Below are 140,062 nucleotides of genomic sequence, written 5' to 3'. Positions count from 1 at the left end.
TTCCTGACCTAAGGCTGGCAGGAAGTGGCCCTCTGCTGGGACTCAGGCTGGTCATTGCTGTCTTCTTTGGCTGTGCTGTTCCAGCTCACACCAGCTCCCAGCTGCTTCTCCAGAGTGTACTGGGCTGGGGCTTCCAGGAAGCTCCAGGGGACACAGAGGCCACCTCCCCAACCTGGTGGCCAAGGCGGGGTTCTCCCACACTTGGACCTGAAGACAGATCCTTCAGGAATGACTCTTAGGGACATGAGGATGCTCTGCGAGGAGGTGCAGATGGGAGCCCAGTGGCCTGGGTCAGTGTCTCCTCTGATGCTTGCAGCTTCCAGACATGCAGGTCACCTGACCTTGAGCCTCACCTTCCTGCAGTGTGGCAGAGATCAGGAGCCAGCGCAGGGTGCAAGCACTGAGAACTTTCGGGAAGTGCTTGCAATGTCTTAGTCAGTGAATAGCAGTATCTTATCATTAATGCTTTTTTAGGAGCTGAGGAGCTGCTTCCTGAATTAGACCTAGAGGAACATTTTTGTCCCACTGGAGATGAACTTGGTGGCAAGTCACTGCCTATAAAGGAGTTGTGAGTCACACTGTGTGTGAGAGGCCCAGCCTAGCTGAGGCAGCTGAGTGGCTTTGCCCTACATTTTGCCCTTTCTGTGCCATTTGGAAACTCATGAGCCCAGACTGAGGCCAGGACATCCATGGCTTCGCCAGCCATGTTGGCCATGGTCATCATGCAAACACCTGCTTCCCACACTAGGCCCCTGCAAAGACCACAAATTCTGGTCGCCAGAGGACTTGCTTCTCCCAAAAGCCCCTCTCAGAACCTCCACATGCTGAGAAGTGTCTTGGCTGTGCTGACCGGCTAAACACATCACAAGTCACATGGACCACCCCAGACACCTGACACCCCATCTACACTCCCCAAATGACTTTTCACATCTCTGCACTTACATTCCCTATTCCTCACCTCATGATTTTGATTCATGCATCAGTTAAAAAGAGAGGGTTTAGCTGGGTGTGTTGGTGATTGCCTATAATCCCAGTAACTCGGGAGGCTGAGGCAGGATTGACGATTTGAGGATAACTCTGGCAACTGGGCCCTACCTCAAAATAAAAAAATGTATAGAGTGGGAGATGTAACTTAGTGGTAGAGGTTCCATCCCCTGGACTGGTGGGGGTGGGGAAGAAATGTGAATTTAGCTCTTTTACTGATCCCTTCCCTGCTGCCAGAAGCCTGCCACTGTGGAGACATAAGGAAGCTGAGGTAGTTGCCTCAGTGTCCTGAGTTAGAGCTTGACGGCACACTTTTCTGAGCTATGCTGTTAGTATAGGGTGATGACTCTTCCATCTCTGAACGGCTTTTTGTATTTCCTGTTAATGATCATCTTGGTTTTTCACTTGTGGTTCATCTGACATTTTTACTGGAGGCCAACATTTAGTCTTTAACTCTCTCCACTCAGGCTTCTGACCAGACCAACGCACCAAAATGCCTGTTATCAGGGTTGTAAACCACTCCAGGGCTGGGGTCTGCCTCAGTGCACAGCCCTTGCTTAGCACGCACGCAAAATCCTGGGTCTTGTCTCCAAGCACTATGAATAAATTAAACTGCATCTCGATTGCTAAATATGTGGTCATGCCTGTGTCCTTTATTTTGCATAAACCTACTTCAGTCGGCTGCACTAACCCCTGTCCTTCCTTCTCTCTCCCATCATGCTGGCCGTTCTTCCTTAACTCTCCTGACTCTGCTTGGACCTTGACCTTGATCATCCCAACTTTTCTCCTCTTCCTAGTGGAAATTTCACATCTTCTTGTAAATTGAAGAGTCGCAGATTCATACATCCGATTGTCCCCCATGACAGCTGACCAGTGATCCCCAGGGGCAGCTTGTGGACTCCCTGTGAGCACCCATGGTTTCTGCATCAGCACAGGGCACTCAGCTCCGATTCTCAAGCTGCTCTGTGCTGTCCCAGCGTACCCAGCTCTGAAGTCACCCCTCAGCCCTGCTCTGCTCCTCCCTGAACCTGACATTCATCTCCTTGTTCCTCATTCTTTGTCAGTCCTGCCTCTAAAATGCATGGCAACTCTACCTGCTTTACTTGTGCACCTGCTTTGGGGTTCTTATTTGTGTCTGATTTGTTTTTTGAAACAGGATCTTGCTATGGCCTCAAATTCCCAATCCTCCTGCCTCAGCCCCCTGAAAGGTCCACTCCTGCTTTGGGATCTGAGAAGTCACTGTTTCCTTGTGGTAGAAAGCCTCTTCCCTCACCAAGACCCACTTAACTTGCTTAAAATAATTTTATTTTCTCATGTGGTTGAGGCTGGCTTTGAACTCACCATAAGGTTCAGGCTGGCCTCAAATCTGTTACAATCCTCCTGACTCAGCCTTTCTGAGTGCTGGAATTATAGGCATGTGCCACCACATGCAGCCAAAGAACTTCTCTCTCTCTCTCTTTTTTTTTTTAACCAGTACCAGGGATCAAACTCACGACCACGCCCTTGCAAGGGAGGTGCTTATGCCGCTGAGCTAAATCCCCAGCCCCCAAAGAACTTCTCTTAAAGGACCCTTCCACTCAGCTTAGGCGCATACACTTGTAATAGCTACTCTGGAGGCTGAGGTAGGAGTATGGCAATTTCAAGACCAGTCTGGGCAACTTGTTTCAAAAATTTCAAAACAGAACAAAAGCCTAAACAGTTGGGAGTGTAGCTCAGTGGCAGATGCTTGCTATCACATAGCAGGTCTTGGGTTCAACACTGTCATGGGGGGCACCTTCACTGACTGTCCTGTCTAAAGCACCTCTCACTCACTAACTGCTGAGGTCCACTTGAGAAAAGGCTCGGTGTTTAGGGAGAAGAGCTGAAGAGTCTCAGCACCCCCAGCCACTTCCGGGGCACTTCAACCCAAAGAGAATGGAGCCTGCCAGCCAGAGGTGACTGCCAGAGATACCACAGGACTGGTGCCTCCTGCAACTTCAGCGTCTGGCACCGGGTCTGACGTGACTCCCGGAAGGCGCTTGTCCTTGGCAGGTGACAGTGTTAAGTAAAACTCACTGACATTAAGTGAGCCTCTCACAGCGTTAAGTAAGACTCGCCCTGACGTTAATGCAGCTGTGTGATGACTAAGAGGTGCATTAGCGGCACAGTGGGTTCTGCACATTCCTTACCCCAAGTGCGGAAACTACGGGCACCTGATTCTGTCTGACTCCTCCGCTTCACGGAGCAGAGGGGCACGATGTAGGGAGGCTCCAAGCAGGCACAGCAGAAAATGAAGCCCTGTCAGTTGGGAGAGCTCTGCATTCCCATCCCGCAGCTCTGCTGGGAACCGTGTGCTCAGCCTCCTTAGCATCGCCATTCTGTTGATGTGATGTGCAGCTGAGTGCCACTTGGGTAAAGGTCTGGCTTCTTGTATGGTCTGTGCACAGCCCAAGAGTGCTATAGTCTACTGCAGAGTGTGTTGTCTCCTTCACCTAAGCCAATTTCCTGTCCACTCAGCCATCGAGAACCAGAGGCTGCAAAAAGATCTTTATCCCCAGAGCAGGGTCAGGCCCTAACTGCTCTGTGCTCCTTGGAGTCCTGAGGGTGTCAGCTCCAGCTGTGTAGATTCAGCCCACTCCCCAGCTTGGGTGGAGCTGTGAATCAGCTGCCAGGCTCCCCCCAGGCTCACAGAAAAGCTTATGGTAGTCTCCATTTTAAATTTTGGGTGCACTGTTAACCAGCACATTGTGGAGGATTGTTTCTGGAACATATTTCCCCTACATGAGCAGCCATCTACACTAAGTCACTGTGAGCACTGGTATAAGGTGCTGTGTTACTACTGATTCAGTAACGTGCTTCACTCCCTGGAGTGGCGGCACTTGCTGTGAAGTAACACTGGATGCTGTACTACTGGGGCTGTCAAAACAATAAAATGGTGTTGGGAGTGGTGGTACATACCTGTAATCACAGCACAAAGGAGGCTGAGGCAGGAGAATGACCATAATTTCAAGGCCACCTGAACCACATAGCAAGATCCTTTCTCAAAAAAAAAAAAAAAACCTTTAGCTGTCTTAAAACTATCTCCAAATTCCTTGGACAATCTTATGATTGAAAACAAAACAATGGAGCTGAGGGTGTAGCTCAGGATAGAGTCCTTACCTAGCACGTATGAGGCCCTGAGTTTGATTTCCAGCACCGAAAAAAAAAAAAAAGATTATTTATTGGCAGAACAAGTGGGAATTTGTGCCCTTTTAAACTCCATCTACTTTTCTAGGAAGATGGCAAAACAGTGAGCAGCAGAAAAACAGCCTCTCTGAGATTTGGTGTCCAGATGTTGGAATATAGCAATGTAAGGGAGAGGAGGAGGAGGGGAGTGGGTGCCCAGCACCCGGAAAGAATCTGAGGTAAAAACTGAAGCCCACAGGGAGAGCGAAGGGAGAGACTTGAACAGATAAGAAGGTGGCGGCAGGCAGGACTTTCTCCCCGAGCCTGATTCTCTGTGGTGGAGGTGACCACTGGCAACCTCAGTGGCCTCCAGGCGGCAGGGCAGAGGGTGCGCTGACTGCAGCGGCTGGGGACTCCTTCAGGTTCAGATGTCCTCCAGGAGAGGGTGGTTGGCCAGTAGCCAGCAGAGCTCAGAACGCAGAGCAGCTCAGGCCGGCTCTGTTTGTAGGTCCCAGTGTCAAGGTGAGGCTGCTGAAGTATAGTCTACAGGAGATCAGGGAGCCGAGTTCAAGCCGGCAGGAGGCACACAGTGGTACAGACTGGTGGAATTGAGTTACAGCCTCACTGCCAGAAACCATCCTGAACTTCAGTGGAACTAAGGGTATAGGCTTGCTGGGATTGTACCCTGACCAGCACAAAGCTACCACTGGCTTGCTGGGGATTAATCAACACAGGTCTGGACATTGTTGATGCACGCTGTCTACCAGTGACAGCAGAGACACTCTTTGAAGTAGACTTTTTTCCCCTTCTGCTTTTTTCTTTCTTTTGTTGATATTGTTTTTGTTTCCTGCATTGTTTGTTCTTGGGTTTTTTGTTTTGTTTTGGTTTTTTTGTTTGTTTGTTTGTTTGTTTTGTACCAGGGGTCAAACTCATGACCTTGCTCTTGCTAGGCAGGCACTTACTCCGCTGAGCTAAACCCCCAGCCCTTGTTCTTGTTTTATATGAGTGTGAGTAGGGTGTCTAGTCTTTTGCTATTGTTGTTCCATTCTTTTCATTTCTCCCCTCTTTCCCTCCTGTTTTCTTCACCAGTTTCCCAAAGTTTGTGTAATCAACCTTGCTTTTAATCTCTTTCTCTTCTTCTATTTCTCTATTTTTTTTCCTGCTTATCCCTTTTTAAATTTTTCTCCCTGAGGGTAAAATGGCCATATTTCGGGCTTATTTACTGTGTATAATTTTCTGGCTTGTTTTAGATTTTGTTGTATAACCACAAATCCAGTTCCTATAGGCAAAAATAGCAAAATAGTATTTACCACAGTTTGTCATTTTCTAGGCTGTATTTGATGCTATTATTATCGCTGATTGTATTACTTTAGCGAAGGTGAAATAATTGTTCTAGTCAGTTTTTCTTCCTGCTATACCAATACTGAGATTGCCTAAGGGTCATAAACAGTACTACAGGCCAGTGCCAAAAAATCAGGGGTTGGTTCAAGTAGGCAGCACCTTCTGATCCCCAATAAATCAAAGAGGTAAGATCTTACAACAGGCACAAAATCCAAAAGCCAGCTCTACTTGGAATGCTGTCATTTCCTAAGGGCTCTAAATACTAGCAATAAAGCTATATGCCATAGGCAATTTATAACCATTAACCCAGGAATTAAACTAAAAAAAAGGCAGAAGATGAGAAGACACATAAACAAGATACAATCCCAGGCTTCCAGGTTACCAAAGGCAAACCCAGAGGTCGCTGAGGTGGAACAATTCAGAAGTCATCCTCTTAGACTCTCTCAAGTGGTAACAGCAGAGGTAACAAAGCAGATGAATGAGGCACTAGGAAAAAATCAGATCAGAAATAATTTCTAAGAGATGGTGATCATAATGAAACACATGCTTAGTGACTCTAGAGAAGATATTGATTTTAAAAATAGAGGTACTTAGGAAAATGATGAAAACCATGAAGACCCAACATGGGAAAGAAATAGAATTCATTAAACATACCCAGAAGGTTAATGCAGCAGAATGAGCCAATGTAAAGACAGAACGTCAGATAATTAAGACAGGATTGCAGCTAGTGATCATGAAAAGAAAGATTTCTTAAAAATGGCAAAGGAGCATGAAAATTCAATTCAACAGCCACTAGATGATGCAAAAAAGAGTAACATAAGATTGATTGGAGTCAATGAAAACACAGGAGATTTCACAAGTGATACATACACACACACACACACACACAAAAAACCTATTCACAGAAGTAATTGCAGAAAATTCCCAAGCAAGAAAAAAGAATTTTCTTACAGATAAGTGAAGCATATAGAACTCTAATCAGCCATGAAAGAAAGCTAAACCAAGATATACAATAGTCCAAATTCCAGAAATTCACCATAAGAATAGAATATTAAAAACTGTTAAAGAGACAAATTACCTATTAAGAAAGCCCAATAGAATCACAGCTGACTTCTCAACACAAACCCTCAAGTGAAGAAGAGCTTGGAGTGATGTATTTCAAGCCTTAAAAGAAAACAACCTCCAACTCAGATTGATCTTTCAAAATTAATGGAGAAATAAGATACTTCCATGACAAAGAACACTTGAAGAAATTCATGACCACCAAACCAGCATCCTAAAATGTTCTGAAAGTCATTCTAGAAAGAAATAACAAAGACTATAATTCCATGAACTCCAACAGAATGAATCCACCAAGAAAATAAAACAATTAAATGGGGAGGGGGACCAATAACCAGACAATAACATAACAAGGATAAGTCAGCATATAATGGGTATAAACATCAATGTGAATGGTCTTAATTTGGCAATCAACAGAAACACACTGGCAGAATTCATCAAGAACCAAGATCTCTAACCATATGATCCATACAAAAAACATATTTAACTCAAAGAGAAATTCATAGATTGAAAATCAAAGGACCAAAAGCAATACTTTATGTGACAGCAACCTCAAAAAGAGCAGGGATAGCTATTCTATTTGTAGACAAAATGAATTTTAAGCCAAGATTGACTCAGAGAGACCAAGAAGGTCATTATATCCTTGTAAAAAGGAACAATTCAATAGGATGAGGTAACAGTCATAAATATATAGCACCAAATACCAGTGCATCCAACTATATAAAACAATTACTAACAGACATGAAGTCAAATAAGCACTAATAAGGGACTTCAATACTCAACTGTCACAAATACATCAACTAGACAAAAAATCAACAATGAAATATCAGGACTAAAACAAACTTTTAAACAAATGGACTTAGATGCTACATAGTGTTCCACCTTGGAACATTAGAATACATTATTCTCGGCTGCATAAGGGACATTCTCCAAAATAGATCACATACTAGCCCATAGAACATATTTAAGTAAATGCAAAGGAACTGAAGTTGTCTCACATGTATTACCAGACTATAGTACAATGAAATTGGAAATCGATGGCAAAAAAAAAAAAAAAAAAAAACCGTAAGAACTTCATAGACACATGGAAATTAAATAACATCCTCCCGAACAAACAATGGGTCACAGACAAAATTAAAGAAGAAATTAGACAGTTTCTATGATTAAACAACAATGTCAGTACAACATACCAAAGTTGATGGGCCACAATAAAGCAGCCCTCAAGGAACATTTATAGTGGTGAATATCTGTGTCAGAAAAACAGAGACAGCTCATATAAAAAACCCAATGTTGGGGCTGGGGATTTAGTTCAGCGGGATAAGCACCTGCCTTGCAAGCAGGCAGTTGTGAGTTCGATCCCTGGTACCAATAAAAATGAAAAACACACACACAAAAAAATCCGATGTTGAACCTCAACCTTCTGAAAGAAGAAAAGCAAGTCAAGATCAAAGCTACTACAAAGGTGGAAATTATAAAAATCAGAGCAGAAATTAATGCAATGGAGACTAAGGATCAATGAATAAAAGAGTTGGTTCTTTGAAAGATTAAATAAAATTGACAAACCTTTAAGCAAACTTATCCAAAAAAAAAAAAAAAGGAAAGAAAAGACTCAAATTCATGCAATTAGGAATGAAAAGAATGAAATAACAACAGATCCTGCAGAAATCCAGAAGATTATCAATACCTACTTTGAGAACCTATATTCTAAAAAGATGGAAAACACAGAAGAAACAGGCAGACTCATAGATACATATGAATGACCCAAGCTGAATCAAGAAGATATAAAATTCTAAATAAAGCAATAGTGAAATGGAAGATGTAATTTAAAACATACCAACTAGTCCTAACAAATTCATTGTGGAATTGTATAAGAAATTACAGAAATACCTAATGCTGCAACTTCTCAAACTCTTTAATGAAATTCAAAGTAGATTGATACTCCCAAATTTATTCCTGGAAGTAAGCATTACCCTTATACCAACACCAGAGAAGGCTCCAACCAAAAAAGTCAATCTCCCTAATGAACACAGATGCAAAAATCCTCAATAAAATACTGGCACACAGAATGCTGCAAATCATCAAACTTATACACCATGACCAAGTAGGACTCATCCCAGGGATCCAAGGATTATTCAACATATACAAATCAATAAATGTAATATACCGTATCAACAGAGCCAAGGACAAAAACCATATCATCTGAATGGATGAATAAAAAGCATTTGGTAAAGTCCAACACTCACTCATGATAAAAACTCTGCAGGAAATTGGAATAAATCTCCATCTGATAAAAGCCATCTATGACAAACCAACAACTAACATCATATTAAATGGACAAAAACTGAAAGTTTTCATTCTAAAATCAGGAAGAAGTCAAGGATGTTCACTATCACTACTCATATTCAGTAGAGTTTTGGAAAGTTTAGCCACAGTGATTAGGCAAGAGAAAGAGATAAAAAGAATAAAAATAGGAAAAGAAGAAATGAAATTATCATTACTTATGGCTGACATGATACCCTACATAAAAGACTTCAAAAACTTCAACAAAATACTTTTAGATTTAATAATAAAATTTAGTGGTAAAGCTAGATACAAAGTCAATACTCAAAAATCAATAGCCTTTCTGTATACAAATAAACTCACTGAGAAATAAATTAGGGAAGCAACACCTTTCACAATAGCATCCAAATAAATGAAATACCTAAGAATCAATCTAATGAAGGACGTAAAAGTCTATAGTACTCTGAAAAGAGAGATCAAACAGAATATCAGAAAGTGGAAAGACATATCTTGTTCTTGGGTATGAAAAGCCAATATAGTGAAAATAGACATACTTCCAAAATTGTTATACAGATTTAATGCAATCCCAGGCAAAATTCCAATAGCATATCTCACAGAATTAGAGAAAACAATCCTAAATGCATTTGCAATCAGAAGCAAAAGTAATTTTAGGCAACAAAGACAAGACAGGGGACATCACAATTCCTGACTTGAAATTATACTGCAAAGCTAGCATGTAAAAAAACTAGCATGCTGCTGGAAAAACAAAATAAAACAAAAACAAAAAGCAAACAAAAGATAGACCTGAATATCAATGGGGCAGATTAGAAGATGCAGAAACAACTCTAGACACATTCAGCCACCTTATCTTTTTTTTTTTTTTTATCGGTACTGGGGATCGAACTCATGACCGCCTGCTTGCAAGGCAGGTGCTTATGCCGCTGAGCTAAATCCCCAGCCCCTAGCCACCTTATCTTTGACAAAAGTGTCAAGCACCTTCAATGGAAAAAAAAAAGCCTCCTTAATAAATGGTGCTGGAGGGGCTGGGGATTTAGCTCAACGGCATAAGCACCTGCCTTGCAAGCAGGCGGTCATGAGTTCGATCCCCAGTACTGATAAAAATGTAAAAGACAAAAAATAAATAAAAAAAATAAATGGTGCTGGAAAAACTGGCTTTTCACATGTCAAAGATTAAAACTAGACCGGTATCTTTCACCATGTACTAAACTAAGATGGAAATTAATCAGAGATCTAAATATTAGAACAAAAACACTAAATCTGCTGGAATATTGAGTAGGAAAATCACTTGAAGACATTGGTGTAAAGATTTTATGAACAAACTCTGATTACACAGGAACTATCACAAAGACTCAACTGAGCTGATTTTGCACTGCAAGAGAAATCACCAACAGAGTGAAGAAACAACTCACAATGTGCGAAAAAAATTTGACTGCTGTTCCTCAGACTACAAAGGACTATGTAGAATACGTAAAGAATGAAAAAAAATCCAGTCCAAAAGTGGACATCTGAAATGAATAGACACTTCTCAGACGACGAAGTAGGAATGGCAAATAAACACATGAAAAAATATTCAACATCATCGGTCACCTGAGAGATCCAAATTAAAACAATGCAGAGATTCCACCTCACCCCAGAAAGAATGGCTATTATCAAAAAACAAGTAATAACAAATGCTGGTCGGGTTGTGGGGAAAAAGGCACCCTTCTCCACTGTTGTTGCGAGTGTAGACTGGTACGACCACCGTGGAAATCAGTGTGGAGATTCCTCAGAAAACTAAAACTAGAGTTCCATTTGACTCAGCTATTCCCTTTCTTGGTATCTTCCCAAAAGAATTAAAAGCATCATATCAGAGATATAGACACACCCACGTTTATAACAGCACAGTTTGTAATAGCTGAATCTTGGGAACATCCCAAATGCCCATCAATCAATGAATGGAAAAAGATGTGGAGTTTTTTTTTTAATACAGTGGAGTACTTCTCTGCTATAAAGAAGGATCAGCTTGAGACATTTCTAGATAAATGGATGCACCTTGAGACCATATTCTTAAGTGAAATAAATTGGACATATGTATGTAAATACCACATTGTTTCTGTGGTGTGAGAAATCAAAAGTGTAAATAAGGACCAAAATGAATAGTAGATATTGGGAAATGGGAAGAAGAAAATGTAAACTCTACCCATTGCACTTAGGTAAACATCTCAGGATAAGTAGAAATTAACATGAGGGACACACACAAAGAAGCCAGATGGATGCATAAGACCAGTGACGCTCTGAGCTGCCAATCTCACTGCGTCTCAGCACTGCCAATGCTGCTTGCCACACCTGTCCTTCTTGACATTTCTGGTGCATGTGTATTTAATGTGCCTGGAAAACGTGCGTATTCCAGATTTCACCAGTTCTGAGACATGCTGACATTTGTCTGTGGTTTGACCCATCCCAAGCAGAAAGTCTGTGCCGCCAATCTTGTCCCCTGTCCCTCTTAGATCAAGAGTGGGACATATATAATATCCAGGTGTTGGTAGAGTCAGTGCCCATATGTCAGCAGCAGGCAGTTTGAAGAAGGTAAGATCTTTCCTCTTTCACCTAAAGAGGTGATCAAGATCCCTCCAGGAGAAGGAGACAGGACAAAGGGCAGAAAAACTCCGGGGCTTTTGTGCATAGTCTATCTTTCCCTGCTCGGTCACACCATAAAAACCAGGCGCTGTAAAAACCAAGGTGGTGCCTAATGTCTCCAAGGACAAAGACATCACTGATCTGTATCTTTCACAAGAAAGAAACATCTTTAAAAATGCCACACTCATGCACACCTGTAATCCAAGCACTCAGGAGGCAAACAAAGTTGCATTCACAACCAGTGGAAAATTACCAGACCTTAGCCTACTCCTTTCAAACTGCCCCTTCCTTTAGCTCTTCCTTTCCTAGAGGCAATATGATCTACCCGGGCAGTCCCTCAACCCCCTGACATAAAAGCTCCCCATCCCATCAAAGCTTTGTCTGTGAGCTCATGGTCCTTGGAGTGGTTTCATTTCTATTGTCATTGGGTCAGAGGATCCCGTTTCCCACATCATAACAGCAAACAGTCTTGACAGGGCATCTGCCCAGCCTACCCTCATAGGCATCCTGTAAACCTCTGGCCTCATCCCCATGAGCTGGCCTCGTGTCCAGATGACGTCTATGCTGGGAGCAAGCACCTCTCTTCCCACCCATTTCCCAGCGATCTTTGCTGAGGGCGCCCCGGGGTTTTTCTGCCCTTTGTCCCATCTCTTTCTCCTGGAGAGATCTTGATCACCTCTTTAGGTGAAAGAGGAAAGATCTTACCTTTTACAAACTGCCTTCTGCTGACATATGGGCACTGACACTAGGCTCTGTCAACTGAAGCCCAAGAAACACTTCCTGAATTTAATTAAAGAGGATGCCTTGAGCAGTACTAACAAATATTTCAGGAGAACGCTGGACCTGAGGCCAGCATCTGCAGAACAAAAGTGGGCCCACATCAAGAATAAGTGAAGCCTGGCATGGTGGTGCACACCTGTAACTTCAGCACTCTGGGAGGCTGAGGCAGGAGAATTGCAAGTTGGAGCCCAGCCCTGACAATATGGCAACTCAGCAAGACTTGGCTCAAAATTAAAAAAATAAAATAAAATTAGGGCTGGGGACACAGCATAGTGGCACAGCACCTGCCTGACAGATGTAGCCCAGTATGACTGTCCTGGGTTTAACACAGACACAGACAGTAACACACACACACGCACGCACGCACAGCAAATGAGGAGAGAAAACAGTCCTCCCTGTTTTCAGACTCACTCTTGGCCTCAAACACATCTCATGGGTTGAAGAGCTAATCAGAGGGGAGAGACGAGAGAGTATTAGCTTGATAAAGGAGGCCATGCTAAGCATAAATCAGACACCAAAAGGGACTCAGTGCCAAGGGACACAGCCCAGCAGCACAATACCTGCCTGGCAAGCATGAGGTTTTGAGTTTGATTTAAAAAAAAAAAGCCTTCATATACATTCTTGACCTGTAAAACTAATCTGTTAAAAGCGAACTAGATGAGGAAAAATAATTTTTTTTTGTCTTTTTCATCAGTACCGGGGATCGAACTCACAACCACACACTTGCAAGGCAGGCGCTTATGCTGCTGAGCTAAATCCACAGCCCCAGAGGAAAAATAATTTTGACAAACTCTTTTCTTAAAACCGTGCACTGTAGCAAGTCCAATCGATTCCTGGCTGGGGCCCTCACCCCAGCTCCTCCTGGTGGCCTGGCTACCTCCCCATCTCCACCAGGGGGCTAATGATCCTGGTGAGGACTTCAGGAGTGAGAGTCACCAGGCAGAGGAAGCTGGGGCCCAGGGGACTACATGGGGCCTGCCTGGGCACATGTTGGATGCCTGGAGTCTCTCAGTGCCATCAGAACTGGCCCAGAAGTTCACAGTTGCATCCCCTGGTAACCCAAGGGTGACTTCAATGGCCAAAGGTGACAGGGGAGGAGAAGCTGCAGCCAGAGTGGTTGGGCTAGCTGGCTCAGTGCTTGTGATTTGGGGAAGGCACAGCTGGCAGAATGGACGACTTCTGCTAGAATGTGAGTGTGCATACGACCGTGTATGTCGTGTGTGTGTGTGTGTGTGTGTGTGTGTGTGTGTGTGTGTGATAACAAACAGGACATACAGACTAGACCATGTTTCCAGGAGTAACAAAGACTGCTCTGGTGTATGCCAGTCCCAGCTATGTGCTAACTAAACCTTTGCCATCTTTTCTTCCATGAATGCATAAAACCCCACTGGGGGAAAGTATTTTTAGCCCCACTCACAGAGCGGAAACGGAGACAGAGAGGTTGAGTCATTTGCCCTGGAATGTCAGGTAATGAGCAGTGCGCTGGAAACCAAATCACTGCTTCAGAACCCAAACACTGACTAAGCCACCAGGAAGCACTTAGTTATTTGCTTAGAAGTGTAGGGGGTAGAGTCCTGGGCCCCTCTGCCTTGATGGGCAAACCATTGCTGCCATGATGGGCAAAAAAGGCATTGTTAACCTAGAAGAAACAGACTTAGAGGGTGTCAGCCACAGGTCCACATGTGTATCTTTCCCCAGGAAAAATGATTCTTTCCCCTGAGCCTCTTCCTACTCAGGGAGAGGAAACCCACCTCCCCGAGCACTGAGCTCCAAGCCCCAGGCCAGGCAGGACACACTGGCTGCTAGAGCCTGGGCCATGGAAACTGTGCTTGCCCTGACCAGTTGCTGTGGGTGAAGACAAGGAGGCGGCAGCCACGTCAGAAGCTAGGCAGGGGTGCATGTCAGTGCTTCAGGTGTATCTGAACGCAGTACGTGACAGGATTTCGTTTTATTTTTTCAGTCCTAGGGAAGAAATCCAGGGCCTTGCATGTGCTAGGCAAGCACTGAACAGTACTGAGCTACATCCCTGCCCTTTTCTATTATTGAGAGAGTCTTGCTAATTATTGTCCAGACCAGACTCAAACTTGTAATTCTTCTGCCTTGACTTCCTGAGTAAGGGAATCATAGCTACATACCCACACACACCCCAACTTTACATTGTTTTTAAGACTTTTCTGCCATGATTATTGCTATTAACAATATTGATTAAAACATACTTACCAGTAGGTGACACTGAGAGCCTTAACTGGTCCCTTAAAACCGCTGAAATAACACAGGGGATGCTTTAGCTGGCTTACAACTATCACTAAATTCCTTGGTCAATATTATGATTAAAAAAACCTAAAAGAACATTAGATTATTTATTGGTAGAGCAGAAAGGGATTTGTGTTTGAGACAAGACCTTACTAAATTGCCCACCTTAAGCTCAAATTTGTGATCTTTCTGCCTCAGTATCCCAGAGTACTGGTAATATAGGACTGTTGCCACTAGGCCCATTTAATTTGTGCCCTTCTAAACACCTGTGGTGCTTAGGGAACCATTTCAGGGCAAGTAAAAATTAACATTAAGGACTCACAATGGATCCATAGATATAAGCAGAGGCCATACACAGCCTGTACCAAATGCTAGCTAGTCTCATTTGGTGTCTTAATTACTTTTCTTGTTGCTGAGACAAAATACCCAACACTCAAAGTTAAGGAAGGAAAGGTTTATTTAGCTGACAGTTTGTAGAGATTTCAGTCCATAATCAACTGACTCCAAGGCAGGGTGTCGTGGCAGAGGAAATCAGTAAAAGCAACAAGAGAGACAAGACTCTTTCTGTCCTTTATATTGTATGCAGGCTGCTCACCCTAAGGCAGGTGCAGTACTCACATCCTCAATCCTAGCACTCCAGATTCAACCACCTCTAAAAAGCCTGCTCCATGACTGCATGACGCTTTGTTTGTGTCTCAAACATAGACACAAATCATAACATTCTGCCCTTGGCCCATCAAAGACTCATGCACATCTTTTCTTTGCAAAAGGCATTTAGTATCTACAAGAGTTGCTAAAGTCCAAACAGTTTCAGCATTGCTGAAAAATCTAAGTCCAAAGTCTCCTCTGAGATTTAAGGCAAATTCTTAGCTGCAACTTCCCATACAAATGAAAAGGGAGTTAAACACTTCTAACATTCAATGGCATAGGACTGACATTTCCATCCCAAAAGGTACAAGAGGATGCAAAGGAATGGGGGGGGGGGAATCTAGCAAGGCAAACATTAAGTCCTGTAGTTCCACGTCCAGCATCTAAGTAAATCTGTGGCAAGATAAGAACTCCAAAGGACTTGGGTGTTGCACCTTTACAGAACTGCCTGTGGTTGTAGCTCCCCAGGCTTTTCTCTGTTGCCAGCTATGCTCCTTCCTTGCAGTTTTCCTCAAATGCTCCATATTTGTGTCTTCTCCAAACTTTTGTAGTCTCAACTGCACCTTCACCTTCACACACTGCCCTGTCAGGAACACACTGCCTGGCCTCCCAGGACATCTTCTGAAATCTAGGTGAAAGTCTTCCTGGCCCCACAACTCTTGCATTCCACATGCACCTGAAACCAGCACCACATGGATGACTCCAAGGTCTGCTGCCAGCTGGAGGAGTACGCAGGCTTCCCTGTCTCTCGACATAGGTGTCCAGTGAGGCTTTGGGAGGACATTAAGATATAAATCATATTGTTTCCAAAGTACCCTGCCAGTAGGAACAGTATCTAGGCTTCCCTGTCTCTTGGCTATAGGGGTCAAGTGCCTAAATCGCTGAGCACTCTGAATCCAATTCCAAGAAATAAATCCTCTAGGCCATCACTATTCTGGAACATGGTGCTCTGTGACTTTCTTCTCAAAGCAAAGTCCATATATCTGGAGTTGTTTTTGCATTTTCTAATCTGTCCCATTGATCTTTAGGCCTGTTTTTTTTTTTTTTTTTTTTTTTTTTTTTTTTTTGCCAGTAACACACTGTTTTATCAGTGTGTTATATTATACTATAGCTTTATAGTATAATTTAGGCAAGGGATTGTGACCCCTCTCTTTGTTTGTTTGTCTGTTTGTTTTTGGGACAAGGTCTCATTATGTGGTTCAGGCTGGCCTTGGACTAACTTTGTCAGGCTGGTCTCAAACTTGCAACATTCTGCCTGCCTCAGCCTCCTGACTGCTGGGATTACAGGAGGATGGCACCATACCTGACCCCCCCCCCCGCTTTTTTTTGGTAGCGGGGATTGAACTCATGACCCTGTGTTTGCCAGGCAGGTGCTTATGCTGCTGAGCTAAATTCCCAGCCTGGCTACTGCTCTTGCTAGCAGTGGACCTTGGCAATGACATGGTTTATGTCATGATGTCCTCTGTCGTGTTCTCATAGGTGGAGTTTTGGGAGGTGACTAGATCTAGAGTCTGTGATATTATCAGTGGATTAGTCCATATACGAATTTATAGCTGGGTGTGATGCTGAGAGGTGAAGCCTAGTGGGAGGAGATGGTCACTGGGCCACGGCCTGGAAGTCTATTCCTCTCTCCTCCTTGATCACTCTCTCTGCATCCTGCTGCTATGCCATGAGCTGCTTCTCCTCTGCCAGTCCCATCTACTATGCAGCTCTGCCTTGGAGTCAGCCAACTATGAACTAAAACCTCTATAAACTATGAGCTAAATAAACATTTCTTCCATTAACTTCTAGGTGTCAGGCCTTGTGTCTCAGTGACTAAAAAGTAACTAAGACAATAAATAAGTGTCCTGTCCTCTGGCCTTGACAAGTATGCGTTGGCAGTTTAGAAGAACTGGCCTCTTCCTATGGCCTTGTTCTACTCCTCATCTCAAGGGACTTCACGTGCACAAATTTGGGCACCTAGATTGCAGGGTCGAGTTCTGCCCATGCCTCCCCTTGTATCACTCAGACCCAGCAACTGCAGGGCCTCCTCTGGGGAACAGGCCAAGGCAAGAGGACATTTGCAACCCTAAGCAAGGCTACCACTCACAGGATGCAACTCTAGGGGGACCTGTTCCCTAGCGTCACCTTCTAGAGGATAAGCGAAGCCTTCTAAGGCCTAGAGCCAAGGTAAGAGCGTCTCTTACTGGGTTTTGGCATTACCAAGCATTGAAAATTCCAGACTTTGGCAACAGATCCAGTGTACAGAACCCTGACTTCCATGTGCCAATGAATGTGGACACTAAGTGTGAAGCACCCACAGGACCAACTATGGATGCTTTCAGCTCAGATCCATGCTCTGAGGTACATTTAGCTTAGCATGGGCCATGTGCCCATGCCTTAGTGTCTGAATAAATCTCCTGTCAGGTGTGGTATCACATACCTGTGATCCCAGCACAGGAGAGGTTCAGGCAAAAGGGTCACAAATTCAAGTCCCATCTGAGCAATTTAATAAGCTGTCTCAAAATTAAAAATTAAATTAAATTAAACAAATAGGGCTGGGAATGTAGCTCAGTGCAAAGGCTCTGGAATAATCCCCAGTATCTTCCACCAAAAGGTGAATGCTCCTGAGCCAGGCATGGTGGTTTGTACCTATGACTCCAGCTATTCCAGAGGCTACACCAAGAGAATTGGTTAAATCCATGGGTTCAAGATTAGCCTGAGCAATGTTTCAAGCAAAAAAAGGGGAGGGGAGTATTATGGCTTGTGTCTAGATGTCCCTCCAAAGCCCCCTGCCATCAGGTGGGCCTTTATCAGAGGCGGCTGCATCTGCAGTGTGTGATGCTGGAATCAGTTCATGGAAAAATGCTAAGCTCAAGGGCCACAGGATTAAGTGTATGAATGCCACCCACCTTAGGTAGCCTGGATACGCTACAACAGATAGAAAGAGCTGTGGTCATCCCTTGTTTCGTTATCTTCTGACCACCATGAACATTTTCTCCTCTATGACACCTGTCTGCCATGCCACTCTGCTTTGGAGCCAGCTAATTATGAACTGAAACCTCTAGAAGCTGTGAGCTAAATAAACTTTTCCTCCTTTAACTTTATGTGTTGGGGTGTTATGTCTCAGCAAGGAGAAAAGTAAGACAGAGGAGTATGTGCTAAAAAACAAGAGATATGGCATCTTATGGACACCTGCAGAAATCACACAGGACCAATCCTTTCAAGGCAGGTGCTTATGCCTCTGAGCTAAATCCCCGGCCCATATATATATATATATATATATATATATATATATTTTTTTTTTTTTTTTTTTTTTTTTTTTTTTTTTGGGTACCAGGGATCGAACTCATGACACACTTGCAAACACCAGTCCTTTCAGCCAAGCCAGCCACAAGCTACCCCAGGTCAGGAGAGGAAGAGTCCACCAGGTTAAGGACAAGCAGTTGTTTCTGGTCATCACAGGGGCCTAAGGTCTGGAGGAGAGAAGGTGGGATATGGGGCAGACCTCCCCACAGCATGTGGAGAAGAGGTGCGAGCAACAGTAGCGGGGGATGGGGGCGGCCAAGAGGGGACCTAAGCCTGGGCCTCAGCCACGCAGGACTTAGCAGAGCTGTGCAGATGTGGCCAGGACACATGCCCCTGTGCTCATGATGGAGGAAACAGGGCTCGAGCCACTTAGGATCATTTCCATCATCTCATTAGTGAGGTCACTTTCCGAGGCCATTGTGTTCATGAGCGCGTGCCCCAGCATCTCATCGTCCATGTGCTCACACTCCCCTTAACCTCAAGAGTCCCAGGGGCCAGTGCTCCCCCAGTCTGAGTCCTGTGGGTGGCAGGAAGAACGCAGGTGAAAGGGGACTCCTCTGGAGGCTCTAGCTTCTGAGGCAGGCTAATTACAGGTTTCCTGATTAGGGAGCCATGGGTTGCATTTCATCAGCTGAGTCAGAGCTGATGTCTGGTCCCAGGCTCAAGCGGGGAGGACCAAGAGTGAAGGAAGGAGCCTGGGGGGGCAGACAAGCACGGGTCTCTCCCCCGCTGATTCTCTGCCCCTCCCTTTTCGTTTTTGGGATGTTGGGGAACAAAACTAGGACTTCACTTACACCAGACAAGTACTACCACTGCGCTACTATCTGAACCCTTTTTATTTTACTTTGAGAAAAGATCCAACTAAGTGCCTGAGCTGGCCTTGAACTTGGGATCCTCCTGCTGCAGCCTCACGGGTGTGTGTATCACACACTGGTCTGCCCCTCTCATCTTCCCGTTTTCAAACTCAGTTCTCTCCAGCAGTTGAGAGGGGTCTCAGTGGTCCCAGACCACCTTCCTACGCCTGATGTCTCCTGAGACTGTCCCCAGTCTGTCCCTCTTGCCTTCCCACTTTGCCACGATCATGCCAGGTGCTCCCGTCTCCATTTGCTTCAGATTCCGTCTCCTTCGGTCACGCGCACCACATACCTTGGCAGGACCCTGACCCTGCTGTCCCCTAGAGCCCCCTTCCCCCCTTTCAGAAGCTGCACTTGGGAGCTGCTTTCCCTTTCTCGCTGAGCTGGGAGCCAGGAGCTGCACTCACCCGTGGAGGTAGCTCTGAGAGCCTTTCTTTGGAGAAATATCTGCTTCTTGTGCCTAGAGGTATAGTAGTTATGACATTTCAAAGGCTGCCTGGTCATGAGGCTGGTGCTCTACACCGACTGCTGTGGTCAATCTGAACCCAACTGAAAAGGCTCCCGCAGGTTCTGTGGCTGGTGATCCCAACTACAGCCAGTCATGCCTGCTCCTCACTAAACTGATCTTCGATTTCCTAGCCGTGTGAATTGTGTTCAATACATAGAAACCTGTCCTTTTCTTTTTTTGTTGCGGCACTAGGAACTGGCCCCATGCACTGCTAAGCAAGCACTCTACCGCTGAGCAGCACCCCACCCCCTCTGTAAATGTTTTTTGACAGGATCATAGTTAGGCTCACCTTGAACTCACTACGTGGCCCAAGTTGCCCTCAAACTTTCAGAAATGCTCCTGCCTAAGCCAAATGCTGGAATTATAGGCATGCACTATCATTTCTGGCTATCTTATCTTTATTTCTCATCAAGTTTCTTGTTCTCAGTGACTCTAGCACCTTTTGCTGAAAGGCCCATTTGTACTGCTAATTTGTGATTCCACTTTTTTTTGGTATTAGGGATTGAACTCATGATTTTGCGCTTGCCAGGAAGATGCTTGTGCTACTGAGCTAAATTCCCAGCACATAAATGTTTCTTTCTTTCTTTTTTTTTTTTTTGTCTTTTTCCTTTTTATCGGTACCAGGGATCGAACTCACGACTGCCTGCTTGCAATGCAGGAGCTAATGCCGCTGAGCTAAATCCCCAGCCCCCGATGCCACCTTTCATAGTACACTAAGTTTCCGTAAGCACTTAAGCCTAGTTTTGGATTTTTACAGTGGTTGTTTCACTACTTTGTATTTTTTCTCCCCCATCTGCAAACAAGCTGTTTTTTCCCCCCAAGGATCCTTGCATGTAAGACCTAGATTTGCTCCACACAGAAAAGTGTCCCCAAAATGACAACAGACTCCCTTTTAGAAGAATATTAAAGAGAAAACACCAAATGTTTGAGCAGTCGTGTCTTGATTGTGTGGTTACGGCTGGCGTCATCTTGTTATTGATGCAATTTTCATGGAGAAAAACTTGCTCACCACCCCAAGGTTTTATTCCTCCTTCATCTTCATCTCTATGCTGGTCTGGACATCACGTCACCTTCTGGGCCATCAAGAGTGGCAGGCAGGGCCACACTGGGCAACACTCCCTTGTGCAGAAGGGAGTGTAGATCAGGGGCTGCCACCCAATGCTGTGGCCATGCCTGGTGCAGGGAGAAGGAGGTTCAAGCTCATCTGTACTCACCCCATCCCAAGAAAAACCCCACACACTATGCTGCTCTTCCCAACTAGGGCCTTCTCTCCTCTGCCATGGATGGGCTCACCAGGGACAGTCTCGCAAGTCCCAATTTATCTGGCATCAGCGAACTGATGATTGTCTGCATGGTCCAATACAGCAGCACATGTGACTATTGTGGAAATGGGGCTGGGAGACTAGGAACTGAGTCTTAAATTATATTTGCTTTTAAATCAAGAATCACATGTGGTGACAGGTTACTAGGCTACTACACTGGACAGCACAGCTTTGACCAATTCCCAACCCAGTGGAGCGGAGATGCCACACACGCAGGTGGGCTGGGAGTCTGGGCCAGGTGACAGCAGGCCCAGACTGGCAGCTGGTTCAGGATCGCATGGGAGCTCTGCAGGAAGGGCCCAGCCCACAGCAGCCCGCCCCCACCCCAGTGGCCATCACAATGGCAGTCAGGCCAGCATCACAATGCCACTGGGGGAGGCTGAGCAACAGGGACAGGTCTCTTTGTCTACAGACCTACTTCCAGGGTTTCCTAGGGAATGGAAAGGTGCCCAGCAGCTGAGTAGCTTCAAGCTGGAGACTTACAAGAAGAAGCAGAACAGGGGTAGGGCTAGGGGAGCCCTCTCAGCCCCGGCACCCAGGGCCCAGCTGCCTAGCTTCAGGGAGATAGGATTCTCTTTGAGCATCGAGCAGCTGTTCCTCTTCTTTCTGGCCATTTGGTTCTTCTACTTCTACATTTGGGGCTAATTTTGACAGGGCCTCCCTTCTGCCAGCTCAGAGGCTGGAGGGGCAACTGTAAGCAATCGCAGCTGGTGTGGCCAAACCCCCTCAAGTGAGGACAAGGAGCAGCCAAAGACTGCAGGCTGGGGGCCACTGCACCTCACTTGTACATGGTGGGAATGGAGATCTGGAGACGAAGCCACCCAAGGACCTGGCCTCACGGAGCTGCCCTACATCCTGTCCACAGAGGGCCTCTCACCAGCCTCAAGCTCTGTGCTTCACGGCCCATCACATCAAAGACACTGGAAGTTATGAGTCCCTGTGCAGTTGGAGGAGAGGCCCCTGGAGGGCAGTGGGGGTGTGACAAGGCCATGGGGCCTTGAGTCTTCTCAGTCAGTGGAGCAGACCTTCTGCGTGTTTACTGGGAAGCTGCTATGTGCCTGGCCCCAGGCTCTGGTGATAAATAAAAGGCCCTCGGGGCCAGCCAGTGGCAGAGAAACTTTATTCTCATTTTTTCTTTTTTTTTTTTAAAAGGACTGGAGAGCGCCCGCGGGTCTCGAACCACTGGACTAATCGGCCCGGGCGGTTGGGAAGCCAGACTTGAAGGAACCACTGGGCTAAAGCCAGTCCTATTCTCATTTTTTCTGGAAAAGAAAAATGGAGCCCAGTGATGCTCAGCGTGTTCATGGCAAAGGTGGTGAAAAGAGCACTTCCTTTCAGGGAATCTGTAAAATAAGAAAAAAAAAAAAAAAATGGATGCATCACCAAGGGTGTTTGGGGGCAGCTACACCATGGTCAGGGCCAGCCCTGCCCATCCAGTGGCTCCTGTGCCTGTTTCCCTCCCTCGGCCTGGGGAGCAGAAGCCCAGCACCAATGCAGATCCCCCAGCCTCCGCAGCACCTGTGCCAGAAGGGAGGCAGCTTTGTTCTCTTCCAGGGCAGGGCAGACAGGACACTGCCCAGAAAGGCTCTAGCACTCAGAGCACACTGAGGGTAGAGATGCTGGGGTTCAGGGGACAAGTGAGGTACACAGCTGCACACTGGGCTTCAAACTCTGAAGGGTCACATGAGGGCTGCATCCAGGTACACGCCAAGGAGGAGTGGAAGAAGGTGGTCACGTCTTTGCAGCCACCTTTGTGAACAAATCTTGAGACCTCTGACGAAAACCCTGCCCCTAGCCTGGGGTGGCCTGAGGGGGCAAGGGCAGGTCCACAAGGCTTGCCATTAACCTCCAGGATGAAGCAGGAGCACGACAGGCTGCTCCTCCCCGTATGCTCAGAAGGGCACGGGCCAGCGGGGTGACTTTCCTGAGTCTTCTGGTGACAAGGAGCTGCTTCATATGGTAAGCAAAGTGGCAGGAATATGTATTTTCCCTTTGGGACTCCACAAAGCCAAATTTTGAATAGAAAAAAACAAAGGCACCCAATAAACAAGTGTTTTTCCAGAAATGGGCCACATGTAGCAAGGAGTTTCCACGAGAGCGGTGTGCCTGAGCCTGGCAGAGGCAGGCTACGCAGCCCCACAGTGACGCCCACTGCAAACCCCAAGCAGGGGCCCTCACACATGGGTGGCCTGCAAACTCCAGCTTTTGTCCTTTCAGGCTATTGACAAAAACCAGCCTGTACTGCTCATGGCTGCTCTGTGACAGTCACTTGGATGCATGGATGACAGGAGAACAACACAAATGCTCTCTAAGGAGGCTGTCAATCATCACTTTATTAAGGCTGCGAGTGTTGGCCAGCTTGGGGCAGGGGCTGAGTCATGCACCCCAAGCCCCATGTGGTCCACTTCTGGGTGACCCTGAGCAGTCCACTGCACCCACACCACAGGCCCTGCTGGGGGGGGGTATAGACAACTTGGGGTGCCTTCAGCAGGAGTGCTGGACCTGGTAGGGGCTGGCAGGGGCATGGCAGGTACAGAAGGGCAGGGACATCCTCCCCAGCCCTCCCAGCCCAGCCTATGGCTTTGTTATCTTGTGGCCACCTGAACAGAAGTGCACCCCACCCCCAGTCTGTCCCTGTGCTGCACTGTGAGGTGACAAAGCCTGGAGAGAGAACAGATGGCTCTGTAATTGTCACTGGCTGGTCCTGCTCCCCACTGGCGCGGTCTCCAGCTGAGGCTGGTCACTCAGAAGTGCACCCGAAGCACGTCCTGGCTGGCAAAGGGCTGCTGGCAGGCTGTGCAGGTGGTGGGCTGGGAGCACTGCTTCTCCCCCAGGCAAGGTCGGCATAGGAGGTGGCCGCAGGGCAGCTGGTACATGGGCTCCTTTTTGAAGTAGGGAGAAAACGCTCTCTTGCAGGAGGTGCACTCAGGGCCTGGTGCACAAGCAGGCTGCCCTGGTAAACCGGAAGAACAGGCCAGGATTAGGGAGGGCACCCCTGGGTTCCTCTGTACCAGTGGCTGTACAGCCTGGCCTCTTCCTCCCTGAACAGCGGCAGTGAGCCAGGTCTGGCAAGGCGCTCCATCACCCATGACCAAACCTCGGCGCTCCCGTGACTGCTCTAGAGGAGCTGGTGCCTGAACCCTTTCTCCTGTTCTTCCTGCAAGGTACACGTCCCCTGCCAAGGCAAGAGCAAGACACAAATTCATCCTGACTAAAGGCAAGATGGGACAAGAAAAAGGACCAGAGAACGTGGCCCCATGTGCCAGGGTGAGGGAGTCAGGTGGATGGAGGCCACCCGTGGAGCCAGTCGAGGTCTGGCCGCAGCTCCTCCCGACCTCAGTCCCCTCTCCCATGCTACCCTGGCCTCCTGCACAGGCTCGCTCCACCTCTGACTCCCTTAGGCTATGACTCCCAGCACTCCACTCCACACAGCACTCTTGGCTCTTCCTCCCCCGAAGTCTTCCCCTGAGAAAGCTGCCCCTCTCAAACACAGAGGCTCTGCAAGTAGTAGGAGCTACACCTGCCTGCCCTTCCTGTGGCCACTTTTCCTAGCTACTATTGCCTGAGGGATCCTGAATACAACTCAAACCAATCTGCCTTGGAAAGTTTTCCTGATCCCAGCCCCTCCCTCCACCCATGTTTTTCCCATAATCCAGGTCACCTGTGCCTCTCTTTCTCTTGGCTCTCTCTGCACCAGCTCCTCACCACCTCTTCTTAAAGCCCACAATTTGGCTACCTTCCAGCACAGCCAAAAAGTGCTTGCCTGTCCAGTCCAGCCTCCCTCCACCCTTGGTCTTGTCCAGATGCGTCCAACAATATCAAGTCACATTTGTCTGCTGTTGGCCTGCTGTTCCCTCTGCAGAGAATGTCCTGTCTGGACACATGCCTCACATCATAGCTCCCGGAAGCCACTGTCCTTTCCCGTGCTGCTGGAGTCTCAGTCTTCCCATACTATAGGTTCCTTCCTAGCTCTGAGGCCCCTCAACAGTAAGACACAGCTCTGTGCTTCTCCGTGCATCCTCTGGGCCTCGCAAAGCCTCTCTCACAGCCTGGACTCCACCAGTGCGTGAGCAGTGCCTCTGCCGCCTGCACAAAGGGACCAGGTGTCAAGAAATATGACTCAGCATCCTGAACTAGCACAGCACTTCTCCGGGGAGCACCTGTGGGTCTCACAAGCACACAATGACTTTGCTTACCAGGGACTTCAAAGGTGGAGGGAGGGAGGGAAGGAGGGTGGAATGAGGGGGAGGAAATGGCAGGAAAGAGCCAGTGACTGACGCTCCAAGTGCCCTCCATGCACTATGAGAATCTGCTCTCTCGCATCCCTGGAGTCACCCGGGCACTGCGTTACACCACGGAAGTATATAAGGCTGGGGGTCCCATTAAAGGGTCTTGGAGGCCAAGAGCACCAGGGACATTTCAGAGACAGCAAACAAAGGTCATTAAGAAAGAAAGAAAAGCCGGGGATTTAGCTCAGCGGCCTAAGCGCCTGCCTGGAAAGCATGAGGTCGTGAGTGTGATCCTGGGTACCAAAAAAAAAGAAAGGACGAGGGGGTATGTGAGGAGTGACAGTGTGGCTTCAGGTGACACTGACAGCAGGGAGACTACCAAGACACGAGCCCCCAGAGTCAGCAGGAGGTTAGAATCCAAGTTCAGGGGCCTGCCAGGGAAGGACCCTAACAAGTCAGCTCTGTGACCCCATTCACATTTTCAGAGCACTGGGACTCCTGTGTGGGAAGCCAGGAGGCCAGGGGGGCAGCAGGGAGGAGCAGGAGCTGGCACCAGGGTGGAACCCTGGACCATGAGAAGGCAGGACTCAGCCAAGGTCCGTCCTGGAGGAAGACAAAGAGCCCTGACAATGCGCGGAATGCAGCGGAGGATACTAAAGGATGACCAGTGGTGCTGTGGACTTCTGTGTTCCAGGCCGGGCCACAGCGGAAGATGGGAGGGGAGCAGCCTAGTGGGAGCTGGTGTGAAGCACTGAGGGAGGCCAGGGTCTGAGTGCCAAGGACCGGCAGGGGCCACGAGCAGCATTTAACCGACTCCCTCTTAGGGTGACAGAAGAGGGTCCTGGGCCAGACAGAAGAAAGCTGGCAGTGGAAACTGAAGCAAGAACACTGAAGTCGCGAAGGCCACAAGAGCAAGTGACGTGGAAGGGAGGGCTGCTCAGCACATCTCAAGAAGCCGAGAGGGCAGCAGCCACGGGAGGTGGGGTCACTGCCCACACAGCGTCTTGGGAATGGTCAGGATGTGTCAGAGCAGGCAGAGTGGGGGCGGAAAGGCGGCCTGGAATCCAGATGACAACAGATGGGACTTTGGTTAGGCAGGGAGAGGCAGATGTCTGCCATAGCACCATGCTCGCAGGTGGCACCTGGTAAAAGTAGCCCAGCAATTCCTCTCACTGTCTCCCAACAGAGTCCACTACATAATGTGGGCATATTCATTTCAGGCAAAAATTGCCCCAGGGGACCCTACAGTCTTTCCTAGGACACTGATGAAAATGTGGTAAGAAGAGGTGGTGGTGATGTCCTAAATTCTGAACTTCTCACATGTACATAACGTCCCCCAGCTATCAGATGGGAGGAAACAAGTGAGATCAGGAAAATAAGTGAGAAAGAAAAGTCCTCAGAAGAGAATAATTAACACTGGATGTTACAAGAACAAGACAGCAGAGGGCAGCTAGGCCCCACGTCCACAGCATGAGTAAGGCTGACTGAGGAAGGCCTTTCCCATAGGGTCCAGGCAGCCTGCACCTCCCCAGAGAAGGCAGGCATGGCCTCTCCCCAGGCTGGGAGCTGGCGCCGAGAGGAAGCTGGTCCCCAGGGAGGTCCAGATCTCACACAGAGACGGACCACCAACGAGATAATGGCCTGGGTTACCTGAGCCAGCGTCCGGCCTCCCAGAAGCGCCGCTTCCTCTTGTGCTGAGGTGCTGGAGCGGACTCCGATTCAGTCGGGCTGTGAAGGAAGGCATAGAGCCAAGGGTGGACATCAAGGCCATTTCCAAGCTTTGTGTCAGCTTCTGCTCATGCGATACTGGTTCTGTTGAGAGAGGCACAGACCACAACATCCAGAGAGAGGAGGGGGCAAAAGAAAACCTTAGTCCTCGGAGGGATACAAAACAGCACTTCTAACTTCAGAGACATGTAAATGTACACAAAATTTCCTGTTCTCTCCCAGGATCGTGAAGACAGAACATCACCAGGGCAATTCTGCTAGTCACCCCACACCACACCTTTAAGACTGGGTGAGCTCTAGCATGCCCTTCCTGGACAAAATGTGGGGCAGAAGGCCACCTTGTGGCTCTACTGCAGAACTGCACCGCCTTCCTAAAGGCCTTCCTAGAGCTGTCAAGGAAACCAACCAACCACCAAGCAAAGGCCAGCCTGTCTGGCCACCTTCCCTCCCCAGTGGCCTTGGTGTTCCCTTTCCAGCTCCTCCCTCCCGGACTTTTACATCCTGAAGGGCTGCTGCCTGCATTCTCTGGCAGGTACATAACCTCAGGCACAGAAAACAACCTACAGAATGAGGGTGGAGGCAAGAGAAGGGAGACAGCTGCCCAAGCAAGGCCAAGGACCTGCCTGTCAGAATTTGCATGACTGCCATACATAGGAGAGTGGACTATTTCACCTACAGTTGGAAAACACAGTACCTCACACGTCAAGGCCAACACCACTAAGACCTCCATGACAACTGAGGTTTCCTTGTTTCATTCACTGCATCTCAGATGCTCCCAGAAGCTTCTGGGTCATGTTAACCAAAATATAATCTCCATACCAGGACACACAGATGTAACCATTAAGCATTTGTATAACCTTTTACAGAAAGATAGGAAATTAAAAGAATGATAAAACTGCCAGATATGGTGGCACATGCCTGTAATCCTAGCACCTGGGAGGCTGAGGCCGGAGGATCACTGTGAGTTCAAGACCAGCCTGAACTGCATGGTGAGACCTGTCTCAAAAAAAGACACACATACACACACAGATAAACTCTAAGCAGAGTAGTTTTTTCATAAGGAAAAAAAGCTGTCGAAGAGACATCCCCCAAAAGTACCAGGCTCTGACAATAACCTAGGAAGCCTACCATATATGCAAAGAGTAAATTACTTTAATTCTATTAAATTGTTTTAAAGAGTACAGAAAAGGAAAATTTCCAAGTTCTTTCCAAAGAAAAAGTCACTGAGACAAACACTGACCAAAGATGTCCTCTTCCACCAAAAGATAAATAATAAAGTAAGAAAATGTATTTTTGGCTGACATCAAAGTTAAAGGGTTAGTCAAACAGTGATGCACATTTGTAAATGCAGCTAGTTGGGAGGCTGAGGCAGGAAGATCACAAATTTGAGGCCAGCTTTGGGAACTTAGTAGGACCCTGCCTTGAAACAGAAAAATAAAAACTGTCAGAGATACAAGGATATAGCTTAGTGGATTGAGGACTGTACCTAAGTTCAGTCCTTGGTTTTGGGACGCTGTGAGGGGAAGTCAAAAGGCTATCCTTCACAATAAATAAAGGGCTCACAGAAATAACTTTTAAAAAGACCAACAACAGCCCCTAATGGTGGCACACACCTGTAATCCCAGCACTCAGGAGGCTAGGGCAGGAGGATCACCATGAGTTTGAGGCCAGCTTGGGCTACATAGTAAGTTTAGAGCCAGCCTGGATTACAAGGCAAGACCCTGTCTGAAAGCAACAAAAACAAACAAACAAACAAAAAAGACCAACAACTAATAGGTGCTCACAGAAAAGGAAACAGTTTTTATCAATGAAGAACTGCTCAAGAGGGGGCCTGGGATTTACCTCAGTGGTGTAAGCGCCTGCCTGGTGAGCACAAGGTCGTGAGTTTGATCCCTGGTACCAAAAAAAAAGCTGCTCAAGCTCACTAACTAGCTATGAACACTAAAACAATATACATTTTTCACCTATCACATGATAGTTCGAGAACACAAAGTGTTAGTGTAGCTGAGGATTCTCATACATTGCTGGTGGGACAGCTGCAAGGTCAACTCAACAGCATCTACCAGATTCACAGCATGGAGCTCTGAACCCAGAATTCCCTTCTGTGACACTTTGCTAGAGCCCTCTGCACAGATGCGACATTATATATGGACAAGTGTGATTCAGTATAGCATTATTCCTAACAGCAGAAAATTAGAAACAACCTGACTCACTGAGTGCAGTGTCACATGCCTATCAGCCTAGCCCTTGTGAGACTGAGGCAGGGTCATCAATTGAAAACCAACCTGGGCTGCACAACCAGTCCAAGGCCAACCATGGACTACATGAAAGATCCTGTATCAAATAAAATGAAATACAAACAGGGCTGGGGATGTGGCTTAGTGGTAGAGCTCCTGCCTTGCATGCATAAGGCAGTGATGGGAAGACAGTATACTAATTAAAGCCCTAGAATTTCCACTCAGGCTGCCCTCAACCAGGAAGATATTTTATATTACTTCATTTCTGTCTTCTTTCTTTACTGGAATTAAACATATCACTTGTCAGTCTTATTTGGGACACCACATGGTCTTTCACACAGGGCCTCAGGGTGCAGACATGAACACGAATGTGGGTTCAGCAGAATGAAGGACTCCAAAGCTGAGCCCAGGAAACACACAGAATGAGTGGGGGCCTGGATTACAGCTCCGCGCCAGCAAAGCCACAGTGCTGTTGAACACATGCAGCTACGGAGGTTGCCACGTAAGCCAGGCTGCTCTCATAGACGGCAGCATTGTGAGTCCCAGAAATCCCTGGCAATGCCCTGGGAATAGGCGGGGAGCCAGGAGGCTTCAGTCTCACACTGAAGAACACTGTGACACAACCACACGTTTACCTTTAGTGTGCAGTACCCTTAGTGTGGCTTTTCACTCCAAAAAGGAGGGCCTGTGCCCTACTTCCCTGCTATTTCTGGTGTTTGTGGCACCTCGTGATGTGTGGCAGGGAAGGCCTGACACACTTCCATCAGTATTCATCTGCGAAGTTTGAAATAACACTCCAGAGGAGCCCCTGATAGAGGGAACACAAACTGCCACAAAGGCCTGGGTGTGTGGCGCAGGTCTATGATCCCAGCACTTGGGAGGCTGAGGCAGGGTATTCCAAATTTAGGGTCAGCTTGGGTAATTCAGCAAGTTCAAAGCCAACCTGGACTACATAATGAGACCCTGTCTCATACCTGCTCCCCCCCAGAAAAGGAGGGAAAGCCAAGCATGGTGGCACGTGCCTATAATCCCACACTCAGGAGGTTAAGGCAGGAGAACCACCACAAGTTCAAAGCCAGCCTGGGTTATACAGTGAGTCAAGGTCAGTTTGAACTACACAGCCAGATGCTGTCTCAAAAAAAAAAAAAGAAAAAGAAAAAAAAAAAAAGGATGAGAAGGTAGCAGTATGGGTGCAGCAGGAGGGATGTATGCTGGCAAAACATAGAGCTGAGGACAGCTGTGCCACGTGTCAGCAAGAAGGGCGGGGTGACAATGGGCCATGAACACAGGATGCTGTGTTACCTGTGGAACAGTCCATGTGAGTCAGGCCAAGCTCGCCGGTGGCCTTCATTTTCTTGCTCGAGTGCTCTGAGGTAGTGGAACAGACCAGAGGGTTTGAGGTCGGGAAGCAGGAAGTGTTCACACCCAGGCTACTGTCTGGGGCCCGGTCCCCCTGCTCCGGCTTCCTTTTCCGGGAAGGCAGGGCTATGGAAGAAGGGGTCACTGCCGATGCAGCCTGTGCTCTCCCGAGCAGATAGCAGCCAGGGATGGAGTGCTGGAGCAGGAAGTGGTCTATGCGGGCCTTCAGGGTGGGGTGCGGCAGGGGCTGGGAGTGTGGGGTGAAGGCTATGCCTGTGAACGGGTCACTGGGCACTCGGCCCCACGCAGCCTCACTGCGATTACACTTCTCTAGGGTGCTCTGGTCGATGACCTTGCCTGAGGGCAGCAGCATGGGGCAGGGCATGATCTCCAGGGTGATGGGATCTAGGAACTCCTCTGGCACATCCCGAATCACCTCAGCCATCTCTCGAAGGCTGCAGGGGGCCTGCTGGCCCTCAGGGTCACAGTCACTCTCCATGGGCAAGGCTGGGGTCTGCAGGGCCAACTCCTGAGGAGCACTCTCTGAGGCTACCAGCAAGACACTGTCTATCAGCTCCTGAGAGCAGGTCTTGGCAGGCTGTCCCCACACCTCCAAGCGTTTGATACAAGGGACACCACTTCCTGTCACATGGGTGATACAGATCCTGAGGTGGGCCACGTGGCAAAGGGAAAGAGCCCCTTTATTCCAGAGCTCCTGGGCCACAATTGCAGGGGAAGGGGCTGTGACTTCCAAAGGGCTAAAAGGTGGCCTGGCCTTGAAGCCACGGTGGCTAAACACCACTTGGCTCTGGTTCTTCAGCAGTACTTTGCCTACCAAGGTGAATGCCTCCTTGTCGGGCATAGAAGGCTCCGAGGTGCCCAGGGGCTGGCATTCAGGTGAACTCCAAGAGGATCTGCCAGATAAGGCAGATGTGTACATCTCCAGGCCGATGACATTCTGGCCACTCCCAGCTGTGAGGTCTACATGAATCCTACAGATTTCCACATTGAAGGGAAAGGAAACTGTCACATATACTGGCGGCTTAATGAAATACTCTGTCCTAAAACCATGGCTTCTCTTTGTGAGGTCTTCAGAGATGAGATTTTCTACTTCATAACCATCAGCTGATATCTAGATTTAATGATAAATATAAGACACAGATCCAAATGAAGACAAATGGTTTCCAAGAACTTGTCATTTTTAACAAAACTCTTTATAAATAATGTCTTAAATTCTTCATTTAAAAAGTTCCTCTACTAAGCTGAATTGTCCTTAAGTGTTTTGGAGGTACCTAAGATCAGGTTAAAGGCAACTGTGTTCCCAAATATGGACCAATCTTTAAAAATTAAAAACAGTGGCACTCATAGAGGCTGAGTCAGGAGGATCACTGCAAGTTCAAGGTCAGCATGGGCTCCACAGTGAGTTCAAGGCCAGCCTGAACTACATATCAAGACCCTGCCTCAAAAAAAGAAAAAACAAAACAAGAGCAATAAAAATCTCCCTAACCCAACCAAAAGATCCTTTGTAATGTCTCTCTGCAGATGGAGCACATATACTAGTGATATTTTATTTCAGAGGATATAATCATGCACACTACGGAGGAAACAAAAATGCTCACTGAAGTTCTCAATTTTATGAATAGATGAAGAAAATGCGGTAAATATATACAATGGATCATTACTCAGCCATAAAGGACCAATCTGAATCATTTTTAGAAAAATAGATGCTCCTTGAGACCATAATACTAAGTGAAATAAATCAGACACAGAAGGTTAAGTATCACATGGTTTCTCTTATATAAGAAACTCAAAATATATATACATGGCAAAATAAAAGACAGATGAAGCTGGGTGTGGTGGTGCATGCCTGTAATCCTAGCACTCTGGAGGCTGAGGCAGGAAGATTGCTGAGTTCAAGGCCAGCCTGAACTGCACAGTGAAACCCTATCTCAAAAAGGGAAAAAAAAAAAAGACATGCTAGGAAACAGGAAGATAGACTTTCTGGAGATGGAAAAGGGATCTGGAGATGGGGGAGACATGAAGACAAGGAGAGGGAGAAGAAGTAAAAATGATTAAGATGTGGTACATATACATACTCAATTTTTTTTTTTTGGGGGGGGGTACCAGGGATTGAACTCATGACCTTGCGCTTGGCCAGCCAGCCATTGAGCTAAATCCCTGGCCCAACATACTAATTTTCTAAGAAGAATGTAATTAATATATATTGCAACATATATATATGAAACAAATAATCTCAATTTTGTACTTGGACCCTACCATTTATGATACTCTCCTTAGGAAGGCAGAATTTATAAGGAGAGTTTCTTATAAATCTATGAATGATGATACCTGGCTTAAAAAAAAATGTAGGGGGCTACAGATTTAGCTCAGTGGCATAAGCATCTGTTTGGCAAGTATGAGGTTGTGAGTTCGATACCCAGTACCAAAAAAAAAAAAGGTATATACAGGAATGAGGACCACAAAAGAATATGGGAAGCTGAGCAAGGAGGTACACACTAAGAGGCTGAGGCAGGAGGATCTCCATGAGTTTGAGGCCGCTTTGGCTACACAGTGAGCTCAAGGCCACCCTGGACTATACACAAGAGCCTGTCTCAAAAAGCAAAAACAAACAAACAAACAAACAAAACCCCACATATAGAAAACTTAGGACAGTGAATAGGCTATAAGGTGTGACTTGTAACTTCTTCCCTTTCTAATATTTCCAATATTTATTATAATGGAAATTTTAAGTATCTTTGTCTGAAGGGGTTAATATAACAATCTTTTCAAAATATGCTCTTTGCAAAACCACCAAATTAGGGCAGGGCTTCCCTCCCCTCTTAGTATTTTCATGTACTCTACTCCATGCTATGGATAAATAACATTTTATGTACAAAAAACGTGGCAACTTAGTTCAAATAATAAACAGCAAGGAATTCAAACAACAAATACAAGCCATTACTTCTCGTATTAGAAACTTACAAAAGCTGGCCATGATAAAACTCAATTCTAAACTTTCAGGAGCTGATTTCTAAATGCATGTATAATCCCAGTAACTCAGGAGGCTAAGCCAGTAGGATTGAAAACTCAAGGTCAGCACTTGGGAGGCTGAAGCAGGAGGATTACTATGAGTTCAAGGTCAACACAGACTGCATGGAGAGACCCTATCTCAAAAAGAAGAAGTTCAAAGCCACAGTGGACAATTTAGCAAGACCCTATCTCAAAAATAAAAAGGGGTGGTATGTACATCAGTGATAGGATACTCAAGGTCCAATCACACTTAAAAAGTACCTTCCCCCACACACACACTCAAAAACTGGGAGAGGGGAATATTTCTACCTTTCCTACCACTTTGGGTGGAAATAAAAATGATCATCAAGAGGGAAGAGCACAAAGAAGATGGCTGCACAAAAGTTCATCCCATGATGGTGCTGTGATTCTGGGGGGACCTGCCCCAGACCTACCTACAAATACCAGCTGATAGACTTAGTAAACCTAAAGAAAGTCCAAGAACAAACACAAAATACATATGGCACAGTTACATGTATATATCTGTTTTGTTTACCTTGTTGCAGTGAATTCTTGGTCTGAATTGTGGGAGGCAAAGATTTATTACCATCTTTGTGGCTCATGGGATAGCTTAAAAACATCAGAAAAAATCTTAAAAAGCAAACAGACAGTATTAGACAGGTTAAAACTCAATTCTAAACTTTCAGGAGCTGATTCCTAAGAGAAAAGAACCAAACACAATAACAACAAAAATGTGAAAACACACATATATCCTTACAGTCTATATCCTCCTTGTATCTTAAACGTGATGCTGAGAAAAAATAGTCACTGAAAAACCATCAGTGTCCAGCAAGGCTCCATAGCAAGGCCATAGGCTGGCAAACTCCGCCAGTTCTCCAGCTGGCAGCTGTGCCAGAGACCTTGTGGAGGTGCGTGCACCTGTCAGCTCTGCAGGGGGCTCCCCACAGGACAGTGACAACACACACAGCTGTGCTCAGAAACAGAACAGAGGGTTTGGAATGAAAGGGTCACCCAAAATAATGGCAGTGGTGCAGAGCATCTTTGTCATTTAACACTGGTCAATGCAATTGTATTTTTTTTTATTAAAATATAATTAGGAGAGTCCAAAACATCACTATTGAGAGGTTTTTGGGGGGTTTTATTGAATTCTACTGAATCTACAAAACAATTTAGGGAATTATTATGCTACCTTTATGAAATTCATAGCCGGGCGTGGTGACACACGGCTGCAATTCAGGAGGCTGAGGCAGGAGGATTGTGTTCGAGACCAACCTGGGCTACAAAGTAAGCTCAAGGCCAGCCTGAACTGCATAGAGAGACCCTGTCTCAAAAAGACAAAAAAAAAAAAAAAAGTTCATGAGCACATTTCTATTCATTTATTCAGATTATATCAAATTCCTTCTTGATAAATTAACAAATATCTGAAATAACAATCATAAATGACAGCTGAGGTATGCTGAGTGCTACGCATCGGGCCTTAAATTAAATGTCTAATGTATATCATTCATTTCATTAACCCTTACAACAACCCCAAACAGGCACTAATATTCTTACGTAGCAGGTGAAAAAACTGAGACTCAAAGAGACATTAGTATGGGACTCAAGACTTGAAGCTTCCTCTGCTTCCTGCTTACACAGACACCATTTACTTTGAAGGACTTATCAGAAAGTTATACAGCTTAAAATTTATTCTACAAATACCTTACAACTTTGTCCTGTTACTTAGATTGAAGTTTGACATCATTCACTTAAAAAAATTATTCTTTCAGATTTAAAATTAACATGGCTATCTATAATCTAGGATGTAGAAATGTGGCAACCTTGACTGTCCTTTCCAACAGGGACTAGTCAGGCCTCCAACTGTTTTCTAAGGAAATTCTTAATGGGTCCTACCCACTTCCTCTTCCCACCTGTGTACAGCTAAGCAGGCGAGCTAGTGAAGCGCCTCACCTCCTCAGGGGTAGGCAACTCTATTAACCAACCACTAATTCCTATGGGCCTCTACCTAGCACACACTACCTGCTCTCCACTGCACTTACCAAAGTGTGATTTCAGGGAATAATCGCAGAGGCTGTTCTGGTCATCCATGGTAAGGTTTCTTCAGGGCCAGCCTAGTGGCACCCCTTGCCTCCTGTCTGGCATCCCTGTTGGCTACTGCAGGTCATGTTCCACACTAACACCTGACAGGGTTCTTGGCACTTTGGATCCTCGGCTGTAGCAAAAACAAAATGTAAACATTAATAAAAAACTCAGGGATATGGGTGTAGCTAAGCAGGAGAGTACTTGCCTAACAGACCTCAGGAGCTGACTTTGAGTCTCGGCATTGTGAATAAATAATTGAAAAAAAAATTCAGTGGCCAATCTGGGAAGGTTGTGTATACCTTTATCCAAGCACAGGAGACAGGAGCAGAAGGACCACCACGAGTCTAAGGCCAGGCTAGACTACATGGTGAAGTCAAGATCACTCTGAACTACATAGGTAAGACCCTGTCTCAAAACACACACACACAAAATAATTCAGTGGCCAATCTGCAAAGACTCAAGACACCAGGGTGGGAGGACACATCAACTGAGAATCGTAAATGAGATTTCTAAAATACATCCCTCCTTGCACTAAGCCTCAGAGCGGGATAGTGACCATCTTCGTGTCCCAGCCACCACCATCACCACACTCTTGCTTTGCCCACTACACATGCTCTCTGCCCAGCATTCTCTGGCACTGTGCCTAAGACACAGCTCTGGAAGGTTGGATGCTCTTTTGTTAGGTCAAATGATCATTTTCTTTTAAGATTCATGAGAAAAGTCAGTGTGGTGCACACTTGACTGAGGCAATACAATTGTTGCAAGTTCAAAACCAGCTTGGGGCTGGGGATCTTTAGCTTAGTGGTGTAAGCGCCTGCCTGGCAAGAGCAACGTCGTGAGTTTGATCCCAGCACCAAAAACAAAACAAAACAAAATCAGCTTGGGCTACAAAGTGAGATCAAGGTAGCCTGAACTATACAGTGAGATCATGTCTTAAAAACACACACACAAAAAGATTCATGAGAAAATCTCTTCATTTTCCATACTAGAATAACTGCTTCTCCCAAGCAACTCAAAATTTTATTGATTATATCACTTCTTTACTTAGGCTGCTACAAAGCTTGAATAAACCCTGTGGCCAATCCCTTAAATTTCTCTTTGCCTAAAATCTTTATTTATTTTTATATCATAGAGTATATTATTTACCTCAAAATCACTTTGGAAGAGGATAGGATATAAATTAATAATAAGCCACCAAACACAAGGTGTGACTTTGATCTCCGGTACCAAAAAATAATAAGCTGGGCTGGGATATATAGCTCAGCAGCATAAGCGTCTGCCTGGTAAGCACAAAGTCCTGAGTTCAATTCCTAGTACCAAAATAATAATAATAATAATAATAATAATAATAATAATAATAAACACTCTGCCAGTTGTAGCGCATACCTGTAATTCCAGCACTCAGGGGCTGAAGAAGGAAGATTGCTGTGAGTTTAAGGCCAGCCCAGGCTACGTCATAAGTTGAAGGCCAGCCTGAACTACATAGCAAGACCCTGTCTCCAAAAAAACAAAAACGAAAAACTCTTTTGGGTGGACATGTGGGTAGTCAGCAACCTTTACTATTATAATATTAACATGTATAGTATATTTGTCTTTTTATTTTTTATTTTATTTTATTTATTTATTTATTTATTTTTTGTGGTACTGGAGATCAAACTCATGACCTCGCACTTGCCAGGCAGGCACTTATGCCACTGAGCTAAATCCCTGGTCCAGATTTGTCTTTTTAAAAGAGATACCTTCTTATTAAAATTGCTACTACTGAGGTAGAATACTCTTTCTTCACTAAATTTTGAACCAATTATCTCCATGTATAGGAAGGCTTTTCATTTTCATGTATTACATGTTCTGCTGTCTTACTGAACTCTTACTGACTATGTGCATGTGTGTGTGGTGCCGGGGATTGAATCTAGTGTCTTGAAAACGCGAGGCAAGCCCTTTACCACTGAGCCACATCCCCAGCCCCTGAACTACTAATGTTAACAGATATTCAGTTGATCTTCCTGCGTTTTTCACAATCCCATCATCTCAAAAATAATGACAGTTCCTTTCTCAAAATAGAAACTATAATGGTTGACTGTGTCAATTTGAGAAATTTAATTAAGACAAGCTTAACTGAATCAGCTCAGCAATTCTATGCTATAGGGTACAGAAAACCCATTCCAGGCGGCTATTGTCTGTATGTTTTGTATAAAGGGATCTGCTTCTATCTTTCGGAGGAGGCTCTAGCCAGCCTTCAGCTTGGGAGTCATCGTTTGGTTTCCAGTGCAGACTCCTAAGCTTCCATCACAGACTCTTCAGCCTTCGAGCTCAGACTCTTCGGCTTCCAGCATGGATCCGTCAGTCCTGCAGTACAGACTCTTCAGACTTCTGACACAGACCCCTCAGCCTCATGACACCAACTGACATGGGACATTGCAGTGAACTCTGGACCTCCAGAAGAATCGTTTGGTCTCCAGCATACAGACACCCTCTGCACTCTCCCTCATCCGACTTGTAATGTCATATATACTTGTATAGCTTGTGTTGTATCTGTTGCTCTAGCAAAATACTGACTAATACAATAACTCATTTCTAATCTTTCATTTTACTGCATTAACTAGGACTTCTAGAATAAGAGTTGCTATCCTTATTTGCCATCAAATAAAACCCATCCGGGAAATAAAGTGATGTTTTAAAACTAGAAAAATATCACACGTATGTCAAATGACACAAATAAAACTCTGATTCCCAGTACTGAAAAAAAAAAAAGGAAAAAGGAAAGAAAACTTGATATATAGGGAAAAAATCTATTCATAGTGTATCCTTGATTTTCAAAACGTATGAGAATTTGAATGCTTTATTAACATAGAATGAATATTTTAATCTAACAATCAGCATTATGTTCAAAGAGATATGTTCACAGAGAAAAACAAAGTGGTCAGGTAGTGACACTACTGTACATTATACTGTAATGGTACATACATGGCATACATTTGGCAAAACCCACAGAATTACACAACACAAAGAATGAATCTTTACCATGTAAACTATGGACAGCAGTTAATAATAATGTAACCATATTATACTATATTAGCTATCCAATTTTAACAAATGTACTACATCAATGCAAAATATTAGTAACAGGAAACTGTATGGGGGCATTAATTGCTCAGTTTTTCTACAAACCAAAAACTGCCCTTAAAAATAAGGCCTAAGGGTGTGGGGATTTAGCTCAGTGTCCTAAGCGCCTGCCTGGCAAGTGCAAGGTCATGAGTTCAATCCCAGGTACAAAAAAAAAAAAAAAAAAGGCCTAAGCAGGACATGGTGGTAATCACAGCACTCTAGGAGGCTAAGGCAGGAGGATCACAATTGTGAGCCCAGCCTGACCAACTTATTGAGTGAGTTCCACTTCAAAATAAAATATAAAAAAGACCTGGAGAGGTAGCTCAGTGTGAACATTCCAAATTCAACTTCCAGTAAAGGGTCGGGGGTGATTGGGGTAAAGCGACTAAAAACAAATCAAAAGATTCAGCTGAAATATCCAAAACGGCAAGTGACTATGCCATTATAGGACAAGAATGGCAGAACCATGTTTTAAAAATCTTACAAATAATATCTATTTCTTTGGGATAAGATGATGCTTAAATAGTAGGAACCTATAGGATCTGGTTGTTGTCCAGATCTTTAATTGGTAAGATCTTAATTATCTCTCTGGTTCCAACAGCCTCATGTTTCAAGGTTAAGGGTCTTCTGACTTAATGCTTAATCCAGGGGATGGGGCCCTCAGCATACCAAAAGGTAAAAAGTTTAGCCTAGCAGGACTACCCTCAGAGCTATGCTATACTATGTTGCACAGGCTGGTCTTGAACTCACTGACTCAAGTGATCTTCACAAGTAGCTGGAACTACAGGTGTACCACAATACCCTGTTTGAATATCACTTAACTAGAGGTAAGAAAAGGAGACAGGAAGATCCTAAATGACATGCCAAAGGGCTTAGATTATTTTCCCTGGTGGACTAAAGTGCAAGTGGTTCTTGAACTGTAAATCAACACCTGAGATTTCCAATTACTGAGCCATAACCACTAATCTCTTTAAGTAGAATACAAAGGAAATGTCAGAACACAGTATACATACATAAGTGTGCATTGTTTTACAAAACTTTATTATATAAATACACATTCATTCATTAACATTTTGATGTAAGAGGCATTTCTTACTAAGGGTTGTAGCAAAAAAAAAATTTTTTTTTTGTCTTTTTGAGACAGGGTTTCACTATGTAGTTCAGGCTGGACCTGAACTCACTTTGTAACTCTCAGGTTGGCCTTGAACTCACAGCGATCCTCCTGGCTTAGCCTCTGGAGTGTTGGTATTACAGGCATGCACCACCAAGGCTGGCTAGCAAAAATTACTTTTCTTTTTTTCTGGTCTCGAACTTGCAAATGATCCTCTTACCTCAGCCTCTTGGATTACACAAGTACACCACCACACCCGGCTCAAAAATAATTTTTTAAAATATGTGAAAGTCAGTGGTCAGAGTGAGTCATACCAACTGATTATACCAAGGAGATACATGACACTAATGAAAAGTCTGCCATTAACCTTCTAGATGACAAGCAATTCTGTACCACTTAGAACCAATTCACCTATCACAGGGTCTCTCTTTCTCTGCCTGACATGTCTACTATCTTTCTGTACTCCAGGAGGGCCTATCATTGCAAATGGGTTCTGAAGACATCAAAAATGAGTATCAAGGTACAAATTATTTAAAAATAAGCTGGCAGTCTTAGTTTTTCCTTGACATTTTCTCTATTTTTTTAGAAAAAATATTTTTTTAAAAAGAACAAAGAGAAGCAGGCATGGTGGCTCACGTCAGTAATCCCAGCACTCGGGAGGCTGAGGTGGGAGTCTTGTGAGTTCGAGACCATCCTGGCCTACAAAGTGAGCTCAAGGCCAGCCTGAACTGCATAGTGAGACCCCGTCTCAAAAAAAAAAAAAAAAAAAAAAAAACAACAACAACAACAAAGAAAAGAAAGGGCCAAGAGGGATCCAGAAGTGGGAAAACCAACTATACTGGTCTACCTGGATTTGAAGGGCTTCCCAGAACACAGACCTGTAACACTAAAACTGGGGTAAGTCCGAGGCAAACTGACCAGCTAGTCACTTGGTCCAAAAGAGTGCTGTCTGTGCTCCCTTGTGGTTTGAAGCAACTAAACAAATCTTTTGTTTTGCTGAGATTCAGAACTGGATGCGGGAAAGTGTGGGGGGATAATTTGGAAAGAGAATAAGGTGACCATGACACTTTTGAACACCTGAGCATCCATCTTCCTTCAGGCAACAAAGCTGCCACAGCCAACTGACACAGTCTGACTTTGAATCTTACAAAAATGTAATGGAAAGTAATTCTGGCACATACACATATTTTAAAGACTAAGTTCAAACAGGTTACAGATTTAAAAAAAAAAAAGAATAGATTACCTGTCACATAAGAGAAAAGCATTTAAACTCAAAGAGTAGGTGGAATACCAATGCAAGGAGCAATTTTATAAATTGAGCACTTCAGCTTTTAAAGGCATATAATATTTCTTATAATTTCTAAACTGAGTTACCTGTCCATCTTTAAAAATCCTGACTTACATGCATTTTTGTTAGAGCTGGTTAAAAATGAAAGGCAGCTATCTTACCCTATCCCACACAGTAGCCAGAACTTGGGCATGGGCCCAAGTTTTCTTTGGTTTTATTCTGTGTGCAGTTGAGTCACCCTTCAAGAGCTTAACATATTAAACACACTCTGGCAGGCACAAGTGGACACAGATTTGGGGGATTTGTTCTGCTTTTTGTGATGCTAGGAATCAATCCCAGGGCCTGACACCTGCCAGGGAAGTGCTGTATCACTGAGCAATACCTCCAATCCAGTTTTTACTCTGAAGAACTACTCAAGCCTGAACTACAGAGTGAGACTTGGTCTCAAAAAAAAATTAAAACATTTTTAAACTCTGGACATAGCAGTACACGCCTATAATTCCAGTACTTGGAAGGCCAAGTCAGAAGGATCACGAGTTTGATCCTGAACTAAATAGTGAGATCCTGTCTCAAAAAACAAAAGGGGGATGGCTGGGGATTTAGCTCAGCAGCATAAGCACCTGCCTGGCAAATACGAGGTCATCATGAGTTCAATCCCCCCCAAAAAAAGGCAGAGGTGGGGAGTCAGGCATGGTGGCACCCTCCTGTTATCCCAGAGGTCAGGAAGCTGAGGCAAGCAGATCATTGCAAGTTCAAGACCAGCCTGATTAAGTTAACCCAAGGCCAGTTTGAACCACACAGTGAGACCCTGTCTCAAAAAGACAAAAAAAAAGGGGGGGGGGTCACAATCCCTTACTTGAAATTATACTATAAAGCTACTGTGATTAAAAAAAAAAAAACAAAACTGTGGTACTGGAAAAAAAAAAAAACAGGCCTAAAGATCAATGGGACAGCTTAAAAAATGCAAAAATAACTCCAGACATACAAAAGCCATTTTTTTTTGTTTTTGTTTTTGTTTTGGTCTTTTGAGATGGGCTCTCGCTATGCAGTTCAGGCTGGCCTTGAGCTCACTTTGTAGTCCAAGCTGGTCTCGAACTCAAAACGATCCTCCCACCTCAGTCTCCCTGAGTGCTGGGATTACAGGCGTGAGCCACCACACCCGGCATACAAAGCCACTTTTGTGTATGTGTGTGAGTACCAAGAAATGAACTCAGGACCTCACTCTTGCTAGGCAGAGGCTGTGCTATATCCCCAGTCCTTTAAGCCACCTTATCTTTGACAAAGGTGCCAAACACATTCATTGGAACAAAGATAGCCTCTTTAACAAATGGTGCTGGGAAAATTGGCTCTGCACATGCTGAAGATCAAAACTGGATCCATAACTTTCACCATGCAATAAACTAAATTTGAAATGGATTAAAAATCTAAGTAAAGCAATTTTATTCTGTGTAGATTTGTGGAATCAATACCATAGTCAACATCAGAATGATTCAAGTTAAAGATCTAAAAACAGAAACATTAAGTCTGCTAGAAGACAAAATAGGTAAAACTCTTGAAGGCACTAGTATAGGCAAAGACTTTATGAATAAAACCACAATTGCACAGGAACTATCACAAAGAATCAACAACTGGGATCTTATCTTATTAAAAAGCTTTTTGCACAGCAAGAGAAACCATCAAGAGAGTGAAGAAACAAGCCACAATGGTGAAAAAATGCTTGCCAGCTATTCAAAGGATTACTATTGAGAACATATAAAGAACTCAGAAAAAGGAGACCTCCCAAATTTAAAGGCACAACCCAAAAATGAGTATCTGGGGTGAATACACACTTCTCAGACAGAGGAACACAAGCAGCAAGTAAATACATAAAAATATGTTCAACATCACTGGTGAGAGATGCAAATTAAAACAACACGGAGATTCCATCTCACCCCAGAAAGAATGGCTATTATCAAGAAATCAACCAATAACAAATGCTAGAGGGGCTGTGGAGAAAAAGGAACCCTTCTCTACTGTTAGTGGGAGTGCAGCCTCGTGCAACCACTGTGAAAATCAGTGTGGAGATTCCTTAAAAATGTAGGATTGGAAGTCCAATTTTACCCAGCTATTCCTCTGCTAGATATCTCACAGAAACATTAAAAACATCACATCACATCACAGAACTAAATGTGCACCCAAGTTTATAGCAGGGCAATCTGTAAGTGCTAGATCTTGGAAACAACCTAAGTGCCCATCAACCGAAGAATGAATAAAAATGCCGTGGCAGTTTTATACAATGAAATATTACTCAGCCATAAAGGATAAATTTGAGGCTTTTGTAGGTAAAATGGATGCAACTAGAGACCGCACTCATTAGTGAAATAAATCACTCACATGTGTAATTATGTTGTCTTCCTAGTGTGAGAAGCTGAAGTTATATATAAATATATATGTAAGTATATAAATAAATAATTAAGATAGTTATACTACTAATTTTTCTTAATTCATTGAAAAGGTTTGTGCTATTATTGTTTAGACAATTAAATGCTGATATCTGGTACTCCGAGTAAATAATTTAAGGATAACAACACAAAATATACTAACCAATGTTAACTTCTAATTATCTTGTTTTGAAATTTTTTCTCTTTTAAAAGGATGTGTCTGGTGGTACACATCTGTAATCTAAGCACTCCAGAGGCTAAGACAAGAAGATTGCCACAAGTCTGAGGCCAGCCTAGGCTACCTAGTGAGTTCAAGACCAACCTGAACTATATAGCAAGACCCTGCCTAAAAAAATTTTAAAAAGAAAAACCAATAAATAAATGAACAAGAGAGAAACACATGGAAACAAAAATGCGGCATGAAGGGCCAGTGATTTAGCTCAGTGGCACAAGTGCCAGCCTGGCAAGCACAAAGTCAGGAGTTCCATCTTCAGTACCAAAAAAAAAAAAAAAAGAAAAAAAAAAAAGGAGGCACAGACAAGCATAGTAGTATATGCCTATCATTCCAGCAATTTGGAGGCTGAGGCAGGAGAATTCCCTGGGTACGAGGCCAGCCTGGACTACACAGTGAGACCGTGCCTTTAAAAAAAAAAAAAAAAAAAGAGGCACAGATGGCATTATGGCTTAATGTCCACCCCCAAAGCCTCAAATGGGCCTTTTTTCTTGAGACAGGATCTCACTGTGTAGTCCAGGCTGGTCTCCAACTCATAAATCCTCCTGCCTCGGCCTCCCAAATGCTGGGATTACAGCTTGTGCCACAAGTGGCTTAGGTGGGTTTTTTTTTTTTTTTTCAGAGGTGGCTGGATCTAGAGTGCATGGCACTGGACTTGATTCATGGTACAAGGCTAGGCTCAAGGCACTATGATTAAGGGTAGCTATGAGTACGACCTACCCTAAGTAGCCTGGACAGGATAAAAGGGGCAAAAAGATGTTATGGTAAGGTCCCTTGCTGCTTTCTTATCTTCTGCCCACCATGTACCATTTTCTCTTTTTTTTTTGTCTTTTTTCATTTTTATCGGTACCAGGGATCGAACTCACGACTGCCTGCTTGCAAGGCAGGTACTTATGCTGCTGAGCTAAATCCCCAGCCGAACCATTTTCTCTTAAGCCCTGTCTGCCATAACTCTTTGTCTTGAAGTCAGCCAATTATAGACTGAAATCTCTAGAAATTGTAAGCTAAATAAAACTTTCTTCCTTTTATTCTAGGTGTCAGGTATTTTGTCTCAACAACCAGAAAAGTAACTAATATTTTAGTTACTAAGTTACTTAGTTACTTAGTCTAAGAATTTGGTGCCAGGAGTGGGGTCATTGCTGTGCCTGTACCTGACTATGTGATTTAGGGGCCTTTGGAACTGGCTTGTGGAAGAGTTTGGGAAGGTTTGGAGATGCTGGCTAAAAAAATCAGAGTTGGAACACCATAGGCTGTAATTGATGGGGGATTCTGGCCAGAGTTCAGCAGATCAGCACACTGACAGAAATGATGCTGGTAAAAGATCAGGTTGGGTGGTTTTTGCTAGGATAGACTGCAGCCTCTGTCGGCCTCCGAACAATGTGTTATGCTGTGGCACAAAGTTTATCTGCATTTTGCTTGTGTTCAAACTTTGCCTGATAGGGCCAAGGGTTTAGCTCAATGGCCTAAGTGCCTGCCTGGCAAGGGTGAGGTTGTGAGTTCAATCCCTGGAACCAAAAAGAAACCAAAAAACAAAACAAAAAAACCCCCCTCAAAACAACCAGACTTTGCCTGAGACTAAGATTAAGGGTGGACTAATTAACCTGACAGAAGAAATTTCAAGGCAGTCTAATGTTGAGGTGGTAGCATGGCTATTGTTGGGGCTTTTTGTAGCCAAATTTATGTGAGAACCAAGAGCAAAGAGCCAGCAGAATGATTTAAAACATTTTGAGATTGGCCAGGAAGGAAGCCTGTAAAGATGGAATAGAGGAGAAACTGGTCACTGAAAAGACTAGCAAGAAAAAGTGAAATGAGGCTGAGGATTTAGCTCAATGACGCAGCACATGCTTGGCAAGCATGAGGTCCTGAGTTCAAATCCTAGTACTCCTAAACCCGCCCCCCCCAAAAAAAAAAAAGTCAAATATTTTGGAAGGCAAAAGAGGGCCTGAGGGCATCACAAGGATTAGCAGTGATATATGTGTATTCATGTTCAGAGCAGCACAATCTGTAATAGCTAGATCTGAAAACAACCTAAATCCCCATGAACTGAGGAATGGATAAAAAAAAAAAAAAGATGTGGTACTTATTTAATGAAGTACTACTCAGCCATAAAGGACAGACTTGGGGATATAGCTCAGCAGCATAAGCACCTGCTAGCAAATGCAAGGTCACAAGTTTGATTCCTAGTGCCCCCTCCCCCCCAAAAAAGCAAACTTGAGACTTTTATAGGTAAATGAATGCAACTTGAGGCCCTACTCATAAATGAAATAAATCAGACGTGCATGTGTAAACATCATACTGTCTCACTAGTGTGAGAAGCTGATATGTATTAGTTAAGATAGTTATACTGATTTCTCTGAGTTCATTTAAGAAAATTGTTTGAGCTGAATTGAATGTAGATGTCTTCCACTCTAGGTGACTGATTTGGGGATGGCAATGTGCAATGTATATACCATTGTTGTCCCCTCACTGTTGTGTTCTGAAATTTTTTTCCTCTTTGAAATAAAATGGATTAAAAAGAAGAAGAAATCAGGACTCCACTCTTTGCAGCCTCAGCATTGCAAAAATGAAAGACTTTGTTTTGAAAGGAGAGCCCTAGGGCACCATGTTTCAGAATGGCAGCAACCTAGGGAAGCTGTTCCTCAGGATTTGGTGCATAGGCACTGGCCTATGAGACAGGGAAGTCTGCCTATTGCTCCCGTTGTCAGCAGACCCTGGAGTCGTCCACATGGTGCTAGTTTTAGGTGCATGTAAAATACAAGAGTTGTTGGGTTAGGAAGGTTTCCACTCAGATTTCAGGTCTGGGAAGCCGGGCAGTGTACCCTGACAGGGTGATATGTGAAGCTGTGTGCAGTTGAGACCACAAAAGTTTGGAGAAGGCACAAAAGTATACCATTTGAGGAAAACTACAAAGCTGGCCCCAGAGAAAAACCATGGGAGCTACAACCACAGGCAGTTCTGTAGGGGTGGAACCACCCAAGTTCTTTGGAGTTCACAACTTGCCACAGATTGCCACAACTTGCCATAGGAATGGTGGAAGTGGAACTGTGGGATTTAGTGTTTGCCCCACTGGATTTTGGTCTTGCTTTGTTGCTATTGTTAGGAACAAAAGTTTGTAACTTTTGAAATGGAAATCTTGTACCATTGAGTGTTGCAAGTGTTTAACTCCCTTTTTATTTGTACAGGAGGTTACAGCTAAGAATTTGCCTTAAATCAGAGGAGATTTTGGCCGTTTTAACAATGCTGATACTGTTAGGTCTTTGGCAACTCATAAGAGATGAACTAAAAGGTTTTTCCATAAATGGATAAGCATGAGTTTTTGGAGGGCCAAAGGAAGAACGTTAAGGCTTGTGTTCAGATTTTCCTCAAAGCCTCATGCAGTTCTAGATAAGGCTTTTTTCAGAGGTGGCTGGATCTAAAGTATGATGCTGGAATTGACTCATTGTGCAGTGCTAGGATCAAAGGTACTAGGATTAGCCAAGGGTGGTGGCTCACACCTGTAATCCCAGTACTCAGGAGGCTGAGGCAGGAGGATCACTGAGAGTTGGAGACCAGCCTGGGCTACAAGGTGAGCTCAAGGCCAGCCTAAAATGTATGAGACCTTGTCTCAAAAAGACCAAAAAAAAAAAAAAAAAAAAAAAAAAAAAAAAAAAAAGGTACTAAGATTAAGAATATGAGTACTACCTGCTTTAAGTAGCCTGGAAAAGACCAAAGAGGCAGAAAGATGCAGTTAAGGTCACTTGCTTGCTTACTTTTGCTATCTTCTGCGTGCCATGAACTTTCTCCTCTGTGGTATCTCTCTGATATGTCACTGTGCTTTGGAGCCAGTTGACTACGAACTGAAACTGTGAATTAAATAAACGTCCCCCTTTAACTCTGGGTGTCAGTTTTTTTTCCCCTCAGGAAATAAGAAAAGTAACTTCTAACTAACTAACACAGATGGGTAGTTTTTCTCTTAAAAGATTTAATCTCGAGATGAGATCTATAATTTATTCAGCACCTTTATAACAACATCAGCAAAATTCTACAGGATTTCAGATGAGATTTTAACCAGGATCGATACATACAAACCTGACACTAATCTTATCAGTTTTCTCTAGGGCCTTATTTTATATGTTCTTACCTATCTCCTGAATTCTGAAATTATCTCTGGTCTGTTCTATACCCTCAACTCCCAAAACATATTGTCTTGATGCTGTGGGTTTTTAGGAATGCTAGATTTAACTAATAAAGTTTTTATTTTATTTGTGTGTGGTTTTTTTGGTTTTGTTTTGTTTTAAATAGGGTCCTACTACATAGCACAGGTTGGCCTTGGATTCTCAGTGATCCTCCTGTCTCAGCTGCCTGAGTGCTAGGATTACACGCATGTGCCACCATGCCTGGCATAAAAATAAAATTTAAATTTATGTAAGCCTAAACCTGAACTATGTAGCTCAGGCTGGCCCTGAACTTGTGCTGATCCTTCTGTATCAGCTTCCCATGTGCTGGGATTACAGGTGTGTGCCACCATCTCCAGCATGAATGTAATATAAACAGTGGATTTTTTTTCATCCATCAGAATGCCCTGTGAACTATTTGGGACACATTATACTAAAAACATTTACTGGACACTCAGGAACTAGGAACAAAAAAGGAACTTTCTCAACATCATGAACTGATTATAAACAACCCACAGCTAACAACATACTCAAAGGTGAAAGAGTGAAAGTATGATTTTCTTAAGACCAAGAACAAAATAAGGATGTCTACTTTCACACTTCTGTTCAATGTCCAATTCTTTTTTTTTTCTTTTTGGTACTGGGGATTGAACTTATGACCCTGAGCTTGCCAAGCAGGCGTTTATGCCACTGAGTTAAATTCCCAACCCTCAAAGTCCAATTCTTGCTAGAGCAAATAGGCAAGAAAAACCCAAAATGGAAAGGAAGACACAGAACTATTTTTATGTACAGAATCTATATAACAAATTTCAACCTAATAAATTAAGCAAAACAGCAGGATTTGACAGATCATGATCAAAGGCCAATAGAGTGCTATTCTAGTTACCATGGATATAGAAGTACTCTCTGAAGAAGTAATCTTTGAGAAGAGACCTAAATAATGGTAGGAGGGATCATTTTAAAAGAAATTCTCAGGTATAATGGCACATGCATGCAATTCCAGTACTCAGGAGGCTAAGGCTGGAGGACTGTCATGAGTTCAAGGCCAGCCTGGACTACATAGTAAGAGATAATTTCTCAAAAAAGCAATAAAGATACATAAGTAAATAAGGAATTTATTTCAATTTTCATAGAACCTAAGGGTTTACAAATGTCACCTACAGTATGCTATATTTATAAATATAACCTCCTTCAGCTAATGGCTCTCATATAGCAAACCTGATTCAACCAAATCTGAAACCCAATGGATTTCCTAATTTGAGAGGTAGTTTATTTCACTCTTATCTAAGCCACTTACCATTAAAAACATTCATCAAATGTGTGAACCACAGACCTAACAGGTACTTACATGATTCTCTTCTTTGAGCATCAATTTTAAGAAAAGAGAGAACAGTTAAAGGGGAGTTTCAGCAAGTAGAGTAGAAATGTACCTGGGTGTGGTAGCACATTTCCATAATCCCAGCACTTGGGAAGCTGAGGCAGAAGAATTACAGTGAGTTCAAGGGCAGCCTGAACTACACAAGACCTTGTCTCAGAAAAAATAAAACAAAAAAAGATGTTCATTATTACTAAGAGTAGCGAGACATGGTGGCCCACACCTGTAATCCCACTACTCAGGAGGCTGAGACAGGAAGATTGCTTCCAGTTCAAGGCCAGCCTGGGCTACAAAGTGAGTTCAAGACCACCATGAACTGCACATTGAAACCCTGTTTCAAAAGAATAGATTAAAAAAAAAAAATTTGGGTTGCAGATATAGTTCAGTGGCATAGCACCTGCCTGGCAATTCAAGGTTATGAGTTCAATTCCATACAAAAAAAAAATCTTAAAAATAATATGTACAGGGGCTGAGGATTTAGCTCAGCGGCATAAGCGCCTGCCTTGCAAGCAGGCGGTCGTGAGTTCGATCCCCGGTACCGATAAAAATGAAAAAGACAAAAAAAAAAAAAAAAAAAGAAAAAAAAATAATATGTACAAATTAGCAGCAACTCCTGCTGCAGGTTATAATTAATTCACAGTAATATACACCAAGTCCCTCTGCTACAGACAAGAACAGAAGTCTCCTTAACAGATTATTTTATTATCACATTTATTTCAGGTTTGGAATTCAGGTTTCAGATTTGGAAATAACTGCATAGACTACCATAAGTATCCCTAATGTGAAAATCTAAAACCCAAAATGCTCCAAAATCTAAAACTTTTTCAGTATCAATATGCCTGGTACCATATACACCTAAAAATTTTATAAGAAATGCTCCTGAAGGCTGTTCAGAGTACGGATGCAAACACTTTTTCATGGAGGAACGCCAGCTTCTCTGAACGAGTCTGTTTCAAGAGCGGGAACCACTCCCAGTGGGGTAACTCAATCACATGGTACCCAAGTCGAACCAGCTGCCGCCGCTTCATATTGTGCAGTCCAAGTAGATTCCTAGTACCATAGCAATACTGGTTCCTATGTGTGAACTGAATGGCTAGTTTCATTTGTGGGGCCTGCACATGGAGTGGGGGATACAAGCCAGTCATGTCAACAGCTCCTGGGCAATTTGCCACATCACAAAGGTTGCTCCCCAACGGCACAGCTGTCTTCTCCAACTTCATGGGGCACTGCCCGGTCTCTGACTCAATTTCTGTCTGAAAATGCCTTTTTGCTTTCCCTTTTAGCAACTGATTCATCAAATCATCTGTAAGGCTGACTCCCACACGCTTGAGCTTCAAACTGGCCTTGTCCTCAGATGGTATGGCTTCACTGTTAAATGGTATTGGGTTCATGTTAACATCGAGCTGCACCTCTAAGTCAGAAGATCGTGTGTGAGGTAAAATCATATGATGCTTGACATACTGGGGGCCACCCAACATGATCTCAAGAAAAGTGAGAGCTTCTAGGAATTCAGGCTTTGAGTTCATATCCTTCCTTGCTAACTCCCACATATACACAGATGCCTCTTGCTGAAGGTGAGAACCAAGACGATTGCCTTTGTAATCTGGACATTCAATGCCAACTGTACCATCTAGAGTATACAGTTCCTTAGTAAGTTGAAACTTAGATGTTTCTTGTGCTAACCTGACAAACCCTGGGCTCAGAGCAACATCAATGAGCTCTGCTGGAAAGTATTCAGAAAACGCTAGACCAAGCAGGCAGGTCAACAGGTGTTCCGGGTATTGGTTGAATTCAGGCATCTTTCTGTGAATTTCACGTATTAAGCAGGAATAAAATTCTTCGGTGTTCGGTGGCTTGTAATTCAGAGTTCCAAATGACCACAGAATTTTGGCAACATCTTTACTTCGACAATGTACTACTCTAGGAGGCAAAGAGGCAGCCACAGCATTCATTATACCTTCATCCAACATGCGTAAGGCTGAGCATGCAAGAGTCAAGTGCATGACACCCTGAACCCCCAGGGAAGGAATTCTCTGAGGCGCAATCTCTACAAACCGCTTCATGAAATTCACGTGATCCACGTGAGTGAAACGGAACATTTTAAGAATATGCACTAAGGCATGACTACTTAGATGGTGCATGTCAGCACAAGCCAAATCTCCAATTTTCTCCATGACAAATTCGGAAAGATTACTACTTGACTTAAAGAAGCCCAAGCAGATTGTACCAACTTCTTCTAAATTGATCAAATCTATATACTTAAGGATCAATAATTCCAGTTTTTGCATTAGGTCCTGTGGTACTTGACGATTTTCACCTATAACATAAATTAAATGAATCAACTGGGACAGAGACAGATCTTTCCAGTGCAAATTAAGATAACTGAAAAAAATTTTGAAGAACCGAGGTGCTTTGCGGCCTAAGCACCTCCAGAGATCAGCCACCAAGAGAAGCTGATCCAGACTCATCTCCCATACCTGCTGGCTGAATCTGGTTTCAAACACATTCAGCACTGGGTGGGAGTGAGGGATTTCTAAATTGACAAATGCTTTTAAAATACTGATCAGATCTGGGATATCAAAGAATCTTATGTTTTTCACACTCAGCTGGCAGAGCAGAGCAAAGCTGGCACTCGACAGCAAAACGGGATGCTGCTCTGTAGGCAAAGTGCTCAGCTTACAGAAATAATCGACAATGGTTTGACGTGGGAGTTTATTTTGATACTCTTTGACTTTGAGCAAAATTAGTTTACTCTCTGAAATAGACAGAGGCTGACAAGTCTCTGAGTTGCTATGGCTGTGAAGCTGGTACTCTGGCCTTAGCTGAAGGAAAAGTCGAGTATCTTTAAAGGAATCAAAAACTTCTACATCCTCTTCATCAGCTCTCACGGTCTCGGGCAAACCTAGCTGCAATGTGCTGGCCTTTGAAGCAGAAGCCTTGTGAAATCCCAAGCCCCAAAGGGTGCTGCTAGTTGTGAGGAGTCTCTGAGATGAGGTGGTACCACCAATGTTCTTCATTCTTCTAGCAGGATGGCAGGGGCCACTGTGTGCTGGATGGTCCTGTCCCCTGTACCACCTGCTGCTTCCCATATTCCAATACAGTATACTTTGGGTTGCACTGTAGATAACAGGATTGCAAAATGTTTGATATTTTAAAGGTTTTAATGACTTGAGACTGGCTGTCATTCTGTCAGTATTGATCTTTTTGACAGTCAGAGTATAGTCCTCACATGTGCGACCAGGCAATTTCTTGTTTATGTGGTGCTTGATTAGAGCTGAGCAAGGAGATGTTCCACAGAACCTGCCTGGGTATCTTCGGCATATCACAAGAGCCATGGATCACAAATGACTGGGCCAGAATTGGTGCCAGATACTGAAAAAAGGGTAGATGAAGAATGAGTGGCTTCTACCTATCACAATACCAAAATTTCCACATTTTAAGAAATAAGATTCACACTACTCTAGTATCTACTCAAATAAGTTTAATACTAGTGAATGCCCAAATCACAAATTAGCATGTATCAAGGATAAACTCTGAAGGCCACAGGAAAACTCTAAATCCAGGGGCTACTGGGTAGTTCCTAGACTGCAGCTCGATCTAATCTTCCTTGCAGAAGGAAGCAATCCCTAGCCCCGCAAAACAAAGAAACAAACAAAAAACCACTATCACTACCAAAAAGCTAACAAACTTCACTCATATTGGCAGGAGAAGGGAAAAAGTCAAGCAAGATCTTGCTTACTATCAAATTTAAGGGCAGGAAGTAAAGAACTGCTCAAAGCTGGGCTCCAGGTTCAGAAGCCAGAGTTATTTACATGAGTATCTTGCTGACACACTGGGGGACCATGCAGCTTTCTTTTGGAGAAAGCAGATCAGCAATGCCTCCTGAGTCAGTGCTCACACTATCTTCACTCTACTTTATGAGAATACAATTCTCATTTTCCCCTAGTAGAAATCATGAGAGAGGCTAGGAACTGACTGCTATACTCCTGCCTTCCTCAATGCTTACTCTTTCTTTCCACTTAGGCGCCAAAGCTTGAAAGGCAAAACGAGAGGAAACCTAAGCCACCAACAGGTAGACCACACTGGGATTCTGAGGAGGCTGGAATGATTTACAATCCCCAGCACCACCAACATGGAAAGAAAACAAATTATATGTTTCAAAATAGTCACTAGGAATCTCAATACAGTATCATAAGCAGGATGACAATAAAAGAGAAAGTAGGTAACAGAATGCTCCAGCTATAGAGTTAAGAAAACCTGCTTTATACTATGGAATTTAAATTTAGTCTACCAGTATAAAACTGTTCAACTCTCTCATCTCATTTTGCAACCAGATCTTATGAAATAACTTTATTATTTTTTGTTTTGATTTTGTTTTTCAGCACTAGAGACTGAATCCAGGGTCTCTGCACTAAATTACATCTCCAGTTCTTTTTAAATTTTATTTTGAGACAGAATATTGCTAAATTGCCCAGGCTGGCTCAAACCTACAATCCTCTGTCTTAGCCTCCAAGAGTGCTGAAATTATACATGTGAACCACTACACCTAGATGGAAATAACTTTTAAAACCTATTTTTTGGGCTGGGGATTTAACTCAGTGGCACAAGTACCTGTCTGACAAGCTTAAGGTTATGAGTTCAATCCCCAGTACCAAAAAAAAAATTTGATTACTAAAACCTATTTTTTACAAACCACATACTATAACCTAAAATGATAAACTGAAAACAACTAAACGTTCACGTAATAAAAGAGGCTGATTTACAGTACTATAAATGTAGCAAACATGAGTACATGGAAATGTATACATAAATCTTCCATGGAACAAAAATATACAAACAAGTGCCATCACCTAAAATACACATTTTTAAAAAAAGGGCCCACCCAGGGACGCCAAAAAAAAAAAAAAGGGCTAGATACAATGGTGCACACCTGTAATCCCAGTACTCGGGAGGCTGACACAGGAGGATCAATGTGAGTTCAAGGGCAGCCTGGGATACATAGTAAGTTCAAGGCTAGCCTGAACTATATCGTGAGACCCTGTCTCAAAAGAACAAAGAAACAAATGAAAAATGAAATATTAACTACATAGTTTCTTTGTGGGAAAACTTCCTATTATCTTTGATGAATTAACTCTCTTTTTGGGAGCTTAGAACTGTTAATAAGAAAGACTATATAAGTTAACAAATACCTCTATATAATTACCTAAATTAATTCTAACTCAAAGTAATTAATGAAATTACTGTATATGGTCCTGAAATAAACAAAATTGTCTAGAACATCAACGTCTGGTGTAGAGCCACTTTTTTTTGTCCTTTTGAGAGAGGGTCTCATTATGCAGTTCAGGCTGGCCTTGAGCTCACTTTGTAGCCCAGGCTGGTCTCAAACTCACAACCATCCTCCTGTCTCAGCCTTCTGAGTAACTGGGATTACAGGCGTGAGCCACCATACCTGGTTTAGAGCCACTATTTTGTTTTTGCTGGGGTGTTTTGTTTTGTTTTACATGTCCAACTCATTTTTTATTTTAAAAATATGAAATGCTTCACGAACTTCCACATTATCCTTGCACAGGGGCCATACTAATCTCTGGATCACTCCAATTTTAGTATGTGTGTTGCCAAAGTGAGCACAGAGCCATTGTTTTGAATTGATGTGGTCTTTTTGATTTTTGAAAATACAGGCCAAAGCTGGACATGAGGGTACCTGCCTATAATTCAAGCACTCAAGACCCTGGGCAGCAGAAACATGAGTTTAGGGCCTGCCTGTGCTACATAGTGAGTTCAAGCCTTGCCTGGGCTAGTTTGCAAAACCCTGTCTAAAAAATATATACAAATATATATATGCAAAGACCAGGCATAACAGTGCACACCTGCAATTCTAACTACTCAGGAGGCTATGACAGGAACATCACAACTTCAAGGCCAGCCTGAGCAACTTAGAGAAACCTTGTCTCAAAAAAAAAAGAAAGAAAGGTCTAGGGATGTAGCTAAGGTTAGAGTAGTTGTCTAGCATGTATGAAGCCTGGGTTTAATCTTCAGTACTGAAATAAAAAGCAGGTTAAATTTGAAGATACAAACAAGAGCTACAATCACCTCACTGCCTTCTCTGTGCCAAGGTTCAGTCTTTTTTTTTGTTTGTTTGTTTTTTGCTTTTTGAGATAGGGTATCGTTATGTAGTTCAGGTTAGCCTTGAACTTACTATGTATCCCAGGCTGGTCTCAAACTCATGGTGATCCTCCTGCCTCAGCCTCCCAAGTGCTGATATTTACAGAAATGTGCCACCCATGCCTGGCTAAGGCTCAGAGTCTTGTACAAGTTGTTTTATCTACATTAGTTCCTATCCCTACAACCTTTCTGTTAAATGAGCTTATTAGCTCCACATTATCTATGAACAGAATTTACAAAGTAAAGAAACCCACTACAGGTTACACAAAGGATCAAGTGGGACTTGACATCAAAGACTGCCTGATCCTAAAATTCACATAATTGGCATGTACAGACAAGAATGGGGATCATGAAACACAGGGTCCAGAGCTGGAGGTGGAGAGTACAGCTGAATGACCCACAGTCTGAGTTACCAGGTAGCAGGTAATTGAAGGTATGCATTAAAATCCCTCCCAAGAGCACTGATAATAAACCTGTAATCCCAGCACTCAGGGAGCTGAATCAAGGGGGTTGCAAATTCAAGGGTGACTTGAATTACATAGAGAGAACCAATCAAAAAATAAACAACTGAAGTCCTTCCCACTTCTAGTAATATAGTTTTCTAGGATTTGCTAGTTATAATACTTACAAAAAAGAACAAAGACGACCTGAAAGACTGAAATTCTCATGAAAAAATGGGTTTTAGGGGGCTGGGGATTTAGCTCAGCAGCATAAGCGCCTGCCTTGCAAGCAGGCAGTTGTGAGTTCGATCCCTGGTACTGATAAAAAGGAAAAAGAAAAAAAAAAAAAAAAGAATTATAGGTCTAATAGATAATTTGGGGACAAATGAGTGACAGAAAATCAAGCCAATAATGACAAAAATAACTCCAGGAAAGACCAAAGAAAATTGTAAAGGTAAACTGTGTGTGGTGACCCATGCTTTTAATCCCAGCACTTGGGAGGTTGAGGCAGGAGGATCATAAATGAAACCATCCTGGGGTACAAAGTGAGCTCAAGGCCAGCCTGAACTACACACAGTGAAATCCTGTCTCAAAAAAACCAAAGGAAAAAAATTGTACAAGACAGAAAATATTGTCATACTCCCTGCGTAAGTGTTAACAATATTTACATTTTATTAATATAAACTCGGAGCAACAGCCTAGCCAAAAATTGCGAGCGAGCCATATTATATTGGAAAGATATAGGGACAGGAAGTAGAGTAAGAGGAGATCCACATAAGAGACCCAGGGATTCCAGCTGGCCGTGGTGGCACACATGTCTATAATTCCAGGACTCTGTGAGACCGAGGAAGGTAGACCTCACGTTTGACCCTACCCTGGGAACTCAACACAGAGATAACCCTGTCTTAGCATAAAAAAGGTTTAAAGAGTACAGTAGCTCAGTGTGAAAGCTTTGGGTTCAATCCCCAGTATCAAAAGAGATGTGGTAGGAGATATGTTAAGAATCTCAAAATCCAAAATAAAGATGTCAAAAGGTTTTATACATACAACTTAGAAATCAAGAAATATCAAAATGGGATTGAGGGTGTAGCTCAGTAGTAGAGTACTTGCTTAACATACATAAAACCCTGGGTTTCATCCCTAGCACTGCAAAACAAACTCCAAAACTTTTAATTCCAATTACTCAGGATAGAGGCAGGATTGTTTGAATGCAGGAATTCAAGAACAGCTTGGGTAGGGGCTGGGGGCTTAGCTCAGTGGCATAAGTGCCTGCCTTGCAAACAGGCAGTCATGATTTCAATTCCCGGTACCAATAAAAAGGAAAAAGACAAAAAAAAAAAAAAAAAAAAAAAAAAAAGAACAGCTTGGGCAACAAAGTGAGACCCTATCTCTATAAAATAAAGAAACAAATATAGATAACAACTTAAATGTGTTATTTAGAAATGGTAAAAGAAACACTGAAAGTGCTTCCAGACAACAAAAATAAAGGCAGTAAGGAACAAAAAAAATTAACATTTAGTATAAGCTCTATTGACCTACCTGGCTATTGTGAAGAGTTTTTTGTTGTTTTGTGTTTGATACTGGGGATCGAACTCAGGACCTCGAGTTTGCCAAGCAGGTGTTTGTACCACTGAGCTCAATCCCTGGCCCTGTTTCCTGGTTTTTTGAGGCAAGGTCTTGCTATGTAGTTCAGGCTGGCCTTGAACTAGAGGACTTTTTTAAAAAATAAATTCTAGGTAATAGAAATGTAAATGACAAGGAATGTTCCAGGCAAGAGTAACCAAACTGCAAATAGCAAACCTTGACTGCATACTTTTTCAGCAGGCAATTTAGAGTTACACTACAGGTTCTATACAGTAGTCTGAAACATAACCACTTCAAAAGCTAGGTTTTAAGTAGTGTGGAAAAGGAAGAGAAGAAAAACAAGGCAGACAAGCAGCAGAATAGGGAACGGGGAGACAAGATACTGCAAAGATGAAAAGGTGGATGTGGCTGGTGTCCAGATAGAAAAAACACCCAAGAGAGAACTCCTCCTCATTCAAAGGCTAACAGAGAAGCCACAAGAAAAATATCATGAACCAAGCATGATGATGGTGCATCCCTGTAATTCCAGCAGTCAGGAAGCTGAGGCATGAGGACTATTGAGTTTGAGGCCAACCTAGATTATACAGTGAATTCATAGCCAGTCCAGACTACAGAGCAAGACACTGTCTCAAACACACACACACACACACACACACACACACACACACACACACACACGCACGCATGCACACACACTATAGGATGTTCAGTAGACATGGCTCCTTCACAAAAGGCTCAAAGACATCGGATATCATATTACTGCACAAAACTCCTTTCTTAGGTTAGTACCCCAATTTACCCTCTTTTTACTTTTTTTTTTTTTGGAAACCTAATGAATCAGGGAGAAGTCTCAGAGAGCCTTGGATGCCAAAAGGTACTACCTCCATCACCCTGAATAATGAACAAGGAATTTTTTTTTCAGTACTGGGGATTAAACACAGGGCCATTACTCTGAGCTATGTCCCTAGCCCTTCTTTTAAACATTGTTTTGGCTTGGGGGCTGGGGATTTAGCTCAGCGGCATAAGAGCCTGCCTTCCAAGCACGCAGTCTTGAGTTCAATCCCTGGTACCGATAAAAAAAAAATTGTTTTGGCCAGAGGTATAGCTCAGCGGCATAAGCACCTGCCTGGTAAGTACAAGATCCTGAGTTCAATCCCCAGCTCAATCAATCAACCAACCAATTAAATTGTTTTTAAATCTTGAGACAGGATCTGAGTTACCCAGGCAGGACATGAATTTGTAGTCCCCTTGCCTCAGTCTCCCAGAGTGGTGGAATTATAAGCATGTGTCACCACACAGGACTAGGAGTAAGTAATCTTTCCTTTTTATTTTTCAGGTCAAAGGCCAAATAGCTTCCTTTTAAACTACAGCCAGAATTTAGAGAAAGGGAGCCAGAGGAAGGCAGTCTTTTTCATTTTTATCGGAACCAGGGATTGAACTCACGACTGCCTGCTTACAAGGCAGGTGCTTATGCCGCTGAGCTAAATCCCCAGCCCCAGGAAGGCAGTCTTTACAGGCATGTGCCAATGAGCCTGCGGCCACGACCCTATTTTCAAAAATTCTCTCCAAACCAGGGATGGTGCATGCCTGTAATTCCAGCATTTGGTAGGCTGAGGCAGAAGGATGGCTGTGGGCTTCGTAGTGAGTACAAGGCCAGCCTACACTACAAAGCAAGATCCAGTCTAGAAAAAAAAGAAAAGACACACAGTCCATATAACACCATTCAGAAGCACATGCTCATGTCCATCTAATGAACCTATAGGAGGGATAACAAAAATCTTTTTTTCAAAAAGTATGAGCATCTACACAATATTAAAAGAAAACTCCTAAATAAGTGGTCATTTGTAGCACTCTTAGTTTTACCTACTTCTCGCAATCTTCAAGATAGCAGAGTACAGTATTTCACACAAGCAAAGGAGGTACTTCAGAATTGCTTTATGCAAACACTGACAAGATAAATGACAAGGTCATGTTTGACAAGGTCAAACCAGTAGGTGGGGGAAGCCACATTGAAAAATAAATATCAGTCTTGCATACTGCCAGAGGCCCTGCCTACTTTCTCTGCTGTACAGTGCCATAGTCTTCAGATTTTATTTGGGCCTACAAACAGGAGCAAACGCAAAGCCTTGCTCAAGGTCATTCATTCACTAAGGTGAACAACCTTCCTTTGAAAAATGAGCTGTTGTTACTACTCACTCTGCGTCTGAAATGCAGAAAATATGACTGGAGCTCAAAACACCAGCCACAGTTAATGCTAAAGCACTTGGCAATGAATTTCACAGGATGAAGCATCAACCAACAGCTTATACTAAGCTATGAGGCGCTAAGAAACTGCTGAAGTACCTAGTAAAGGATGAGCACCCGAAGTTCCTTAAGTCAGGACAGAAGAGCTGTGTGCCATGATTTGCACAGAAAAAGAACTGTTTCCTATCTCCGGAAAGAAAAGACAGAGGTCACAGCAATACTACCCTGAGAAAAGCTTGTAAAATTGGAAACTGCCTGCTAAAAATGGGGGGAAAGGCATATATTATATTAATATTTACTTAAGACTCAGCCGATTCAAAGTTCTAAGCAAAACACTAGAGTCTTGCTACTCAAAGTGTGACATGGGGAAGCTGGTTAGAAACAGTCTCAGACACTAGCCCAGACCTGCTGGATCAGAAATCCCGGGTCTCATACATACTCAAGTGGAGAAGAGGTGCGGCAGAATGCCTCACTACATCCTCACAATAACCAAGAGGCTCACACCGTTCCGATCTCCACCTGACAGAGATTTTAAAATTTTTAAAAATCAAGATTCAGGTAAATGTTTTCCCCAAGGTCACAGGACTCTGGAGTAGTGAAGGTTGCCGGGTTACTCCCTAGAGCAAGACCTACGGAGACGTCCACAGCACCGGCAGTGAAGCGCAACATCCGGCCTAGGGACACGCAGACCGTGGACCGACCAAGAAGGCGGGAGGCACAGTCAAGCCTGGATGGGTGGTCACAATCCCAACAAGCAGCTTCCGCGACCTCTTCGTCGAACGCTACCACTCACCTGAGCCTGGAAAACGTGCGGTCTGCAATACCAAACCCGGGATACCGCAGGCTCTGGCCTCATACATACTCCTGCGGCAATGCCTAGCCTCCCTACAGTCCCACTTCCGGCCGGCTGCTCTTTACTTCCGCCCACTGCGTACTGACGGGAGCGGCGGAGGCTCAAAAGACTGTCAGCGTTCTCCAAGGACATTTTGCACAAGAGGGCGTTGATAAAGAGACTGAAGGAGTCTGGGACCTGCAAAGGGAAAAGACTATCCTAGATAGATCGCTCTGTTAATAATTGAGCAGTGTTGACTCAGGTTCAAGCCCCAGAACCCTATTCAGTGTTTTATGGCCGTGGGGATGTCAGGAAAAGTCTCTAAGCTTAGTTTTTCGTCAGCAACGATAAGTGGAACCTGAGTACACTTACAACAGACATGTATCTGTAAAGTGCTCTCAACAGAAGAATTAGTGATGGGGAGACAGATGTTTCAAAGCTGGAACTTGAGAAGGCCAGAGCTGTGATCTTCCACACTTGAGGGCTGGGGGCGGGGGACACCTAGACAAAGTACAGAGTTCCTACCTGTCAGGGGTACTGAGGGTACGTGAGAGCGGCTGATCGGAATATGCGTACCTCGTCAATGCCTGAGACACCGACCATCCATCCTGACGACTGTGAAGGAAATCTGAGAAATCATGCATCCTCCAGGGCGCCCTCTTGAGCTCTGTGGAGGGCACTGCTTTTATATTTGTGAACCTTTGGCCCCAGACCCCTAATGCTACTGTTGAGGGCGGGTTCTGTCAACGGGGCTGAACAGAGAAAACTCGATTAGTGGTTACAAGGCCAGCAGTACCCACAAACAGCAGAGAGCCTATACCCAGGAGATGAATTATGATTACTTCCTAGGAAGCTGTGACAATTCTGTTCCTCTTTGCCAAAAGCCAAAGACTGAATTTCCAGTCTTGCCTGAAGTACCAAGAATTGTGACTCACTCTGATCAATAAGATTTAAAAGGGTGCTGGTAGGGTTCTGGGAAAGCTTTTACTTTTGTGATAAAGTGGTGAGATCAATCCCATCGCAGAACACATGGCAGCCACTTTGTGGCAAAGAGGAAAAACACACTAGGATGGGAGAAGGGTAAGATAAAAAATCTAGGTCTGTGGTGGTAAATCTATGGTATGTATGCTGCAGCAGGGTGTGTCATTGAAAGCTCCAAAAGCGGGGCTGGGGATTTAGCTCAGTGGCATAAGCACCTGCCTTGCACACAGGCAGTCGTGAGTTCGATCCCTGGTACCGATTAAAAAAGAAAGAAAGAAAAAGAAAGAAAGAAAGAAAGAAAGCTCCAAAAGGTTTGCCATCACTGGTTTAGGTCTGCAATGAGCCAAAACCTGTGACACCCACATCCAGACTTCTTATTAGGTGAGGAAAAATAAAGCAAAATTTAAAGTCCTTAAAAAAGAAGAAAACAGGCATGGTAGTGTACTCCTCTAATCCCAGCATTTGGGAAGTTAAGGAAGGAGGGTCATTGTGAGTTCAAGACCCTACAAAATGAGCTCAAGGCCAGCCTGAACTACATGAGACCCTGTCTCAAAAAGACACACACAAAAAAAGTCCCATAAGTCAGGTTGTGTTACTTAAAATTTTTTGTTATTACTGTTTTTGCAATACTATAGATTGAACTCAGGGCCTTTGTGCTAAACTACCTCCCCAGCCCTTGTTTTTGTTGTGTATGTAGCACAGGCTGACCTCAAGCTCATGACAAATCTCCTGCCTCAGCCTCCCAAGTGTTAGGATTACAGGCTTGTGCCACTGTACCCAACTCCAGCCCTTTTTTTATTTTGAGAAAGCGTCTTGCTGAGTCACCAGTTGTTCAGGCTTGCCTTGAAGATGCACTCTTCCTGCCTTACCTTCCCCAAATGCAAGGTGCATTCTCAGTTACAGAACTTTGTAAGAACAGAACTATAAAAGTACAGCTCCCTGATATGTAGTACATTGGGATCCTTTTGCCACTAACTGCAAACCTTCTCTCAGCCTTCACTTTTATGTGTTTTGCCCTCAAACACTACAATCATTGTAAAGTGGCTGAAATCACTGCAAGCTGTATCCAGCTGTCCTGCATCTCCTGGCTTTTAGCCAGCAGGTTGATATCCAGTTCTGAGCTACAGGCAGCCTTGAGCTCTTTTAACAGTAGCGTGTGAGTGGAAGAGAAAGCCCCATTGGGCACAGAGGTGGAACCACAACTCCTGCTGGGCAACATGGAAGAATTTGGGCTTTGGGCCAACCTCCTGGCATGGCCCAGTGAGCACCTCTGGCCTTATCCCCTGGGAAATGTTTACTCCAGCTCTGCCCTCCATATTCCCAACCCCCCGGCTTGCCTCCCATACCTGCAAAGACAGAAGGCCATTCAAGAGGCTTTCTCTGTTTTATTTCTTTGGGAAAGGAAAACGAAAAGTCTTTCCATCACATATGGTAGAGATATATATTTATATATATTTATATATAATTTATTTTGTGGTTGGACATCCCAAAGCTGAGACTGTTCATATTTTTTTTCTTTTTTCTCTTCTTCTCCCAGGCCCTGTGGCTCAGGCCCAGGTTCTAGGACAGGTGCAGTGTGGGGTGAGTGGAATGGGCAGTGATTGACAGGGTGGCTTCCCACCCAGCTCAGAGACCTGGTGGGGACCACCCAGAGGAGGCTGTGCAGGTAAGAGGCCACGCAGAGCCTCCTGTTTTTGTGGGGGATGCACAGCTCATTAAACAGTCACCAGTCATGGAGGAGGCTGGTCAGGGTTGGGGGAACTTGCTCACAGTAGTTGCCAGCTCTCTCTACCCTGCCCCCAAACTCAATATTGAGAGTGGGAGAGAGAGTGAAAAAGAGAAATACAAGGGCTAAGGACCAAGCCTCCTCCAATTTTTATTGCTGGTGAATTATAAATTTGCTTTCTTAGATGGGAACTTAGAATTTCCCTTTCTGGCTTGGGGAGATAAACTCTGAGAGGGCTCCTAGAGAAGGAAGTGACACTGTTGTCTCAACCCCCAATGGTAACCCTGACAAGCCTCCCAGGACAAATTGTTGAGCCAACTCACAGCCTAGACAAGGAACACCACAGTGTGTCCCTCTCAGGTCAGCCTTGTTCTTCAAGGGCAATCACATCCAACCCTTCCTGGGCCCCTAAAACAAAGGCCTCAGGCTCAGGCTCAGGCCAGTGGAGCTGGGAAGCACACAGTGCACCAAAGGTCAAGCAGGATTTTCTACTGGAAGAAAAGGTGAGACTTTGGGGAAGAGGCAGCCTGGGAAGATGATATTCTGAGCATGAAAGCAGGAGGCAAGGGGAGGTGGGGGAGGGAAGATTCAGGAAGACATCACAGACGCTCATCTGACCTCAGAAACTAGGCAAGGGGAGTGCCTGAGAGGCAGGTAGCACTTAATAGCTGTAGTTAGAGCCAGACAGTGGCCCTGGGTGTGGGGTCGGCCAAGAAGCTGGGGTGATTGCCCTGGGGGATCCTGGTTGGCAGGGTAAAGGTCTAAGCCTCTGAGTAACCCTTTCCAAGAACAGGAAGGCAGATCTCCCTGGGCACTGAACTGCTAATCCCAGCCCTGCCCTCCCCTAACACATGCATAGGGACACACACTCAAGACCAGGCCAGACTCTGAGGCCTGAGCCCAAGAGACCTTGGGGGGGAGGGGCTGGGCAGGCAGCCCTCTCAACCACAGGCAGGCCATCTGCTCCCACATGTCCTGCCAGTCTACCCAGGGAGGGAAAACACCACAGGAGGAGAGAGGCCAGGAGCCCAGAGTCTGTCGACCTTGGCAGACTCATGCAGGCCCCCTCAGGCTCAACGGCCTAGGAGGTGAGCACAGAGAGCATCGCTAGACACAAGTGGCCATCAGCAACAGCCCGGACCCTGAGGGGCTGTGGCACCTTGCCAGCACTGCAGGCCTGCTGCCTCCATCTCCAACAAGGGGCTGCCCAGAAGGGAAGAATGCTCCCTACTACCTGGGCCCTCACCCTCACTCATCTGCCCTCTCACATCCCTCCTCAGGAGGAGGTGCAAGTGACTGCCCACACAGGCAGTGCTAGAGCTGGGAGGGTGCCAAGGGGGCAGGAGGAGCCTGGTTACAGCTGCTTTGAGAACCTCTTTGGTCTGGGGATCTGGGAACATGGGGAAGGGAGATGGAGGGAGGGGATCCTGGAGACTGGGGCCTTCAGACAGGACACTTGTCAGAGGGCCACGTGCCCAGGTGGAGGATCATATTTCTGTGGATTCGATGCGCTCAAGGCGGGAGGGGGTCCAGGCCTTCTTCTCCTCGCCATGTTGGGGCGTAGGCGTGCTTGCACCCCCTGCCGCCCCACGCTCCCGAAGCCGCCGCTCCAGCTGCTGGTTGCGCTGGTACATCTCCACATAACTCAACTGCAGCTGCTTCTGGTACTCGATGACCTTCTCTTTCTCCTCCAGCCACACGCGACGTTCCTCTGCGAAGCTGGCACCCTGGCGCTCCCGGGCCCGCCGCTCAGCAGCCAGCTCGGCCTGCAGCCGCCCCACCTCCCGCCTCAAAGCCCTTGTCCCACTCTCCCCCGCAACATCTGCCTCCCCATCCACGGAAACTAAGGACGCAGCAGCGGCCACCCCAGCCTGACGACGCATTTTGGCCTCATCACTCTCACAGGTGGCCAGTGCCTCCTGTGGTTCGGCTGGGTCCACGGGGGTCAGTGCCGGCTTGAGGCAGGTAGCAGGCAGCTCACCCTCAGCCAGCTCCAAGCTCGCCTGTTTGCTGCCGAAGGAGTCTCTCAGGCTAAGTAGCTGCTCCTCCTTCTCTCGCAGCGAAGCCCGGCCCTCCCGCAGCTGCGATCGCAGCCCCACGATCTCACTCAGCTTTTGAGAAACATCGGCCTGCGAGTCCTTCAACTGCTGCTTCAGAAGGGAAATCTCGCCAGCCTTCTGGCACACCTGTGCAGGGGCAGGTGGGAAGAGAAGCCAGGGTCAAGGCAGAGCTTTGCTCCCAGAAACCTGACGCCCATATCTAGCACCATAGGTACCAAACTTCCCCAGGGCTGAGGCTCAGCCCACATCAAACAGGACATGGTTGACACCCAGACCTCCCTGTGGGGCTCAGCATGGTCTTGGCTCATTTTACACTACCCAAGGGACAGCTTCCTATCCTCACATACCAAATTGATTCGGTTCCCTCATCCTTTTTGACATTTCCTCACCCTTACAGTAACCTGGGTTCTAAGTTCTCCAGAGGGCCAAAAGAAAGGAAAATCAGATAGGGGAAGGGGGTTGGAGTCCCCTGCCCGCACCTCCCACTTAGTTTCCTCCATCCTGGGCAGGAAGTCGGCCTGCTCCTTCTGGCAGGCGGCCACCTTGTCCTCAAGCTCTTCTCGCTGTCGCATCAGCCGGGCTGCCTCCTCTTGCAGCTGCTTCTTGTCCTGCTGCAGCCGCAGCACCTGCAACTGCAGGCCTTGCTGGGCACGCTGGGCACGGCGAGCCACCTGCTGCAACTTCCCGCTGCAGCCCTGCCGCAGCTCAGCCAGCTCTCGCTCCCATGCCTTCTGCCGCTCCTCCAGCACCTGGGCCACAGCCGCCTCACTCTGCTCCAGGCTGCGCCGCAGAGCTGCCACCTCCTGCTCCTTCTCCCACAGCCGCTCCTCCAGCTCCTGGATCAGCGCACTGGGCGAGGGTGGTGAGCAGGCTGCAAATGGCAGGCCTCCACCCCCACCCTCCCCAGATCCCAGGTGGCCTGGCCGCCCCATGGATGATGAGGACCCACTCTTGCTGGAGGCCCGCCCGCTGTCTGAAGTCCCCAGGTCCTGGTATCCCGACCCCCCACCACTGCTGCTGCCACTACCGTAGCTGGCAGTGCCGATGCGGTTGATGTGGCTGGTGGAAGCACTGAGGGGGGCCAGGTGCTGGCTGTAGCTGGAGCTGTAGGTGGGCAGGCTTGTGAGTGAGTTCCGGCCTGAGTCTGAAAGGCCACCCCCACTCCCGCCCGCTGGGGTCATGGTCCGAGACTTGTCCAGTCCACCCTTGAGACCACCAGGGCCCTGTCGTCCCTCAGGGGTCCCATTGGTCTGTGGGGGACACAAGTTCTGCATGGAATGGAAATTCTTGGGTACAACAGGCTTGAAGGCCGACGGCCGAACTAGTGGCTCTGAGCACTGCATAAAAGCAAGGCAGGGGGAGGGGCATCAGAATGAGGCCTTAGTCTTGCCCAAGAGTCCCTTGCCCTAGGTCCCAGCCTCTGCCCTCTTGCCAAGACCACCTCCCACCCTACTAGACCTTTACCCTAAATCCCCCTTCTAGGTTTTTCTCTTGTATCTCCAAGCCAGGTCTCTGTTTTGAATCCACTATCTGAATTGGGCCCCAGGGCTCCACCCCACACACTTCCACCCAGCTGCCATCTGGCCCATATAAGAATGCCCACCTTGCCCTCCTCTCTGGGCTACTCCTACCCTAGAAAAGGGCTGTGAGGGTCTTAGACCCTGGTGACTGACCTGGTCTAGCTTGCCAGAAGTGGCCAGTAGCTTGGGTGGGTGGCTGGGTTCACGATACTGTGGTGGGGCCTTGTCGCTGCCACCACTGCTGCTGCTGCCACCACTGCTGCCCACCACATTGCCACAGACATCCGTGTGGTCACTGCCCCGTAGCTCGCCATTGAGGTAGAGGGAGTTGGCGAGAGTTTTGTCCTCAGAGGGGTATCGGCCAGGCCTCTCCCTGCTGGCCCCACTGCCACTGCCTCGGGGGCCAGGGAAACTGCCCTGACTGCCCCCAACCCCTGTTCGGGTGCCCACGCTTTTCATGGCAAACTCTTGGGCATGGGCCACCCCGCTGCCCACACTGCCCATGGCCAGCCGGGGGTCTGGGGGTCCAAGCTCAGAAGGCCGTGGGGCAAAGGCCAGGAGGGGATCCCGCCCTGGGTCGGCACGCACAGGCAATGTCTCCAGCTTCGCCATGACTATGCCAAGAGGGCCCTGGGGACACAGATAGGAATGCAGAGGTCAGACCCCATTTCCACTCCCACCACCCCAGCCAAGTCAGCCCCAGCCTCTCACTGTCCCCTTTCTCTACAATGGGGATGAGGGTTCCAAGCATCCCAGGTGAAGAAATAAGGCTGGATAATGGTGCTAGCCTGCTAGTGGGCGCTGCCTGTTGCTCTAGGGCACCATGCACACACCCTCCCTGCTGTGTTCAGCTCAGCAACTTCCTCCACCGCAGCCTCCCAGATTCAGGGTCCACTTCAGCTTTTGGCTGCAACTCTCAGAATTTAGGGGCTCTTGGATCAGGGCCCTCTATCTGGGTTGGAATAGGAGACCAGTACATCCAATAGGGAATTTCAAAAGTTAAGGGAGGGCGAGAAACAACCCTATCCAAAAACTGAGGGTGGGGGTCCTTCCTAGCTCCCTACCCTAGGGTGTTGCAGTCAAGGGCAGAAGTGGAAGCCACTACCAGTGCAGGCTCCTCTCCTTGCCTTTCCAAAGGGGCGGGTGGGCCGCCGGGTCCTCAAGCCTGGCACCTTCCGAGGCCCGGCCTGCAGGGGTCATGTGGCTCACTCTCACAGTGGGGGCTCGGCCCAAACCGGCTGCACGACTTTGAACGGGCTGACCGAGCCATTCCGGACTGCAGTTTTCTCCTCTGCGAAATGGGAGGAAGGAAGAACCTACCTCGTGGGGCTGCCGAGCGCCACGTGCGCGAGGCAGCGGACACAGGGATAAACTGGGGTCCTGGGGTGCAATGGGCGGAGCTGCGGGCGGATGGAGGTCCTGGGGTGCAATGGGCGGAGCTGCGGGCGGATGGAGGTCCTGGGGTGCAATGGGCGGAGCTGCGGGCGGATGGACTGCTGCGCAGCAGCAGGTGGCGAAGGATCCCTCCCGGAGATCTTCCCAGCGCGACCTCATGGGAACCTGGCTCCAAGGGGCCGCCCTCCCCGAGCTCAGCACTCTGCAGAGGTCCGCGAACCGTCTGAGGCAGGGCCGCGGCTTCGCCAGCAGTGGGAGCTGACTGATGGAGCCTCCCTCGGGGCCTGCGTTTCCCACAGATGGGGGTGGGGATCGGGGCAGAGCCTCCAGGCCCAGCTGTGCCCCAGAGGATCCCAGGCCTGCGGAGCCCTGCTAGGAATGCATTGCCACCAGGAAGACTTCCTGGATTACCCCTCCCCCCTCCCAGTGGACCTTGACCCAGCTCAGTACGGTGAAGTCCTTCTAGCCAGTTCTGTGGGTATGCGCCCCCTCCCGAAACGCCGGCCCACAGGAGAAGGGGGAGCAGGCCCTCGGGTTACCTGTGCTGTGGGGAAGCCCTGCTTCCTGGTTCCTTTGTCTCAAATCCGCATTTGTGATCACCTGTTCTAGAGACCTGCATAATCCGGCCTGACAGGGTCGCCAAGCAGTGCCGGCCCTGGCTAGCCACTCATGTGTGCCAGAGACTGGAAGAAGCACCCTTCAGGCCCTTGAGCCATAGTTCCCCCAGAAACAAGGCAGGAAGAGATTCATGGTAAGGTAAAGAGATTCATGGAATGTTCCTTGAGTGCTCAGCATAGGTCTTCTACCCAAAAGTGCAAGTTGGTTTGTGTGTGTGTGTGTGTGTGTGTGTGTGTGTATGCGCACACGCGCACCTGCGTGCCTTTTTGAGACAGGGTCTTGCTAGGCAGTTCAGCATGGCCTTAGGCTCACTTTGTAGCCCAGGCTGCTGGCTGGTCTCAAACTTGCAATGTTCCTCCTGCCTCAGCCTTCCAAGTGCTAGGATTACAGGAGACAGAAGTCCAGTTCTAATGCTGTAACCTTCCTATCAGGCTTCAGACCAAGACAGCCTGACGAAACTCCCTTTTGGGATCTTCTAGTCACACCAGAAATTACAGCCCTGGATGGTGGGAAAGGTCACTATCAAGCTGATCCATTATCTTTGTAGAGTTCCATTCTCTTATCTGACCTCCTTCTTCCAATCAGTCTGTTCCAACACAGGGCTGGGGACCAGGCTGGTGCAAGAGAGGCCCAAGGGTGCAGATGAAGTACAGGATGCATACTCCCTCTCAGAGAGGCCTTCATAAATTTTGTGCCTTAGGCCTCACTTGCATTACCCTAGTCCCTAATGAGACTCCAGTCTCCAGCATTCTACCCCTTGGCCTAGAAACCTAGTCTAAACATGGCCCTTTTCTCTTGCCATACTTGGGTGCAATGTAGGAAGCAGCAGGGACTGGGAAGATAGAGGCTCACTGGCCCAGGGCTTCAAACTAGTGGGAAGGCTGTGCAGGTTAAAGAAGGAGGAACCAGTAAAACCTCAAACAGTTGGGTTTCAGGTGGTGGGGATAATGGAGGTGTTTGGGCTGGGGCACCAGGGTAGATGTGATACCCTTAACACACAAGAGAAGATTGCTTAGGACAAATGGGGGCTTTAGCAAAGACCAAAGAAAGATGCCTTTCATGCGCTGGGTGGAGAAAGAGACTAGAATTGTCAGCATCGAAGGGTGGTGTGGGTGGGTCGTTTCAAGCTAGGTGGGCAGGGCCCCAGAGGTCTGGGAAGTCTTGTGGTAGCAGAAAAAATGCCAAGAGTCCTCGATGGGTGTGGTGGTGTGCACCACAGTCCAGCTACTGGAGAGGACCACCTGTGTGTGGGAATTGATTGCTAAGCCTGGACATCAGTGAGACTGTCTCAAAAAGAAAAAAAGCTCTTCTCTACTAAAAAGAAAGGGACTAGGCACAACCGAGATAGAAGAGTGTGCCCTGGATTTGGCAGCTGAAGACATCACTGGCATCTGTATCAGAATGGCTTTAGAAAAGTGGTACAAGGCAAAAGCAGAACACAAGAGTGGAGGAGTGCAGAGACAGAAGAGATGGCAGAGTTCACTACTAAAAGAGGCCAGAGAAAACCATCACTAAAGAGGTTTGAGATCTAAGTGCTTTTTTTTTGTTTGGTTTGGTTTTTGAGGCAGGGTCTCACTATGTAATACAGACTGGCCTTGAACTCACTATATAGCCCAGGCTGGCCTCAGACTTACGGTGATCTTTTTGTCTCAGCCTCTTAAGTGCTGGTATTACAGGTATGCACCACAGCTCCAAATGCTTTTTTAATTTTAAAATTAAAGATGGTTGAAATCTGAGGGCTGGGGATGTGGCTCAGTGGTAGTTTTTGCCTTGCATGCAAAAGGCCCTGGGTTTCAACCCAGCACTAACCCCACCAAATGTTGAATATGCTGATGCGTCAAAGGAAGGCATCACTAAGATAAAAGGTAAAGATACAGGCAGGGCTCTAGCTGCGGGGAGGGTTGCACCAAGGGCCTGCGTGTCACCAGAAACAAACCTCAGAGGTGAACATGTGGATCATGACAAGGGGTAATGTTTGGAGGGCTGCTTTGTAAACTGTGAGATGTAATAGAACCATGCAGCACGACCTCCTCTGAGATCCAGGAAAGGAGAACCTGACCATAGATGTGGGCTAATCATTGGATCCTCTATTTAACTGCCTAGGGTATGTGTGATCTCCTGTTAGGCTCAGATGCCAAGTTCTGAGCCTCCCCGGTGCTCTACCTGAAGAATCCTTCATTGTCAACCAATAGAAGCTCTCCCTGGAGCCTCCCTCTCCATTCTTGACCATGTTTTTTATTTTTCTTTGTCCTTTTTTTTTAAAGACAAGGTCTCACTATGTAGTTCAAATTGGCCTTGAACTCACTAGGTAGTCCAGGCTGACCTCGAACTCACAGCTATCCTCCTACCTCAGCGTTCTGGGATTATATATGTGCACCACCATACCTGACTCTTACCCATATTTCTAACCTGTTATGATCAACCCCTTGCAAGTGTTCTTTGCACTTTGCCTCTCCCATGCTTGGACTGTTGTAGCTTTTCTCAAAACCCCAGCAGGGAGCTAGAAGGACAAGGAAGAGGATGCTTTTCCTGATAAGCAAGAAATGCAGGGAAAGGTCAAGATCCTGAACTGCCCCCCCTGTAACTGACTGTGGTCCACAACAGCAGGCTTGTGGCCTCAGCATGGGATGACAGCCTGTTGCCTGACTGCTTCTATCTCTGTTCCATCAAACTTAAGTGCCTAAGACATTGTGCATTGTATTAGTGATTACAAAGGGGCTAAATGCAGGTCCTTCCAAATCACTGTGACCACCCAGGCCCACCCATAGGTAGGCATGCTTGGGGTCTCAAAGGTCCCAAATCCAGACCATTCTGCTTCCTAAAGATCTCAATAGCCCCTCCTGCCAGCACCCTTGCTTGGTGTCTTCACTGGTTTTTTTTCTGCACTTCCTCCCTGAGCTGCCGGGGGGACTCCTTCTAAAGGGCAAAGCCAATCTCATCTCTGCTCTGCCCATATCCTTCCATGAACAGGGTCAAGGGCAGTAGATGGAGTTCTAGTGCATCAGCTCCAAGTATAAATCACAGCTTGACCGATAAGGGGTGGAAACCTCATGCAGGTTATTTCACCTTCAGTTTTCACACATAGCTTGCAGGAATTTTAAGAAGTACATGTATTATGAGTAAAATGCTTCATATTCCTTTTAGTCCCCAGACCCAAGCAGAGCTTGCAGTAGGTTCCCCAAGACCCCTCCTGATGCCCTTCCCATATCTTCCATGACCTAAGCTCTTCACCACTCCACACACAATCTTTTCTCAGTTCTCTGAGCCCACCCCATATCTTTCTAGAACCATTCCAAAAGCTGCTGCTCAAGACAGCATCCCTCATACCTCAAGAGTATTGCTGCACTTGGCTTAAGACACCCCAGAGAGATTTCACTCTGAAGACACCCCAGGGCTGGATGGTGGATGGCCCAGGGGCAAGTGTTCTAGGGGCCTCTGGGCTCTGGCACCACGACATGCAAGATGAATGCATGTGGGAATACTAGTTATAAGCTATGCAAATGGGCAATGAATCCAAGCAGAGAAACCAGGAAGGGCTTTAGGATGAAGGACTGAGGGAGGAAAGAGACCCAGGGGCACTGTAGAGCTTTCGGGGTGCAGAGACCTCCACAACTTCTAGGTTGGGAAGTGTAAGTGGAGATGCATCTTCCCTTGGAGGTGTGGGCATCGCAAAGGAGAGGGCCCATCCCTTAGATCCTGGCTATGATGAAACTGGTGCTTCAGGACTGAGGGGGCCGACAGCGCACCCACCCCATCCAGAGCACACACGGGCTCGCACAAGCCTCTGCTGGGGGCGGTAGAGGGGGGTAGGGATTTGCTATTCACCAGCAGCCCAAAGCTCGCTGCGCCAACAGATACAGACACCGGCCACAGGCGATCGGCAGAGGTGCCCGAGGGTCTCTGCAGTAGAGGAAATCCGGTCCCACCTCCCCGGACTCCCCACCAACCTGTGTGGCCCCGGGGGGCGGGGCGCAGAGGGAAGAGGTGACATAATCCCGGCCGCACCCCCTCCGGCCGCCTCCCCCAGGGCCGGGTGAAGCATCCATGACATCATCGGCCTCATCTCTGCTCCCCTCCCCCCGGGACCCCAGGAGCGGGACGCGCCCCCCTCCCCTGCTCCCAGTCCAGCCATACGGTGCAGCGGACACCGCGGCAGTTCACAACCAGGAGGAACACCAGGGTGGGCCTGCTTCACTTACTCGCTGCCTCAGGGTCCAGTGCAGGATCTCCTACGCGGCGCCACCGACTCGGCTCGCTGGCGCAGCCCGAAGCCCGCCCGGCGGGGCGCACGGCGCGGGCCCGGCTCCGCTCCGCGCCCCTCCCGCTCCCCGCCCCTCAGCGGCTGCGGCAAACGCGAGCCCGCCCTCCTGCCACGCCCCCCAGGGCCGCCAATCCTCGGGCTGGGGCGGGGCGCGGTGCCTTAACCCCTCGGTGGCTGCGGTCCCGCCCTCACGTGGGACTCGGGCTCACCCCCTGTAAGGCAGAAGTCTGCCGGAGTCCCGCTGCCCGTCGCCAGGTACCCGCCCTCCGAAACCTTAGGGCTGAGCCCCTAATTCTTCCTCTCCAAGACACCCAGCGGGACCACGCCCCCCATCCCATCTTTGGGGAGGGGGACAAGACCCTCTGGTTAAGGAAGAGACTCTCAGCTCAGAGCCCCAATCCTCTCTTACGCTTGCTATTCTGGAAACAGAGAGGCGTCTGAGACCCCGCATGTCTGCTAGGTGGGGGTGGGACCAGCCGTCGCGGGTGGATCTGACAACGCAGAGGAAAAACCGCCTGGGCTGTGGGACGGCGGACAGGCTTGTGGGAGGTGTAAAAGCCAAAACTATGTCCACCAGCAAGCGGAGCCGATTTGAAACTTGCTGCTTAAGAAGGTTTGCCGTCTAGAAGGTGCGAGGAAAGACACACACTGCACAGAAGCAGTGTTGTAGCGCTTTGCTCTGCGCCCCATGCCTGGTTTGAGATCCGGCTCCAGCCCCCAAATTGCATGCCCGGGTGAAAGAGAGCGAAGTAAGGGCTTAATCTCCGACTCCGCACCAGCTTCATGCGCGTGGCCCGCGTTCACTGTGTGGGATTACCCGGCGGCCCAGGAGGCCTGCCCGGAACAGGGAGTCGGCTTTGAACTGTAGTCCTAGCCTCGTGGGGAAGGAAGCGAGGCTAAGGGCTCAGTGTTAGCCAAAGCCGGGGAGGTACCAGGGTCTGTCCTAACAGCCACAGCGCAGTCTGGGATTTAACACATTACATCTCTGCTGTGACAGTGCTGTCCTTCGTCTTTTGTCATTCAATTTTAGTTTTTACTTATTAGTATTTTCTAAATTTTTTCCACATTTGTTTGTCTACGACTTTTAAGGCCAAAAGCCTGGTTTTAGTTCTGCTTATGATTGCCTTTAATTTATATCTCAAATTAGCTAATGACAGATGTCTGCAGTGTTATGTAAATGAGAAATTGAAAAACTTTTGTATATTTTATGGGGTTGTGTATGGACCTTATGAAAAATGTAAATGTACCTTTTACACTCACACCTTTTACTTGTTCACTTTATCTGGGATGATAAACCCAACTTTTGCTTGTGAGTGTGTGTGTGTGTGTGTGTGTTACCAGGGATTGAACCCAGGGCCTTTCTATTCCAGCCCCCCCACCTTTTTTAAAAATTTTGAGACAAAGTCTTACTAAACTGGTAAACTTTCCAGGTCATCATCCTGGTATATCCTCCCAGAGATCTGTCACCACATAGATTCCTTTCTGTCAAGGTGTAGCTAAATGGCAGAGCGCCTGCATAGCACACATAAGGCCCTGGATTCAGCACTACAGAAACAATGCTCTTTTTCAATCACTTTTGGCTTTTTCCAGCCTATTTTTAGCACTTTCTCTGGCTTTTTTTTTTTTTTTTCTTTCTTTTTTTGGTCTTTTTGAGACAAGGTCTCTATGCAGTTCAGGCAGGCCTCCAACAACATGCAGCAATTCTCCTGCCTCAGTCTCCCAAGTGCTGAGATCACAGGCATGCACCACCACACTTAGCTTGGGTTATTTTTGTGGGTACTAAGAATCAAACTAAAGACCTCATGCTTTTCAGGCAGACATTGCACTGATGAGCTATATCCCTGGCTCCCTACCAGCCCTATTTTTAGTTAGTTTCAATGTCATTGCCAGTTTCTTATGTTCTACTCGTCACTTGGACCCATCTCTCACATGACTGGTGATTTCAGAAAGGACAATTTCTCTAAGCCTTTGCCCTAGGTAAAAATGGCTTCTTGGCTGTGCAAATGTTTACAAGATTCTCTTGTCCTTACCTCATTGTCTTGTAGCACTGAAAATGGTAGCAAAATTGGGCTTGTATGCTTAAGGCCTGATGCTTGTAGGCATTTTATTCTCAAAGTAAAAACATATTGCCAATGTAAGTTTTTATGGGGCCTTTATCCATTTCCCAGAAACAAAGGATGTCTCATTAGCTTAGAAAAATCTTCTAATATGTTCCTGTCCATTCTGTAAACAGATCTTTTTCCTTGCCCTAAGACTGCCACATTGGAACACCATTGTCAAATTTTTGTTCTATTTCTCTTCATACTGGGAAAGAATCTTGTCATTCCTCACCATCCCAGATTTAATTTGCTCCAGTTGAGTACTTTTTGACAATAAGACATTTTATTGTACTTATTTATTTGTATTTCAGTCAATTTCCCTCTACCTTTATTATTTTTTCCTTAAAGGAGAGGTGTAATTTGGATTTCAGCTTTCTCTTTAGAGTTCTCTATTCCTATTTCATGGAGAATGTGGTTTCACATCTTCAGAAATACCAAAAGAAGAGAACACTATCTGTTCTAATGCAGAGGAAAACCTTGATAAAGTAGACTATTTTTTGGAAAATGGTAACAGAAGATGTTGAAAATATCCAGGAAAAGTCCAAAAAAGTCTAAATTGATATAGTTCAATGGAAAAATTCTCTCAAACTTTCACTAAACAAATCATCCTCATCCTGTAAACCAGAGTACAGAAAAGACAATGTTATTTCATGTTATGAAGCCACAATTCCCCTTTGCCAATTTCTGATAACAGCAGCATAGAAAGGAAAACCACAAACCAATCATAACAGTTCAGAGGGAATAATCCTGAGTACAATTCAAGGAAATAAAATTAAATACTATGCATATGAAGTTAATAAGCTATGAGTTTGCTAAAGAAAAAAGCAATCATTGAATGAAACTAGGCACAGCCGGGTGTAGTGGCAGTGTGCCTGTAGTTCCAGCAAATCAGGAGTTCCAGACCAAATAAAGCAAAAGAAAGAAAGAGAGAAAAATACAGGGCTAGGGATATGACTCAGTAGTAAAGTTCTTTCCTTGCATGCACAAGACCTTGGCCCTGGGTTCAATTCTCCAGCACCATAAAAAAAAAATCATTCAAAATAAATATCCAGGGGCAGGGGATTTAGCTCAGCAGCATAAGCATCTGCCTTGCAAGCAGGCCGGTTGTAAGTTCGATCCCAGTACTGATAAATAAATAAATAAATAAATATCCAGCCAGGTGTGGTGGCACATGCCTGTAATCCCAGCACCTTGGGAGGCTGAGGCAGGCAGATCACTGCAAATTCGAGATCAGCCTGAGTTACAAAGTGAGCTCAAGGCCAGCCTGAACTGCATAGCAAGACCCTGTCTCTAAATAAATAAATAAATAAATATCCGAAGAAACTTTCCTAATAAACTAGGAACAGCTGAAATTTAGATTCAATATCATGTGCTGCCTTGACTTTGTTAAATCAGGAGGGCCCTGAATGGCCTAACCTCAAGCTTCTCTCCCTCTTAGGGCCTGTGGATAAGATCCCTAGCCTAACAATCCTCTTATCAAATGGGCCAGGTGCAGTTCCTGCTTATCTCTCAGTAGAGGGTTTTCGTCCCCTGACAACCTTCAGAATTATTCAAACAGGCCAAGCACATCTCTTGCAGGAGCCAAGAGGTACAACATCCTCTGGTTTCTATAATGCCTGTGTCCCATAGCCCCTGGTTGTTTACTCCGTTCTCAAGTGCAACCCTCCTGTGGCTTTGCAGGATTTGCGGTGTCCTCTTCCTGTGTTGTGATTGGATATAACATAAACTACTATCAATTTCACTTGTTCAGGAGCAGGTGTCCGTTTTGGCAACTGCTGTAAACAGAGTGGGTATCACTCCTCCATCTTCATCAATTAAGAGGCAGTGATTATAACAAAAATTCAGAGGCAGGAGGATCACAAATTGGAGTCCTGACAAGGCAACTTATCATACTTGTCTCAAAAACTTAAAAGAGGCTGGGGACTTAGCTCAGTGGCTTAAGTAGTTGCCTGGTAAGTGTAAGGTTGTGAGTTTGATCCTCGGTACAAAATAAAATAAAATAACAGGACTGGGCGTACAGCTCAGTATGACGGCCCTGGGTTCAATCCGTAGTACCCCACCTTCATCCCAGCCATACACACAAAATAAAAAAACTGGTAATATCCCTTGTTGGCGAGGCTATAAGGAAATGGGACAGGCATAGTGGGGCCTGTTTGTTTTGCAGTCTTTTTTTTTTTTTTTTTTACTTTTTTTTTTTTTTTTTTTGTCTTTTTCACTTTTATCGGGACCAGGGATCGAACTCACGACCGCCTGCTTGCAAGGCAGGCGCTTATGCCGCTGAGCTAAATCCGCAGCCCCGTTTTGCAGTCTTAAGGACTGAACCTGTGGTTTTCAACATGCTAACCAAGTGCTGTACCATTGAGCTACACATTTCTCAGCCCTCAAGTTGTTTTAAGTAAGTTCTATTATTTTTGTCTTATTTTTTGAGACAGGATCTTGTTATGTAGTTCAGGCTGGCCTCAAACTCATGGTGATCCTCCTGCCTCATCCTCTCAAGGGCTGGGATTACAGGTGTTTGGCACCATACCCAGCTTCTATTCAACTTTTAGAGAGCTTAGTTAAGCCCAGCACTCAGGTGGCTGAGGCAAGAGTGTCCCTGTAACTTTGAGGTCAGCCTGGGCTACATAATCGAGTTCAAAGCCAGCCTACCATACATAGTGAGGCCCTGTCTCAAAAAATAAAACAAAATTCCCTGTCACCATCTAATATTCTAGTAAGCATAATAATGGCCTCTCAAAGATGTCAAATCCTAATCCCCAAATCTATGAATATGCTTGACTATACAGCAAACAGAAATAAATGCCATAGACAGAATTAAGGTTTCTGATCAACCAACTTTAAAAAACAGAGATTAGCCTGGATTGTCCAGATGGGTCCGGTACTCACAAGGGTCCTTAAAAGTAAAACAGGAACAAAGAAGAAAGGGAAAGGGAGATATGACTACAGAAAAATGGTCAGCAATGCAGCATCATTAGTTTTACAGATCGAGGAAGAGGGCCACAAGCCAAGAAATGTGGCTGGCCTCTGAAAACTTGAGGAACACAGCCCTACTCTGATTTTAGTCCAGTAAGACTTGTATTGGACTTTAAGCTACAGAACTGTAAGATAATAAATCTGTGGGGGTTTTTTTTGTCTTTTTATAGGTACTGGGGATCGAACTCACAACTGCCTGCTTCCAAGGCAGGCGCTTATACCACTGAGCTAAATCCCCAGCCCCAAATCTGTGTTGTTTTACAACATTGTTTGTTATAGCAGCACTAGAAAACTAATACATATAACAGATGCTCATTCATTTGTTGAATGATCAAATTGTAAAACGCTGTCTATAGACAAATGGACAGAGAAATAGATCACTCACAGAATCAAATGGCCAATTAGCAGCTGAAAACACTTCTTCCTGCTATTGAGGAAATGCAGATGTGATATATTAAATTAGCACACTACTCTGATCCTGTGGGGTCCTACCTTCCAGGTCATTGGGAAAGGAACTTGGGGCTTTTCTGAGATGATTGCATGGTTACCTCTGAACACTAGTCTGGGGACAGAAGAGGCACTGTAATCCATGCTAACACTATGTTTGTACTAAAACTTTTTACAGCTATGTTTGCTTTATGAAGAAATGAAAACCTCTGGAAATGGGCCAAACATTCCTGGGAATTACTAGTAAAGGGCTTGGGGGTTATCTAGACCAATATAAAAGCATAACTGAAATGATTATGATACCAGGTCTTTTACAAATTGTTTTCTAAGCTAAACCGTATACACATAAACACAGGTACAGATGGTCCATGAAAAATGCTAAGAATTGAAAAATACACATTTATGCCTGTATTCTCATCACCATTCTTCATTAATTATAACACATTATCTATATTTTATGCCATATGTTCCCTAGCATTCTCCTGTAACTTCTTCTCTATCTGTGATACTGGGGGTGGAACCCAGGAACTCACTTAAGCTCCACAAAAGCTCTACCACTAAGCCACATCCTCAGATTCTGTCCCCTACTGTAACACTTAATGTTTAACTGACAATAGTAAGAATTCATCTATACCTACACACTGTAAACCTCATTGCAAGGTATTTGATAAGAGTAAAAACAAGGGCCAGTTACCGTCCCAATCAAGTGCCGAGTACTCACATCTACCTATGAAACATGATCTTTCTTTCGGTCTTGCTACATAGTTCAAGCTGGCCTAGAACTCACGGTGGTGGCTCCATAAACTTTTGTTACTTGCCTTTGTGTCTTTCATTTACATTTGCCAACTTTTCCTCTCCTAAGTTGCTCTCATCCAATATAGTAACCGAGATGTGGAAAAATAAGAATTTCTTAATGATAATAGATTATATGTTCAATTATTTTTCATCTATGGCATTTGTGTTTATTACTGTGGTTTACAAATATCTTAGTATGAGGCAATACTAACAAACTAAAAAGACATTAAGTAACTGGCAAACTAGACATAAACTCTGTGTCCACACTGATACGCTGTTCAGTGAACTGTGGGGTATCGCTCAACAACAAAAGTGACCTGATTTGTTGACAAACAGGTAAAAGAATACTTGTTAAAGCAGCAGAGGTGTTAAATCCTATTTAATTCGGATATGATTAGACTATTAACAGTTCTGGGGGCTTTTTTTTTTGGTACCGGGTGTTCAACTCACCATGTCGTGTTCACCACACAGGCACTTATGCCACTGAGCTAAATCCCCAGCTCCAGGGCTTTTGTTTTTGATGGTAGTTAAGGACTGGACTCAGTATCTTGCACATCCCAGGCAGGTGTTCTAGCACAGAGCTACATCCCCAGCCCTAGTTTCATTCCTATCAATAATGTGTTTTTTTTATAATTGTTTTGGTCTTTTTTAGACAGTTTCACTATACAAATTCAGGTTGGCCGCAGACTCATGGTGATCCTCCTGCCTCTGCCTCGAGAGTGCTGGGATTACAGCGTGTATCACCATGCCTGGCAATGTGTTTTTTGTATATGTTAGAAATGTGAACCGTCCAGGAAGATAGCACAGTGATGGGCAGCAGAGAAACACCTTCTCTGCGATTCAGTGTCCAGACATTTGAATGTAACATGAGGAAGAGGAGGGAAGTGAGTCCCCAGGATCCAGAAAGGATCTGCAGCCAGAAGTGAAGCCCACAGGGAGAGCAAAGGGAGAGAAGAAGGATGCCCTCGGTATTGCTTTCTCCTTGGGCCTGAATGTGTGGGAGGGGCAGCTCAAACCTGTGGACACATGGTGACTACTGGGGACCTCAGAGGCCTCCAGGAAGAGACAACCAGTGGAACAGAGGGGAGAATGCAGCTGACTGCAGTGGCTGGTGTGTCATTCACTGTGGGGGATGAGGTGTCACTTTGTAGGCCCAACCCCCTCTAACCTACAATTTACAATAGCCGCCCTGGTATGCGAGAAGGAGGTAAAACGGGAATGCCTGTTCTCAGTGAGCCCTCACCCTCTAAAATCCATACTGTGAGCTGGCTTTGTTTTACAAAAGTCTTGAGAAAGTGGCTGGCCACCCTTTGTGACACTAACAGCAGACAAATTAACAACATTCTTGAGCTAATAAATTTCTTCCTGGGCTAGAGAGGTTATAAAAACTGGTTGTGATTATTTACTTCACTTAGATAGTTTTAAAATAAACATTATAGTCTGTCACGTTATAGCTTGCCACAAAAAATGCCTTTTCACTACTTAATTATCTGGGCTCTATAAATTGATCGGGTTTACTATATATAAATCCTAAAATAAAGATTGTGCGTACAGTGCAGTACAGTACAGTATAACGCGGTACAGACAGCAAAGGTGTCTCTCCTGTCTTTCTTTTCCAAGCGCTGTACCCCCCGTGTCCCGACAAGGCGTGCGTGTTTACCTTGCCCGGAGTTCAGAGTGCTCTAGACACTCACGACAAGTGGCGCCCGAACAGGGACTCCGAAGGTCGCTTAGGAAGGTAAGTATAATTTTATTACGGGGAAATGGGACAATCTGCTTCCTCTCCTTTCTTAAAAATTCTTAAACATTTGTTATCTATATATGGCATATCGCTCAGGTCAGCTGACTTGGATATGTGTATTGATACAATTAAAGAATATAATCCTTGGTTTCCAGATAAAGAAACTTTGGATGTAAAAGTATGGAGGAAGGCAAGGGTTAGTATAGAAAGGGCTATGCAACAGGAGGAGAAGATTCCTTTACGTTTTTGGGCTATTTGGTCGGTTGTGTACTCTTTATTAAAAGCTATGAAAGATGAACATATTATAGAAAATCTTCAACTAAAAATTAAGCCAGTTATTCAGGAATTGCCCCTCACAGAGGAGGAGCAGAATGTAGTTCAAAATGACGCTATCGCTTTAAGTAGTGAAAAGGCGTCCAAACTAAAAGTAAAATCCACTACAGCCGACTCAGCTTTAGCTGCCGCAACAATATCAAATTATGACAATCGCCCAATTTTACAGGCTATACAACATTTAACACAAGAGGTAAAACAACTCTCCGTTAAGCAAAACCCGCCTACAGTTCCCTCTACACCTCCTCCATCTAACCCTAATTAGAGTAAAGCCAAGCTAGCTTTGGCTGATCTACCAAAATTAGGGGATTCTGATGAGGAAAAGCCTGCCTTTGCTTTCCCTGTAATCAGGCCACAGCCAATAGATGGAGAGGCAGTTCCCCCTAGATGGAAAGCATTTAATATGGATGATTTAGCAAAATTAAAAAAGGCTGTAACCCTTTATGACCCTCAGGCTCATTACACTAGAGAATTAATAACATCGGTAGCAGATCACTATGGTAATCTTGCTCCTTATGATTAGAAAGCCTTGGCCAAAATTCTTTTAAAAGAGCCAAAATATTTACAGTGGCACATGTGGTTTATAGAAGGTTGTGCGAAAAAGGCAAGACAAAAATGCTGATATAGTGATAAAAATGTTTTAGAAGATATTTTAAAAACTTTACCTCAATATTTTTCTCCGTTTGGACTTGTAATAACACAGGATAAAATTCAAAAAAAAAAAGTTAGTCATTATTTGGGATATATTCTTACTAGACAAAAGGTGATTCCACAAAAAATGTCTATTAGGAGAGATAAGTTATCCACTTTAAATAATTTTCAAAAATTATTAGGGGATATTAATTGGCTTCGTCCCACACTAGGTATTCCTACCCATACATTACAACATTTGTTTGCTACTCTACAGGGCTCTTCAGATCCATCCAGCCCTCGTTCTTTAACAACAAAAGCCGAGCAAAAATTACAGTTTATAAAACAACAAATTAAGGATACATTTTTAATTAAGATTGATCCTAAATTGCCTCTAACTTTATATATTATTAATACTTTTCAATATCCCTCTGCAGTTTTAGGTCAAAATGCTATGCCAGTAAAATGGGTATTCACTAAAACTAAACAATCTAAAAATGTTATGCCTTATATTAACATGGTTACAGCTTTAATTATAAATGGTAGAGCTCGTTCTATAACTTTGATAGAAAAAGATATAAACAATATAGTTATCCCTTTAACTAAAAAACAATGGGAATATTTGTTGTCAATTACTAAAACCTTACAAATTGCTTTAGCAGATTTCATAAAAACTTTTTCATATCATTTTCCTAAAAATAAATTATGGGATTTCTTTAGACGTCAACAATTTGTGGTTAATACCTTATTAACTATACAGCCAATTCCACAAGCTTTAACTATATTTACAGATGGATCTAAAAATAAAGCTACATATTAGACTCAAAAATCTTACTGGGTACGTCAGACAAATTTTAACTCTATACAACAAAATAAACTTTTTGCTATATTACAAGTGTTTTTAAATTTTCATAACCAACCTATTAATATTATAGCCGATTCGGCCTATTCTGTTAGAGTAGTGACAAATATCTATTCAGCTGTGTTATATTCTAATAAGCCTGCTTTATTGTCTTTATTTCAAAATTTACAAATACATGTTCAAAAAAAAAATCATTCTTATTTTATTACTCATTTACGTTCTCATTCTCAGTTACCCAGACCATTAGTATCAGGTAACAATACAATAGATTCCTTAGTTATGTTCACCACACCCGTTAAAAAACATCAATTTAATCATGCAAATGCAGGACATTTGCATCTTAAATATAAGATACCTTTTACAAAAGCTAAACAAATTATAAAAGCCTGCCCTATTTATAGACCATTACATTTAAAAATTATTCCCGCAGGTGTCAACCCTCGAAAAACTCAACCTAATAAATTATGGCAAATAGATATTACACATATACCTTCTTTTGGTCGGCTTTCTTATATACATATAGTTATTAATACCTATTCTTCATTTCTATGGGCTACTGCTCAACAGAGAGAATCCACTAAAAATGTTATTATACATTTATTAGAGACTTTTACAGTTATAAAAATTCCTTCTAAAATCAAAACAGATAATAGACCTGCTTATACTAGCAAAACATTTAAACAATTTTGTGATCTCCATAATATTATTCATATTACAGAGATTAAATATAACCCCCAGGGTCAAGCTATTGTTAAAAGAGCACATGACACTCTTAAGTTACAAATTAAAAAATTAAAAAGGAGGAGTCAAAAAGATATTCAGATACCAATACTGTTTAAATTACAAAACAGTCCAAAAACATTACTACATCAAACATTGTTTATTTTAAATTTTCTCAATTTACCACAAGGTAAAATATTAACAAGAGCTAAAAAACATTTTAAACAACAACAACAGCCTTTTGTGATTAATAAACCTATTTAAACTAAAACAGCTCCAGAGGCTAAATGGGAGAGGGGCACATTGCTCTATAGGGAAAAAGGTTTTGGTTATATCTCCACAAAAAATAAAATTCAACAGTGGGTCCCTAGACGTTAGATCAAGACCCGCGTCTCCAGATCCTGTTCACCAGCCCCGGAGACAACTCCCCAAAAAACCAAAACCGTGCCTTCAAAAGCGAGCACAAAACCAGCTAAAAGCTAAAGATGCTGAGTTTGTTCCTATCACAGCCATGGCCAGATTACAGCTAAAAAAATCCCGCCGCTCACAGCGACCAAATTTAAATCCCCTCCCTACATAGAGACAATTAAAAAAATTGACCATAAAAAGACAACGGCTTGTCCTTCAAACAGAAAAGCCTTTAAACCCTAAAAACTTGTTTTTAGCTTTATGTGCCTTGCTCACCGTTACATCGGGGACTGAGGTACCTCCACATTCATACTAGACATATATTCCAAACCCCCCTTTATTAAAACCTATAAAATAGAGAACTAGTGATATTTTACTTTATACCACACCTAAAAAAATTTTGTCAACACCGTGGGCTGATTTAACCCCCCACAATCAAGATGATGAGACACTATTCAATTTTACTTATTATAATAATCAAAGGCCTATTTACATTAAAAAACCGCCTTGCATCCCTCTGGGATGGCAGTATTAGATTCAACATAAAATAAAAACAGACAACAAAAAGACAAGGCTTCAAGCCTTGGCTGCTCAAACCTTTAATGTTACCTAAAAAAATTTAACAACACCTGATACAAATACATTTCCTATATGCCCTAAATTCACTTATAAAAATATTTCTTATAATCCCATAATTTGGCAACTATGTATAAAAAAATTTGCTAAAAATATTGATGGGTATATTATTTGGGGACCATTTAAAAAATTCGTTAATAGATGTGCTAAATAAAATAAGACAAGATATAATCTCTCTGTTGTGTATAGTCTTCCAGATCCAAAAAAAATAACTGACAGAGCTCCTATATTTCAACAAAAGACGGCTCTCTTGTGGTGAAAAGATGGTAAAATCGCTAACCCTACTGTTACAGCCAAAAAATACCCTCATCACCTTCAAAATCATATTTAAAAGATCCCAGCCGCTATACAACCTATAACCTTATACAATATTTCATATTCAGAGACTAGTCGATCTATATCTACTAATTATAATTTTACTAGGTTTAAAATATATAATATTACTGTTTGTGCACCTCTGCCTTATGTCTTTTTAGTAAAAACTTTTAATTTTACACATTTTTCTTATACTTGTTTAAATTGTCAATTGTTTACATGCTTAAATAGCACACTAAATTTCACTAAGCCTTATACAGTTATGCTGTTACAACAAAAAACTCATATTTGGTTGCCTATAAATTTAACTCAACCTTGGTCTCAAAACCCGGTAATTTCTGTTACTACTAAATTTTTTAAACATCTGTTAAAACATACAAAAAGATTTATTAAAATAGTGGTTGCTATACTGTTAAGTCTGATAACTATAGCCTCTCTAACAACAGTCTCAAAAATAGCTTTACAAACCTCTTTACAAAAAAAACATGTTGTCAAATTATGACATAAAAATTCTCATAAACTTTGGTTAACTCAGTGACAAATAAACGCCAGACTACAACAACAAATAGACCTCCTTAAACAAACAGTTAAATAGATAGATAAAAAAATATTAGCTCTTCAACATCAAGTGTTTTTAAAATGTGATTAAAATTCAACTACTTTCTATATAACCCAACGACCTTATAATCAAACAAAACTTAAATAAAAAATGATTAAAATATATTTAAATAAAAACACCTCTGCCCAAAAAAAAATAAAATCTTTACATAATCAAATTGACAAAGATTTTGCAAAGCAAAATGATGATAAATCTCTAACACAATTCACACAATTGCTTGCTCAATCTTTAAAAAGATTAGATTCCAAAAAAATCTGACAAAACATTACCCACACTTTTAGTGGCATGAGACTTAGTTTAATTATAGTTCTCATTGCCATAGTTCTTATATATTTTTACTACATAAGACAAAATGCTATTAATAACCTGATCTTATAAAAATTGTTGTTAAAAAATAAAAAAAAAGAAAGTGTGGGGGATGAGGTGTCACTTTATAGGCCCAACCCCCTCTAACCTACAATTTACAATAGCCGCCCTGGTATGCAAAAAGGAGGTAAAACGAAAATGCCTGTTCTCAGTGAGCCCTCACCCTCTAAAATCCATACTGTGAGCTGGCTTTGTTTTACAAAAGTCTTAAAAAAGTGGCTGGCCACCCTTTGTGACACTAACAGCAGACAAATTAACAACATTCTTGAGCTAATAAATTTCTTCCTAGACTAGAGAGGTTATAAAAACTGGTTGTGATTATTTACTTCACTTAGATAGTTTTAAAATAAACATTATAGTCTGTCACGTTATAGCTTGCCACAAAAAATGCCTTTTCACTACTTAATTATCTGGGCTCTATAAATTGATCGGGTTTACTATATATAAATCCTAAAATAAAGATTATACATACAGTACAATACAATACAGTATAACGCGATACAGACAACAAAGGTGTCTCTCCTGTCTTTCTTTTCCAAGCGCTATACCCCCCATGTCCCAACAAGGCGTGCGTGTTTACCTTGCCCAGAGTTCAGAGTGCTCTAGACACTCACGACAATTCACATTCAGATGTTTCCCAGGACGGGGGCGTGATCAGCTGGTAGCCATCCTGGAGAGGAGCCAACTGAGCTCAGAACACAGAATAGTTGTGAGCTAACACCATCTAGCAGCTCCTAGTGTCAGGGTGAGGCAGAACTGATTTCAAATTGGCAGATCAAAGAGCAGAGTTCAAGCCAGCAAGAGGCACATGGAGTGTTTCAGGCTGAACAAATCAGGTTCCAGAAAAACAGCTGTATTTAGTGAAACTAAGGGTGCAAAGTTACTGAGATAATCCACTTCTAATTTTTTTTGATCCACTTCTAATTAATCAACACAGATATGGATTCTGTCTACTTTGTCTATTAGTGACAGCAGAGACACAACTTGAAGATGTGTTTTTTTTCTTTTTGTTTACTTCTTGTTTTTATGAGTGTGAATACTGTTTCTAGTCTTGTGATTTTGTTTTTTATTTCTTCTTTCTCTTTCTCTTCTATCTTTACTAGTTTCCCAAAGTTGGCATCATCGTCTTTTGTCCTCCAGCTTTGCTTCTAATTTCTTTCTCTTCTGTATTTCTCTATTTTTCCTGCCTCAACTCTTTAAAATTTTCTCCTGAGGGTAAAAACATCATATGAGAGCGTATTTACTGTATACAATTTTCTGCCCTCCCCCCCCCCCCTTTTTTGACAGGGTTTTAGTATGCACTTCAGGCTGGCCTTGAACTATGTAGCCCAGGTTGGCCTTGAACTCCAGGTGATATTGTCTCGGCCTCCCGAGTGTTGAGACTACACAAGTGCACCACCACACCCAGTTCTGGTTTTAAGATTTTGTTATATAACCACAAATCTAGTTCATATAGTTAAAAATGGCAAATTAATACTTATCACAGTCTGTCATTTTCTAGGCTGTGTTTGATGCTACTGTTATTGCTAACTGTACTACTTTAGCTATAGTGACATGATTGTTCTAATCAGTTGTTCTTTCTGGTGTACCACAGCTGAGATTGCCTACGGCTCATAAACAAAAGTATATAGGCCAGTGGCAAAGAACAAGCAGTTAGGCCAAATATGCAACTTCTGGTCCCCGATAAATTGAAGAGATAGGCTTTTGCAACAGACTCAAAATAATGTCTTAACCAACCCCAAAATTATGTATAGTAACTAGGTATGGTACTGAATACCTACAATCCTAACAATTGAGGAGGCTAAAATAGGATTGCCAAATTTGAGCCTACCCTAGGGAACTTAGCAATTCCCCACCTCAAAAATAAAAGAGCTGGGGATGTAGCTTAGTGTTAAAACCCTAGGTTCAATCCCCAATACTGCGAAACAAAACAACACAACAAAGGGAGACACTGTCCAACAATCTGAACACCACAGCCACAGTGCAAGAGCTCCCTCCAGCAGTGAGGCTGCCACTTTGGAGGTGCAGGGTGCAGAGTTGGGGTTATTTTTACACTCAGGAAGGTTTAAAGCAGCTCCTTCCAACAATCTAAAGAGGGGCAGAGGGGATAAGAATAGTGAGTCTATGATATACATGACTCTACCTCATGTAACTACAATTCTAGTTTCTTTTGTCTCTTACTCTGACAAGAGTAAGAGTAACAAGTCTATGAGATACATGACAATTACGGTCAAAGTAGTAAATTACTGTTTGGAGTGGTGGTACAGCTGTAATCCCAGCCCTCTGGAGACTGAAGCAGGAGGATCACCATGATTTCCAGGTTAGCTTGGGCTACCTCAACTATATAGCAACACTCTGTCTCAAAAAAATGGTGACGGGGCTGGGGTTTCAGCTCAGCGGCATAAGCGCCTGCCTTGCAAGTGTGCAGTTGTGAGTTCAATACCTGGTACTGATAAAAACGAAAAAGATAAAAAAAAAAAGTGATTTTTATTTATTTATTTTTTTCTTTTTGGTATGAGGAATCAAACTCATGACCTTGTGCTTGCCAGGCTGGTGCTGTGCTGCTAAGCTATATTCCCAGCCCCCAAATTACTGATTCAAAATACTGATCGATGAAACAGAAACATTCTCCCCTTTGCAGATCACCAAAAACACTGAACCTCTGGGCTCAGCATTCTCTCCCCTTCTCGCCTCTGGCTATCATTGGCCATGGCCTTTCCCTTCATCAGGAACTCTTTGACTGTCGACTATAACCAGATAAGTTCTGGTTTTTATAACTCCCCAGTGGTGCTTGTTCTGGGAGCCTTGGTTCACCATCCATCCCAACATAGGTCTATTTTAACACCACATCCTCCCAGTAGTAGATGCAGTAGAGTCTAGTCTGATTCAATTTGGTTCCATCATAACCTCGTTTTCATGGCCATTCCTGACAAGCTCTATGGCTGAGAGCTATGTAGTTAATCAGCTTGTCTTTCCAGAAACGGCAGTTTAGATTAGCCATTATAATTGAAAAATACTGAAACTAGGTAGTGGATACATGGAAGTTACATTAATCCCTTTTCCAACATGCTTAAAATTCCCCATAACAAAAAGTTTAAAATTAACACATTAAGCTGTTTATGGCCTTGGCTTATGCCAAGCCTCAGTAAACAGGCAACATTGCTGAATTCTGAGAAGACACCAATGGGTCTCTCCATTCACTGACAGTTGACAGTTCCCTGGCTTCCACAGTGAGACTGCGCAAGAGGTATGTTAGACATGAGGCCTTAGATTAGTGTGATAAAGGAAAGAAATTTAACTCTGAAAAAGGGCCATCTAAAGGTTTAAAGGGTTCAAGCAGGAGGATCACAGTGTAGCTTGGGGTCCCTGGTCCTGAATCTTTAGTCTTATCTACATCATCAGCTACCTCAGACAGTAAACCTGGTGCTCCAAGATGATGGAAAACTGTTCACTCAGGAAACAATAAAAAGCTGGGTATGGTGGTGCATGCTTGTAATCCCAGCACTCAAGAGGCTGAGGCAGGAGGACCACTGTGAGTTCAAGGCCAGCCTCAACTACATTGCAAGCTTGTTTCTAAACACTAAAACCAAAACCAACCAAACAAAACCACCACAAAAACAAAAGAAAGGAGAAAGAAATAAAAATAAAAATAGAAATAAAAACAATAAAATAGGAGCAATGAATAAGCAAATGTAAATTCATGGTACTGAAATATTTATAATTAGCTCTAGTGTCACCACACAAATCACTAATTATAATACCATATGTGTCTTTTTAAAATATACAAGCACTTAGAGTAATTTCTCTTCTTTTTTAACCATGACTGTGTCTTCCAAACTTAGAGTAATTTCTAGCTGTGGATTGTGTAGCTCAGTGGCAGAGACTTGGGCATGGTCCTCAGGGTGGGATGCTAGAACTAGGCTGTTTTAGGGCTACCTGGAAGCAATGGGGGAGCACAACTGAGGGGCAGAAGGACTTCCTTGAGGCTGCTGTATTGCTCTAAGGAGCCCCTTCTGCTGCAGATCTTCATGTTATCACCTGAGCAGCTATCTACCCCCACCTTTCATTCCTAGGCTCCCAACCTTGGCTACCCTCTATAATCTCCTAATGATCCTATCCCCAGAGATTCGGATTTAACTGATCATGCGTGGAGCTGGCATAAGACTATGGAAAACTCCCCAGGTGACTGTAATGAATAACCAGGGCTGAAAAACACTGATCTAACTGTAAGTCATCTTGACTTCCCTTTGTAATTTTATGTTCCTACCTCATGCTGCGGTTATGTCTGTTTCTTCCCTCTCCTGCTACTCCAGATGACCTTCCAAACAATACACGCAGCCTTCACACACTGACTCAAGTGGCTGTTATTGCTGGAGTTAGCAATCACACTTCACGTGGAGTTAGGTTCTACAGTCAATGCTTATAGCACCATGAGTCAAAAGTCACTGTTGGGGCTGGGGATTTAGCTCAGTGGCATAAGCGCCTGCCTTGCAAGCAGGCAGTCGTGAGTTCGATCCCCGGTACCGATAAAAAGGAAAAAAGACAAAAAATAAAAAAAGAAAAGTTGCTCTTGATAATGCTGCGGCAAGGCTCTGGACCCTGACATACTGTCTATATAGTTTTCTCCTAGACAGGAACAGAAAGCTGCCTCCTCCTCCGGGCACCAAAGAAGGTAGGTGGTTTGCATCTGGGGAGTCACCTTGCATAAAAGATACACTTAAACACCTGCTTCAGCCCAGCAGGATGCTCATGCTATGAACAGCCCATAGGAATGAGTGACCAACCCTACAAGAGACTCGTATCTTCCATCTCACACCCACTCCTGAGCATATGGTCCTCATAGCCACCAGTGGGTGGAATCACCCACACCACTTAAGATGTTTCTGTCAAGGCTAGAGAGCTGAACTCAAGTGACATGCCACATGGACAATGTCCTTCCACTGCACAACTACGTTTAGCTTACGTGAGCCTTTCTCTTCCTCTACTTGCCCTACACGTAGCTGGCTGGCTAGCCTCTCTTCACTGACTTCTCTCCTAGCCCTTTCTCTCAAAGTTGCTGTTTGCTAAGATTCTACTCATTAACTCGACCCCCCAGGGCTCTCAGCTCTATCCGTGCACAGTAAAGAGTGGTGTGGCCTAAGAGCTCTCCCTAGCCAGGCATGGTGGTACATGCCTGTAATCCCAGCATTCAGGAGGCTGAGGCAAGAGGATCACTGAGTTCAAGGCCAGCTTAGACTATTGAAGCAAGTTCAAGGTCAGCCTGCACTACACAGGGAAGAAAGAAAGCTCATCTAGACCTGGAGGTCTGGGCTTATAGGACACAAAAGAAAACAGTGTGTTACAAGGGTTTTTTTTTTTTTTTTAATCAATTAATGAGAATGGGACTTCCACCAGCTTACAAGGAACCGTCCTCAACTCTCAGCTCTGCTCTGAAGCCTGCATCTCACCTGCTCATCTGAGATCCCAGGCTAGGCCATCTGCCACACCAAATTACACACAGCTCAGCAGTGCTCACAGGCCTTTAATCTGCAACTCCCTAGCCACATTTCATCACTGCCCCAGCATGGTGGGGAGGGATAAAGATGTATGCCCAGGAATGCCACACCAGCTCTGAGTCCAAGAGGGAAGGGCTGGGGTCAAGCTGGGGCCTGGGCTGGGGGTTCCTGGCCCCAGGCGATGAGGGAGTTGCTGGCCTGGGCAAGCTCGGTGATAGACACTCGGCCCCTCTGTCGGATGAAGTTGGCCACAGCAGCCAGTTCCTCTGGGGTTATGTAGATGAACTTGCCCCGGTCGTCAATCACACCTGTGGGGATATGCAGGTTGGAGGGCTGAGCCATTTGGGGCCCTTCCCACCTGGTCTGAGAATGCCCACCCGTCCTTTACAATTGGCTCAGCACCCTTTATGTCTCCTGCCTGCCTGGCCTTTCCCATCCAAGAAGACATGTCAGCCAGGCTTCCTGGCCTGTCCTTATCAACTGTAGCCAGTTTGATGCTGCTCTGCATGTCTCCTTCAACTGTGACCAACTACTCAGTGGCCCTTGGTGTGTACCTTTTCCCCATCCAGAAAGGTCATCCTGGCTCTGTAAGGAAATTCTGAAGTCCCTGTGGCTAGATATTTCCCAAGGTCAGGGCCTGCATGATTGATTCTCACTCTCTTACCTGTTAGAGTCCCCTCAGCCAGCAGGTCCTGGATGCGATTTATGGTGTCCTGTGAGGAGAACAATTGGAGAGACAGGTGCTGTTGTCCCCAGAAGAAAACACTTGCAGCACTCCTCTCACCACAGACAGATTCATTGTTATTTTTTTTTTTGTATTTTGGTGCTGGGGATTGAACTCATGACCTCATGCTTGCCAGGCAGGCGCCTATGCCCCTGTTAAATCCCCACCCCCTAACCCCTTTTTTCCTTTTTTGAGACAGGGTCTCACTACACAGTTCAGGCCAGCCTTGAGCTCACTTATTAGCTCAGACTGGTCTTAAACTTGAAACTAACTTCCTGTCTCAGTCTCCCAAGTTCTGGGATTACAGGTATGTACCACCACGCCTGGTTTTTCCCTTATTATTCTTTTTTTTTTTTTTTTTTTTTTTGGTCTTTTTTTCATTTTTATCAGTACTGGGGATTGAACTCACAACTGCCTGATTGCAAGGCCGCTGAGCTAAATCCCCAGCCCCTTCCTTGTTATTCTTAAAACTGCCCTGTAGTGTAACTCTGCTGCTTGTCTGCATGGGCCTCATTCTGAGCTCTGCAAAACCAATAGAGGCTCTCTTCCAGGTGGGAGGGCAGCAGCTGAGAAATGTGGTCACAAAGCAACCTGTCTGCATGGGAACTGTCAAGGTAATTGGATTTAGGCTGTTTTGGTCACAGGAGCTGGTGGAGGGATGGGATTTTTTTTTTTCCTTTCTGCTTATTCTTCTGTCTAGCAGAAATGCAAGATCTGAAAGTGCCAAGAGACACCTATGCACTATTTACACTTGGTTGAGGTTAAAGGAGAATTAGGAGTCTCCATCTTTACGTCAGGCCAATTCTTGCTGGCTGCACAAACTCCACAGGCACCTTCCAGGGCTTACCTGAGTCCGCAGGCCCACCTGGGAAGCCAAGTCTTCCAAAAGCACAACCTTGGACTGCTACAAAGGAAAGAGAGTAAAAGAGAGGCTGAGCTTGGGCAAATTCCTCCTATAGGGGCGCCCTCTGAGGTCAGCATTCTTTCTTTTTATTTTGGTACTGAGGATCAAATTCATGACTTTGCCTGTGCTGCTTGAGCTATATCCCCAAGCCCTGAGGTTGGCATTCTTATTTGAACTTGTCTGGTGAAAAATGTTTGTTTTTCTGGTCAGGCTGGCCCATGGATACTCTGGAGACTGAGGCAGGAGGATTCAAAGTTCAAGGCTGGGATACTCAGTGAGACACAATTCAAAATAAAATTTAAAAAGGGCTGGTGATGTAGCTTAGTGACAGCATTTGCCTGGTTTGTACAAGGCCCTGGTTGTACAAGGCCCTGGGTTTAATCCCTAGCATAGCCAGGTCACTGCCCTGCCAAAAAACAAAACAAAACAAAACAAAAAAACTTTAAAAAAACTGTCACCTTAGGCTGGGGATTTTTTTGAATGGTAGAGCAATTTCCTAGTACATAACACCCCCATAATCCCAGTACTCTGGGAGACTGAGGTAGACCATAAATTTGAGCTCAGCCTGGGTTACTTAGTGACTTAATGAGACTATGTCTCAAAAAATAAATGGGGCTATAAATGAGATATAGTTCAGTGCAAAGGCCCTGGGTTCAATCCTCAATATTTGCCACGGGGGAAAAAAAAAAAAGAAAGAAAAGAAAAAAGCAATCTGTCACCAAAGCTTGTGTTTGCTAAGGACCTCCAGGACACAGCACTGAAGAGGTACAAGGGACACAGTGATAAACAAAACACAGCCTCTACCCTCAAGATCACGGCCTGACTTGTAAGAAAGCACAAGAAGAGATCAACAAATCCCAACAAGTAGAGATGTTAGAGTGAAGCCAGTGGGAGTCACTCCTGCCTCATCTTTGCTCAATTCCCCTCAGCCTTGACCCCAACAACCTCATCACACCCAACTTCTGTCCATCCTCCTCATACAATCTAAGGGTGCACTAAGGCACCCTTAAAATAACCGTCACTACCAAGTGCTTCCACAGAGGACCCTGAGCTGCATTCCATGTGATGTCTTCATACTCTCAACGGAACTTCAGTTCTTGTGGCTCTGTGGAGAAGCCACCACAAAGACTCCACATGAACCCTCCCCTACCTCCTTCATGGTGTGTGACTCCCCAGGGAAGGTGGGCCTTTGTGCTTCCATGAATTCCCACAGCAAATAAGCTGGGGAGAAGCAACATTGTGACACCCCCTCAGCTGCAGATGGTATGTGACTTATCTGAAATGCCAATCCGTATGTGCAAACAGTGAGAGATAGTTGGGCCAGGGAGCGAGCAAGCATAAGGTCAGCTGGCCTCTACTTATGAAACAGGGAACAGACACTGGGCTCTTAGTGACAGCTCAGAGTAGGACCACAAAGTCACCCCAGATAATCCCCAAGGATCTAGCCTGAGGTGTGCTGTGCCCAAAGTGTGATTGAAAAAAAATAACAGACAAATCCAGCCATTGCCAGAAAACAGGACCAGCTGGGTCTGGGGGTACACATCTGGGGGTACACATCCCAGAACACAGGAGGCTGAGGCAAAAGGATTGCCACCTGTTCAAGGACAGCCTGGGCTCCCATAGTAAGCTCACAGCAAGTCTGAATTACACAAGACCCTGTCTCAAAAAACAAAAAAAAGCAAGCAGAGATAAGCAATAAGATCAAGCTTTCCTTGTATCTCACAGGAACTATGCAGAATAAAGAAACCTTCCTCCGGGATGGGGTTTTAGCTCAGTGGCATAAACACCTGCCTGGCAAGTGTAAGGTCATGGGTTCAATCCCTGGTACAAAACAAAACACCAAAAAAACCTTCAAGAAACCTTCCTCCAAACCAGGCACAGTGGTGCATGCCTGTAATCCTGGAATTCAGGAGACTGAGGCAGGAGGACCACTATGAGTTCAAGGCCAGCCTGCACTACAAAATGAGTTCAAGGTCAGCCTGAACTGCATAGCAATTCCTTGTCTCAAAAAAACCTTCCTCTAGTTCTAGAAACTGAAGTTCAAAGGGCTCATTCCCTTGGAGTGAGGAAACTGAACTTTGGAAGTCCTCCTTCCTGAAGACATGGGCTGGACAACCACCCAAGTACCAAGAGTCGAGAACCCCCAAGAGCAGAATCTCCAGGGAGTCACCAAAAGGAAGGCCTGGGGACTTGGTCTTTGCAGAAAAGAGGGGAACTCTAAATCTACCTGGAAAGGTTTCCTAGATGAGGCACTTTGAGACCATGTTGCTCCCCACTGGGCAGGGGGAACAACAAGCTCCAAGCAGCAACAGGATGATGGGTGGCATCTGCCTAGGGAACAGTCCTAATCCAGTGTGGCAGGATGGAGAAAGGGCTCCAGGAAAGGGAACTAGGAATACTCGCAGCTGGAGGGAGTCAGGTCCCCTGGCAGTTGCCATCATTTCTCCCTCTTAGGGACTGCAGGCCCCAGGCTGTGACATAAGGCCATCCCTTGCTGCTGGGAGGTATCTACACTCTGCTCTCTTCCAGAAGAGGTAGGAGAGGATTACGCAAGCCCTTGTTCCTTGGCAGCCCCTGGTGCCACCCCCACCGTCGCCCCCGCTCCCTCTGCACTCCTTCCCTCAGCCGCCTCTGCACCTCTGAGCTGCACTTGAAAACCTCTCCCCTCACCACAGTTTTCGTGGGAGAGAAGTTGCTTAGCAGCAAAGCAGATCAGAATGGGCTTATGCAACCTGAAGAAGTATCTGGGTGGCCTGTGCAGTGGCTATGGCCAGAAGGGAACACGCTGCCACACCATCCTGGTCCCTTGGAAGACCCAAATTCTCAGTCCAGAGCACATGGTAGGGGACACTTGTTTCAACTCAGTGGAGCTTCACATGACAAAACTGACAAAAAACACATGTGGAGACTCAAAAACAGTGACTCACTGGGCGTGGGATCTGAAGAGCGGGGGAACTGTCAGAGCCAGCGTGTGAGGAAGTGATCACCTCCCACAAAGATCCAGGTCCTTCTCCACCTTTCAGGTCCAAGGAGAAAGGGCCTCCTGGGCCAGAATCTGGCCCACCAGCCCTGAGAACATGCGTGCACCCTCCCAACATACACAGCAGGAGCTGACACTGTGCTCTTCTGAGCCTCTTACCTTAATGTAGTTGATGAATTCTGTCAGGAAGTTGTGGGACTAGAGAGGCAAAGAAATCAGAGTGAGCATCCCCCTGGCAGAGGCCACAGGAGTTCCTTCCTGGGGCCCTTGTGTCACCTCCCTGTGTGCCTATATAACCCCCTGCCTGCATAAGCAGCAGAGCCTCCCAGGGCGAGGGGCGAGGGTTCTGAGAACAAGGCTCTAACTGCCCAGCCAACTTCCAGGGCCTGGCCAGGAGTGTCTGGGATGGGGCAGATTTGGGCCTAACACAGGCTGCCCATGTTTCACCGGCTTCCCAGGAACAATGGCCCACCTGCTCCTCAGTCATGGTCTCGCCCACACCCTCCTCCTCCACCACAAAGGCCTCCTTCAGTTTTAGGTACTCCTCATGCTCTCGCCGGGCCTGCTCCTCCTGGGCCTTTCTCTCCTCCTCCTCCTGTGCACACAAAGAAGCAAGAGTCAAGTATGCAGGGCACCTGTCCAGACTGCCCAACCATCCGTACCGTCCAGCCTCTGCTTCCCTGCTTTCTTAGGGACACAGCTCCTTCAAAATTTCCATCCTTGGAGCTGGGGATCTAGCTCAGTGGCATAAGCACCTGCCTTGCAAGCAGGTGGTCATGAGTTCAATCCCTGGTACTGATTAAAAACAAAACAAAACAACTTCTATCCTCTGGCTCTCAAGCTAAACAAGCAGAGGCAACCCCCACCATCCCCATCATCGCCTAGACAAATGCAGGCCAGCCCTGCCCCCTACCCTTCTTCCTCAGGACACCTATTTGGTAGAAATGTCTTGAAACCCTTGAAGCCCTGCCACAGCCCCACCTTCTCCCTACCGAATTATGTCCACACTTCGTGAATAAACACCAGGCTCCATTTCCTACCCACCTATGCATCCAGCCAGCCCACTCCAATCTGGCTTCTGTGTATCCAGCTCCAACAAAACATCTGCTCAGGTCTAACCCATGCTTTCCAGCTCACAAATCGAAGGCCTATGAGGCCTTATATCCCTGTTCTTGGTGATGAGCAGAGCCAATGATCCCCTTTCTTTCCTTGGCTTCCACATTGCACCTTTTCTAGACTTTCTCTTTCCCCACCTCCTCTAACACTCAGCTTTGCTCCTGCTCCCTCCCCTACATCCTCTCTGGGTCACTCTACCTAGCCCATGACATCAATTTCCCCATCATTAACTGTCATAGTTGTATCCCCAGCCAAATACCTCCTCCCAAATACAACTGTTCACGTGACACATCACCTAGGCCATCTCACAGGCACCAGATACAACCTGTGATCCATTTCCCATGTTCAGCCCTCCTGCTGGACCCCTGACCACTGAATCATATAGGCATGTGGCCAGCTCCCCTGGTTAGAAATGAGGTTCCCCCCACCCTGCCTCTCTAGTTTCATAGAATACAGTGGACCACAACCTAGTGCAAAAACCCCCTTCTCCCAACACCTATTCAGAGGCATTCAGACAAATGCTTTAAAATACAAAGCTAAAGCTAGAGCATGCAGTCTAAAAATGAGCCTGGAGTGACCCATAATAACAGATAGCAAGAAAGTACTAAAAAAAACCAATACAGTAAAGCCATGTGAAAGGTACACAGAAGTCAGGGAGCCTGTCACACCAGCTACTTAGGAAGCTGAAGCAGAAGGACCCCAAATTCCAGACCTGCCTAGTCAACTTAGCAAGATTATGCCTCAAAATAAAATTTAAAAAGGGCTGATGAGTGGGCACAGTGATAGACATCTGTAATCCCAGCACTTTGGGAGGCCGAGGAAAGAGACTGAGAATTCAAGCCTGTCCTGGGCAATTTAGCAACTGGGTCAGAGACTGTCTTAAAAAAAAAAAAATAGAAAAGGGCTGAGGATGTAGCTTAGTGGTAGAATGTATGGCTAGCATGCACAAAGCTTGGGTTCAATCCCCAGCATTGTTCAAAAAAAGTGAATGTAGGAGGCAAGCGAAAGAACCCCCAGTGAAAGCTGGGCTCACTTGAGCAACATTATTTTATTAACATGGTATTGGATTAAACACAAAGTACAAAATAAAAAGCTGACTCTGCATAGATTTAAAGAAACGAGTGAACAGAGAGAAGACAAATCTATGCCTAAATTTTGTTTGTTTGTTGGGTCTTTTTTTTTTTGAGTCCGTGTCTCATTAAGTAGCTAAATTTCCCAGGCTGGGTTCAAACTTGCAATCTCTCTGCCCCAGCCTCACAGAGTACTGGGATTACACATATGCATCATTACACCTGCCATCCCTAGCTCTTTTTTAAAAAAGTTCTTTTTATTGAGATAAAGAGTTTCATTAGCTGGGCATGGTGGCATATGCCTATAATCCCGACACTTGGGAGGCTGAGGCAGGAGGACTGTCTTGAGTTTGCGGTCAGCCTGGGGTACATTGTGATTCCAAAGCTAGCCTGAACAACATAGCAAAACCCTGTCTCAAAAATCAAAAAACAAACAAAACGAAACAACAACAGCAAAGTTTTCATTATATTACCCTGGCTGATCTTAAACTGGTAATGCTTCTCCTCAGCCTCTTGAGTAGCTAGAATTATATACCTGGCTGAAAAGATTTCTTAATAATTTATACAGGTACACTTTGCTGAGGAAGGTAGAGCACAACTCCTCATTCTTTAAATGCAGGCTAGCCGTTACTTTTTCCCCAAAGTAGTATGGGAAGGTGGGGAAAAAATGGTAACGCTACATGGTAAGAGTAGTTCAACAACAGAGCACTGGCCACGCATGTTTGAGGCTCTGGGTTTGATCCCCAGCACCACAATACAGGGGTTAAAAATACACAGGAGAAAGGAAAGGGGTGGGATGGGGAAGAAAGAAACAAAAGAAGGAAGGAAGGAAAGAAAAGAAAGGAAGACACCAGGGATTAGGTCAGCAGCATAAGCTCTTGTCTGGCAAGCACGAGGTCATGAGTTTGATCCCGGGTACCAAAAAAAAAAAAAAAGAAAAGAAAAGAAGAAATAATAACATTACAATAGAGGAAGCTGGAAAACACCTCAAAACAGGTACAAATACCCTTGGCATGCTATATTGAAGGTGAAACTTCACTGTCATCTTCTTTCAAATCTGTAACCTCAGCCAGGCACGGCGACACACACCTGTAATCCTAGCACTGGGAAGGCTGAGGTGGAAGATCACTGTGAGTTCAAGGCCAGAATGGAGTATAAGTGAGTTCAGGGTGAGCCTGAACTACATAGCAAGATCCTGTCTCAAAAAACCAATGCCAAATAAAAAACAAAGACAAAAACAAAATCCGTAACTTCAGTACAGCTCAATGGTACAGACCTCGTCTAGCAGGAACAAGGCCCTAAATACAATGAAAAAAACTATAATCCCAGTTTAACAATCATTCAACTCAAACTAAGGGATGTCTACAAACTCCTTATTTGTCAAGTATTCCTCCAACTATTAATCATAAAAAATATGGAAATTCTGATCATCACAACCCAGAGAAGAAGATATAAGAACTGAATGTAACATAGTATCTTAGATAGAAGGCTGAAAAGTGAAAAGGACACTGGGGGAAAACTAATGACATCTACATAATAGGAAAAACTGAGGACAGGGCAAAAGAGCCAGAATACTGAAGGTACTCAAAGAGCCAACAATCAGAAAGATGAAAAACCCTCTCTGATAATGCAGCCCTCCTCATTCCCACCACTATGTTCCTGCCCATTTGCTACAATACCCACAGATAGGTTTCTTGCCCTCCAGATTACTGAGACAACATGACCAGTTGAGGCCAGGTAGGTCAATCTGGGCTCACAGTCTATGCACCCCACATCTTTGTTTCCTTCCTTGGAAATCTGATTTTCAGAACAAAAGAAGCATCTGGCAAATAAATATTTGTTAATCATCATCCCCTGAGCTACTCCCCTATGCCAAGCCCCTTAATGACAGATGATCTCCCCCACTCTCTGTCCCATAAGCTTTTGGTTTTCTTCAGTGCTAGGGATCAAACCCAGTTAGGCACATTAGGTAAGAACTCTACTATAGCACTACATCTCAGCTCTGGATCTGCCACTCCTTACTATGCTGTTTAACAGTCTCAAAGGTCTCAGGATCTGAAACCTCTTTATCACTCTGACCCTCTCCTCTCTTCCTTGCTTACTCTGCTTTGGCCACTGTGACCACCTCAAATGTTCCAGGCACACTCCATACATCATATGCACCAGAATCCCCAGACTAGGCTCTGCTTAGTATTAGCAGAGTTCAAAGATTAAAGAAATCATGGGCCAGGGCCAGGGATTTAGCTCAGTGGCTTAAGCGCCTGCCTGGCAAGCATGAGGTCATGAGTTCAATCCCTGGTACCAAAAAAAAAAAAAAAAAAGAAACAAGAAACCATGGCCTGGGCCATGGCCCATCTTCTAGAACAAAGATCTTAGGGAGCTGCACATGAGCAAGACTGGCTAGTTGGGTCAGGGTTAGCGTCACCTTCTGTTCCTCCTCCAGGCGTAGCCGTTCCTCCTCCTTCTTCCATTCCGCCTCCCGCTGGGACTCCAGGCGCCTCCGCTCCTCTCTTTCAGCCTCCTCTGCCTGGAAAGAGGCCTTCATCAACCCACACGCTCTACCCGGCTACAGAGTGCCCACCTTCAGGCAGGCCAAGGAAGGCGATGGCTGGGCCATGACCCAGACCAAAGCTGCAGGAGATGGCCAGGTAAGTAGCAAACAAGAGCCCAGTATAAAAGGAGCCCACAGCCAGCGATACAGCTCAGCAGCAAATGCACCTGCCAGGCAATTAGGCCATGAGTTCAATTCAGCATACCAAAAGAAACAAAGAGCTCAAAAGACAGAGGTCTGTGGAGCCCAACTCATCCCAGTCCCAGGGATCACAGAAGTAGAGCCCTTTCCCACATCTCAGAGCAACACCCCATTCCTTCTGCTTGCCTCACGCTGGGCCTTTCGAGCCTGTTTCTCTTCTAGTTTTCGTAGTTTCTTGGCTCCGATTTTCCCTGTCGGATGAGTTTCTGCTGGAGTCTCAGTGCCTTCTTCCTCCTGAGCTAGGTATGGTCAGAGAAAGACATTTAAGTTCCTAGCCAGAAAATATCCACATCACCCTGTCACTCTCCTCACAGGGGAGGCCCTGCCACTCACCTTTGAATGTTACTAGCTCAGTCCTGCCCTCCAAGGGCACCTGTCACATTCACATGTGCCTGTGCATGTGTACGTGCTGGGGGTGGGGATTATGGGCAAGGAGCAGATGAGATTTTAGATACTGAAGAGCTATAGGTGGGCAAAGCCAATATCTGAAGGCCTGAGGATGACAGGTAGGACTGTCAAGACTTACAGAGGTCCCTGGTTTTTGTCTCTTGTGTCAAATCTCTAGGGAAGGATGACTGGTGTGGAAATATTTATCCCAGTCCCAAATCTGAAGTCTTCCTTACTCTACTAAGAAATTGCTGAATGTTCTAGACTCAGCCCCTAAGGTTATCCTGTCCCATGAATGTCTGGCTAAAAGGCAACAAAGGGCAACTAAAAGTTAAAGATCCACTGATACCTAAGCAGATGTGGTATGTGATTTCAGATCTAGGATAGAAGGGATTGTACTACAAATGACCTCTTTTTGAGTCAAAGGGGCTAACCCCAGGGGATCCAGAAAAAAATCCCCAATGTTCCCTGGGAAAGGCTTAGAGGTCCCTCTTCAGGTTTAAGACACCTGTTAGATACTAGAGAAGAAATATTGTTTCTCATAACCCTAAGGGCTCTGTTGGTCTTCTAGCACCAGGGATATGAAGGTCTCTGTGTCAACAGAATGACTCTGTCCCCAAACCCTTTTTGTGGAGTTATAGTGATCCCATTCCAGGAAGGGTGCTAGGATATCAGAGTGCACTGAAGCACTCTCCAGGTCAATCTGAAGATCCTTAGCCTTCTGCTTGGACACCAAAAGCCAAGATGAAGGAAGATGATTTGCCCCAACAGACCAGGAATCAGGCCATAGAACTGCTGGCCTTCATGATCAAGTCCATGCCCTGAGTCTCCATCTATTCTACCTCGTGACTCTTAGCTTCCCTCCAGCAAACTCTGGGGCTCATTCACTCTCTTCAACCTACCCCTCTCCCCCACCATGCTGGGCCCCTTTCACCTGGGATGTCAGTTTCTTCCTCATTCTCATCCACTTCTGCCCAAGTCATGCGCTGGGTTCGACGCTGAGCCTGCAGGCGGCTACCCAGGTCCCTCCTGCGGCGTGGTCTGCCTCCAGCTCTTTGTTCCATCTCCAGAGGTCGTAACTGGCCCACCCGGGACACTACTCCTGGCGCCTCCTCATTGCGCTGTAGCTCTTGACCAGCTTCAGGAAGACAGGAACACAATGCTACCAAGCAGGCAACAGTGTCCCAGAAGCCACGCCCTCGTCTAGTCAACCTCCTTCCAGACCCATGCTACCCACAGCACAAAGCCCTAATTTCACAGTCTGATTCTCAAGGCCTTTACAACCCGGGTTTGCATCTTGATCCAATGCAGCAACCGCACTCCTTCCCTCCTGTGTCAAAATTTTTCTCTCTCCTTAAAGCTCCACCTTTCTAGCTGGCCTGTTGGGAGTCTTCCACCCTGATGTCCCCAGATCCTACTGAATAACCACTGGAGGACGTTTATTTCTTGCTTAACACCATTTGCCATGGTTTTGTATAGCACCCCAAAAGGACAGCACACTTTTTTCAGGCAAGAGCTGGGACTTCTCTCTCTCCCTTCACTTTACCTAAGCACTTCTGTCTTACCCTCGGAACACGAGGGTGCTCATAAATAGCTTGTGGATTGGGGCTGGGGATTTAGCTCAGTGGCATAAGCGCCTGCCTTGTAAGCAGGCAGTCGTGAGTTCGATCCCCGGTACCGATAAAAAAGGAAAAAGACACACACACACACACACAAAAAAAAAATAGCTTGTGGGCCCAGGGACGTGGGACAGACACATACACAAACTCCTATGCTGACAAGAAAGGGAGTGACAGGTGTATGTCCAGTGCCCCGGCCAATCACACGGCTTCCTGGTGCAGAACAGGACGGAGGGGAGGTCTTCGGTGGGAAGAAGGCTTCTGACAGTTTCGCCTCACACTCCCGCCAGTTCAAAGTGGGCAGAAAATACTCAGATGCCTCTGCCCTGGCACCTGGTCTGGGAGGAAAACCCTGTCGCCCCGAGGGGCGCAGTGGCGGACGGCTCAGATAGTGACCTACAGGAGTGCATCTGCAAGGACCCGGCACCTCTGAGTCTCGAGGGCCAAGGGGTAAAGGAAGCGGCAAGGCTAGCCTCATGGCAGAAAAGGTGTAAAGGTGCTGCCACCGGCTTCCAAGTTGAGTTCTGGCACTCAGTTCGGCATCACAACACCAAAAAACAGAGCCGCAGACGCATGCGCATGCGCGCAGCCACCTGACGCATTCCGCAGGAACTCGCTAGACGGGCTGAACGGCGCATGCGCACAAACCGACGCGACGGCCTAGCAAGGGTTAGAAGGCCTGAGAACCGAACCCCATTCGTCCTGGCCCGGCGGGACCTCATACCTTCTGGCGTCCAGCGCCGGGTGCGAGTGAGGAAGAGAATAAGGCCAATAAGCAGAACCGCCGCGGCCACGTAGACCACGAGTGCCAACATCCTAAAGATCTCCCGGCTGAACCACAGCGTCTACCTCACGCCCGTATCACCCAGGCCCCGCCCACTACCCATAGGTCCTGCCCATTTCCCAACTCTAGGCTCCGCCCATCGCCTGGAGCCCAAAAAGGGCCTAATTTTTTTTTTTTTTTTTGCCGGAGGGGAAGGGGGGCCCGCAGTGGGGGAAATAGTGCTCACAATCGAACACAGGATCTTGCGCTTACCAGGCTGTGCCATATTACAGGGACCAAGTGCCTTAATTTTTTATTACAAATTATATGGTGGGTTTTTTTTTTTTAACTGCAATAAATTTGAGTGTGGTGGCACATGCGTATAAACCCAGCACTTGGGAAGCTGGGACTGGAGTGAGTTTGACGCCAACCGGGGATACACAGGGAGTTCAAAAGCTGAACTGCATAGAGAGATCATGTCTCAATCAGTCAATCAATCAGTCAGTAACGCCAATGGCTCAGTGCAGTGGCACGTAATCACAGCACTCAGGAGGGTGTTGGAACAGGATCTTTGGCAGCTGGAGACCAACCTGGACTGCACATTGACTTCAAGAACCTAAACTACGTAGGAAGACTGTTTCACAACAACAAGCAAATGGTGAGGGAAGAAGAGGTTAAAGGGAGAGTAGGAGAATGGGGGGAAAGTTATGTACAGGTACAAATTGTCTGTGGTGAATGTGATCATTATATATATCTAAAACGTACCAATAAAATATTTAAAAGCCCTTGATATTAATTGTAAACTATCTCAGGAGATTGTATATAAAATGGACATTTATGGATAGTTTCTAATCAGCAGGGCTAGGATGTAGCCTAGTGGTAGCATACATGATGCTCTAATTCCATTCCCAGTACTGTGAAAATATAAGTCAATAAACATTAAAAAACACTGTATAATGTTTATAGAAAAAACATTAAAAGATACTTGAAAATGACATGCTTTCAAAATGGAGATTACTTCTAGGGAAGGAACAGGTTGAGATAAAAGAACTGAGGTTTAGCTTTATCTGTGATGTTTAATTTTTTCCAGAACTCAGATTTGAAACAAGAGCTATTTCACACTGAGCTATGTCTCTAACCCTGTTTTCATTTCTTTAGACAAGGTCTGTCCAAGTTGTTGGACAATATGTCCAGGCTGGGCTTGATCCTCTTGTCTCGGCCTTCCAAAATGCTGAGACCATTGATGTGCTCCACAATGCTCTATCTTTTCCTGTTAAAGAAGTCATATGTCCAATCGGAGTGGTGGCATATGCTAGCCATCCCAGCATTAAGGGAGGGTGAGGCAGCAGGATTATCTTTAAATTGAAGCCCTACCTGGGCAATTTAGCAATTTAAACCCTGTCTCAAAATAAAAATAAAAAATAAAATCATTGGGAAGGTAGCTCAGTGCAAAGGTGCTGGTTTCAATCTTCAGTATTCAAAAAAAAAAAAAGGTGGAATGGGAAGGGAAATGCACAGTGGTAGCACATGTGTATAATTCCAACTACTCTGGAGACTGAGGCAAGAGGATTCCAAATTTCAGGGCAGAATGGGCAATTTAGGAAGACCCTGCCTCAAAAACCAAAAAACACCAGGAGTGCAGCATTCTCTCTGAGTTCAATCCCCAGGACTGGGGAGAAAAACAAATCAAAAAGAACACAATAGATGAAATCAAAATACTGAATGTTGGTAGTTATTGGAAGGTGAATGATGGGCAATGGAGGGGCTTGTTACAATGTCTGTTTTTTTGTTTGTTTTTGGTACCAAGGGTCCAACTCATGACCTTGCACTTTCCAGGCAGGCGCTTATGCTGCTGAGTTAAATCCCTGGCTGTTTGTTTGTTTTTGAGGCAGGATCTCCCATATGTAGTTCAGACTGACCTTGAATTCCCTGCGTGGTCCAGGCTGTCCTCTAACTCTCGATCCTCCTGCCTCAGCCTCCCTGAGTCCTAGGATTACAGGCATATACCACCACATTCAGATCAAGGTCCTTTTTAGTAGTTTTGAAATTTTTGTGTAAATTTGAAGTTTTTCATGAGTTTCGTTGAGATGTTAAATCAGTACTTAATTGTGTACATAATTTGCATACACATAGAAAGTTGTCTGGAAAGGCTAAACGACTGTCACTAGACATAACTGCCTTGCTGCTTTTTTTTTTTTGTCTTTTTCATTTTTATTGATACCAGGGATTGAACTCACGACCGCCTGCTTGCAAGGCAGGTGCTTATGCCGCTGAGCTAAATCCCCAGCCCCCTTGCTGCTTTAAATGTATTATTTTTATAGCTTTCATTTGGCATTCTGAGTCCTAAATCCCAAACATGTCACTTACAGTTTGTGGGTGGGTGGGTTGGCAGGAGTGGAAGTTGGCAGGGAGACCACTGAGACAGCTGCTGCCCTGGTTCAGGTAAGAACAGACTAGGAATCTATTTATGACAGCAGCAGTGGAGGTGGAGGGAAAGGGACCAAAGTAGGAACTTTTACAAGCTACCACGGTGATGTGCATATAATTCCAACTCTGAGATGCTGAGGCAGGATCACAAGTTTGAATCCAGCCTGGACCACTAAGAAGCTCAGTGAGACGCTGTCACAAAATAATAAAAAAGGGCTGGAGCTGGGGGGGTGGCACATGCATAATCCTAGTACTTGGGAGGCTGAGCCAGGAGTATCACCCTGAGTTCCAGGCCTGCCTGAGCTACGCAGTGAGTTCAAGGCCAGCCTGAATTATATAGTGAGGCTCTGTCACAAGCAGGGCAGGGCAGGGCAGAAGCCGGATGGTTCGTTTAATCCTGGCCCTTGGGAGACTGAGGCCAGTTTAGACAGCATAATGAGTTCAAGTTCAGCCTGCACTGCGAAGTGCGATCCCTTCTCAGAAAACCAAAACCAAAACCTAAACCCAAAACAAGCCAGTGTAGTACTGGCACAAAAATAAACTCATGTACCAGTGGAACAGAATAGAATATACAGAAACAAAGCCATGCAAGTAAAGCCATCAGATTCTTTTTTTAAATTTTTTTTACTGATACATTTTAGATACACATAATGATAACATTCATCATAGGGAATTTGTACCTGTACATGAGATATCTTGCTTCTTTTTTTTCCCATTTTCCTCTCTTCCCTTAAGCCGTTCCCCTCCAAGCCATTCCCCTTCTTATTTATAAAAGCTTTTTCATTTTTTCCTTATTTTCTTAGTCCTTCCTTTCCTCTTTCATTGCTCCCCTTCTCATTTGAACATTCTTTGCATTTCCCAACATTTATTTTATTTACACTTTCTCACACCAAAGAAACAATATAGTACTTAAACAGATATGTCTGATTCATTTCACTTAATATGATCTCAAGGTGCATCCATTTAACTAGAAATGTCTCAAACTTCTTTTTATGGCAGAGTAGTACTCCACATATTAAAAAACCTACATCTTCTTTATCTGTTCATTGGTTGATGGTCATTTGGACTGTTTCTAAGATCTAGCTATTATAAACTATACTGCTATAAACATAGATGTGCATATATCACTGTGGTGTGAGGCTTTTAATTCTTTCAGGAAGACACCAAGAAAGGGAAAAGCTGGGTCAAATGAAACCTCTAGTTTTAATTTTTTAGGAATCTCCACATTAATTTCCACAGTGGTTGTACTAGTCTGGTTGCATCTTCCCCCAGCTCTGTCAGAATTGGTTATTGTTTGATTTTTTTCATAATAGTCATTCTTTCTGGAGGTGGAATTTCAGCATTGTTTTAATTTGCATCTCTCAAAATGACCAGTCATGTTGAATATTTTGTCATATATTTATTTGCCATTTCTACTTCTTTATCTTTTTTTTTCTCAAAGCACTTAATCTACTTCTTTATCTAAGAAGTGTTTATTCATTTCAGATGCCCAGTTTTGGACTGAGTCTTTAAATGAGGGGTTGAGGGCTGGGATTTAGCTTAGCAACATAAGTGCCTGCCTTGTACGCACGTGGCCATAAGTTTGAGCCCGGTACCCCTCCCCCCAAAAAAACTGAGGGATCTGATTTTTTTAGTTCTTTATTCTAGATAGTAATCCTTTATCTGAGGAACAGCTGACAAAATTTTTTTCCCACAATAGGGGTTGCCTCTTCACTCTGTTGGTGCTTTCTTTTTGTATAAAAGCTTTTCAATAAGATCCCAGTTATTCATTCTTTGTGACAGTTTTATGTGAATAGGATTTGTTGATAAAGTCTTTACTTACATCAATGTCTTCAAGAGTTTTACCTATTCTGTCTTCCAGCAGGTGCAGTGTTTCTGTTTTAAGATTTAGACCTTAGATCCATTTTGATTTTAGTTTAGTGCATGGTGATAGACATGGGTCAAGTTTTAATCTTTGGCATATGGAAAGCTAGTTTTTCCAGTACCATTTATTTATTTATTTATTTATTTTTGGTACCGAGGATCAAACTCATGACTACATGCTTGCAAGGCAGGCGCTTATGCCACTGAGCTAAATCCCTGGGCCTCCAGTACCATTTCTTAAAGAGGCTTTCTTCCAGTGAAAGTATTTGGCCCCTGTGTCAAAGATAAGGTGGTTGAGTGTGTCTGGAGTTGTTTCTGCATCTTTTAATCTGTTTCACTGATCCTCAGTTGTTTGTGTTTTTTTCCCCAGTAATGTGCTATTTTTATCATGGTAGACTTGTAGTACAATTCAAGTCAAGGGTCATGATGGTCCCTGCCTTGCCTTTGTTACCCAGAATTGCTTTTGCTATTCTATGTCTCTTCTGGTTCCAAATGAATTTTAGGGGCCGAGGATATAGCTAAGTGGCATAAGTACCTGCCTGGCACACGCAAGGTCCTGAGTTTGATTCCTGATTAAAAAAAAAAACTGAGATAGAATTCCAATGAATTTTAGGATTGTTTTCTCTAATTCTGCAAGATATGCTATTGGAATTTTGATTAGGATAGCATTGAATTTGAATAGCACATTTGGAAGTATGGTTATTTTTACCATGCTGTTTCTTCTTGCCCAAGAACAAGGGATATCTTTCCAGGTTTTTTTTTGTTTTGTTTTGTTTTTTTTTTTTTTTATCGGTACCGGGGATCGAACTCACGACTGCCTGCTTGCAAGGCAGGTGCTTATGCCGCTGAGCTAAATCCCCAGCCCCTATCTTTCCAGGTTTTTGATAATCTCTTTAATCTCACTTTTCAGAGTATCATAGGGTTGGGATTGTTTGTTTTGTTTTTTATTTTTTTGAGACAGGGTCTCATTATGTAGTGTGACTTGGTCTTGAACTCACTTATGTAGCCCAGGCTTGCCTCAAACTCATGATGATCCTCCTGCCTCAGCCTCCTGCCTCAGCCTCCTGCCTCAGCCTCCTGATTGCTATTGTGTTACCTTTCTCCTTTCCCATCCTTATTCCTCTTGTTTCTTTCTCTTGTCTGATAGCTCTGGCTAACATTTCCAGAACTACATTGAATGCATGGAGATAGGGGATATTATTATCTTGTTCCTGATTTTAAAGTAATAACTTTCAGTTTTTGTCCATTTAGTATCATGTTGGCTGTTGGTTTGTCATACAGAACTTTTATCAGATTGAGGTAAAGAATACATATTCTAGTTTTCTGTAGGGTTTTATCATGAGGAGGTTCTGGGATTTGTCAAAAGCTTTTTCTGCATCTATTCAAAAGATCATGTTTTGTCCTTGGCTCTGTTGATATAGTGTATTACGCTTACTGACTTACATACATTGAACCACCTTTGCATCTCTGGGATGAATCCTACCTGGTCATGGTGTATAATCTTCTTGATTACTTCCTGCCTTGTTTGCCAGTATCATTGAGGATTTTTGCATCTATAGTCACTAGGGAGATTGGCCTGTAGTTCTTTTTTTTTTTTTTTTTTTTTTCTTTTTGCTTTTCATCTGTAACAGGGATCGAACTCACGACTGCCTGCTTGCAAGGCAGGTGCTTTATGCTGCTGAGCTAAATCCTCAGCCCCTTGTAGTTCTCTTTTTTGGATGGATCCTTCTCTGGTCTTGGTATGAGGGTAATGTTTGCTTCCAGAAGTGAATTTGGGCTGGGACTATAGCTCAGTGGCACAGTACTTGTTTGGCAAGCTTGAGATTGTGAGCTCGATTCCTGGTACCAAGAAAAAAAATGAATTTGGGAGTACTGCTTCCCTTTGAATTCCATTAGAGTTTGAGAAGTAATGGCATTATGTCCTCTCCAAGTTTCTCATAGAATTCAGCAGTGAATCTGTCAGGGCCTGGGCTTTTGTTAGTAGGTCCTAGGGGTTTATTTATTTATTTAATTTATTTATGGTTTTTTTTTTTTTTTTGGTCTTTTTCATTTTTATTGGTACCGGGGATCGAACTCACGACCGCCTGCTTGCAAGGCAGGTGCTTATGCCGCTGAGCTAAATCCCCAGCCCCTAATTTATTTATGTTTTGAGACAGGGTCTCACTGTGTAGTTCAGACTGGTGAGCCCACTATGCAGCCAGGCTGGACTTGAACTAATGGTAATCCTCTTGCCTTTGCCCCTGAGTGCTGGTATTATAGGCATGTGCCACCACACCCAGCTTGTTGATAGATTTTTAATTACATCTTTAATTTCACTGACTGATATTGATTTAGAATTTTTATATCTTCTTGATTCAGCTTCAGTAATTCTTATATATCTAGGAATCTGTTTGTTTGTCCTACAGTTTTCATTTTATTAGAATACAGGTTCTTTTTTTTTTTTTTTTTTGGTGCCAGGGGATTGAACTCATGACCTCGCGCTTGCCAGGCAGGCGCTTGTGCCACTGAGCTAATCTCCCCCAGCCCTAGAATACAGGTTCTTAAAGTAGGTATTGATGACCTGGATTTCTACAAGATCTCTTGTGATTTCATCCTTTTCATTCCTAATTGCATGGATTTGAGTCTTTCCTTTTTTTGAGGTTGGTTAAGGGTGTGCCAATTTTATTTATTTATTTATTGTCTTTTTCTTTTTTATCGGTACCAGGGATTGAACTCATGACCGCCTGCTTGCAAGGCAGGTGCTTATGCCGCTGAGCTAAATCCCCAGCCCCGTGCCAATTTTATTTAATCTTTCAAAAAACCAACTCTTGGATTCACTGATTCTTAGTCTCCCTTGCATTAATTTTTGCTGTGATCTTTGTAATTTTCTCCATTTGAGCTTTGAGATTGACTTGCTCTTTTTCTGGAAGCATGCGGTTCAACATTAGGTTGTTTATTTAGCCATCTGATTTTTTTTCCTTTTTTTTTTTTCTGAGACAGGATCTCACTATGCAGTTCAAGCTGGTCTCAAGCTTACTTTGTAACCCAGGCTGGTTTCAAATTTGCAATAATCCTCCTACCTTCTAAGTGTTGGGATTACAGGTGTGAGCCACATGCTCAGCTCAGCCATCTGATTCTTCATAAAGAGGCTAAAACATATATTAAAGATAAGATAACCTCAGGGCTGGGGATTTAGCTCAGCGGCATAAGCACCTGCCTTGCAAGCAGGCGGTCGTGAGTTCAATCCCTGGTACCGATAAAATTGAAAAAGACAAAAAAAAAAAAAAAAGATAAGATAACCTCTTTAATGATGTTAGGGAAATTAGATATCCTTATGTAGAAGACTGAAACTATATTACAGCCAGGGGTGATGATCAAAACTGTAATTCCTGCACTTTGGGAAGTTGATACAGGAGGATTGTGAGTTTGAGCCCAGGCTGGGCAATTTAAGCAAGTTAGTGAGAGGCTAGGTCTGAAAAACATAAAGCAATAATAATAATGGAGGTCTGGAGAATGAAGCTCAGCACAATCTCCTATATCACAAAAACTAAAAAGAAGGAAGGAGGGAAAGAAGGAGGTAAAGGGAAAAAAAGAAAAATCAGCTCAATTGATAAATGAGTACATGAATTATACTGATTCCTCTCAAAGTGCACATGACCAATGAGTATACAAAAAAATGTTCAACAAGCTGGAAATAGTCACTCACACCATTGCCAGTGTAATGCCAGTGTTCTGGGAGGCCGCATAAAAACGAAAAAAGAAACTCATGTATAGCATTATATAGATTAATTGTAGGGCCGGGGATTTAGCTCATTGGCTTAATTGCCTGTCTGGCAAGTGTGAGCTTGAGTTTGATCCCTGGCACCAAAAAACAAAACAAAACAAAACAAAAAAATTGTAATCTTACATTTCAGGGTACCTATAATGTATTAGGTACTGGTATTTAAAGGTGAGATAATGAACAAAAATAGATTTGTTTTTGTGATTTTTTTTTTTTTTTTGTACCAGAAATCAAACTCATAACGTAAGCCTGCCAGTTAGGGTCTGTGCCGCTGAGCTATATCCAGGCAGTACAGATATCATTTTAGTATCACCATTTCTAAATGAGAAAACAGAAGAATTATGCAAATGAATATATATCTGCAGTGAAGATATTGATATTCCTGGGTGATGCCAGTATTATAAAAGCAAATAAATAAAGGAAGTGAGGTGCAATTTTTTTTTTAAAGAGACAGGGTCTCGATGTGCAGTTAAGGCTGGCCTTGAGCTCACTTTGTAGCCCAGGCTGGTCTCGAACTCACAACAATCCTCCTGCCTCAGCCTGAGTGCTGGGCTGGCTTACAGGCAAGAGCCACCACACCCAGCTGAGGTGCATTTTCTTGGGAAGTTGGTGCTTTAGCTGGCTGAGATCCAGGAGATGTTGGTCTTTTGTCTTCTTTTTAAGACTGTTCTTACTGATATTCTCCAGGCCCTCTCTTGCTCCAAAATACCCATGCCTACTCCTCCAAAGACTGCAGAGCGAATGTGTGGTTATCATCTTTGTATCAATAATAGAAAGCAAGCCAAAATACAGTAGTGGCTCTCGCAATTTTTGGAACAGCAGACTGACCTGATGTTTTTGAAGATCACAGACTGCCTTTTCTTGTCTATGGGTGATAGTGGCCATTCAAGTGCTACTTTTCTAGGGTTCCTGGAGGCAGAGCTAAGTCCGTGGAGGAAGGAGAGACATAAGTGGTCGATGAGGGGTCAAAGTTTGTCTTACAGTTGGGGTACACTAAAGGGCATTTTAGTATGCCTTGCTGTGGTTAGCATGCAAAGATCTGACTGCAGCAGTGGCCACTGAAAATGATGGATTGAAAGGCTGGAGAGACTTGAGAATAGAAATTTTGAGTTCCTGAACCTGGGAGAAGGGTAAAAAAAAGACTGGGCTTATTTTAGGTTATGCCAAATTTCAATTCATGGTAAAGTAGAAGGTGGCTGGCAAGGAGGAGCTCAAGAAGGGAGTCTGAAGGTGAGGTCAGGATAAAGATCTAGGCTACACAGACCCTGCCCAGGAGATAGCTCCCTGTGGTAGGCTCGGAGGAGTTAGGGAACTAACTGCCCGGGCACACGGCTGCAGCTTACCACGGGCCTCGCGGGTTTTTCGCTCTCTCGAAATTTGCATTCCGGGGGCTGGGGATTTAGCTCAGCCCGGTACCGATAAAAAGGAAAAAGACCAAAAAAAAAAAAAAAAAAAATTGCATTCCAGAGAGGGACCTAGGCAGATCGAGGCGTGTGGTGGAAATCGTTTCTTCCGGCCCATGACCCGGACATCTCCTGGGACCCCAACTTCAGCCTCGGAAAGCTTCCAAAATTCGGGGACACAAAGCGCTTCAAGCTGCTCATCTGTGCACCCTGGACATCTGAACAAGGATTCCTGGCACACAGCGACGACCGAGAGGCTCTTTACCCACTTGACAATCGGCAGCCACAGCCTGAAGTGGCGGCTCTGGATGCCAGGAAACCGACACGCCCACTTCCGCCCCCAGCCGGAAGTGTTCGGCGACTCCGCGGTGAAGGGGCTTCTGGGGCTCTGAGGGTTAATTCCGGGTCGCCATGGCGGCCTCCTTGGCTGGGAAGAAGATTGTGTTTGTCACAGGGAACGCCAAGAAGCTAGAGGAGGTGTTGTGGGGATGTGTAGGGCCGAGAGGGAGGCGCCTGGGAATATGGCTGAGATGGGGCATTCAGGAGCGGAAGCTCCGAGAACTGGGGGTTCGGCCCGCTGGGAAACACTGGTCAGGACCTTGCTGTGAGGAGGAGACTGGGGTGCTGGGAAGGGACGAGTCGCTGAGCGGGGGTGCCCTGAGGGTCGCTGGGATGAGGATCTCCACAGCTGTGTACCATGTGATTAGGCAAAAAGGTATAATCTAGTGCTGGCAGACAGAGCCAGGCCCATTCCTATTTTGGTCTCTGAAGCATTTCTTCTTTCCTGAAAGGGATATTTTTTAAAGGAATAACGTGATACACTGTTAAGGTACTCCTTTACAAAATGGGATTTATAGGGAAATTAATGCTAATGTATCTTTTACTAAATACATATTTTTAAACATAAAAAATTTAGGGTTTATTAACTACTATCAGACCTCGTAGGTTAGAGAATGTCTTTACGCCCAGCTCCAGGACAGAAAAGCAGAGGGATAGTGAGAGTAATATTTTGGGACTTTATGCGTTGCTTTGGAGCAAAGAAGTTTTAGTTTCTGTGACCTACTTTGGGAAAGAGAAATTTGTGTTTCTTTTTTTTAAATTTATGGTTTTTCAAGTCAGGTTCTTGCTATGTAGTCCAGGCTGGCCTCACAGTTTGCGTTTCTCTGTCTTGAAGAATGGAGAGATGGAGAACGGGAGGTCAGAGAAACACTTTTTCTTCTTTGAGACAAGGTCCCATTATGTAGCCCAGGTCGGGCTTGAACTCATCAAGGTCCTGTCTTTACTCTCCGAGTGCTGGGATTACAGGCATTCTTCGCTATGCCCAGCTAACACTTTACTTTTTAAAGCTTGCCTATGAGGGCCCAAAATCCTGTACTTTGGATATGGTTTTCTGAGTGCCAATGGGATGACACAGGACATCTGTTTAACAGCACCACAGAAAAGATTAAAGGTGGTAATGTATTTCAGGTTTCTGCCTGTAGAGTCCTGGTAGTAAGGTGCCAGGTGACACGGAAATACAATGCTAAGGTACCCCATAGGACCCAGGGATTCAGTCCAGGGACTGGCCTGTCTTCGTAGTTCCCTAATCCCTTTGGAGTCTTTCTGCTTTCCTCCTGGTGTTTTTGTTTTGTTTGTTTGTTTGTTTGTTTTGGTGCTGGTAATAGAACTCAGGACCTTGTGCTTGCTAGGTAGGCACTGTGCCACTGAGCTATTTCCCCAGCCCTTTCCTCTCTGTTAGAAGGGCAGTGGGCCTTCTACCATCCATTAATTCTGATTGACCTTCATTGAATGAAGCGTTTGCCTCCACTTAGCCTGGCCAAGGAAATGGAGTCACATGTGGTGAAGAGATGACATGTACTGCATATATCTTTGGCAGCTCAGTGAGGTATAGTCAAGGAAGCTTCATTTGTCTCTAGTATAGGACTGATACGTTCCTGTGCCAGAACAAAGGTGGCCCTCTCAGGAACCAGAGTCCTGTTGATAAAAGATTTGGATCCTGTGGCTAGAGAAGTCAGGGAGACAGATTGTGCCATTCTGAATGGAGCCCATGCAAAATGGAGCCCAAACCTGTGATGGATGTGGCGTTCTCATATTTAAAGAGCAGGGTGGGGCTGAGGAAAGAGCTCTGTGGTAGAATCCTTGTCTGGGCTGTGCAAAGTCCCAGGTTCAGACTTTAGCACCACCACAAGAAAAACAACCAACAAGTTGAATGGCAAAGGGAGGCTTCTTAGAGACAATGACTTGAAAATGATCTAGAATAGAGAAGTCTTTCTGTCCATATCTTGGTTGCCCATTACAAACTGATGAAACCTGTGGACTCTTCCTTAAGGAAATAGTTTCAAATGTATGAAATAAAATGTGTAGAGATGGTGGCACACACCTGTAGTCCCAGCACTCAGGAGGCTGAGGCAAGAGGATCACTGGCAAGTTCAAGGCCAGCCTGGACTCCATAGTGGGTTGGAGGCCAGCCTAAACTGCATAGTGAGGCTCTGTCTTAAAAAAAAATAAAAGGTTTGGGAAGGTAGCTCAGTGGTAAAGAGCTGCTGGGACTCAACCCCCATTACTGCAAAGAAACAAATTATATAGAGTTACAATGGAAATAAACTATATTGAAAGATGCATCTGTAATCTCAGCTCTCAGGAGGATGAGGCAGGAGGATTGCTGCATGTTCGAGACCAGCCTGAGCTATAAAGTGAGTTCAAGACCAGCCTGAACCACAAAGTGAGACTCGTCTCAAAAAAAGTAAAATAATAAGAATTGGATAGGGGGCTGGAGATTTAGCTCAGTGGCATAAGCGCCTGCCTTGCAAGCAGGCAGTCGTGAGTTCAATCCCCAGTACCGATAAAAAGGAAAAAGACAAAAAAAAAAAAAAGAATTGGATGTAGTGATGCATACCTGTAATCCCGGCAGTCTGGGAGCCTGAGGCAGGATGATTGAGAGTTCAAGGCCAGTTTGTCAAGGCAACTTAACAGTTTAGCTATACCTTTTTTCAGAATTTAAAAATATTCTGGATGTTGATGCATGCATGTTTATGATAATCCCAGCACTGAGGCAGTTGAAATAGAAGGATTCTCGCAAATTGGAGGCCAGACCAGGCTATTCCAACTCAGCCTGAACTATATAGTGGGACTATGTTTTAAAAAAACCAAAATATAAAAATAGCTATGCATGGTGGTACACACCTATAATCCCAGCACTCTTGGGAGGCTGAGTTGGGAGTATTGCTGTGAGTTTGAGGTGAGACTGGACTACATAGTGAATTCAGAAGCAGCGTGAACCGCAAAGTGAGACCTCAAAAAAAACAAAAATTAAAAAAAATAAAAAGGCTCAATGGGAAGTTCCTAGGTTCAATCCCTAATACTGGGAGAAAAAATACTGAGGATTTGCATGTCATTTAAGTGATAAAGCAGCTGCCTAGTATGCATGAGGTGTGAACCGCAAAGTGAGACCTCAAAAAAAAACAAAAATTAAAAAAAATAAAAAGGCTCAATGGGAAGTTCCTAGGTTCAACCCCTAGTACTGGGAGAAAAAATACTGAGGATTTGCATGTCATTTAAGTGATAAAGCAGCTGCCTAGTATGCATGAGGTGTTAGGTGTGATCCCAAGCACTGAAAAAAAAATTGTTTTAGAGCTGGGCATTGTGATACATGCCTATAATCCCAGCACTCGGAAAATTGAGGCAATTGGATCATTATAAATTGGAGACCAGTCTGGGCTACAAGGCCAGCCTGAATTACATAGGCAGACTCTGTCTCAAAAAGAAAAAAAAAATTATATATAATTTTAGAATTGTAAATTTATTTGGATTGTAAATTTTTTCTTACTCCCTTGTAAATATTTTGAGACCTAGGTAGTGGTTATAATGGAGCATGACAGCATCTGTGATTTTAATGTTTTGAAAGTCATATGAGCCAGGTGTGGTGGCAGATGTGTAATCCCAGAATTTGGGAGGCTAAGGAGTGTCACCAAGAGTTTGAAGCTAGCCTCAGTTAGTATATAGTGAACTCAAGGCCAGTATAGACTATTTTGTGAGACTGTCTCAAAAAACAAAAGCAGGCAGAGTGTGAGGGCACATGCCAGTAATCTTGGATTCAGGAGATTGAGGAAGGAGCATCACCATGAGTTCCAAGACCAGCCTATACTACATAGTCTCAAAAAAACAAAAAGACACAGGAACTTCCAATTTTATTTATTTATTATCTGTATTTGTAACTGACAAGAGGATAAATTTTAATCAGAAGTCATAAAAAACAAAGCACTTTTTTCCCATCCAGGTTCACAGGCCTCCTGAATTCCGGGCATCTCCTGATAGGGCATTCCTGCCCGAGGAGGAATGTAGAACACAGACCGGTAGAGGGTGGCTGGATAGGGTAAGCAGAGGAGAAGCACAAGCAGAGACCTGACGTAGGAGGGAAGCAGAGGAATAGGAGATAGGTGCTACCTGGCTAGAATGGGACCCTAAGGCTGGGGTAAAGCTCATGAACCTGATTTCCTGCGCACTTGCTTGTTTTGTTTCTCTCTTTTTGAGACAGGTTTTGCTGTGTAGTTCAGGTGGGCCTTGAACTCTCAATGATCCTCCTGCCTCAGCCTCCCAAGTGTTGGGATTATAGGTGTGCTCCACAATGCCCAGTTTGATTTGGTATGCTTTAAGGGACTGGCCAGAGAGTTCGCTCATTAGAAAGGTGGATGGCAGTCCACACAGTAATAGAGAATTACTACCACCTGGTAATCAGTGTTCTTTCATTTTGAAACAGGTCATTCAGATTCTGGGAGATAAGTTTCCATGCACGTTGGTGGCACAGAAAATTGACCGTATGTCTCTGTTTTGCCTTATTTTTAAAAGACTGTTTCATTTTTCTACCCTCTCATAACCTGACTCTGTTTCTGTTTTCCTGGTAAGTGCCGGAGTACCAGGGAGAGCCAGATGAAATTTCCATCCAGAAGTGTCGGGAGGCTGCATGCCAGGTGCTTATTCCCCTCCAGTTTGTAGTTATACAATTGGTTTTCTTTCCTGTGCTGCTGGGAATAGAAGAGAACAATAGAAGTGTGGTTTGCTGTTACTTTAAGGACCTCTCCAGGCCAACTTAGGCTAGGTTCAGTTAATGTTGGCCTTGAGAACTGCCTTTCTGTCCCCACCTTGACTGTGACTCCCCCATTCCCCCTCATGCATGGATTCTCTCTGTCCACCCACAGGCTCCCAGCCTAAGGGTATAAGTCCCCATGTACATTTTCCCTCTACCCCTGCACTCACACATCAATGTGACTTGAGCACAGTGTGAAGGTCAGAATGTTGGGGTGTGGGTCCCAACACCTCCATTGGTACATCTGGAACAACCTGCATGCCTGCCAGTGCTGTGTGTCCTGTCTCTAAAATGAAGATAAATATCTAGAGAGGGCTGGGCCTGTGGCCATGATGGTCCTTTGTCTGCTGCAGATCTCATTAGCTGTGGAAATGGTCCTAGCCTAGGTGGCCCACACAGGGATGGAGCCTACTCATCGGTGCAGATCTTAGGCCCGTGTGTCCTTGTGCTGCAGGTGCAGGGACCCGTTCTGGTGGAGGATACCTGTCTGTGCTTCAATGCCCTTGGTGGCCTTCCTGGCCCCTACATGTGAGTGTCCCCATGAACTCCTTTGTAGGACTTTAGACACAAACCACTGGAATGCAAAATGGTTAACTAATACTGTGGATTATTCACTGACTTAGCATCAATGTCAGTATTTCAGTTGTCCCAGAAAAGGATTAGGGATACAGGAGAGGTGTGTCTTTCTTTTGTAAAGTGTGAGAATGTGATTGTGTAAGTGGAGAGGGGAGAGGGGATCCTACTCAATTTCGGAGGCACATTAAGGGGGCAGATCAGTTTCAGGAAAGAATAAGAAAGTTAAGATCTGAAAACTGATTTCCTTAAAATTATCCAATACCCTGGATCCCCCTTAGAAAGTCTTTTGTCTATTTCTAGAATACAAGTAACCCAATTTGAAGTCCCCTGAATAGGGGCATATGTACAGAAGCGCCATTGCTGGTTTCTCTAACTCTTGGATGATTAGTTTATTTACCTATATAGCTACAGTATACATTGTTTCACATCCTTTCCAGCACCGAATATATTACAAGTTATTAAATTTGCAATTTGAAGCTAGGTGTGGTGGTGCACACCTGTATTCTCAGCACTCAGGAGGCTGAGGCAGGAAGATCACTGTAAGTTGGAGGCTATCCTGGGCTACAAAGCAAGTTCAAGGCCAGCCTGAATTGCATAGCAAAACCCTGTCTCCAAAGACACACACACACACACACACACACACACACACACACACACACCCCTGTAGTCTCAGTGTTTAGCAGAGGCAGGAAGATTGCTGCAAGTCGAGGCTATCCTGGGCTACATAGTTAAGGGCCAGCCTGAACTACATAGTTGCAATTTGTAGTATATGGTGTTATCGCATATAGTTTGATTTTGCATTTCTCTAGTTATCAAATGAGGTTGAAGCCTTACTTGTGTCTGACTTTTTTGCATGTTTGTCTCCATTTGCTTTTTCCCATTAGATGATTTTTTTTCTCTGTGTCTTTGGTGTTAGACATTGAACCCAGGGCCTTACACATGATGTTATGTACATGCTCTACGCCAACACCCCCAGCCTAGATTATTTCTTTTTTTTTTTTTTTTTTTTCTTTTAGCCTAGATTATTTCTGATGGTTTTGATTTAAGACATTCCTTCTCATTTCCTCTTGGCTGTCCTGGATTTTTGATCTCGCAGGAAAATTCTGTGCAAGACATCTGAGTTTCCTTTATTACTTTTACAGAAAATGGTTCCTGGAGAAGTTAAAGCCTGAAGGTAAGATTCCCATTTTTTCTTCTCTTGAGATTTGTTGGGAATTGAGGCTCCCCAGGCAACCTTCCGAGTGACCAGGAGGGCTGAGGTCCTAGCTACCACCATTGAGGCTCCAATCTGTAACTTCACCTTATACCTTGCCTGTGCACCAGAGAGCATTGAGATGAACTGACAGATGTGAGTTCAAGGGATCAGGCAACTGTAGTTGATCCTGGGTCTCAAGGAGGACTTGCCCTAGTGACTGCCTGCAGTTTCTTCAAACAGGGCTTGCGCTGTGGATTGGAGGAGGGGACTGCCCCTCCTACAACCCAGTAATTTGTTCCCCAACACCCACAGATGCAGACCACACTGTTTCCTCTTAGGAACTATTTGGAGGTTCTAGCAGGAGAGCGCAGCTACTACCGAATCCCAGACCAAAGCATGGTCCTCTGTGGGGAAAGGTGTGCTCCTCAACCAAGGGTAGAACTTCAGGAAGGACACGTAGAGCAGCCAGAGTGACTGGACCAACTCTGGCAACCAGTGGAGTGACAATGTTGCAACCAGATTGCACTCACATCCAGAATGTTCCTCTAACAGTGGTTTAAGAAATATAGAATAAGCCAGGCATGGTGGCACACTCCTGTAATCCCAGCACTTGGGAAACTGAGGCAGGAGGATCATTGGAAGTCTAAGACCAGCCTGGGCTACAGAGTGAGCTCAGTGCCAGCCTGAACTGCATAGTGAGACCCTGTCTCAAGAAGACAAAAAAGGGGATTTAGCTCAGTGGCATAAGCGCCTGCTTGGCAAGTTGGAGGTCATGAGTTCAACTCCCAGTACAAAAAAAAAAAAGTAGAGTATGTCAAATATGGAAAGTAATAGAAAAAGTAGAGTAATAATCTCAAGCGTGGTGCTGCACACTTATGATCCCAGCATTCTGCCAGGCTGAGGCAGGAAGACTGCAAGTTCAAGCCCCGTCTGGGCTACTTGGTGATTGAGCATGACCATGGCTCAAAATAAAAAAGTAAAAAAAGTCTGGGGTGTAGCTCAGTGTGGAGGTCCTGGGTTCAATCCCAAATACCACAAAAATAAAAAACTCCAACCACTCCACCCCATAAATATATATAATTACTTGTCAGTTTTTAAAAAACAATAATGACCCACCCCTGCCTTCACCATTCAGCTTATCAGTGTGAGTTCTATTTTAGATAAAGATACACGGGTATGATTGGTAATATACAGAATTTTAGTTGGTTTAGGTGCTGCTGGGGATTCAGTCCAGGGCCTTGTGCATGCTGAGCATACACTCTGCCACCACCCACACCTCCGGTTCATTTCTTTTTTTTTTTTTTTTTTTTTGTCTATTTCATTTTGTCTTTTTCATTTTTATCGGTACCAAGGATCGAACTCATGACCGCCTGCTTGCAAGGCAGGTGCTTATGCCACTGAGCTAAATCTCCAGCCCCTCCAGTTCATTTTTTAGTGCTACATAACTAGCTTGAGAGTTCCTTGGTTGTAACCAAAATACTGTTTTATAATTGTTTGACTTTTCATTAGGAATCAAATAAATCCACACAATATTGGTTGGCTTTATGATTTAACAAAACCTCAGGGCCAGGAATATAACTCAGTAGCAAAGTACCTGCCTAGTAAGTGTGACATTGTAAGTTTGATTCCCAGTACCCAAAAGAAAAGAAACCAAACCCCAGGGCTGGGGATTTAGCTCAGGTGGTGTAAGTGCCTGCCTGGCAAGCGCGAGGTCATGAGTTTGATCCCTGGTACCAAAAAAGAGAAAGCAAGAAAAAGAAATTAGTAAGAAAAGAAACCTTCTACTCAGAGCCTGGAATTTTATCCTCCTATTGGGGGCTTGACTGAAGCCCTAAGTAGCCCCTCTTCCATCCCCATTAGTCTGACTTGGGGTGCCTTTCCCACCCGGGTAGGTTTTCAAGGGGAGAGTGCTGGGCAACACCGATTCACTGAGCCCTCGCCTTTCCCGCCCACAGGGCTGCACCAACTCCTGGCCGGCTTCGAGGACAAGTCAGCTTATGCCCTCTGCACGTTCGCGTTCAGCACAGGGGATCCCGGCGAGCCTGTGCACCTGTTTCGGGGCCGCACCTCAGTGAGTGGCAGCTCAGGTGCTGTTCTTCTGCGTGCCGCCAGAGGTCGCTATGACTTGGGCAAAGCCCCGAGGACCTCTGCAGGGCTGTCTAGGTCTGGGATACCCAGACCAGAGTTGTTATCATGGCCATGCTGTGAGATACCCATGAGCTCTGTAATGAGAGGTATTGTCAGTCCCTAAATCTGTTTGACCCTGAAGCTGCTGGCTAGCAGCCCTGGGACTGTTGCATCTAGAACTTTGTCCTTAGGTACTAAGTCTGAAGGTTACCATTCCCAAAGTTGGTGGCACAACACCTGTAAGCGCAGCCCTTTGGAGGCTGAGGTAGGAAGAAGGGGTTCAAGGATAACCTGGGCTACACAATGTGAGGCCAACCTGGGCTACAGAGTAAGACCCTGCCTGAAAAAGCAAGACAGCCCAAAGCCTCAGTCCACTCAGATTTCCTATCCATCTGCCAAAGCACAGCTTTCCCTTCCCTTTTCATGTTTTTAAATATAATTTAAATTTAGTTTTCTTATTGTTACTACTTTTTGGTGATGGTGCTAGGGATCAAGCTACAGCCTTGAACATGCTAAGCAAGAGCTATACCTGCAACCTGATGTTTTAATCCCTCACCAACCCATTTTCCTTCCCCAGTTGCTGTTCAGCACAGCCTGCCAGGCCCTTTGAGTTGGCTGCTTTTCTCTGGATCCAGGTCACTCTCCCAGCTGCTCAGCTTCTGGCTTGTCCACGCTCAGTTTCTCCTGCCAGAATCAAATCCAGGGTTCCCCTGGGGGGCTGCCCACAGATACTTTTTTTTTTTGTCTTTTTCGTTTTTATAGGTACCAGGGATCGAACTCACGACTGCCTGCTTGCAAGGCAGGCGCTTACGTCGCTGAGCTAAATCCCCAGCCCCACACAGATACTTAATTTTACTTTGCTTGGTTAAGTTGTTTTTTGTTTTGGGTGGTGGTACAAAACTTATAGCACAGAATTTATGACCATCTTCACCGTGTTTACATGTGCACACAGTGGTATTAAGAATATTCACAGACTACAAGACTATAAGATATGCACAGACTGTATTTTGTTGATTATTATCTGACAGTGACCTTTACGTTATGAATAATGCACAACCACAGTCAAGACTTTTTCAGAGTTTGAGGACCAATAAATACTCGGGAACACGATTGCCAGGTCACGGTTGCCTGGTTAAGTTGTTAAACATTGGTTGTAGTTGTCTTCTGCTCTCCCAGAAATGTCCACGTAGATGTTAGCCTGTTCCCTGCAGGGCAACTGAGTACTAGCCTCCTTGTGACAGTGCCTGTGTCACTATGCCCCCAGCCATGCCCTGTTGCTCCTGCTGTGGTGATTGCCCTGGTTGTGTGCATCCCCCATCCCTCCTGAGATAACCTCATTTATTCATCTTGTCCTGTTTTCACATTCATTGTCCACGTTGACACACTGGACACTAACTGTCCATACAAGCATATTCACATTTCCTTTTGGCAGCTCACACAGGCCACATCCCGCCTATTTCAGAATCTTTGAACTGGCTGTGTCTGATGCCTGGAATGTTCTTGCTTCAGCCCTATATGTGGCCAGATTTACTGGACTCCCAGACTAAGTCAACCCTGAGGCGTTCATCCTGCTGTACCTGAGTGTAGCTCTCCTCCCAGGCATTTTGTGTTTAGCAGTCATTAATTTGTTTACAGAGTCATGTCTGCTAGGCTCTGATGGCCATTGAAGGAGGGGAATGGGTTTGGTGGGACTCTAGGGCTGAGAACACTGCCTGGGCCACTGCAGTCAGAAGACATTTGTCACATGGGTAAGGCTCAGAGTACTTCAGTGACTGGCTGTGCACATGGCTCCGTTAGCAGAATCAGAATCTGCTTTTGGCTCTGCATGACTTGGCATTTATGTAGCTAATCTCCATTGTCCAGCATCACACTGGAGAGTTTTTGTTGTTTGTTTTCTTGAGACAGGGTCACAGCTCTATTTCACTATGAACTCACTTGAACTCACTATGTAGCCCGAGGCTGCCTTTAAACCCATGGTGATCTTCCTGCCTCAGCCTCCTGAGTGCTGGTCTCAGTGATGTGTCACCACACCTGGCTCTTAAAATTTTTTTTTCTTTCTGTTTATCTAGCGCATGCTAGGATTTAAGCCCAGGGCTTGCACTTGTTAGACTAGCACTGCTATGCTGAGTTATACCAGCAAACCCTGTGTGTATGTGTATTTATTTGTTTTTGAAACAGGGTCTCAGCCTCTCAGTGATCCACCTGCCTCAGGCTGCTGAGTGCTAAGATTACAGGCCTGCAACACCATGCCTGACTTCATTTTCCTTGAATGAGGTCACAATTTATCAAAAGTGTAGAGAGGAAAGGTGGCCCCAGAGGTGTTAGTGGACCATCAAGTTTGTGGTTCCTCCCTGGGTGTTAATTTTTTTTCCCATACTGGGGGTTGAATCTAGGGCCTGCACCCTGAGCTACATCCCCAGCCCTTTTTAATTTTTCAATTTTGAGACAGGTTCTCACTAAGTTGTTAAATTACCCAGGCTGCATTTAGACTTGTGATTCTCCTGCCTCAGTGTCCTAAAGTGCTAGCAGTATAGACATGTGCAACCATGCCCTACCCTGCTCTGCATTTCATGTGTGTGTTTAGCAAATATCTGTAAGCACTGTGTACCCCTGAACTATCAGGTTTAATTAATCTCACAAACTAGCTGAACTCAAACCACCCGCCTAATGCCCAGTTCCACACCTATCCCCTTTCCTGTGGCAGGGCCAGATTGTAGCCCCCCGAGGCTGCCGGGACTTTGGCTGGGACCCCTGCTTTCAGCCCGACGGATACGAGCAGACGTAAGAAGCTCCAATTTCTTCCCTGCAGCATGGGTTGGGTGGGCGCCCTGCCCCAGTACAGGCACGCGGATGTGGGCAGGGCAGGCCCTGAGGGTGTGTTCCAGCTGAGGGCAGCTCTGCTGGGTGGACACAAGGAATCTGGGTGGCCCCATCCATGGCAGGCAGAGCTGGGCATCCTGGGCTGGGGCTGCAGGTCGCTCCAGAGCAGCCATGCGAGCAGTGGCTTGCCCTCTCTGGCCTTGGCTTATCAATGTGTAGAAGCCAAATAATTTTGTAGGATTATTTTCTGATCCTTTTTTTTTTTTTTCCCCTTTTTTTGTTTGACCAGGAATCAAACTCACAACCACATGCTTGCCAAGCAGGCACTTTACCACTGAGCTGTATGCCTGACCCCCACTCTGACTCATTTTTTTCTACATTGGCAAAATGTTCACACTTTAGTGGCCTCTAGTAGGGACTTTAAATTCCATAGTACCAGGCATTCTCAGGATTTCATGCTAAACCGCTCTGCTTATGGGAATCAGGCTTCCTTGGCTGGAGAGGCCTTAGGAGCCATAGTCCAGGGCCTCACCGAGGCCATACAGGGCAGAGGACATTATGAAACAGCACTGTTCAGGAATAATGTCTGGTGACACTTAGAAATGTTCTCAGGCCTGGGATTTAGCTCCGTGGTACAGCACCTTCCTGGCAAGCGTGAGGTCCTGAGTTCAACTCCCAGTACCAAAAAAGTTTTCTTCCCACACTGTCTGGTGGCTTGCCACTAGCCATGTGGGTAGACCACCCCAAACGGAGCTGGCTGAGCAAGTCCATTGTTTGGTTGTGATGAACTTACATACTATGTGGCCAGTGGCTATTGGATGGTGAGGGTCTGAAGCCCCAGGTGGGAGTGGACGCTCACCTCCCTGGAGTCCTGGCGTGGAGGATGGGCCCTTGGCCAGCTGCCATGTCCCTCTACCCACAAACACCCAGGGCATTAAAAGAGGCTGCAGTGTGTGCAGTCAGGCCCTGGTGCTTCCTGTCAACAGATGACAAAGCTGAGCAAACATATGGTTCGTCCCTGTGCCCAGCTTCGCTTAACTTCTCACTCAGTGGAACAGATTTATGATCCCTGCTTATTCATAGTTTGCTAGCTAAAGAATTTTAAATAGTCAAAAATTTTGAAAAGTTAACTAGTTGGCCAGAGCCAGTGGTCCCTGAGAGGCCCTTGAGCTTTAGCTGTGGAGCTGAGCTGGGCTGGCTGGACTGGGGTGCACATCATCCTGGGATCTGAGCTTCCTGTTCTGAGATGCTCTTGCTGTGACTCCCCAGGTATGCTGAGATGCCCAAGGCCGAGAAGAATGCCATCTCCCACCGCTTCCGGGCCCTGCTGGAGCTGCAGCAGTACTTTGGCAGCTTGACTCCTGGGGGTGTAGGCACCTCTGGCTGGGGATCTGGGGAGAGCTAGCCAGGGACTCCCACTTCAGGCAGGAACCCCAGGGCCTCCAGGCATTCAGTGGGGATGTGGAGGCAGCTTTGCTACAGTCTGGAAGGGCTGTGGCTCTGTTCACAGACGTCCTGAGGAGGTTAAAGCCAGTCTTGTCCCCAGGGGTTACGCTCATAGCCTCCAGGTTAGGATCCTGAGAGGACCTTGGTGAAAAAAATGAGCCTTGGCAGGATTGAAGGCTTGGGGAAGAACTGGGTAAACAGCCTTGATGTTTTTAAAATGCAGCAAGTAAAATTTCCGGAAGGAACTGGTTTCCAAAATAAACTGGATATATTTGCTTTGAACCCTGCCTCAGGCTGATGCCTGTCCCCTTTGACAGGTGCAGAAAGCCTTTGGGTGGGGGCATCAGGACAAGGGCAGGGCTGTGTCAAGGGTGCCCACCTGTCCTTACTAGCTTCTCTGCTCTGATTTCTTCTCCAAGTCCTGGGTTGAGGCTGTGCTGTGCCACCCCACCCCACCCCCACTGGAGTAGAATTACACCATTTCCCTGCCCTGTATCAGTGCACAGGCCTTACGGCGCTTTCATGGTGGTACCATGGTGGTACCAGTCCGTAAGGGAAAAGTGGCTCCTCTTTTTTTTTCTTATAGCTTTTATCTGGTTACAGAGTTTTGTTTTGTTTTGTTTTAGTTGTAAAATCTAACAAATACGTAACATTCATTGGCAGAGTGATTGTCATTGTGTTTTGCAGCCTTAGGATCAAACCCAGGGCCTTGTGTGCACCCTTAGTCAAGTGCAGAAGCACTGAGCCACACCCCAGCCCTGCCAGTGAGTTCCAGCATCTTGCCTTTCCTGTTAATTTTTTGGTTCTCTTCCATTTAAACCATCCTCTCTTCCATTTAAACCGCTGCCTCTACAGCTGGCCTTCCTTTGCATATTTTAGGTATAAGTTCCTTTGCTGTTTCAGTGCAGTGAATCTCTTCCTCTGCTGCTTTAACCCAAAATATCTCAGTCCATGGGGCATTTGTCCACCCAGACTGAGCTTGGTGTTCCCATCTGCCATCTCCGCTGATTCTGGAAGTGCAGAGGAGCACACTGGCTCCACATCCATATTTCTGCTCTGGCTCCCAGTTCACAGGCAAGTCCCCACATGCTGGAATCTGCCGTTCTCCCTCCTTTTGTCCAGCCCCACCATGTCACTGCCCTGTGCAGAGTACCCACACCCTGCCCCCCCCCCCCAATAGCACCTCACTGTCCCTCCCTTCCCACTGTCTGCAAAACCCCCCTGCAGACGCTGCACAGTAGGATAGCACAAAGGCCTCCCTCCTGGACTATCCATATTCCACTGTTGGACCAATGTCCACTGTACAGGGTTATGTTTTGTAGGGTTCACTGTGCAGGGTGCAACAACTACCCACAGGTGCCACTCAACACACATTAATCCCTCTCTCTTTTTTTTTTTTTTTTTTTGTCTTTCTCCTTTTTATCGGTACCGGGGATCGAACTCACGACTGCCTGCTTGCAAGGCTGGCGCTTATGCCACTGAGCTAAATCCCCAGCTCCACATTAATCCCTCTCATTCCACTCTCCCTGGGGTGGGGTGACACATGGTGAAGGATACAAACAGGAGCTTTATTCGCTGATGTGCCACAGTGCGTTCCTTACACAATCAAGGAAATGGCTTCCCTCCTGGCATTGACTCTTTTATCAAAAGAAAACCCACTCTGCTTAGTCCCCACCCTGGACAGAAACTGCCCTGAGCAGCATTCCTGACCCAAGGCTGAAGGCTAATGGGCAGAGCAGGGAGCACACAGCATGGAACCCCCACAATGCCCAGTTGCTGGGACCTGTGAGCTGCCCATGAGGACACAGCCTGCTGCGAGAGCCCAGACAGCCACACCTCCCTGAGGGCGGTGAAGGTGTGGCCAGAGCCCACCAGTCAGGACCAGTGCTCCACATCCATGGCATCCAGGTACTTGGCTGCGATGATTCGGGGCAGCAGGATGTACCTGGGCACAGGGGGAGACAGGAAGTGAACCATGAGTGGTCAGAGAGAAGGCAGCAGGTCCAACCAGCCACCGCCCTAGCCCTGGGCTGCACCTCCTGCCCCTGCCTGGTGTACCTGATGGGGATGAGGAGGATCATGATGAGAGGAAAGACCATCTTCATGTAGGGCAGGGTGCTCATGCCAAAGGTGCACAGCAGCAGCAGCTGCATGCCCTGCAGGCAGGTGAAGTAGTGGATCTTTCTCTGGGGCACCCTCCGGATGTAGTGTGTGGGTGGGTATGATGTCTGCAACAGGCAAGTGGCAGTGACTAGGTAGGTGTGGACAGGGACAGTCATGTGCCTTGTCTCGCCAACCTCCCTGGGCCAGGCACCCACCTGCTCTTTGAGCAGCAGAGCCACACGAGAGAAGAGCTGGTTACCATCCAGGGAGGTGAGCGCGATGTAGAGGAAGAGGCCGTAGAGCACGGGCTTGGGGATCCACTGCAGCGGGAAAGGCAGCAGCAGCAAGGACAGCCCCACCAGCACACTGGCGCCCAGCGAGGTCAGCCGTGTCTCCCAGACATTCACAATCCTGCAGGCCCAAGAGTAGGAGACCACATGGGGTCCCAAGGCTGCATCACTATGTCACAGACAGCCCAGGCCAATGCTGGGTCCTCATGGCTTAGCCCCAGATCCCTAGTCACTGTCACACTCACGTCTCATAAATGTGCCCGTTTTCTACTCGCTCCTCCACTAAAGCCAGGGCCCGCACATGCAGCGGGGAATGGGGGTAGGCAGCGTGGATCCAGGGCAGCCCAAACAGGGACAGGAGCGTGTTGATGATGGCAAGAAGCAGGAGGTCCCAGTGGTAGGCAGTGCCTTTCACCAGCCTGCAGCAGAGGGCACACGTGGACAAAGCCCCACTGGCCTGCAGAGCATGGGGTGCTTGCTCGGCCTGCCCTCCTGTCTCTGTACCTGTTCTCTGGTGCATTGACCAAGGCAGCCACGAGGTTCTGCTCGATGAAAAAGAGCAGGGAGAGGAGGAAGCCAAGGACCATGGCACTGCCGATGGCCTCCAGAGACAGCGAGCTGATCTGTGCCACTTCAAACAGATTGCCGCTGGGGTTGTAACGAAACCTGCTCACTGCAGTGGGGACAAACTTCTGCTCAGGCAGCAGCCTCCAGGGAGCAAGTGCAGGCGGCCCCCACCAAACCGTGGGTCCCCACTCACTCTCAATTTCCTGGAAGCCATAGGAGCTGAGAAGGGAGAAGGTGAGCACCGCGATGGGCAGGGCACAGTCAGACAGGATCTCGCGCACGTATGGGTGCAGGTAGGGGCTGTGGATGGCGGGCAAGGTAAGTGTGGCTGAGAGCTGTGCTGCCCCTCCTTCTGCTCTGCCTGGGGCCCCTCACCTCTTCTTGAACTGGTAAAGGGTGTAGCCGAGCCAGAGCGTGCCCAGCATGATGAGGAGGCTGAGCACTGCAGTCGCCCTGCCGGAGTGCACAGCGCCCAGGCCACTCAAAGCATCCAGCTCAGTGGGGCTGGCCAGGAGGCTGGAGTTGAGGGCGGCCTGGAAGCTGGAGTTGAGGGCAGTGCCTGTGCCTAGTGGGCTCACCAGGAGTGACATTCTCTTGTTGTGCTGGTGGCCGTAGTAGTACTTCCAGAAGACTGTGGAGTAGATCAACAGGCCTCAGCCTTCTCAGCTCTGAGGTCAGGGCTCAGCATCCTCCTGAATGCTGGGTAGGGGTCCAGGGAGGGGAAGGAGAGAAGCCCTGAGGGGTTAAAGGGCTTCTGGGTTTGGGGGAGGAAGTAGGGAAAACGGGCCTTGTCTGTTAGGACCTCAAGGACCTGCCCATCCACCCACTGTCCCCATGGCCCCACTACTGTCCTTGTTCCAGCCATGAAACCACATCACACCTAGCTCAGCGCCTCTACCCCCATCTCTGACCCTGCCTGGACAGCCCCATCAGCTTCTAGAGCTTGAGCCCTGCCCAACCCAAAGTCCCTGTCCCAGCTCAGCCAGTGGTTGGCAGCTCTGCACTCACTTTTGACCATGCCCTTGACGGCATCTACCACGAACGTGATGGAAATGAACAGGGCAATAATTTCTTCCGTTGACCTGCCGGGGGCAACACTGGTGTGAGCTGGGTGTGTCGTTGGAGGCCATGTTCCCTGAGCCTCTGCCTGCCCCCCCCCCCCCCCCCCGCGAAAAGGACCAGGGCCCAGGCTGGCCCAGCCCAGCCTCTTGGTGCAGGGGTATAATGGGGACATCTCATCCTCCTCAGGGTTCCAGCTTCTCAGAGGCTGGCATGCAGCTAACCAGGCCATGGTCGCGGGTCCCCAGACCTAGAAAAGAATAGTCACCTTTTGAAAAGACTCATGACCAGACTGAGGTTGAAGAAGGCATAGAGTGCGAGGAAGAAGCTGTTCCACAGGCCTGTCCACGCATAGAAGGCACTGAAGTCCAGGTTGTAGTCATCACAGATGACCCGGATCACTGTGGGCAGGATGTGGGGTCAGGTCCCAGGGGGGACCTTGGGCCTCAGGCACCATCTCCCACCACAACCCCCACTGCACCCTGGGTGTAGATGGCCAGGGGCGCAGTCGTCAGCAGAATCACCAGTGGCTGCCCAGAGAAGATTGCATACAGGAAGCCGCCGATACTCTGGCCGACTATGGTCTTCTGCACATCTGCGGAGGTGGGAGGTCAGCTGGGCACAGCCAGTACCTTGGCCCTGCCCAGCACATCCCTGCCAGGCTCTAGCCCTCACCAATGGCTCCATTTGTGTTCTCATCGTTCAGAGACCCAAATGCAATTGTGGGCAGCAGGCAGGCAAAGTAGAGAAACAGGGTGGTGGTGATGTATTTGCCCACAGCCTTGCTTTTCCCGACAATGCCTAGGAGAGGGGGTGGGGCAAAAGGGTTGTTGGGGAGGTGAGATGGACACGCATGTGGTCCTGAGGCCTGAACGGCTAAGCTGGGTGGGCAGTGGGGATGTACCATCAGTGAAGTCCTGCAAGTAGACGGAAAACCTGCGCGAGATGTCTTCCCTGATGCCCCTCCCAAAAGGGAAGAAGTCTTTGCACTTCGGGGGCTAGGAGAGAAGATAGCTTGTCAGTCCTGGCCGCCTAGGCCCCCCACTGCCCATGCCCAGCTCTGCTCTGTACCTGTAGGTGTCTGTGCGCATGGAAGGAGCCTCTGCCTTGTCCGTTTGCTCTTGGTATCGCCATGGTGAGCAGCTGTTTCTGCTGCATCAGTGCCTCCTTGAATTCTTCCTCCGTGCGGGTCTTCAGGAGCTTCTGGCGGAAGGTGATGTCTGAAAACATGGTGGCAAATGTGCGGGCCACCTCCATAGCAGTCTTGGTGCTTTTCTGGACACAAAAGATGGGGGAGAATACATCTGAAGTTGGACACAGCACACTGCCCTTGAGGAGCATAGCATCCTCCAGCAGGTGGCAGAGGCTCCTTGAGAGCTGGCAGTGTTCCCCAAAGTCCAGGCACTGGGACACTTGGGCCACCATTTCACTAGATTACTATGACAACTGTCACTGTAATGCTTTCCTTTTAAGACAAGCTGCTGTGTAGGGCAAGCGAGCTCACTATACTGTAGCCCAGGCTGTCAGACTCACAGTGAGCCTCCTGCCTCAGACACCTGAGAGCTGGATTACAGGCACGTGCCTCCATGCCCACTTTTCGTATAAACTCAGATACTAGTCGACCTAAGCAACAAAAATCTGATGGGGATAGCTAGTGATAGAGGACTGGCGGAACATGTGTAAGGCCCTGGATTTGATCTCCAGCACCATCACCAAAAAACAAAAACAAAAACACCACTGATTGGAAACCATAATAGAGCAAAACATTTCCCTATCAACCATAGCTCCCCACTTCTGCTAGTTATTTGACTTTCAAAGGAGGACCAGGACCACTGCACCTGGTCTCTTGCCTGTTGGCCAAGCTCATCAATGTGTCCATGAACCATGAACCAAGTATCCAATAACTTGGAAACCTGTTCTTCTCCCAGCCGGGTACCCAGGGCAGCACCTGCTCTAGGTCATGCTCAGGGGTGCTGGCCCGGCGCTCTGCATCCTGTGCTGTAGAAAAGCCTGCGTCCCTGGGAGAAGCCCAGTGTACAGGCTGGCTGGCCTGTCCAAGGCACCCAGCTGGTGGGCTATTGCTCCTTTCACTGTTCAGTTGCCACTCCCTGTCAACATGAGCTGCCCTTCCTTTCTCCCTGGTACCCATGCAGACAGCATGTCTACAAGACCCTCGTAAGGCACATGTCCTTAGCACTCCCTTTGCCTAGAGAAATCCAAAGGAAGAAGCCTGTACAGGCAGAGGGGGACTTGTCAAGAGCCAGGTGTTATGGCACAGCCCTGTAATCCCAGCACTCTGGGAAGCTGAGGCAGGAGAATTCCAAGAGAGACCATCTCAAAATAAAAAGTTAAAAAAGAGTGGGGGATGTAGTTCCACATAAAGGCTCTGTGTTCAGTCCCCAGTACCAAGCAAAGAGGAAGAAAGGGCAAGAGGAGAGGAGGGAGATAATGAAGGGAAGAGGGTATGGCTGCGCAGCAGAGTGCTTGTCTCTCCATGCACTAGGTCCTCACTCCAGCCCACACTTCACCAGAAAGCTAATGGAAGATTAAATGTTAAATCTCTGAAAGGCCTATGAAGGGGAACTCTTAATTCTCCACACAAGATTTCAAAGTCCTTTATGGGGAGAATCCCCAAATTATGCCAGCCCCAGCCTCCACAAAGCAGGGTTGCCTGACAGAGCAATGTTTGGCCCAAAAAGAGTGGGGATTATTGGCCAGCAAATTTTGACATCAGTTAACTAGGAGAAGGGTTAGGGTGGAGACATGATCCTTCCCAGAGAAAGATCATGATGTATGCGTCACAGTAATGGAAAAAAGCATTTCTCCTCCATCCACAAGGAAAGACAACGTTATAGGCAACCTCAGGGGAAATCTGGATGCACAACAGGACCTAGCAAGCACTGGAGAGCGAGGCACAGGAGGCCTTCAGAGATGCTTGGAGAAGGGGGCACCAGCCTGGGTGCCCAAACACCAGGACCTGCACTCACCATCTTGGGTGGGGCCAGCACCAGGATGACAAACCGAACTTCACAGGAGTTTTCACCCCAGTTTTGTGGGCGAACCAGGCGGCTGATGCACACATGCCGTTTCTGCAGGGCTTTCATGGTACAGCTGGCAGGGACAGGAAGGCACACAGGATAGAGTTGCTACCTCAGGAGCTGCCCCCTACCCAGTCGCCCTGACTTGGGCCCCTGGTACCTCTGTTGGGGAGAACAAAGACTATGGCATGATGGACCCACTGCTCCCAAATGGTATCACCAAAGCCAGGTCACTTGTGGCTGGGCAGCCTTGGCAGGGACAGGAGACACCACTCCAGTGTAACGGGTGGGGTGGGGGTGCCTGCCTGGCAACTCACATGATACAGAGCCATGACTGCTGGTACTGCACCCCTCTGACCGTGGCCGTGACCCCTTGGATGGTATCTGACAGCAGCTGCACTGAGGATGGAATGGAGGGTCAGCCGTGCCCCGAGACCTCCCTGTGGGGTGGGGGAATGGGCCATACCTTTACTCTCTGTGGGGGCCTCTGCATCCGTAAAGAGCTTGGCCATGATCAGCTCCAAGTTGCAGTCAGGCTCAGCGTGGTTGGGGTCCTGGGCAAAGCGGCCTAGCATGGTCCGTAGCACATCATCCAGGGAGGTGGCTGTTTCATTCAGGATGATGCTGGCCTGGGCCAGGAAGCCATCCAGGTCCCGGTGCGCACGGATCTCTTCCCTGAAGTTCTTTAACTTCAGGTACTGGGGGGACCCCAGGCCCAACAATGAGACCACTGTCCCTCCTGGGCCTCGCTCCTCCATGGTGCCCCCTGGAGGCCTCTGCCCATCATCATGAAAGATCCGTTTCTAAGAGCAAAGCCTCAGCCTGGGGCTGGCCTGAGGTCAGAAATTCTCTGGGGTGGTGGAGGCGGGTGACAAGGGAAGGGGACAGTAGGAGCCTGCTTCCTCCTACCACACCAATGAGGCCCTGGCTGCTCACCTTGCGGGACGTGTGCAGGAGCACGCAGCCGTTGGATAGTGCTTCGCCTTCTGGGAAGAAGGGAGGAGGGCTCAGGGTTCTGGGGCTCACTTGGTAGAGTAGGGTTCCCTCCCCAGTCTGTCCCTGCTGTACACCCTACCGGATACGGAGGGCTGCACCTCCAGATTGACACGGACGAAGAAGCGGATGCTCTCACTAGACACGATGGAAGAATTGACTGTATCGAAGACATCATCCCCCAGGCTGTCTTCTCGGGCCTCTGACGTATCATCCACTTCATTCCTGAGACAGCTTGGGGATGGAGCTGTCACCCAGAGAGACCCGATAGAGCCCAGCAGTCAGTGCTGTGCACCAGGAGAGGCTCCAGGCCCAAGGCCCAGGTCCCCACTGACCCACTCAGGAATGAGAAGCCCCATGCAGGCCAGCAGAGAGCCCCCACCAGCAAGGAAGCACTGCTCAGAGGCATGTCCCAATACTTCAGTTACAGGGACCAGGCCCTGCCCTGTTCTGACCCTTCCTGTGTCATGCTGCAAACCTTGGGGTCTATCACATGGTATATCTCTGTAATCCTAGCTACTTGGGAGGCTGAGGCAGGAGACCAGCCAGGGCAGCTCAGGAAGACTGGCCAAAAAAGGGGCACATGTAGCATAGTGTGAAGGCCCACAGGAAGGCTCCCTATAATGAGAAAATGCTCCTCTCTCCTCTGAGCCCTGCTGTGGCTCCTGCTGTCCCCCCCCCCCGGCCTGTTCCTCAGGCTCAGTCCTAGTCCCTGTCCCCACCCTGATCCCTCACTCTGGAAAGCCAGGGCCCCAAGCTTGCCAGCTCTCGTCCTCCCAAGCCCACTGAAGGCTTCCCTCCCTCCCTGGCCTTCTGTGGGAACCCTCCTCCTCTAGGAGCCCTGCCTCTCTTCTGGCCCAGCTGGTACCTCTTCTGAGACTATTTGATGATCCCTATTTGTGACTACTCCAGGAAAAGGGGCCCTCGTAGTCCAGGGCATCGTAATGCCTAACCAACACCTGTGCAGGGACAGGGACGGGGTCAGCAGTACGCCTACCTGCCCGGCAATGACTCACCCTGAGTCACTTCCACCCGGCCCACCAGTTTCCTCTGCACATCCCCATGTTCTGAGCTAGGGTCTGATGAACCCATCCCTAAGCCTGTGCTGACACCATAGTCCAGAGAACTACTGGCTCAAAAGATGTCCTTGCTTTTGTCGTTCAGCTAGTGAAAACCTCCACCATTCCATTCCAGGCCTGCCTTGTTTAAAGCCACCTGGTTGCCCTGAACCTTGCCGACCAGCTACTGCTCCGCCACCTGTCAACACCCACACCCCACAAATGGCCCTCTTCTCTCCCTGCCCGTGGTGCTACCTTTCCTCAGGCTCAGCTCTTAGACCTTTAGTTAAGCACCTGCCAAAGTGCACCCAGCTCCCTGCCAGGGCTCCTTGGATGCCACATCCCTACCACTACTGGGAATGAAGTCACATGCTCAACTCCAAAGGCACCCAAGGTCTAGGCACTTACAATCCCCTGATGGCCAGGCCAGCTCATGGGGCTGGGCACAGGACTGGCAGCCAAGACACACAGAGGGGGCAACCAGATGTGTGAGCAGGGATAACTGATGCCCAGAGAGGTTAGACGTCCTTAGAGGGACGAAGCAGTCCCTCCCTCCAGGGCTGGGATGAGGGCAGACTCAGCCCTTGGCCACAGGCTGCTCAGACAGTGACCAGGGGAGGGAATCACAATACCTCAGGATCTGCCAATGCTCAGACTTGTGAGCCATCCTCCCACCAAGCCATGCCCTCCACAAAGTGGGGCTAAAGGTATTCCAGCACCAACACAGAGGCCAGGGCCTGCGCCACAACACACAGGTGTGTCACCTGGAGACAGCTGGGCTTCATGCACACACCTGAGAAGTACTCACTGGAATCCTCGAGGCCTCCGTTCTGAGACACAGCCAAAGAGGAGCTTTCTGCAAGAGAAACCAAAGAACTGTCTCCAGTCCTGTGGATCAGCCCTGGACAATCTCCCATGCGCACTTGCAACCCACCCCACACCTAACCTGTGATACCCCCCCCCCCCCGCAAGCCCACGACCAGCTCTTGCCATTCTTGACCCCTCCCAGAACCAGAGGAATAACAGTAACAAGGGCTGGTTGTGGTGGTGCACACCTATAATCCCAGCACTCTGGGAAGCCAAGGCAGAAGGATCACAAACTCAGGCCCACCCTGAACAATTTAACAGTTTAGGAAGACTCTCTCTCTTGGGCCAGGCATATATAGGTCGGGCACAGTGCTTGCCTGGCAAAGGTGCAGTTCTGAGTTTGACTCCCAGTACCAAAATAAGTAAATAAATAAATGGACTAGAATAAAACAAGACTTAAAATAAAAAATACAACAGGACTGGGGGTGTAGCTCAGCGCTAAGGCATTGAGTTCAGTTGCCAGAAAGGCAGAAGAGGGAGCAGGAACACAAGGTGAGGGCCCTGCGAAGTCAGGTGGAAGTTAGCCCAGATTTAAGTCATTAAATTTCCTCGCTGATGGGCTGCGGACTGCCCAGGTGCACAGCACTGGTCAAGGAATACTGTTCTCAGGGTGTTTTTCTCCCGAGATCACTAATCCAGGTTTTGCTGGCCGCATCCAGCCCTGGCCACCAGAGCTGGAGGGCAGGCACGGGAACCCCCGTTTCTCCCGCTCCAGCGCGGCCAAGTCTGAAACCTGGATCAGTAAGTTCTCTCTGCACATAGCTCCTTTCCCCTAGGCCGGTCCCGGTGCGGGTCCCATAAATGGACATCGCATGTGCAGCCCTCTCTCGTTGCCCGCGGCCTGGGTTACTCGGAGGCGACTCGGGCATCAGGCAGGTGGAGCAGTTGATGCAGAAGGGACAAGGGGCAGATGCGTGCTTGCGGAAGGAACACATGGGACATGGGATGCATCTCGCTCCCCGCGCCGAGCCCTGCCGTCCGGAAGCACAGGAGGGCGGCGTGCGCAGAGGAAGGCGCCCTCACAGGCGCAGAGCTAGGGTCGGGGCGGAGGCGGATGCGGTCGCGGTCGCGCGAGGTGGGAGCCTGAGCCGTGCCCAGAAGAGGGCGCGGCAGTGAAGGTGGCGCCCGAGGCCGCGGCGTGGAAGGCGGGCCAGGGACTGAAGGCGCGTGCAGGTACCTGGCTCCGGGCCGCGCCACGGGCTGCCTTGCAGACATCTCGGGGGCTTCTCAGCTGCAGCCAGGCACGGTCAGAACTCCGGGGCACAGGGGCGCCCCCGCAGTGCCCGAGGCTGAACGCCTGCGGAAACTAACAGGCGCCTTCCCGGACTGCAGCGGGCGGGCTCTGAAGAGCTCTGCGGGCGCGGGGTCCCGCGGCTCCGCTCCGCCTGCTTCCCATCCCGACCCCGCCACCCGCCGCATCACGGCCCAGACGTTGAGGGACCCCAGACGGCGAAGGCAGAGGCCTCAGGCACGCGCCCGACTGTGGCTCGCTCGCGCCCAACCCGCAGGCGCTCTCTGGCTCCCCGACGGCTCTGCGACCCCGCCGAGATGCTTCGACCTCCCAACCGCGCCCCAGCACCCACCGCACGGCTGGAGATGGAACACGCGCTTGCTGGCCCCGGCCATGGTGCGGGTGATCGGCGGACCGCTGCGTGCCGTCCTGGGCGCCGCGGGACCCCAAATGGCCAAGAGCTGGCGACACACCCCTGCGCCTCGCCTGGGTCCTAGTGCGGCTCGGACGCCCCGCCCGCGCGAGGCGGTGTTACCGAGGGCGGGATCGCGTCCGCCCGCCTCGCGGCTGAAGAGACAACTGCTCCCAATCCCGGAGCAGCTTGGTCAGTCCGCGTACACCCTGCTTCTTTCAGGCAACGCGCGCGCAGCCCTCACGCCTCTCGGGCGAAGGCCTGGGCGAGCTCGGGAAGATTTGAGAAACCCGACGGCCTCGCAGTCCCCGAGCAGTACTACTGCGGCGGGTCGGAGGCTTCTAAGGCGTCCGCTTTAACTGTGTCGCCGGCTCCCGCCCCGCTCTCTTGGGGGCCTCTGCTGGGCAGCGCCAGCCCACTGCTGCGCCTTCTCCATTCATCGCTCGGGCTCGGGCCAGGGCTCCGCCTCCTCCTCCGGGAAGCACGCCCGGACTAACAGGACCGGCCGACGCACCTTTCCCGGGCTCCGCCCCGCCCAGCTCCGCGGCGTCGGCTTTGCTCGCCTCCCAGTTCTCGGCTTCTTTCCTTAAAATGGCCCCGCTGCCTTCTGTCTTCCTGGACAGGGGGGAGCCCGCTCTCGTGCGAGGAGTGGTGCGCGCGTGAACAGGGAAGTGGTAGTGAACGCGGCAGGCGGGCGCGCGCGGCGCTGGGGCCTGGCAAGGGCGACCGTGTGCGGCCCGGCGGTGGCTTTACACAGCTCTCGTGCCGCTGAGGGACCCAGAAACACACGCCCCGGCAAGGGCCTCCTCCCGGCCTCTGCGCTTTATGCCTGCGACCGGAGACCCGCAGCGGTTCCGCTTACCCTGATGGGACTGAGGTTCCCCCTAGTTTTCCAGCCACGAAAGGGCAGAGGCACGCTGCTCTTCGAAGCAGCTGCACCCTCGAGGGCCCTTGGCGCTGGGAGAGAAGCATGGAGTCTTCCTTCAGGCCCCTCTGCCGGGCCCTTGGTACCAAACTGTTAGCAGAACTCCGGCCAGGCACAGGCAGCCTCCTTAGGGCAGAGGCTGGGCGGAGAGTAGGGGCGCTGACTGTGCCTAGGACAAGGCCGGGTGGGCCACCGCTGTCACCTCGAGCCTCTGCTGTCTGGGAATGCTGTGCCTTCTGTGTGACCCCCTTCCACGATCCGCAGCTCCCAAACAGCTGCACCTTCCCACCCAAGTTCATTCTTTTTTCCGCAGCCTCTCCCCCATCCACCCTGCCGAGGTGAAGACAAGTGCGGTGTGGCCTGGCCCCTCGGAAGCCCCTCCCCTGGGGCCTCTGACCTCCCGGGGCTTTGAACCCAAAAACACGCACTGGGTTCTCACCGGGCACCTCTTTCCAAAGCATTTCCGCCCTCACTTTACCTGTATGCAACTTAGTTGGTGTGCAGATAGAATTTGAGGAGAGAAGCAACTGTATATAGAATCTTGCTAAAAACCACAACTCTTTCTGAAACCTCCAGCCACACTTTTGCTCCAAATCACAACCCCCACTTCTCTTCAAATCACTCCTCTCTGGAGGATCACAATGAGTTCCAAGCCAGCCTAGCTACACAGGAACTACAGAAGACCTGGTCCCCAAAAGAAAAAGAAAAAAACCAATAAATCCCTTACACCTGGGTTCCATCTTCACCACTATGGAAACTGCTCTCCTAGGCCACCCTGCCTGGCTCTCTTGTCC

General features: G+C 46.1%; 6 protein-coding genes and 1 non-coding gene across 25 annotated transcripts; 1 reads left to right on the top strand and 6 right to left on the bottom strand.

Moving 5' to 3' along the window:
* Window positions 1-23,413: 23,413 nt before the first annotated feature.
* Window positions 23,414-60,807, bottom strand: Ubox5 (U-box domain containing 5). 6 transcript variants are annotated; one of them, XM_063248778.1, is made up of 7 exons: window positions 60,672-60,807; window positions 35,721-35,893; window positions 34,871-35,006; window positions 34,217-34,290; window positions 30,595-31,783; window positions 26,978-27,139; window positions 23,414-24,051 (listed from the first exon to the last, which is right to left on the bottom strand). In XM_063248778.1, the coding sequence occupies exons 4-7, from the start codon at window positions 34,268-34,270 to the stop codon at window positions 23,843-23,845; spliced, it is 1,614 nt and encodes a 537-aa protein (XP_063104848.1). In that variant the 5' UTR covers window positions 34,271-34,290; window positions 34,871-35,006; window positions 35,721-35,893; window positions 60,672-60,807; the 3' UTR covers window positions 23,414-23,842. The 6 variants fall into 6 exon arrangements, with proteins under 6 accessions (XP_063104848.1, XP_013015308.1, XP_013015311.1 ...); XM_013159854.3 differs by having other exon boundaries at window positions 34,217-34,311; window positions 34,871-35,002; XM_013159857.3 differs by having other exon boundaries at window positions 34,871-35,002.
* On the bottom strand, window positions 50,143-61,463 carry Fastkd5 (FAST kinase domains 5). 3 transcript variants are annotated; one of them, XM_063248777.1, is made up of 2 exons: window positions 61,287-61,463; window positions 50,143-52,820 (listed from the first exon to the last, which is right to left on the bottom strand). In XM_063248777.1, the coding sequence occupies exon 2, from the start codon at window positions 52,781-52,783 to the stop codon at window positions 50,339-50,341; it is 2,445 nt and encodes an 814-aa protein (XP_063104847.1). In that variant the 5' UTR covers window positions 52,784-52,820; window positions 61,287-61,463; the 3' UTR covers window positions 50,143-50,338. The 3 variants fall into 3 exon arrangements, with proteins under 3 accessions (XP_063104847.1, XP_023415849.2, XP_063104846.1); XM_023560081.2 differs by having other exon boundaries at window positions 61,236-61,350; XM_063248776.1 differs by lacking the exon at window positions 61,287-61,463 and adding an exon at window positions 60,672-60,804.
* On the bottom strand, window positions 54,973-55,076 carry LOC111753534 (U6 spliceosomal RNA). Its single transcript, XR_002788313.1, has one exon. It is a non-coding gene; the product is annotated as a U6 spliceosomal RNA (small nuclear RNA).
* A 1,593-nt stretch (window positions 61,464-63,056) lies between the features above and the next one.
* Lzts3 (leucine zipper tumor suppressor family member 3) lies at window positions 63,057-73,368 on the bottom strand. 3 transcript variants are annotated; one of them, XM_005006605.4, is made up of 5 exons: window positions 73,210-73,368; window positions 68,062-68,288; window positions 67,151-67,627; window positions 65,957-66,814; window positions 63,057-65,603 (listed from the first exon to the last, which is right to left on the bottom strand). In XM_005006605.4, the coding sequence occupies exons 3-5, from the start codon at window positions 67,607-67,609 to the stop codon at window positions 64,905-64,907; spliced, it is 2,016 nt and encodes a 671-aa protein (XP_005006662.1). In that variant the 5' UTR covers window positions 67,610-67,627; window positions 68,062-68,288; window positions 73,210-73,368; the 3' UTR covers window positions 63,057-64,904. The 3 variants fall into 3 exon arrangements, with proteins under 3 accessions (XP_005006662.1, XP_005006663.1, XP_003476667.2); XM_005006606.4 differs by having other exon boundaries at window positions 68,103-68,288; XM_003476619.5 differs by having other exon boundaries at window positions 68,125-68,288.
* An 18,348-nt stretch (window positions 73,369-91,716) lies between these two features.
* Window positions 91,717-104,158, bottom strand: Ddrgk1 (DDRGK domain containing 1). Its single transcript, XM_063248779.1, has 9 exons — window positions 103,987-104,158; window positions 102,578-102,781; window positions 101,383-101,495; window positions 100,930-101,031; window positions 96,791-96,913; window positions 96,478-96,516; window positions 93,282-93,338; window positions 92,375-92,423; window positions 91,717-92,018 (listed from the first exon to the last, which is right to left on the bottom strand). The coding sequence occupies exons 1-9, from the start codon at window positions 104,075-104,077 to the stop codon at window positions 91,852-91,854; spliced, it is 945 nt and encodes a 314-aa protein (XP_063104849.1). The 5' UTR covers window positions 104,078-104,158; the 3' UTR covers window positions 91,717-91,851.
* Window positions 104,159-113,541: 9,383 nt separating this feature from the next.
* Itpa (inosine triphosphatase) lies at window positions 113,542-127,007 on the top strand. 6 transcript variants are annotated; one of them, XM_023560125.2, is made up of 9 exons: window positions 113,542-113,955; window positions 117,755-117,850; window positions 118,235-118,292; window positions 118,381-118,445; window positions 119,016-119,089; window positions 120,280-120,311; window positions 122,288-122,419; window positions 125,164-125,240; window positions 126,549-127,007. In XM_023560125.2, exons 1-9 carry the CDS (start codon window positions 113,890-113,892, stop codon window positions 126,555-126,557), a joined length of 609 nt encoding a protein of 202 aa, XP_023415893.1. In that variant the 5' UTR covers window positions 113,542-113,889; the 3' UTR covers window positions 126,558-127,007. The 6 variants fall into 6 exon arrangements, with proteins under 6 accessions (XP_023415893.1, XP_023415892.1, XP_003476665.1 ...); XM_023560124.2 differs by having other exon boundaries at window positions 113,566-113,955; window positions 122,288-122,403; XM_003476617.5 differs by lacking the exon at window positions 117,755-117,850 and having other exon boundaries at window positions 113,589-113,955; window positions 122,288-122,403.
* A 1,265-nt stretch (window positions 127,008-128,272) lies between these two features.
* Slc4a11 (solute carrier family 4 member 11) lies at window positions 128,273-138,824 on the bottom strand. Of its 5 annotated transcripts, none has more exons than XM_013160015.3 (20): window positions 138,284-138,824; window positions 136,627-136,689; window positions 134,858-135,022; window positions 134,719-134,768; window positions 134,249-134,480; window positions 134,100-134,181; window positions 133,732-133,855; window positions 131,816-132,019; window positions 131,649-131,742; window positions 131,420-131,545; window positions 131,226-131,339; window positions 131,013-131,145; window positions 130,694-130,767; window positions 130,061-130,316; window positions 129,879-129,985; window positions 129,623-129,791; window positions 129,364-129,537; window positions 129,044-129,239; window positions 128,784-128,881; window positions 128,273-128,670 (listed from the first exon to the last, which is right to left on the bottom strand). In XM_013160015.3, the coding sequence occupies exons 1-20, from the start codon at window positions 138,324-138,326 to the stop codon at window positions 128,601-128,603; spliced, it is 2,574 nt and encodes an 857-aa protein (XP_013015469.1). In that variant the 5' UTR covers window positions 138,327-138,824; the 3' UTR covers window positions 128,273-128,600. The 5 variants fall into 5 exon arrangements, with proteins under 5 accessions (XP_013015469.1, XP_013015468.1, XP_013015467.1 ...); XM_013160014.3 differs by having other exon boundaries at window positions 128,784-128,953; window positions 134,719-134,765; window positions 138,284-138,821; XM_013160013.2 differs by having other exon boundaries at window positions 128,784-128,953; window positions 138,284-138,820.
* Window positions 138,825-140,062: the final 1,238 nt, after the last annotated feature.

The sequence above is a fragment of the Cavia porcellus genome, unplaced genomic scaffold, assembly GCF_034190915.1.
Source record: "Cavia porcellus strain 051 isolate PalLab524CR breed Dunkin Hartley unplaced genomic scaffold, mCavPor4.1 scaffold_5, whole genome shotgun sequence".
NCBI classification, from domain to species: domain Eukaryota; kingdom Metazoa; phylum Chordata; class Mammalia; order Rodentia; family Caviidae; genus Cavia; species Cavia porcellus.
Note: the sequence above shows the minus strand (reverse complement) of the source record. Positions and strands in the feature narration are given on the sequence as shown.

Coding starts and splice junctions, on each gene's coding strand:
- Fastkd5 (XM_063248777.1), bottom strand. CDS start 52,783: ATGGCTCTTGTGATATGCCGAAGATACCCAGGCAGGTTCTGTGGAACA.
- Itpa (XM_023560124.2), top strand. CDS start 113,890: ATGGCGGCCTCCTTGGCTGGGAAGAAGATTGTGTTTGTCACAGGGAAC. Junction 117,851..118,234: donor GTAGAGGGTGGCTGGATAGG/GTAAGCAGAGGA, acceptor ATTTTGAAACAG/GTCATTCAGATTCTGGGAGA. Junction 118,293..118,380: donor GGTGGCACAGAAAATTGACC/GTATGTCTCTGT, acceptor TTTCCTGGTAAG/TGCCGGAGTACCAGGGAGAG.
- Ubox5 (XM_063248778.1), bottom strand. CDS start 34,270: ATGGTAATAAATCTTTGCCTCCCACAATTCAGACCAAGAATTCACTGC. Junction 31,784..34,216: donor CAAGAATTCACTGCAACAAG/GTAAACAAAACA, acceptor CATTAAATCTAG/ATATCAGCTGATGGTTATGA. Junction 27,140..30,594: donor TCACATGGACTGTTCCACAG/GTAACACAGCAT, acceptor CTCTCTCAACAG/AACCAGTATCGCATGAGCAG.
- Ddrgk1 (XM_063248779.1), bottom strand. CDS start 104,077: ATGTTGGCACTCGTGGTCTACGTGGCCGCGGCGGTTCTGCTTATTGGC. Junction 101,496..102,577: donor GGAAGAAACTGACATCCCAG/GTGAAAGGGGCC, acceptor GACCATACCTAG/CTCAGGAGGAAGAAGGCACT. Junction 93,339..96,477: donor AATTCATCAACTACATTAAG/GTAAGAGGCTCA, acceptor TTTCCTTTGTAG/CAGTCCAAGGTTGTGCTTTT.
- Lzts3 (XM_005006605.4), bottom strand. CDS start 67,609: ATGGCGAAGCTGGAGACATTGCCTGTGCGTGCCGACCCAGGGCGGGAT. Junction 66,815..67,150: donor CTTCTGGCAAGCTAGACCAG/GTCAGTCACCAG, acceptor GCTTTTATGCAG/TGCTCAGAGCCACTAGTTCG. Junction 65,604..65,956: donor TGGAGGAAACTAAGTGGGAG/GTGCGGGCAGGG, acceptor GCCCCTGCACAG/GTGTGCCAGAAGGCTGGCGA.
- Slc4a11 (XM_013160013.2), bottom strand. CDS start 138,326: ATGGCCGGGGCCAGCAAGCGCGTGTTCCATCTCCAGCCGTGCG. Junction 134,769..134,857: donor GGTGCAGCCCTCCGTATCCG/GTAGGGTGTACA, acceptor CCTTCTTCCCAG/AAGGCGAAGCACTATCCAAC. Junction 131,546..131,648: donor CTTGCAGGACTTCACTGATG/GTACATCCCCAC, acceptor CCCCTCTCCTAG/GCATTGTCGGGAAAAGCAAG.